Genomic DNA, 126,687 nt, shown 5'->3' on the forward strand with positions numbered 1-126,687 from the left:
TGCTTTTTTCTTCTTCTATATAGGCGATCAGAGGGGCTGTCTGATCTGAGCTCGTGTAGGAGAGAGGGCATAGCGTGAACTCTTCGCATAGAGAGCAGAGAGATTTGTCTGACTTGATGGTGCTGTCGGCTCCACCCATGCTCAGGAGTCAGGATCTCAGGCCGTCCTACTACATCTCAAGCAAGCTCACCACGACACCGTTCAGTTTATCATGGCTCCATAATGCCTCCGTTATGTTTCTTGGCACCAGCAGTGTTCTTATTCAGAAAACAGTACAGAGTTCAGTGTTCGCACCGGCTTTTTCTAGGCGTCCTCACTATTCAGGTCTCAGCACGTTGTGTTATTGTCTTGTTGTCCAATGTGAAGAGTGACTGAAGAGGTTGGTGTCTGAAGAAATTAATTAGCAAACCGAACTTTGTTTACCGAAAAGGATATATCCGGCTAAGTCAAAGTAAGATACAAGATTGCACAACTCCGACAACACTTGTGACCGTGCAGCTAGCATCTTCTGGTCGGTCCTAGCTGTTCTCCATCTTGGGTTTGATAGTTTTTTTTCTCAGGAACAGACAATAATGCAGTTGTTCAGGTTTGCAGTGTTGCATGACTCCATTGTAAAGGGAGCTTTGTAGCTTCCACCACCACATTGTAATCACCGGCCGACTTGTCACAGATAAGGTGCCCATTGTACATTACAAATCCTCGGCACACAGGTAGATCGGTATCAGTTCCCACCAATAGTGGCCTCTGCTGATGGCGCTGTGCTCGGCCATTGCTCAGGAGTGCGTGAGCAGAGTGTCCTCCTACATCTCAACCAGCAAGCTCGATGACAAGGTTTCCAGAGCGCACATCATCGCAAGGCTCGAGATGGCGCTCTCTCGGTTGGAGTTTGCCCTTGAGAGGACCGGGAAGATGCCAATCACGCATGTTTCTCTGCTGCGTCGCAGGAAGATTATCAGGAGGGCCTACGTTGAGGGCACAGATTTGCTCGAACGGCACAAGCTACATGTAAGCCTCTGCTACTCTACTCTCGACTTTGATGAGCTGGACACTTGCGCCCAAGAACACAGAGAGTTGGTTCTGCAATGCAGCGTTTTCTGACTACTCTGCTTTATATATATATATCTGACCTGAAAAACTGCAAAAGACTCGGACACTTGACCAAATTCAACTAACTCTAACACTAACAAACACACACTAATCATCTACTGACACGACTAGGATTACTCCACCGTACCACTGCAGGTGCTGGAGGGCCATGAAGAGGCCGGGCAAGTGCTGATAAGGAGCTCCTCCTCCTCCTCCCTTCAAAGGATTGCTAGTGCTGCAAATTTGTCCATCTCTTCTCTGCTTGGCTTAGACAACAAGGATCAGCTGAGTTCCTCCATTGCCCAGACGTTTGAATGGTATGCAGATTGTGCTGACAAGTTCGTGACAGACGTGGAGTCTGGCTGCCCACTTCGCCGTGACACCTTCCGCTATCCATTTGTCAGGCAAGTGTTTGAAGGGAAAACCATCGTGTATCAAAGGACCAAAGGAAGCCAGCGGCTCTACTTTGATACATGGCCTTCCATTTTGGAAGGCCGGGGCGTTGAGGCGCACATACGGTACCGATATTTCGATCCCCAGAGGCTAGGCAAAAGTTTCAGCATAAAGTTGGTGCTCCGGCTTTCAGAAAGCACAGATATAGTCGGCGCCGCTATAAATTGCCTGCAGTCATCTGCGTCCCTGCTCAATCTCGCAGCTGAAGATGCCATTGTAGACGCAATGGGAGAGCTCACCCAGCTACATAATTTACAGGACATGTCATGTTCTTATGCTCAGTTCTGTCCCTGGGTTGACATCATTCAGGAGTGCTATCCTGACGACACTAAATTTTTCCGCTCAGATCCGCTATGCTGCTGTCAAGTGAATGGGCGTGAGCCTGGTGCCAGCAGCAGCAGCATCTCATCGGAGCTATCACACATATTCCCAGAGGAAACTATCTTTTTCGGCTTCGAATGCTATGTCCCAGCACTAGAGTACAGGTTGCCGGCGAGCGCATCAGATGAACACGGCGGCATGCTGGACCGGCATCGGCGACAACCTCTTGAGCTCACACTTCTGTTCGCACCTCATTTCTTGCGCCATTGCGTGCCGCAAGGGAACTGCATATTCGAGGCGATGGGGGGTAAAGAAGAAGAACGTACATATGATAGCATTCAGCAAACCTTCGATACGGCAGTAAGGTCAGAGGCAATCGACTGCCTCATCCATCAGCCGGAGGTGACCAAGTGTGCAGTGTACTGGCGCCCCAAACTTGGTGCTGCAGGTTTCTTAGTGAAAATCCCAAGCGCCGACATGGCAACTACCCTGCCAAAAACCAGGGGCAGGTACAGCACCTGCAATTCCGCGAAGAGGAAGCGGTAGAAGTAGTCATGGGAGGCACCTGCAATTATGTCTTGCTGTCTACATTGTCATTTCCCAACTAGGATCTCGTGTTCCTCTCGCTCAATGTAACATGCAGATGCCCTGCTACTGTTTGAGAAATTTACGCTACTACTGTAAGATTTTTCAATTGTAAGATAATTTCTGAAGTATAAAGTAGAGACAAATGTTAATGCCTATCCTCTTTCGGCTTCTTTGCTTGCCCCTCGCGTAGTATGGAAAAGGCATTGGTCTGATTTACGGCAGGCGAGATATTTTTTAATGGAAATATGGCAGGCTAGATGTCGGCATTAATGATAGTAATGATATGTCAAGGCCCCCGTCACTCTCGCTGGCGACCCGGGGGTCGCCGCGCGCTGCCTTCCACCCCTCCCCCGCGCCGCCGGCGGCGGCCTCCGTCCGGGCGGCGGCGGTGGCCCATGGCCGTGCCGAAGTCGGCCCGGCTAGCTCCCCCTCGCCCTCTCCTCTCTCTCTCCCATCTCCTTCCTCCTCCCGCCCTTGGCACCTCGCCGTTTCTTCGCCGGGGCCGGTCCCGGCTTGCTCCTCGCCGGATCCGGGCCCCCCATGGCCGGATTCGCCCTCCGGGCTTGGGTTTGGGCGCCGGATCCGCCGCCCCCGGTCGGACCGCCGCCGCCCGGACTGGGGCCGTGCCGCGCCACCACCTCGGTGGCCGGGGGGCGGTCTATGGCCGCGCCGCCGCCGCCGGGGGCCGTGACACACTGCGGTTGGCGGTCAGTGGCCGCGCTGCCGCCTTTGGCGGTCCGTGCCGCGCCGCTGCCGCCGGGGGCCCTTGGGGCGCGGCCAGGCCGCGCCCCTGCTCGCCCTAGGGCCCGTGTCCGCGCCGCCGTCGCCGTCTCTCCGTGGTCGTGGCCGCGCCGCTCCTGGGTGACCGCCGCCTGGGGGCGCCGCCCTCGTGGGGCCCGGGGCCATGCCGCCGCCTCCTCCTCAGGTGGCCGGGGGACGTGGCTGCGCCGCCTCTGCCTTGGGGACGGGGGGCCGTTGCTGCCTCGCCCCGCCGCCTCGTGGCCGCCGCTGCCGCCGCTTCGTCTGTCCGTGGCGCCGCTCGCCAGGGCTGCCCTCCTCTCCCGTCGCTGCCTCGGGGGGCCAGGGGCTCCTGGCCGCGTCGTCGCCGCCTCGTGTGGTTGGGGAGGGGCGTCTGCTGTCATCGGATTTTGTGTTGGGATTAGGGTGAAGGCGAAAGCCTTGGTCCGTGTAGGCCGGTGACGGCGATGCCCGAGGGCGTCGCTTACCTTGTTGAAGGCATCACTCTTTCCCCTATGACCTTCTCTTCAGTGAGCTTTTTAGGTGAAAACCTAGATCATGTTGGTCGGACAACGAAGTCGCCTTTGTGTCGCCCCCTCGCTGGAGGCATTGTCTTGGAAGTTCCTGTCGGTGACGATCGATTGCTCTTCTCGGAGAGGATCCGCTTCTACGCCTGCCTTTGCTTAGTTCCTCTACATCGTCTAGGTCACGTTGGTCGTCGGTTGGCGGTTACTTTGCCGCTGTACTGCACTAGCTGATGCTTTGCCGTTGTACTGCTCTGGCGGATGCTTTGCCGCCGTGGTCGTTGGTGGGAGTTCTCTTCGGGCGGATGCTTTGCCGCCGATATTGGTTGGTCGGGTGGATGCTTTGCCACCTTGTTTGTGTTGCGGATCTTCGCACCTTTGGCGATGTAGTTTCTTTTGCAGGTTCAGTTGTTGGTTGGTGCTGCGCCGGTATTGATTAGGTTTGTAGGGTTGGAGGTGTTCTCTTCCGTTGTGCTTCTGCTACTATGTGTCTGTTGTGGTTGTTGGGTGTTTGTCTGTGTTTTTTTTTAGTTTTTTCTCTGTTTGTAGTCCTTTTGTGATCTTGTGTTGTCAAGCTCTGTTTGGCCACATCAAGAATTGTCTGTAAACTGCTTTCTTCTTAATGAAATACATGCTCAGGCACGGTCGCGAAAAAAGATATGTCAAGGTTTTGATTGTAGGACAACATCTTATCTTACTATTGCTAATTGGAGGCTCATTTGGAGTCTCTAAAAGAAGCCACTTAGAATCCTAGATGGACACTCTAAAAAAATAGAAAAATTGTATAAATTCTTGTAGAAATCAGAAACATCTGGCAATCAATCCAACAACTCTAATTATAATAACCATCGGATCTGTTATCTTTCCTAATAAATTACCCATCTCTGTCATTATAAAAATAGACTAAAGTAACCCCTAAATATGTATCTAAATTACCCACCTCTACCACTATAAAAAAAATTTATAGTAACCCCCTAATCTTTATGTAAATTACCCACATATGTCATTATAAAAATAATACAAATATTGTATCATTATTATTACAAGTTAAATTACTCCTAAATCTAAATATAAATTATATAATTATAATTAAATATTAAAGTGCATCATTATAAAATTCTAAATTACTATTTCTATCATCATTAATATATTATTTATATTATTGTTTATATAAAAATATTATTTATGATATATGTCACCATGTATTCATGTATGATGGAAGTGATAAGAATATCAATTCTCAAACAAATAGTTTAACTAAATATATATCGAATACATATGAAGGTGTGATGCAAAATGAAAATTGTTATAACTAGATAATAATAAATATATATTTTAGAGTATAATGTTAGAATATTTAATAGATGAAAAAGTACGTGAGATAGATAATTATAATTATTGACATCAATCTTATATTAATTCTAATTAGCTCATGCGGGAGAACGAGTTGATAGACTAGTTATTTCCTAATTAGATTACTTGCGTCGTTGTTGAGAATTAATATAAAAATAAGACTTATAACTAATAATTATAACTATTTATCTCATATTCTCTTTCATCTATTAAATTGTAACACATACTATAAAATATATATTTATGATTGTCTAGTTCCAATATATTTTGTTTTGCATCACACCTCCATGTGTGTTTTCGTGTTTCATATATATTTAATTGAACCATTTGTTTGTTGGTATTCTTATCTCTTCCATTATAGGTGACACATATCTAGGGTAGTATTTTTATATAAACAATAACATACGTAATATCCAAATAATGATAGAAATAGTAATTTAGAATTTTATATTGGTGCACATTAATATTTTTTGTAACTATATAATTTAGATTCAGATTTAGGGGTTACTTTCACTTTTAATAATAACGTAATTGGATACTTTATATGCAAATTTAGTAGTTATTTGCATTATTTCTATAATAGTATAGATAAGTAATTTACACAAAGATTAGGGGTACTTTAGTCTATTATTATAATAGCAGAGGTGGGTAATTAGGAAAGATAATAGACCAATTACTATTATGGTTAGAGTTATCGGATTAATGGTCAGATGTTTCTTATTTATATGAGAATTTTTCTATTTTTTTAAGAGTGTCTACCTAGAATTCTACGTGGCTTCATGTGGAGGCTCGAAAGGAGTCTCCAATCAGTAATAGTAAGATATTATTTTCTAATCAGATTGCTTTCCATCTCGACGAGAGATAAACCTAGATTTGACCAAATGTTATTATTTGTATCCTTATCACCCGCTATTATCTTGGTGACTTTATGCTTCAATAGTGCCATCAGAATTGCAAGGAAAGACATGATAAGATAAAAGGGAATGCTTGGAACCAGACGTCCGATGGATCAGACGCCTGTTCCTACCATTTCAGTCTCCCTCCATCCCTTTCCCCCCTCCGTTTATGACGATTGCGGGAGCTTGGGGCTGGTGGCGAGCCCTTCACAGCTGTAGCGGCCGGCGGCGAGCCCTACGCAGCGGCAGTGACCAGACATCCGATGGATTTGGCGCCTGTTCCCACCATTTTCAGTCTCCCTTCATCCATGTCCCCCTCCATTGATGACGGCTGTGGGAGCTCGGGGCCGGCGGCGCCCGAGGTAGCAGGGGCGAGCCCTTCGCAGCGGCGGCCGGCGCTAGCGGCGAGTCCACGTGCTCGCCCGGCAGTTGCCCTGGATGCTCCTAGGCACCTCAAGCACCTCCTTCATCGATAGGCGCATCTCGTCGTTCTACTGCAGACAACGGAAGGCTAGCTCGGCGACCATGGTCATCATCTTCTTCATCGCCGGATCGGCCTCGTAGCCCAGGTCGAGGTCCACCAGCTCCCCAGCTCACCATCCTCTGTTTTTGCTAGGGTTTGTCGCATGTTGCAAGCGAATGTTTCACGTGTTTTAAATATTTTAGAACAATGTTGCAAATGTTTCATACAGATGTTGCAAAAGTAGATTTGAATGTTGCGATCTTGCACGTGTTTCACATGCATGTTGCAAGTGTTTTATCTGGATGTTGAATTTTCATTGAGAGATTTAGAATATTCCATGCAACATCAAACATATGTGCGGTGGTTTTTTTCCTCATAATTGATGGATGGATAATAGTTTTTCTCAACATGTTTTCGATACTGCAAACGCTGATTTTCAATGTCACATATGTGAGTTTTTCTATGTTGCAAACTCTGATTTTGAATGTTGTACGGACCGTCCGATGGGAGATATTCTCATCGAACGTCCGGGCACTAGCAAGCTCATAAGATATTAATTAATTTTTATCATTATCACCCGCTATTATCTTGGTGACTTGGTATGCTTCAATAGTGCCATCGGAATGGCAAGGAAAGACATGATAAAATAATAATTAATTTTTATCCTTATCACCCGCTATTTCCTTAATAATGTTTTACGGTATATCTTTTCCCATCTTTTTTGGAAAAAAAAGCGGCAACAAGTTTGTGCAGAGGTAGCACTACTGCAAGGAAAGTGAGGAGCAGCAGCTAGGGGAGGCAACAGTATTATTGCAAGGAAACTGGTGGTTATGGAGTTGTGGTCTTGGCCTCTTGGGTGAGACAGATGTCAATTGAGGACATCTTGTATGGGTACAAGCCCAATATAATGGGATAGGTGGCCAACCACAATACTGATGCAAAGATTTTGTGCTATAGATTGACCCAAGGAATCCTTGTTTACATAACATTGTGTATCAGGTGGCAGAGGTAGGTGCATTGTCCATGCTGCATAGATGCTGAAAGTCAGTGCGTGTCCATAACGGTATCCTCTAATTAAGAGAATGACACCATTTTATTCTCCCTTAAACGTGGAGGAAACCAGTACCATTCAAGAAGAAATGATTGTTATTGGTGACAAACCCTTCCTACCTGAGCTGCTGAACCGTCACCATCATGCAGCACTTTGACAAAGAAGTATAAAGTTTAGTTACGGTAGTTATGCTACCGTGACCAACTTCTTTCTGATCAACCAACACAAGACCTCACAAGTCCCAAGCAACCACGACATTCCCTGGCCTCATGCATCCAATGATCCCCTTCTCCTCCTGCTATATAAACACGAGCACATCTTCTTCAACGACACATCGCATCATCACTGCAAGTACAAAAGCAGCAGCCACACGTATACTCACAACTCACTCTGAGCTCCTCCAAAGCTCGTGCCATCGAGTCATTCCGAGGGATCGATCGATCGAGATCATGGCGGGTCTGAGGGTGCAGATGAGGCTGCTCGCCGCGGCCGTGGCTGTGGTGGCGCTGGCCTCGCCGGCGGCGGTGGTGTCCGGGCAGCAGGTCGCGGGGCCGCTGGGGTGCACGACGTCGCTGGTCACCAGCTTCGCCCCGTGCCTCAACTTCATCATCAACAGCACGGCGTCCCCGACGGCCGACTGCTGCCGCTCCCTGGGGGCGCTGATGAAGGCGAGCACCGGCTGCGCCTGCCTCATCCTCACCGGCAGCGTGCCGCTCGGCGTGCCCGTCAACCGGACCATGGCCGTCACGCTGCCCAGGGCCTGCAACAACGCCTCCGTCCCCCTGCAGTGCCAAGGTAAACCCATCCAGCCTCCATGCATGGCAGTTCATTGCAGTAATTCTGTGAAGACTACTGAACAGCAAGAGATGCTAATAGCCCGGTGATCTTTGCAGACGCGACGACGTCGGCTCAGACCCCGGCTCCGGGTCCCGTGGCGGACGCGCCTGCTCCCTCCTTCTTGGCCCCGCTGCGTAAGAAACTGATCGAAGAACCTTGCGAACACTTGTGTTGCTGATGAGGCATTTCGTTTTTTTTTTCTTCTTTTGGAATTTTACTGATCGAGACGAACATTGTGGTTTCCTTCAAACTCTGCAGCACCTGTGGCGGCGGCGCCGGTGGCAACGCCCGTGCCTGAAGCGCCGGCGCCGGGGACGGCGACGGCGACGCCTGTGTTGGAGCCCACGAACACGCCGCCGGTCAGCCAGGGGGAGACGAGGCCGACGGTTGTGTACAGCTCTGCCTGGAGGAGGGCGAGCGCCCACGTGTCCGCGGGGCCTGCGGCCGCTGTGTTGCTATTTGCAGTAGCTGGAGCCGCCCTGGTGTGAAATGTGTGATCACCTAGCAGTGGTTAACTGAATAAGCGTTGGAATTTATTTGGTGATTTTTTTTAGCAGCAGATTGGTACAGGGGTTGTATACATATTTGTTTGTTCATCGCGATTTGGAGTTCTGAACTTGCAGTGCATGCATGTAGTTGGTTTATTCTTTTAGGTTGGTTGAGAATGGCATGATTGATCTACTGTGGTTATGGCGCAACACATCTTCTCGTGCTCTCTAAATTGTTTCTTTTTTAAGAAAAAGAAGATGGCTAACTACGGTGGAGGTCTTTACATCATTATCTAGCAATCACTCACCAAATGATGTTTTATTTTTTGGTCTTAAAAAATGAGCAAAGCGGCTTGAGTAGTAAAGTCTTGTGCTATGAAGAAATTACTGGTAGGTTTAGATAACGTTAAAGTACTTATAAAAGTTGTTGTGGTACGTTTTTCCAAAATTTGTCGCACTTGGCTTCCAAAACCATTGAAAAGTTGTTTCATAAATTGTTCATCTGCTTTTCAAAATTGTTGCTAGATATTAAGAAAATGTTGAGCTAGGAAACCAAATATCTCAGATGGTTAGCAGAGATAGTTGTACCTATTACCTATCATAGATCATATCCTAGGGTTTGACAACCTCTATGTTTCATTGATGACTCCAAAGGAGCATATGTTACTACTTTACCACTTTTATGAATCTTCATCCGAACTATAAAAAGCTCGAAACGTTTTTTAGGTGGATTGATACTTTTGATATCTATGAACTCATTGAATGGCCCACAGAACAATAACAATTGATTGTTAAGAATGGGCGTATTTAGGACCATATGCTTTCGGAAAATAATTAATTATGAACTTATAAAACGGTCCACGGAACTCTAACTTCTTGTTAAGCTTTCAAATAAAGTTAGATAGTTTGCATATGGCTGAAAAAAAATAAAATAACGCAAATTCAATGGTTCATTATTGACTAGACTGATGCGCCACCATGGTGAATAGTATATTTGTGCAGATATAGGCCACAACAGGACTGGAAGCCTTCCATCTGCACTGGAGTTTGACATTGTCACTGTCTTCTCTCTGTTTTTTATTGATGGAGAGCACCAGACAAAACGGATATTTATCAGGAGAGCATGCTTTTCCTTTGCCAAGTACTAAAACAAACTTCAACAACTTACTTTGTACTTACATGTGGGATCATCAACAATTATGACACAATTATGACATTTAATCAGATCTCTTTTCTTCACAAATATGTGGTGTAACATCTTATGACTTTTTGCTTGGCCTAAGTGACAAGTTTTGTAATGTTTTTAATTTCATCACTAAATTAGCTTGGTTCTAATGTTTTATGAAGTTGTTCAGCAGAGAACGTCATAACTATGATGTTTTCTATTTGATATAAATTTTTGTCATAAATCAACAACTGCATTATAACGTACCAAGATTTGAATGATAAGTTTTAGGTCCACAATAGCAAGATAACATAAGGTGCTTTGACCAAATCAACATTTCAAAATAATCATGGCACACAAAGAATAGAACTTGGTGCTCCACTCATCCCGCTTCTTGGCTATGACACTCGCGTCTTATTGTGGCGGCTATGATGAATGGACACCCGAGATATCTATACTCTCAGATAACACCATGGACACATAACCGAAGAATTAGAAGTTAGTGTTGCTACTTTTTAGGACTAAAGAAGAGGAGCATCAAACACCGTAATTGGTTGAGGCTAAATCTGACACGAGTCCACCGATGATGACGAGATGTCGGTGTGGCAATCCGCCAACATATTCTCAATCTTGATGATTTCCACGATAACATCCCAAACTTCCATCACATGCCCTGACCATCGTCCTTCTTGTTGGACAAGAGGCGTAGTAACTTATCGGCAAGCCAGGCCTCGAAGCCCTTTTGCAGTTGCGGTGTCTCAACCATATATAGAACAATCTATAATTCAAATTTTTGTACTAAATAAATATATATGTTACAAACATTATTTGGAATATAATTTTATGCATGAATTTTCATCTTCTCTTGACTCATTTCTATTTTGATTAGTCATTAACCAAATAAAGATTTTTTTAGTAAGGAAATGACATGTTCTCATTGTGTGCATATTGTTCGATGTAATAGTTTTAGCTGTGCAACATTACAATGACTCAAATAGAAATTTTTAGATCTATGATAGAAAGATTACGTATAATATGCTCTAACCAACATCTCATAATAACTAGAGATTCTCACTTAATACTTATACTTTTCATAGAGCACGATAACAATCTCTTTTGTGCATGAATATCTTTTCTCTAGAATATCCCCGAAGTTAACAATAGATAATTTTGTGTGCCCTTTAGCAATAACCACAATTTGCAAATATCCATAAGCTACATGTGCCATTCTACATCTCAAATCATGTTGCAAAGTCACTTGACTACGGTGCATGGAAAGCACCATATTAGCATATTACTAGTTATGATATCAACTTGATATTCCAAGTCTACCAATATTCTTGAAGGAAAGTGCACAATCAAAGTACATGTGCCATCTCTTGTACCTGGAGCACACAATGTCATATCAGGCATGGTAAGTGCAACCACATTGTCCTTGGAGGGCATGGTAAATGCAACCAAATTACTTCTATAATGATATTTGCAACATCAATTGTCCCTAGAGGGTATTTGAATTATCTGATGATGATGATGATGATGATGATGATGACGATGACGACGATGACGACGACGACGATGATGATAACGACGAAATTTTATTTCTTATTGACATAAAGAATTAGGAGTATAAAGCATTCTTACTTCCAAGTGGGATTTAATTCTAATACATGACTATTTTAAATGATTAAGAAATTATGTGATGCCTTGCGTAGGCACCCAAATGCAAGTATCTTCATAAGATGTTATATGGTTGTACTTTTTGGTGAGAGTAACTAGATAAAATCTATCAATAACTAATTCATTTTCTATGTATAAAATGAAGAGAAACATCAAATTGGAGCCTAAAGTCTAACCATGATAATTCTAGATGTTAGGTATTTTTATTAGAACCTAACATAATAAAGAAGTCTACAAAACATATTTTTATGAGCATTATATTTAGCATTGTTTGAACAAAAATTATGGACAACTGGTTTTTTATGTAATATGGACAATTGGATTGTCATTTGCAGCTTCATGACATGATGCAATTTTGGCATTCATATGGATTCAATTTTACGAACTATAGATTCAGGTTTAAAAAGACGATCTTAATTTTCCATTGTTTAAAGAACAAAGGATCCACAATATAGATGCAAAATCTAGAAGTAGAATCTTTATAAAATATATGTAGATTGTTGGAGCCCCTTTGGCCTAGCTTCTTGGGTGGCTTCATGGACAGCTTCACATGAAGCTATGCCAAACGGGTTTATTTTGACTAGCTTCAAGCTTGAAGCCATCCATGTGCTTCCACTAGCAGAGTGAAGCCACAAAAACGTAGTTTCACCCAGCTTCACCAGGAAAAAGCACTTTCACCAAACATTTTCTAAAACAACTTTAGCTTCACCAGAGAAGCTGCTTCACCAGAGAAGCTGTTTCACCAACTATTTCAAGAGAAGCTGAAACTATGCCAAATAAGGCCTTATTATTGGGGTTAACCATTGCCCCTTGCCAAAATCAGGCACCACATCTCTGTTATCATTTTTTTTCAAAGCACAATACAGAGATAGACACTTAGATGCACGCACTTATACTCACTCCTATGATTGGACGCGCATACTCACTCTAGCCCTATGAAAGTTTTCGATGGCATATTTTGCATCCATGGTTGGGTTAACTTGGAGTCCCTCCAATCACAAAAGTAAATTGCTTTCTATACGTGCAAGAAACAAAAACTTTAATCATATAATTTATTTGACATATAAAATTGTGCATGCTATATAAGAACTTTGCTATATATTCTACACATATTTTTTTTACTAGCGATCAGTAGTCGAGATAATGTGTTGGTGAAAGTAGTGATACCAAAACAAGCTCTTTTGCAGCACAAGAGGAATGGAAATATGCTGGTACACACAGAGCACAGTTACTTCAGGCCATGCCACACAATGCGGTCAAACTCAAAAGTTCGTCACACGTGTCCTCACAAAGAAGAACGAGAAAAAACAAGTTGGTTCCCTGGTACTGTGGTACATTATTCGGTGACGAACCCTGCCTACCCGGCCGCGCTGAAACCATCCTCAAAGATGCCATCCATGGCGACGCTTGGACACCGACGACGAACAACAGAGATGCTAGAGATTAGCTGAGTTAGTTACCGCTACCCTAACTGATTCCCTAACTACCAACGCGGCATCATCTCACAGCAAGCAAACGTTCCTCCGATGCTCCTCTTAAACACGAGCCCATTTCCGGCTCCAATCAACGACGCATCACCATTCGCAAGGCCATCCAAAGCTACCTCTTTGCATCACGATCGATCGAGCTGTGAGGTCAGGGCGGCGAGAGGAGGCGGCCAGCTACCAGCTACTAGCTCATCGGAGGATCGATGGGGCTGAAGCTGAACCTGATCGTGAGGCTGCTCGCGGTGGTGGCTGCGCTGGCGGCGCCGGCGTCGGGGCAGGCCGGGGCGGCGTCGTGCACGGCGTCGCTGATCACCAGCTTCACCCCCTGCCTCAACTTCCTCACCAACAGCACCAGCGGCGGCGGCTCGCCGCCGACGCAGGACTGCTGCCGGTCCCTGGCGGCGCTGGTGAACGCGAGCTCCGGCTGCGCGTGCCTCATCCTCACCGGCAACGTGCCGCTCGGCGTGCCCGTCAACCGGACGCTCGCCGTCACGCTGCCCAAGGCCTGCCACTCCGCCGCCGTCCCGCTGCAGTGCCGAGGTACGCCGCCGCGCGTTCCGAGACGATGACAGGTCGATCGCTAGCTGCGATAACTGCAGGGCACGGTCACGATCACGAGATGATGCTAATCCAATCCGTATGCTCGATGCAGACACGTCGGCGCAGATCCCAGCTCCTGGCCCCATCGCCGGCGGCGCGCCCTCCGCCGCCTTGCCGCCGCTGCGTAAGAATCTCACTGAAATAAATCCTTTGGCTTTTGACATCACTTTACCGTGGCGGTTTCACTAACGAACACGGTGATGATCCTGTTCCAACCTGCAGCGCCAGCGTCGCCGGAGCCTGAAGCGCCGGCGCCGCCGGTGGCGGATCCGACCGGGACGGCGCCGGTGAGCCAGGGGCAGACGAGGCCGGCGATGCTGCCCAGCTCCGCCCGGAGAGCGAGCACCCACGCCCCCGCAGCGGCTGCGCTCGCGCTGCTGCTCGCCGTTGGAGCTGCGCTGGTGTGATCGGCAGCAGATGGCATCGATTGCCTTGGTGGGGTGTGTTCATACTTGTGCTTGTTCAGTTGCAGACTTGCAGAGTGGTAGAGACTTAGACAGATTCGTGTGAGTATTGGTTTTGTGAGTGATTTGTAGGGAGCATTGCGTTTGCCGTACATGTAATTAGTGGTGCATTCTTTCAGGCTTCTTTAATTTCTGAGCATGAGTTGGATAATGTCGACGTGGCAGTTACAGTAATACAGTGATGAATTGTTTTTCTCTTTCATTTTCGTGTGCTCTGATTATTTGAATCGGATTTGGTTGGTGGAGCAGCTGTAGTTTGTTAGCTCTGCCCAGTTTGTTTCCAAGGGCTCTTTTTAGCCCTGTTACATCAAAAGAAATTTTAATAAAATAAAATCTGTTTTGTAAAACTTTTTTTTATAGATAGAGTGCTAATTCGTGAGACGAATTTAATGAGCATAATTAATTCATGATTTGCTACAATGATGTTACAGTAATTATCCGTTAATTATGAATTAATATACCTCATTAGATTCGTCTCGCAGTTTAGCTCTAGAGTTTTACAATTAGTTTTGTAATTAGACTTCGTTTAATACTTCTAGATACCAAGATTCTTTTGATATGACATGGTCTAAAGTTTTAACCCCTGGATCCAAACAATCCCATAGTAGCGGACTGAGCTGTTTAGAATCACTCAGTGGCGGATTTAGGGGGGCGCTGGGGGCTCGAGCCCCCCCCCCCCTGCCCTGGGATCCATGGATCCCCCCAGCCCCCCTCCAAATTTTAGATGACATGACTGAGGAATAGGGGGGCTCAAGGTTGAAGGAATAGGGGGGGCTCAAGGTTGAAGACGACCATCATCTCCGTTGTTGGGCCAGCCAGAGCAAAAGGCCCACCCATTTTTAGTTTTGGCCCAAATTGTTGAAGCCCAATTCCAGCACCGAGAGCCCACCCGATCAACCGGCCATCCATTTCCTCTCCATTCACACGGAAATTCCATTCCCCAATCGACCGGCCAAATCCCTAGCTCTACCTCTGCAGGCTCGTCGCGGAGGGGTGAGCGGCGGCGCGGAACGCTGCGGCGCCGGCGCGGAAGCAGGCGCACGGCGCCAGCGAGCGCAAGGCGCGCGGCGCACGCGGGCGCAAGGCGCGGCCGCGTGTGCGCGTGGGCCGTGCGGCCGAGGAGCAGAGCCGCTGAGCCTGGGGGCTGGGGCGCCGAGCGCCTTGCGCTCTGGCCTGCGCAGCTGCGCGGCTGGCCGGCGGAGCCCTGCAGGCTGCAGCAGGCGTGCTGCGTGCAGCAGGTGCAGTGGCGTGGCCGCGTGGGCCCTGCAGGCCTGCAGCAGGCGTGAAGCAAGCTGCACAGCCATTCAGCCAAGCCAATTAGCTAAAGCTGGGATCCTTTGAAGAAATTCAAGAAAGGTAAATGCTTAAATGGAGTCTGACATTTACGCCTGCTGCATCTATTTTTTTTATATGTATGTCAATGATTCAATCGTTCAATTATTAATCCATTCATTATCAATAATGACTAGAATTGCAAGATGGATAAAGAAGTCAATGGTAGAGGGACATCTGCACGTAGAAGGCAAAAGGTAACAAATATGCATTTCTACCATGTTGAGATTTTTCTTGCGGCCATCGATGCTATTTTGACAGAGATGAGTCATCGATTTAGTGAGGTTAGTTCAGAGTTGTTAGTGTGCATGGCCGCACTTAACCCAAGGAACTCTTTATCTAGCTTTGATGTGGATAAATTAGTGAGACTAGCTAAAATATATTATGAAGATTTTGATGTCGGCCGTATTTTGCTGTTACCAAGTGAACTTAAAGAATTCCACGTCCGTGTTAGAAACAACAAAGAATTTCTTGGATGCACAGAACTTTCAAAGGTTGCTGAAATTATGGTCAAGACCAAAATGAATACATCTTATCCATTGGTTTATCGGCTCATTGAACTAACACTGATACTTCCGGTGGCAACTGCTTCAGTTGATAAGGTCTTTTCAGCTATGTCTTTTATAAAGACAGATTTGCGCAACAAAATAGGGGATGAATGGCTCAATGATTTGATGATATGCTATGTCGAGAAGGAAATATTTAGAAGCATCACTAATGAAAAAATCATACAACGGTTTGAAGCCATGAAAAAACGTCGTATGCTACTGACTCAAAAGAATATAGTGGTATGCTTAAATCTCTTCTAATTTCATAGTTTTGTGAAGATATTATTTACCTTGTCACTAATTTTATTTTGCTTTCTGCAGATTGCTGCTAATGAAGAAGCATAATGGAGTAGTGCTGTAATGGAGATCACATCATCTTTTGGTTTCATAGTTTTGGTATGGATAAAAAACCAGATTTGTCTTTCTGCTCAAGATTAACTGGTTAGTTCTCATGATTTTAGACTAATATATTGTTGATAGGGTATGTTAAGGTTCTAAAAAAAGTTTCCTTTAAATTTCCTGTCTCCGCCGCTGGAATCACTGTCTGCAGAAATTCAGTCAGTCACCTGGTCAGTGGTGGTGTGATTTAATGACTTCTCAAGCTCTCACAATCGATGAGTCTCTTCCTAGTGGGATTCACCCGCTGACATGAGTCCCGATGACATATGAGCCCGAGTGCAATGGAGCCACATAGAGGGTGAGTCCCTCCCTCTACAATACTGTAGAGCAATTACTTCCCAATTTTAGTGTATAATTTTATGGTACATTTACTAAATTCGAGTACTAGATAACTATGCCAGATGAGTTTTATAGGGATAAAACTTCTCTCATCTATGAAACTCACTTCTTCTCTCTCCTTGTCGTCTCAACAAAATTAATAATGCGGCATAGAATGTAAATGCAATATAACTCTTTATTGAACTCTCATTGAGACTGATCTAATTTGTAAAATGTAGAAAACCGTAACTTCTAATGCCAGTTTTAGTGGAGTTTCATGAGCATTTAATTTTGCTGATGTGGCAATATACTTATGAAGAGAGAGAAGAGAGAGTTTCATGGAATATGAGAGGAGTTTCATCCCCATAAAAACTCATCTGGCTCAATTACCTAGTTTTTCTCTAAATAACCGTGCAATGAAACCTTACATTGAGACTGGCCTAACTCCTCGACTCGACAAAAATATAGTCTATCAATGGGTGGTTGCAATCTGCCTACACAGTAGAAGCAAGAACAGAGGACACATGGGTGGCTGAATTCGCAATATTTTTATAAGCGCAAGAACAAGCAAATACAAGCACTCCAAAGGCAGGTAACTGTCATCAACTAACCGACCATTTTCAACTACTTCGCATAAACTTTTGACTGAATGACGAGGAGGAAGAAAAGGGCCGTCCGACCAGCAGAAAACAAGCGAGACGTGAGGCGCCACCACAGCAGGAGTTCATGCTTGATTATTGGTTCTTCCAGTCTCCAGCACTTCATCCATTTCGTGTGCAGCTTCCTGAATCATCGGTGCCTGCTAAAGTTTTTTTTTTTTGAAAAAAAATCTCTTTCTTTTTGTTTGAAGGGCTGGGATGTAAAGAAAACCAATGATTGGCTTTGCAAGTCCAGAGTTAATTGTGTATCTGTTTGTTTAACCGCGGTCTCTTGAAGTTGAGTACTCCTTCCGTTTCAAAAATTATAAGTCATTCTAAGAATCTTGGAGAGTCAAAGTTTTTTAAATTTGACCAAATTTATATAACAAGATAATAACATTTATGATATCAATTAAGTACTATTAGATTCTTTGTTAGCTATATTTTCATAGTACATCTATTTGATGTCAAAAATCTTTTTGTTTCTCTCTATAATTTTGGTCAAACTTTGAGATGGTTTGACTCTCCAAGATTCTTGGCATGACTTATAATTTGGAACGGAAGGAGTACTTTGTTACACACATATGTATGTGAATGTGATTTCACCCTTTTCTTTTCTTTTTTTTCTTTATGAAAAGTCCATGCCAACTGTTGTGCCACAAAAGAAGAACCTGCAAAAGTTCAAAGCACTTGCTCTTCACGGAACTGGTGTCTAGAAGCAACCCTGTCAATTTAACTCCATGAGAGAAAAAAAAAACAGCCCAACGTTGTTTGCCAATGACACCAACTAATCCTTACTCGATACCGTCAAAGGAGCCACTCGCGTAGTGACACGCGTGGATACCGTTGCTAGCGCCTTCCAACACGGCTGTGTGCTTGCACTTCGCGAGAGATCAAACGGCACCTGGTGTGTGGTGTCTGGGTCTGAATGCCTGCTCAGTCTGAAACTCTGAATTCTGATTCTGAAACGGCGATGAAGCTTCAAACAGCAGATCGGCACGATACAGGAAGGCTTCATGGCCTAGTACCATTCTCAACTCTCAAGTGTTGGTGGCTGCAGGTGCTGGCTGCTAGATAACAACTCGTGTAAGAAAGCAATTTTCCATTGCAGGAGTAGGAAAGTTCAGCTCACCTATACCGCTACACGTAACCACCCTGTCGTCGTCTTCCTCACCCACCTCCATTCACACACCCCTCGAAACCACCTATAAAACCACTCAGAATCCACAAAGGTTCTCTCAGACCACCGAGCTGAAACTAGAGAGGCAGCCAGGCAGAGATAGCGTGTTCATCAGGCGGCAGCAAGGCAAGAACCTCCAAGAAGGGAACCAGGAAACCAAGGAGGAAGAGGGAGAGATCAGAGATGGCGGCAAGGGCTGTGTCCACCTCCACCCTTGCGGCAGCAGCCACGATGGTGCTGGCCGCGGCGGTCCTCCTGGCCGGCGGCGCGTCGGCGCAGTCGCCGCCGTCGTCTCCGGCGAGCCAGTGCACGTCGGTGCTGGTGAGCCTGTCGCCGTGCCTGAACTACATCTCCGGGAACGAGTCGACGGCGCCGGCGTCGTGCTGCGCGCAGCTGGGCAAGGTGGTGCGGTCGGACCCGCAGTGCCTGTGCGTGGCGCTGAGCGCGGACCCGGCGTCGCTGGGGCTCAGCGTCAACCGCACCCGCGCGCTGGGCCTCCCCGCCGCGTGCGCCGTCGCGACGCCCGACGTCAGCAGCTGCAAGGGCGCCGCCGCCGAGCCGCCGGCAACCGCGCCCGGGGCCGGCACGCCAGCTGGGCAGGCGCCGGGCGGCACGGGGTCCAAGACGACGCCGGCGACGGGGTCCGTGCCCGGCGCCGCCGCCGCGTCGCCGCGGGGGTCGTCCGGCGCCGGCCTGGTCGCGGGCTTCGTCGCCGCGGCCGTCCTCGCCGCCGCCGCCGCGTGATCGTGCGTAGGAACCGAGACGGATTCGGCTGGAGTAGCCTTTTGTCGATTTTGTGATTTGTTGATCCGTGAGCGTTATTCCTGCGCTTGATTCATCACCGCATTCCTTCTCTGAATACTAATAAAGATAGGCTTGCGCCTGCCCTGCCTGGATTGTTCTTCATTTTCTTTCGTTCTCGTTTAGTTGCACTGTGTAAAATTTTTAAAAAGATATTTTTCTATATTTGAAGTGCTAAATATAGATTAATTATAAAATAAATTACAGAACTTGTCTATAAATCGCAAGACGAATCTAATAACCCTAATTAATCAATCATTAGAGGTTATTTAATGTTGCATTACTGTAGTAATTTAGTGTCTAATTACGATCTAATTAGGTTCATTAGATTCGTCTCGCGATTTATAGGCAAATTGTGCAATACGGTTTTTTTTGTCTAGATTTAATTCTTCATGTAGGTACCGATTTTTTTTTGAAATTTTGAACTTTGCAACTAAACAAAGCTGAATCGATAGATATACGTTGAGTCGATGGAGCGGTTGCACCGACCGCGAGGACCGGACATGGAAAAGCGAGACGCGAAGAAGAGAAGGGCCGCGCCGGAGAAGAAGCGTCCAGAAAAGCAAAAGCTTGACGGGGGGCGGCGCTCTGGCCAGGAGCGGGTGGTTGTAGAGTTTGACTGATGGGCCTGAAGGCCCACGGAGCCCATCGCGGCCTTTGGTATGGGCCAGGCCCATGCACGAGCAGGCGCGGCGGGGGGCTCCTATACCCTTCCTGGAAGATAGATAACAGACTATCTATAAAACCCAAAGCCCTTTATCGTTGGTGTCGCGGCCCACCAAAGTCAGTCATGTGCTGTGTTGTCGAATCGTGCAAGCACATGCAGTAAGCATGTGCAGCTTACACTTCGCCACTTGTTAGGAAGGTGCAGGTGGTGGAAGGCGTTCTTTTATTTTTTTCCCCCTCTTCAAGCTGCATCAATAATTATCACTTTCTCTATACTACTACGGTCAATATTTTAAAACATAAAATTTAACATTCATTCAAACTTAATACAACATTTCTTATAAACTAGTTAAACATTTTATATGAAAATGTTGAAACCGTATGTACAAAATGTTGAACATGTATACTCAAATGTTGCAATAGTATACTTTGATTGTTGATATTTTTAGAAAAACTAAAATTAATTAAAACATATGCATATGTGATCTTGTTTTGTTGCATAAATTCTAAATAGCATCATGGTTGAAACGGAATTCAAAATGTATTTATGGTTTGAAAGAAAAATAGGATTAAAGTTTTAAATCTAAATGGAATCCCCACACCATCCAGCCACACCACCCAGCCAGGCACCGAAGCCGCACATGCGCCATGCACACTAAGCAGCACATGCGCGCAGCGCTGCTGTGCTCCAATCTCATCTTCTTGATGCACTCCACACGAATCTCAAACACTGCAAGTTCAATGTCTTTCCCACCTTCCGGAAGATGTATAGGATTCCTGGCGCGGCGAGCCATCACATGAAGCAGATCCATTGTCTCAATTCGGCCCATCGCCATAGCTAGGATTGGATCGGAGTTTTGGGGGTTCAGGATCGGAGTTACGGGGTTGCTGCTCACCACCGGTCACATAGGGAGGGTCAGCGGCGGCAGATCGGACATGTGGAGGAGGCGCCGCTAGCCGGGTGGTAGGAGACGCCTATTGGGCCATTGGGCCGGCACAGAGTTGACGCGAAGACAGTGGCGGAGGCGGGATTGAGTTGAGGAGGAGCTCTCCTCTTTTTTCTTCTCCAATCTCCTTCCCACATTCTTCTTTTTCAAATTTCTAGAGGAGCTTAGGGGGATTTCATGAGATTTCAACAGTAGGAGGGGCTCGAGCCCCTCCAAATCCACTGCTGGATCCGCCTCTGCATGAAGACGGTGGTGAACATAGGCGGCGGCAACGGTGAGTGGCGGCGGGTGGCGTGGGCGGACTAGAGTTCGGTCGGAGCTCCGCGCCGATCGGTCGGCCGCCACGAAGCTCCGACGACGGGACCTTAGTCCGCCCGCGCCGGTGGGGTAGGGGTGGGTTGGGCGGCCTGCAGCCGGCAGGTGAGAGCTCTTCCGGCGATGGTTAAGCGATACCCAGCCGCGCCCTTGCATTGGCTGGCTACTCACCTCTCGAGTACACAGCACACGGTGGCTGAATGCATGCATGGCGTCGGAGAGGCTCGAAAGCGGGCGATGCAGATGCAGTTGCAGCCGTCCGATCCGATCCGTCTCGTTGTCATATCCATGGATCTGATCATCAGCCTACCAGACGACGCTAGGGGTCGTGGAGACTGGAGACAAGCTGGGACTGGGAGTTGACACCTGACACTAGCGCAGCAAACAGGCCTCGGCATGGCCTCCTCTGCTTGCTGCAGGTGCAGAGGACGCCCCGGCACGGGCAGGCGGGCAGCGGCGGACTGGGCGTTGGTGCACGCGCAACTGGCTGTCTGACCCACGGGCAGCGGCAGACGAGACGACGGCCACGGCATGCATGAATCCATCATCCACCGCGCTCGCAGTCGCAGGCCGTGCGGTGCGGACTGCTTGGCCGAACACCCACGCGAGGTGACCGAGGCACCAGCCACATGTCCTTGCCGTGGACCAGCTATTGTCTATTTAGATAACTGAAAATTAGCATCAAGTGGGGATAGCTCAGTTGGGAGAGCGTCAGACTGAAGATCTGAAGGTCGCGTGTTCGATCCACGCTCACCGCATCACTGTCCTTTTTTAAAATTTTTTTGCCATCCATCATTGCTTTGCTTTTCTCCATTCAGTTCCTTCAGCGTCCTTGTTTTCGAGCGGAGCACACACTGCACTAAACAGTATGGTATTCAACCCAAATTTTTTGCCATCCATCATTGCTTTGCTTTTCTCCATTCAGTTCCTTCAGCGTCCTTGTTTTCGAGCGGAGCACACACTGCACTAAACAGTATGGTATTCAACCCCCCTGTTCATCTCCACATCTCGAGCACGGAGTTCATCCAATAAAAGAATGAACATGAGTTCAGTTCAGTTCAGCTTCAGCCCACTGCCCTGAGAGCTTCGACGATCTGCCCATGGCCCCATGCCCGGCTGCCCCTCGTTGTGGCAGCTGCAGGCTTTGCAGAGCTCGCCCTGCCTTCCCGTGCTCCAGAGTCCTTCCTATCATCCTATCCCTCCTGCATCCACCGCCCAGCAACCAGCAAGTCCCACAAGCCGAAGAGGCTAGACAAGGTTCTGAACTTCCCGCAATGGTGCCTGTCTGTTTGCAACACCGACGCAACGAACGCACATTGACCGTATCGATTGATCTGAGATCAGTGATCACAAACGGAAATTTGTAACAAGAAGGTACTAGTGTCTGTAGGACCCTAAAACAAAACAAAGCAAGCTGCCAGAGAGACCATGTACGGACGAGAAAAGAGAGGATACAAAAGCCAACTAGCCAAGTGCCAAGAAACTGTCGGTGGCTACAGATGCTTTGCTCGGTGGAGTACTTGTGGCTGGAATTCATGTGGCCGTGACCGTGACCAAGGCTGTTGCTCTCTCCCCCTTTCGTCCACCGGCCATTGGCTTTTTTTTTTCTGAACGCAAACCGGCCATTGACTTTACCTGCTTTATCTTTTACTCCTACTTGCACCGCACTGTTGGGTTTGGTCACCATCGCCGTCGTCCGGAACAGCAGCGAGCGTCTCCTTCCTCCTGCTTTTGCTTTTTCCGCCGGAGAGGCAAGGCCGGCCGGCCTGTTGCTGCTCGGGGCAGAACGGCATCGACCCAGCACAGGAGATTCCCTTGGAAACCTGCTAGGGAAATTAAAGTCGTAATCTGACTATTCACAGTAAACAATCCTAGCTCCAGATTACGACTTTTACCTCTTACCGGGAAGGCAAGCTGAGGCAGGCCACATCTACAAGTTCACATGCACGAGCAGCCCCTGGTTGACTCAGCATTTTTTTTTGAGGAAAGCACCTCACCCGAGTGATTTGGAGGCTCTCTTCATTCGATTTTTTTAGCTCCAAATCCTCTCTTTCTTCTCCAATTCCAACGAGGTTAGGGTTTCAGGTTGCTAGGAGAGGGGCGGTGCTCACAGTCGGCCTTAGGCGGCGGCGGCAGGGCGACCGACAGTGGTGGTGGGCGCGGGGGCGGCGAGGCCGAGGAAGGCAGTCGGGCGGTTCTGGGGTGGAGGCAACGGCGACAGGAGGTGGCAGCAGGAGGGGCCAGTGCGGCGGCTGGCGCGGGCAGGCTAGGACTGCGTCGGAGCTCTGGCGCGGCCCTAGCCCACGCGCACCGGAGGGGTGGCGGCGGGTGGTGGCCGGCACTGGAAGGCTGGTGAGGAGAAGGGTGGCGGTGGGAGGTAGAAGATGAAGGAGAGCTATTGGATTTTAATCCAAGGATCAAAAATCGAGTGAGTGAGGAGAGTTGAGATTTCACTCGAGTGAGGCTCTTCGCACTCATCACTCTCTAAATTCACTCTTCAAAAGGAATATTCCTGCCTGGTAATCGAGATTCTCCTCTCTATATTCAGTTTCGCTGCGCTCGTTCACTCTCTATATCTCTACTCTATCCCAACTATCACATATTTTATTCAACCATCTCCACCAACATCTCATTTTCTTTTCCTTTTCTTTTTTTTCTCCCCGGCTCCCTCGGCGGCACGCATCTTGCTCGTCAGGCGCAGTCGCTCGCGGGGGGGGGGGGGGTGGACGCGATAGTGCCGGCCGTCGCGTCCGCCACGCATCTTGCTCGTCAGGCGCAGTCGCTCGCCGGGGGGAACGCGATAGTGCCGGCCGTCGCGTCCGCCACCGCACACATCCTCCACTGAGCGCGGGGCGGCGGGCCGGCCACCTCCTTCCCCATGCCTCCGGCTCGAGCTTGCTCCCCTTCCGCGCGGGGACTCGCCGCGCCCCTCTGCCCCGCCGGCCGGATCCGCGCGCTGCGGGGTCGCAGGGCGAGGGGAGGCGGCGGCGGAACTCCACCTCCCTCTTCCCTCCGCGCGAGGCCTCGCCGCGGCCCCCCTGCCGCGCGTCCTCGCCACGTCCCTGTGCGCGCGGGCAGGTCGGCCCGTGGCGGCGGCGGGCAGCGGGGCGGCGGAGGCGACTCCGCGAAGCAGAGCGAGGGGAGGTGGCGGCGGAGCTCCCCTCCCCTCATTCCTGCTCCCTCCCTCGCCGCAAGCAGAGCTGGGGAGCAGTGCGGGAGGCAGGGGCGCCGGCGACGAGCGGCGCTCACTGCGGGGTGGAGCAGGGCGAGCCGAGGCGGAGGTCCCTCCCTCTCCTCCCTTCTCCTGTCTCGCCATGTCGGCGGCGGCTCTCCTACCCGGCCTCCCTCGCCGGCCGCAGCAGATCTGGCCCCGCCGGAGCTCCGGCTCGCGCGACAGCCGCGGCACCCCGAGCCTCCTCGACCTCCTCCCTTGCAGGCTCTTTGTAACATCCCGAGAATTTACTAAAATAAATCATGCGCTAAAGTTGTGTTTCGTCGTTGAGCTCGAGATCCTTCTAAAACCCTAAACCCCAAATCCCGAGATCATTTCTCTGTCCCGAACACCCGTTGTCCCATCCTCCTCTCCGCGCGACGCGCGCGTGGCCGACCGGCCGTGGACCACGCCGCGAATCCCGCCGAGCGCACGCGACCGTCGCGCGTGGCAGGTCGGGGCCGCATCGCGTCGGCGCGAATCCCGCCCTTCCTCTCTCTCCATTTCCCTCTCCCCTTCTTTTTCTTTTTCTTTTTCTCTCTTTCTTTTCTTTTTCCCATTTTCTTTTTCTCTTTTCTTTTCCCTCTCCTTCCCTCTCCCTCTCTCTCCTTTCTTCTACCCGCGCGCTCGGCCCCTGCTCTGCCCGCTCCTGAGCACCGCCCACTCGGCCTGCTCCGCTCCGCCTGGCCTGGGGCCCCTCCCCCTCCCCTCTCAGCCCGGCCGCCCGAGCGCCGCTTCCCGGCCTGCCCTGCCCCGCTCTCGCGCGCGCGTTTCCCCCCATTTGCCCAGCTCGCACGCGCCGCCCCGGCCCGCCCGTGCGCGCGCACACGCGCCCGAACGCGTCGCGCCGCGCCGAGCCGACCTGGGCCGTGCGCACGCGCCGTGCCGCGGAGCCCCGGACCGCGACGCCGGCCGCCGCACAGCCGTACCAAGCCGCCTGCCCGCGCACACCGCCACCGTTGACGCCGCACACCGCCGCCTGCCGCGCGCACACCGCCGCCGTTGACGCCCGTACGAAGCTCGCCTGCGCCGGTCGACCGCCGCCCGACGCGTCCCATCCTGCCCCTCGCACGCGCCCCGCTCGCTGTCGCCGTTGACGCCCCACCAGTGCTGCTCAGCGCCGTGCCGTCGCGTCGCCTCGCCGCCCCCACTGCCATTAACTCGGTCGCCGGCCTCCGCCCGCGTCCCGCCGAATCTCCACCTCCTCTCGCGCCTATAAAAGGCCCCGGCGCCGCTCCTCCGCCCCACATCCCCAGCCCCGAGCTCCACAGCCACCCCCTCTGACCTCCTAGCACCACTCCCGCCATTGCCGCTGCTGCGAGCACAGGCCACCGCGGAGCCCCCATCCCGCAGCACCGCAGCTCGAGCCGAGGTAGGCACTGGGATTCCCGAGCTCCCCATCTTCTTTTTCCCCCGGATCCGGGCCGCCGTCGTGCCTTGCGGTGCCGCCGCCACACTGACCAGGGTTGGCCGCCACCCGCCGCCGTCGAACCACCTCCTACAAGCCACCATCTCCCAAATTAACGGGAGGGATCGACCTCCCACGGCACCCGCCTCCTTTTCCCCCTACTCCGGGCTGCCGCCGTGCCCCCAGGCCGCGGGCCCGCGAGCTCCGACGAGCGCCGGCCTCCTTCCCCTGTTTTCCAGCGTAGAGGGAGGAGGAAGAAAGGGGCCATTTAGCCCAAAACCCCCTCCCCTTTCCTCTAATCAATAAAGAAACCCCATCCTTTTAAGCCCTTTTACAATTAAACCCCCCCCCCTTTGTTATATTCCCAAAACAAACCCCCCACCATATAAACTTAATTACAAATAAAACCCTGACTCTTTTAGATTAACCCAAGAAACTTCTAAAATGCAAACCAAGCCCCTGCCTTCATAAACTTAATTACAATTAGGTCCCTGGACCCCTGTTTAGGGCCTAAACACTCCTTTGACCTATCATTTTATGCGCCTAACAACCTCGGATCTACCCAAAACTTTACCACATATCTCTTAATATAGTTTTGACCATGCCATTAGAAGCACACCCAAATATATCACTCCATGCCCTATATTTTATGTGTCCCCATTTCGAGCTCGACGACAAATCTTTGCTTTCTGTGTTTTGATTGTGTGATTGTTTGGTGCACTGTATACCACGGAGTGAACGAAGGAGAACCCATCAATGAGCCGTACTGTGAGCAGGAGAACGAGGACCAGTTCCGCGACCCCGAGCCCGAAGGACAGGACTTCCCCGAAGGCTACGAAGACGGCAAGTTCAATCCCATCCTTTGATGCATGTTTCTGCCCTAGTTTTTATAAATACAACCCAATGGCCTGCTTTATAAAACTGCATAAGTTTTTGCTTGCATGAAAACATGGTTGGATAGCCACCCCTTGATTTGTGATGACCATTCCTTGACTACCTAGATTAATGTCTGATTTTGCTTGGACATTAATCAATATTAGAACGCTTAGGACTTTACTCGTAATACGACTTATTTTATAAAGGAAATGTGTGTGTGTGGGAAGGGATAAAATGTGGATTTTTGAAAGATGAGTATGGACGGGATGGACGGCATTTCTGTGTGAATTGCCGATTGGTGTGCTTATGCTTGTGTGACAGGACAAAGAAGGGAGATATCCATCTTGTCGTGTCTAAGGACCGAGTTGGTGTGTCATCTCACCTAACTCCATTATCGTGCAAACCACTCGACCGTTGAATGGGCAACGACGTAGCATAAATCCCACTAGTTGGTGTGGTAGCCATCAGGAGAGCTGAGAGCAACGGGTAACTAAGGAAAAGGGATAAGCCCCGAGTGACTTATGCCCGGTTATACCTAAGTGAACGGTCAATGACCCCTTGGTGCATCCCGTGATGGCTAGTCAGGCTTAGCTATGGTGGGTAATGGCTATGTTGGGATCTACACCGACACGACGGTGTTCGAGTTGTGGTATCCTACTTGTGGGTAAAGTTGCACACCTCTGCAGAGTTAAGAATCTATTCGAATAGTCCGTGCCCACGGTATTGGGCGAGTTACGGTGTGGTCACATAACTAGTGTTTCTTTGGGTTGGGCTGGTGTGAGTTGTTTTGGAATTGTGTCCGGCAGTTGTGCCGTGTGCTACGACGGACGGGGAGTCTGGTAGCAGTTTTAAAACCTGAACTCTGTGTTACTGCAAAAACTAATTTCTAAAAGGTTTTCCGTAAAATAAACCCCTGCATAAAATATCGTTTTTCTGCAAATTAAACCGTAACCTTATCTTTGATTTACCTATGCATATTATTCTGCTATAACCCCCTCCGTGGGTGTGGTTGGACTTGCTGAGTACGTTTGTACTCACCCCACTCTTGCTTTTTACAGAAGAAGACCCAGACTTCGTACCAGACGACGTCGAGTAGGGTTATCGTCCTACACCCAACCTTGCCTGTGGAACCGGCCCTGTTGAGATGCCTCCGCTGTCGCAGTACTCAGAGCCCGTGGTAGACTCCATGTGGTTCGCGGTCTGGTGTTACGTCGTAGCTTGGTTAATTATTATTATCATCTGTATCGAGTGTCCTCCAAGGTTTGTACGGTTTTGAACCATCTGATGTAATAAATGTGGCATCAGCCTCCTGGGACTGGTGCTTTGTATCACATTTAAGTCTTCTCTTATGAGGGGACGCTTCACTCTTGGGCCACGGCGGCGGGCCTCACGGCGGATTCGGGAGGCAGGTGCGCGGTCAGGCTTGGCGGGGCCGGCCAGCGCACGCCCCTGCTCCGCGGCGGGGCGGCCAGGGCGCTGCGACGCGAGGCGGAGCTGCGGGCCGGCGGGAGCAGGGGCGCCGGGAGGAGGAAGGGAGCCCGCGCCCTGCTGCGTGGAAAGGATACAGAGCGTGCGGTATCGCGCCAGACATAGAGCGCGCGGAGCCAAACGGGAAAATAGCGCAGGTGATAGAGAGCGCCGCTGCAGCAAATTTTCTCTATCTTGTACTGAAAGCAACGTCGCGGACGGTGTGGAGTACACCGCTGCGGCCAGCCCGAGGGATAGCATTTTCTAGTCAGAGATTGACTCCACATTAAACTAGGAGGCTTCACGTGCAGAGCAGATGATCAATGCAAAACAACACTGGTATGATCAGCAAGGCGTTAAAACTCAAGGTAAATTTCCACTCTTAGCTCCTGAACCTGAATTTGGAACCGTTGGGGAGGGAGGATCAGCGAGCGTCCGAGCCGCAGCTTATCTGAACCTGAATTTGGAATGGTTGGGGAGGCAGCAGCAAACTCAAGCTAATTCCACAAGTTTTCTGTCAAGTCAAAAGGGTACAGTGGGAGCTGCACGGCATGCCGTTCCCGTAACAGCAGCAGAGACCATGCAAATTGGCCCCACTGTCACTCAGCTACACAATACAGAGGTGTGTCATTATCTCCATGATTTAGACATGGACATCAACAGGAGCTTAAGCTCACTGTCACACTAGATTCAAGAACCACAGTACATGCATACAATACACATGAGATTCAGATGGTATGGACCAAGGCCTTTCAAGAAGCATTGCACACAGCAAACTAGCAAGCCTTCATGGATTTCTCTTCAAAAAAAAAAAAACTTCATGGATTGGAGAAGCATCATGGAGGGCACCAAGCCAATCCTTCTGCCACACACAGACACATCAATGAGTGCAGCAAATGCATGCCTCGCTAGACTGCTCTCAAGCACAACAGAAAAGGCATCCACATGATTATTTGTGGCCATGCAAAGCCTCTCCCACACCCCATCATTCCTCCCTCAGGCTTAGGGACAATTATTATATCCTAAAGCTAATTTCCGGTATCATTGCTTTAAAACAATTCCACAGCTTGCATGGGATACACTTGTGAGTTTTACAAAGTTTCTACCCTCAAAATAACAAAAAAAAGAAGGGAAGTCAGTAACATTTGGTGTTTGTTGGCACTACAAGGTCTGACCCAAAAAAAAAAAGAAGAGGACGGAACAAGTTGAACCAAATATTTTGCTAGGAGGAACTAAGAGCCTAAAGTTGGATGGACTGTATAGTTAGTGACATGGGCTTGATTCAATTCCAACAACACAGGCGTCATCTTCTAGTGGCAAGCAGCAAAATTGCCCAACGTCCTGCAACAACACAACTAAAACATCATTAGCCCCTTTTTGCGTTAAAAAACAACATATTTCACTAAATCGGGTTTCACTGAATAAAAGATGATGTTGTCACATGGTTGAGAAACTGTACCTTTATGTTAGTATTTGCACATTCTTTCTTCAATATCTGTCATCAAGAACGCCAAATAATGAGAAAATTAGTTTTTAGTCCATAATGATTTATAGCCATATCTTTGATGCTAAGCATGTCTCAAGTTGGCAAACAGATCGTCAAAGGTAAATTATTTAAACATACTCACATCTGATCATCTAGTGAGCTGAATCTGGAACCCTACATATAGAACATTTGACCAGCCTCCTAACCTGCATGAAGCACAAGACAAGTAAATAAACAGAGAAATACAAATACAAGTCAACCTTTGCCAAAGGTGGGGGAAACTTAATTAATGCAAAGTCAACGAGGTACAGATATGCATTTCTAAGCCTCAATGCAACCTGGACAAAAGTGCAAGGTGTTAGTATCATTAGGAACTTTTCAGTGGCCAAGAGAAGTTAGCTTACCTTACATCATGCTATAAGTCAACTCAGTAAAATTTTATTTCTCTGTATCTCTGAGAATGTGGCAAGAGCTCTTCCACCTCGATTCTAGAACTGAAATAGCCCATGTTTCTTCTCCTCTGGTGTACAATGTCAACCTCTGCCAAGAAAATACTGTACACCGGCCTGTGGTCGGAGAAACGAGACTCTCCACGAACATAAGACAGCTGATTGAGGCCGTTACCATACCAGAGAATGCGATCACACCTGTTCATAAGCAAGTTATACGGGATAAGGTCTTCAGAAAAAGAAACACAGAAAAATATATGTCCTATCATGTTATATTAGCTAAAGAAAACTACCATGCTGGTGTTCTCCTCTTTTCTTTGGGGTGCATGCCCTCTCCGGCGTACCGATCTGAGTTGAATGAATATTTGTATGTGGGAGGAAAATAGATCCTCCCTTCTTTCCAACCCTGGAAAACTCGTCCATACCTTTGCTGCATGCGGAGCTGTTTCAAAGAGGTAAACTTTGTCACAGCCTTCATAATACCAAAAAGATTAAGGGGGCAAATAGAAGGGATAACAACTTAGAATTCATTTTCAAGCCCTTTATTGTGAAACAGATCCCCGTTCCAATTTTATCAATTGCTAAAGTATATTTTAGAACCTCTATAATTGAACACCCATTTGCAGTAAAAGTGAAATGATATTATTGAAAGAGGATAACAAATTACCTGATCTTTCTCCAATAATTGCTTCCAGTTATGCATTTCCACAAGAGCTTTTGCCGAACAGTACGACAGGGCAATCCTATAATTCAAATCCCCAAGCCAAATAATACGACTGCAATTTGTAAAATAGGTGCATAAACAGTTAAAAACAAGTCTGCACTGGTTTCTATGCATATCTGCTGAATGGGCAAATAAAGCCTTACTCATGCTCAAGAATTGTTTCAGGTGACTTAATATCACCGGCACCACGAACCCGTGGGAACCTGGTCTTCTTTAAAATTTCCAGAACATCGGAATTCCTGTGCAGTTCATCGCCTTCCTTTTCCCCTGAGGTCAAATGACAACAGATGAAGCAGAAGCTTGTCTGGTGCAAAGACATGCTTATTGAAATTGAACCCTGCAATAAAAGAGAGAACCTTACGACACGAAATTTATGATATTGACAAAGATCAAAAGGTTTTAGTGAGGGATATCTGCATGTTTATTCACTATATGCTACCTTATTTCCAAGATAACCCATCAATCCTCTGCCGACACAAGAAACTTTCAAGTTTCTCACATCATCTCTTATTTCATTGCGTACCCAAACCGTGAGAAATATGCCAACCATTTGTTTGCTGGCAACCAAACAATACCTGAAGAACCACATGCATATTCAATGAGTTAGTTCCCATAAACTTAAGAAGCATAAATGTGTGGTACAAATTAAATGCCTTATTAAGCATTCACAGTACCTTGCGCTGCTTGATTGCTCATCATTTTGTTCAGAAGGTGCAGATGCAGTGTAACTATGCGGGAACGGCGAAAATTGTGCAGCATCACTCACTTCCATACATATGTTTTCCTCGTCAGGCAATCCAGGGCATTGCAAATTTCCATCAAAATCACTAGGTCTACCTCCCAAGTTGACTGGATCGCAAACGCTAAACCTGCGATCCAGTCTTGGTTGCGGGAACATGTAGTCCCCATCCATTCTTAAACTACGGCTGAGGTTGTGGAATGAGCGCCGGTGGAAGAAAGGAAAATTCTTCTGCCTTCTCGCCGACCCCTCAAAATCAGCATCTAGTTCTACAACTGGATCCAGGACCGGTGAAGGGGTATGATAGCCACCACAACCATTAGCTCCCGGATTTTTGTTCAGTGTCTGCCTGATAAGGGACACCCATTTCTTGGCTGGAAGGTTATCTTCAGTTCCAAGAACGTTTCCAGCATTCAAGGGGACAATCTCCTGAAACCTACCAAAGATTGAAAGATCAAATTAACTGAAAGGCCCAAAATGACCACAGTCTGAATCAAGAGAGAAATCGACAGGAAAGGCCACCTGGAACATACCCTAGTACATAAATATCAGCAGGAGGAGAAGTATGAAGCCATTCATCTAAATTCAGCCCCCTTGGTGGTGACTTACCACCGACATTCCACGTTGCCGCAAAGATCCTACATGCAAATGGGCCGAATGATGAATCAGATTACCTGTAGCATATTGTTGTGCAGTCAAATTGCATGAACTACCTAACAGCAATATGGACAATGATTAAAGGACAGAATTTTCTGTCCAGTTTACTAAACTGATTTTTTTTAAATTATAAAACGGTCATGATGGCCCTAGAAGATAAACACGCATGGTGAATCAATGGCACCTGTAATCTTGAACTTCAGTCAGGCATGCTATATCGAAATTATTCTTGCCTCGGCGAGAGCGTTCAGCACTCTGCTTGGACGATGACCCGTCTACAAACCCACAAGGAACAACATGCGAGCACAATCATTTAACATGGCAGAAGAAAAGGAGCTGATGCAGAACAAAGATTGAAAGTAGCTTAACAAAGTGGAACTGAAGAGCAGCCAGCAGCCATGGTGGGGAGCGAAAGCTGCATCTCTGGTGCTGCGGGAACAGAGAGAGGGGTGTGGACGTATGGTACAGATGGTTCATTCCACCACATACCAGTTCTGCTTTTCTTGGCCATGCTTGCACTTGCTTCGCGGGCGGAGCAGCTGGGCCTCCATGATCCACCACCTCCATCCCTTCCTAGAATGGATCAAGTGGGCAGTTGAGCACAAAAGAACCCAAGGAACCAAACACAAAGCAAAAGGTGCTTGCTTTGCATGTGATCTTTGATAAAATCTCTATCTGATTCAGCTAGAAAAAGTTGACACATGCACAGGAAAAAAGAATGGTATAGATATGAGGAACACACGGTTAGATGAGTCACTCCAGCTAATATCAGCCAAATTTTTCTGTAGGATTTGTGGCAAAAAGACTGTTGGTTGGTTGGGGTCTCTACAGGGCTTGTGCATAACTAGATCGATACTGGAAACTGGAATGCACTAGCAGATACTATCTAAGTAGGAACTAGGGAAGATGTGTTTGACAGGGACATCCCACTTGGTTGCTCATCTACCCTTGAATCAACACTGGGAATCTAATGTGGATAACTACAAAACACAGCAGGGTGTTAGGATAACCCCAACCTCAAGCAATGGACTTCCTTGGGTCAGGCAAGTTATTTCACCAAACCAAACACCAGCGGCAAAGGTGAAGGTCTGAAGGATGCATGCCATTTTGGGGACTGGGATGGGACTCTCAGAGCATCTCCGAGAGACTCTTTATATGTTCTCTAATTTATAGAAATAGAGATTTTGATGAAAAATTAGTCACCAACAGGCTCTTCAAATGAACATCCAAAGAGCTGGTGGAAAACACAAAGATATGGAAAACGATTTTCACTCAAATGACTCTTCAAATGATAATTTAGAGAGTAGATTATGGAAAAGCTCTTGGAGATGCTCTCATAATCCAAAAAAAATGCAGAGACAAACAAATCGATCCTAACAAGGAATGGGCGGCCATTACTCATGTCCGAACAGCCAAAACGACGCATTAATCATACCCTGGCCGCCGTCAGAATCAGCATGGAAGTCCTGCGCCTTGGGCCGGATGTTGAACCACTTCCTCACGAGAGACTTGGACCATGAAAGCTACACACATGAAAAAGGAAGAGGGAAAAATGAGCAGCAGATCACGAAATGGAAAGAACACCCACAACCTGAGAAAAATACAACAAGACGGAAAGCGATCTATCCGATCAAGAAAAAAAAACCATTGAACTACCTTGCTCTTCTTGGCGCTCTCCTCTGTCATTGTGTCATAGCTCCTGCTCTGCAGGCCGCAGGCAGCAAGAGGGGTCTGTCACCCCGCCGCCGCCGCCCCCAAGCCGTGATCCTTGTAGCAGGAGACCTGAATCAGGATCCAATCCTCAGCAGAGGCGGGGGATCCTCGGATATCTGACCAAATTAGCCAACGGACAAGGCCCAACCAACCAGCCGGCCGGCCGCCACGAGCCGCGCCAAGATTGGATTTTTTTTCCGGCGGCGGAATCACCAACCCTGCAACCAGTGGGAGCTCACAGAACAGAACAACCCGAGAATCTCCCCCCGCCGGCAGTGCAGCTGCCGCCGCCCTCCCCGCCACCTTAGTCCTTAGCCTCTAGGAGTGTAGGACGCAGGAGCTGGAATTCGCCAGTACCAAAGGCCTACTACTTGTAGCCAAGTAGGAGTACTGAGGTGGTAGATACAATGGGAGCTGGGAGCTAGGACATGGGGGTGGCAGAGGAAGGGAGGACGACAAGGGGGAGAGCGAACGGAATGCTTGTGCGCAGGTGAGAGAAAAGGGAGGGGGTGGAGGAGAGAGAAAGCTAGGTGAGGTTCTTGTTTGTGCGCGCGCTCTCACTCTCTCTCCTTTTGGAGCTCTTTTATTTTATCTCTCTATTCTGTTGCTCTCTCCCTCGCCAACAGCTCGCGCTGGCTGCTTTGCTTTGGCCGTCTCTCTCCTCTAGCTTTTCTCGACCTTGTCGCCCGAATCCAGGGAGGAAGGGATGAAAAGGGAAGAAGAGAAGAGGAGGAGGAGGCAAGGCAAAGCTGCAAGTGGTGGTGGTGGTGGTGAAGCAGAAGGAACAGGAAGGAACAGGGAGCACAGATGGCAGTGGACTCGAGAGTTGTGGACAAAGCAGTTTGCTGGTCGCCCCGAGGGCAATATGGGAATGAAATTTAAAATAGCTGGCCAATTTTTGGGATTTCTTTGTATGCCATTTGCGGAAAAAGAAAAAGAATTTGAAGAGGAAGGTCGTGCTGCTCATTGGGCGGGCTTGCGGTGGTTAAAGCGAATTGAAGTGATTATATTTTCTTTTCCATATATATACTACCCAAAGAAATCAAACGGCCACGTATGCGTGATGCCATCCGTATGTCCGAGGACTAAGATACGCTTGACCCAAAAAGTTTTGAAAGAAAAAAACGCTACCTGGAGTCCTGAACAATAGCAGCATCTCCTCCTGTACTTTTCCTTGGGGATTTTAGATAGAGGTTTTGTTTAGACATCACAACCAATATTTGGACACATATATGGAGTATTAAATAAAATCAATTTGCAAATCTTTTTGCACGAATGTGTTGTAAATCGCGAGATGAATCTAATGAGTCTATTTAATCGATGATTTTGCAACAGTGATGCTACAGTAACCATCCGCTAATTATGAATTCATCATGGATTAATTAGGCTCATTAGATTCGTCTCGCGATTTACAACTCATCCGTGAAAAAAGCTTTATAAATAAATTTTATTTAGTGCTCCGAAATAGTAAGATTCTCTTCCAAAAATTTACGCCAAAAAGATTTAAACACACCCAGAGTTGGACACCGCCTTGAACATTTTAGTGGCGGATGCAGCGTAGAAAAATAGAGAGGTTTGTCCATGTTATCTTTCTTTTTTTTCCTCTTCATCTTTCTGTTTTCTTCTCTCTTCTTGATCATGTCAAAAATTTGCTAGGAGAGCTTAAGAGGGTCCTTAGGCATTAGGCTAGTTGCTGGGTTGGTGGAGCCCCCTTTAATCCGCCCCTACACTCAGAGGCGGAGCTATGTAGCCTCTAGGGATTGTTCGGCACCTACACCAAAATAAAAACACAATACTAATTATTAAATTTCCATCTTATAAATTAGAGAACCACCAGCAGAATTATGAATATTGCATTTCCTCGATTCAACTCTACCTTCGCCCCTGCCTACATTTGTATAGTGGATCAGATCGAGACTCCCGAGTAGTCTAATAAGCTACATGGGATAATCGCCATCCTAATCTCCTGTGGTGGGAACAATTCAACTACAGTGGGGAAAGGACACGGCGAAAACTGTTGTAGCCTGTAGCTTGCCGTGCCTGCGCCGGCTACCATCGAATCGAGAGAGAGAGAGAGAGAGAGAGTAATTTGGCAAGTTAAACTAATCTCAGCCATGGAGCATAGACCACCATGCATCAGGTCGCTCATCAAGGGAGTACAATAATTGTGTGTGTGACTGTTGACCATGGCTAGCTGCCGGATTGTAATGCATTTACCCACGTACTCCGATCCTTTGCTCCAAAATATAAGTTGTTTTTTCACCTTTTCATAAATGTATAGTATTTGTTGTATGCATAAACATACATCGTAAGTACACGTACAGAATAAAATGATGTACCTTGTACAAAACAACCTACAATTTAGAACGGATACTACGTATGCGAGTACAAACTGGGCCCAGGAGGATACGACCGAGTCCGTGTCAGTCCCTGTCGATCCATGTCTAGTACGGATACGGCGATGGGGATCGATTACGGTCCCCTACTATGCACTGTGGAAAAGGAACTAATGTACGAATGAACCCAATTATCACGGCAGTAACAGACACACACGGCATGGGCTTGTTATTGGCTTTGTTGTTTCATTCCCTGCACGAATCTGCATGCATCTCTCTCTCTCTCTAGATCTCTCTCATTGCAGTGCAGGTCCATACTGGAGTATGATTCAGACAGGGAACACGAGCCATCGATCGACTGCGCTCACGGGGTATCTCATCTTAGCTCAGCTGGATCATTCTACCTACACAACGATCGACTGCTTGGTCACCTTGGAGACAAAGCCTGCCGAACATATAATCGATCGGTTTGACTAGTGTGAAAACTGAAAACGGAAGGGCCACCAGGGAAAGGAGACAACGAATGGAGGATCATTGTGATGAGAATATAATCTTACTATTATTACTAATTGGAGGTTCCTTTGGAGCCACCACATGAAACCATCTAGGATTCTAGGTGGACACTCTAAAAAAATAAATAAATTTTATAAATTCTCATAAAAATCAGAAACATTCAGTCATCAATCCAACAACTCTAATTATAATAACTATCAGATCTGTTATCTTTTCTAATAAATTACTCATCCCCGCCATTATGAAAATAGGCTAAAGTACTCCTCTAAACATATATCTAAATTACCAACCTTTCCACTATAAAAAAATTTAAAGGAACCCCTAATCTTTGTGTAAATTACCCCCTATTCCATTATTAAATAATACAAATAAAGTCAGATGGTAAATTTTCTGTCCGTGGCGTTGATCTTCACCGTCCATGTTTCGTCTTCTCCGATCTGGCTGGCCAGGTCAACCGTTGCAAACGCCTGTTCAGCTCAGGTGTTTCATCTCCCTATTGACAGACAAGACAGTGCTGGCGACCGGCCGGGCGTGTATATAAAGGGCACACTGACAGTCTTATCACAAGCAGCTGTTTAGTTCCCACCCTATAAACCCTGTAAATGTAAAAAATATCACATCAAATGTTTCGACACATGCATGAAGTACTAATTGAAGTCTATTTACAAAACTTTTTGCATAGATGGGCTGTAAATATCGAGACGAATCTAATGAGCCAACTTAATCTATGATTTGCAACAGTGATGCTACAGTAACCATCCGCTAATTATGAATTAATCATGAATTAATTAGCATCATTAGATTCGTCTCGCGATTTACAACCCATCTGTGCAAAAAAATTTGTAAATAGACTTCATTTAGTATTTTAAATTAGCAAGATTCTTTCAAAAAAAAATTTGTGTTTCAACTAAACAGGGCCTAACTAACTCCGATCCTCACAAAATTCAAACAAGTTTCGGTTTCAACCGAGTGGTGTTTTTGCCATTTTATTGCAAAAGTAGCAGCACCGCAGTTGTTTGTTCATGGTTGCCATGGCGGGATTGGCGGCCCCGTCCTCTGCATGGCCCTTGTCATCGCCCTCGCCGCCGCGGCGGCTTCCGTCGGTGAGGCGGCGGTCATCGAGCGGAGGCTTTTTGGAGTCACCACATGAAGTCTTATAGAATTCTAGGTGGATACTTAAAAAAATGGAAATATCTTATAAATTCTCACAAAAATCAGAAACATCCGGCCATCAATCCAACAACTATAATTATAATAGCCATCGGATCTGTTATCTTTTCTAATAAATTACCCATCTCTGTTATTATGAAAATAGGCTAAAGTAACCCCCTAAATATGTATCTAAATTACCCATCTCTGCCATTATAAAAAAAATCTAAAGTAACCCCTAATCTTTATGTAAATTACCCACCTATACCATTATAAAATAATACAAATACACCCTAAATTTGTATATAAATTATCCAATTATATTATTATTGTTACAAGTTAAATTACTCTTAAATATAAATTTAATTATATAATTATAATAAAGTATTAAGGTGCACCAATATAAAATTCTAAATTAATATTTCTATCATTATTAATATATTATTTATATTACTACCTACGATATATGTCACCATATATTCATGTATGATGGAAGAGATAATTCACAAACAAAATAGTTCAACTAAATATACATCGAATACATATGGAGGTGTGATATAAAATGAAATCTATTGTAACTAGATAATGATAAATATATATTTTAGAGTATGTGTTAGAATATTTAATAGATGAAAAGGATGTCAGATAGATAATTAAAATTATTGACTTTATTTTTATATTATTTTAATTAGCCCGTGCGGAAGCACAGGTTGATAGACTAGTATATTTAGGTGAAATAGAAAATAAGCCAGCAGTGTTTTTTTTCTCATATCAAATCAGCACTAGCCACCTGCCAGCTAGCATTATTTTTCTCTCATAACAAATCAGTGCCAGCTACCAGCCACAACCAACCGAACAAAGCAAATTTCATCCCTTAACTTTCTTAAAACTCAAATTCATCCTTCAATTATAAAAAGGTCAATTAATTTAGTGCTCAAACATTTCATTTGGGCTCAATTTCAACTCCGTTGTGACGTGGCACGCCTATGTGGCATGCGAAATCCCAAAGTGCATGTAAAATTATTGGTATGTTTTAAGAGCAACACATGTATCAATTTAAGTGTTATATTAACCCATGATTCATTAATATAGTAAAAGATAAGTTTTATTTATTTGTGCATTCTAATTGACTGTTGAACCGTATTTTTTTATGAGATATCGAACCTTAGGAAAAATCAGAGGTCAAAGAGTTTATTTATATCTATTGATTCATTTTATATCACTCATTGTTGATTAGGCAATCCAATATGGCACACCACATAGGATTAGGAATGAAACTGAGCTCAATTAGAAAGTTTGAGGATTATATTGCCAATTTCATAGTGTTGACGTAAAAATTAACACACTGGAATCCGAGGGCAAGTGTTCGCCGAGTCACAGAAAGTCAACCAAGCGTGCCAGTCAATTTTACCTGAAATTGACAAGGGAGAAAACAAAGTCAAATTCGAGAGCGTATCGGCTAGAATTCCGAATATCTCTCAGATGGGCGTATCGGCAAGCTTTGCCGATACTATAGACGACAAAAAGATATTAAATGCAAGCGCGTAGTAAAAGAGCGTATCGGCAGGATCAGCCGATGCACTAAACGACAAAACCGGCTTTGAACAGCCGATTGCGTATGTATGACAAGATCTAAGCTACGAATGTGTAACTCAGATTATGTGAGCTAAAAACAGATCTAAACCGGCTCTTGAGATAACAAAAGTGTTACTCCAAAATCTAAAGCCGATCTAGTATGTTTTTAGATATGATAATGGCCAAAAAGCATAGAAAAACCTACAAATCTAGCCGATATCGATAATTGGTGAATAAATCTAGACGAGACGATAGCGATGCGCCCGGAAGTCAAAGCCTAGATAAACTCGATAACTTTTGAATAGATTTGAACGAAGCTACAGCGATGCGCCCGGTAGCTAAAGCTCAAATATACTCGGTAAAACGAAAACTCACTAGCAAATCAAGTCGCTCGAATGTGAGGCGTCCTTGATCAACTTGAAAGAACTTGTCGAAAAAATAAAAGAAAAGGCGAAGTCGCCGAAAAATGCAAAGAAACTGTAAAGTTTGTTGTATTGGACATGTATTAAGTTTTTTCGGTCCCTTACAACTGATATATATATAGTCTAGCGCTATCAAGTCCTAACCAATCACGGCAAACATTACTTGACTCTAAAGAAAAGACTATCTAAAAGATAAACTATTAAAATATTACAACCGAATCATCAAGATTCTCGTAGAGTCCGGATCCTCTTCTCCTTCCTTGACTTCATCGGCAACTCTCCATCGGCCGAGCACCAGAGCTAACGGATCAGCATCTTCGTAGAATATTCTTCTGGCCCATCGGACGGACTCCATCGGCCGATTCCAACCCTGTGCATCTTTTGGTTTCTTCCAAATCGGCCACCTTCACTTCACAAAAATCACATTCCTTGACACGTGTCAAAAAACGGTGTCAACACATAGAAAAGTGATGAATTTGAGCAGCGATCAAATTGACTATTTTGCCATGATTCGCCATATATTAACATATGATAATTGAACTCCAAGCTAGCAGACAGCATGCATGAGGACACATGCCCATACGAGGATACCAATGCATGGCAGTGGTGGCGTCGCATCCATCCAATGGCATGCCTCCAGCTCCCTGCCGTGGTCCTCGCGCACACAGCACTGTGCCTCTGCCTACGTCCACGGTAGCACTTGTGTCATCGCTTGTTTAACTTAATCCCTGATGCGCACCAGTTTAGGATCTCGCTCTGGGACTGAGAGACTTGGTGCTTTAGCTATGAGATATGATCCCATCTGCCTCCAAAGTACATTTGTGTCACTAACCTAATGCAATATGGTTGCTTATTAGTAATTAGCCCTCCACCAACATGATGCATCGCCATTGGTCCACGTGTGCCGCCGAGGCATCGGAGCCCGTGCTAACTTAACGAGGATCGGATCGTGACACTTATTAATTAGTGACTTTGTTTCCTTTATTCAGAATGGTTTCGAGATATTCTTAGTCGTCGAAAGGCTGAATCCTGATTCGTAGTTGCATTGGTTAGTTAATTGAGGTAACACTTTGAGCTAATCATCGGCGCGGCTTTTCCAAAAGGGCGATAAAATCCTAGATCCGCCACTCGGGGTCGGGCTTTTCCACTTTGTAGGGGGTGAAATGGTGTATACGATGATGACCAATGGAGCGACTGATGACCGCCTTGAACAAGGTTAAACTACAAGCACCAATGATCACTTGTTACTAAGTGTGTGCTCCTTCATTCTTCCAAGCAAAGCAAGCATGCATGCATGACCTATGTATTTGATCTGCTGCTACTTGGAGTCCATTGCGAATGTTGGTATAAGCGCAACACAGGCATGCCAGTCAAAAAAGACATAATGATGTTTCATTTTGTCATCTCACAAGATAGTAATTTAGGCAGGAGCATGCTGTACGTATAGAGAACTGGGTATAAATCTAAGAAGCCACGTTAACAAAATGTCCTTTAATTTTACCATCCTGATTTTACCATTTTTGAAAATTGCTAAGTCACGCACGAGTGTTTTCGAAGAGTAAATTAAAAGACACAAACTCCTGGATTTTTTAAACAGTGGTGTAATGCACATTTGGGCATTTGCTGCATTAGAAACCCTCGATAACACTCGGCCCTTTTGTCAAATATAAAGTTGTTTGTAATCCGAGCTGCGGATTTCAATGTTGGATGGCTGAAAAAAAAAGTCAGTTGTAGGAGCTTTTGAAGTCGTTTAGTTTTTTAGGTCTACAGCTCAAATTCGAACCCCCCCCCCCCCGGTATTTGTAGTCCTGTGTGGGTGTATAAATGACTGAAAAAATAATCAAAGAAGAGACAAAGTATCATTACCACTATATCACTAGACGTCAGTATCACAACCAGAGAGTTGTGGCAAATATAGCTTGTGCCCTTTGCAGTTTGCAATGTGATCTTCCAAAAATTTCCAAGGAAAACAGCACCACGGTGGCACATCACCGTCCCCATTATTTCATCGTGTGCCCCCACAGCTCCATGTTTCCGGCATGGATAACTGGATAGCTAGCTACAGCCTGATCTCCATCAATAGACACAGACTTGGCTGGACACTAGTGAACACCACTGTTCCATTGGCAGCGACGTCTGAACTTGCAAGATCGTCCAAGTGCCTTCGCACGTACGCCCCCATCTTGTAGTTTTCTTCAGGGATTTCGTTCTTGTTGAGCACTTTATTTGAGCCCTGCCCATCCGTCGTGGTGGTCTAGCACCCTGACCATGACGGCAGTGGAGTTCTGAACTTCTGATCCGGTCAAAAAGAATGAGGAGACGAAAGGAAAAGGTTGGAGCTAGAAGGGGGAAAGTGTAGAGGATGGGATCCAACAACAGCTGAATGGTGGGGCCAATGCAAGGTCCAAGGAGAGACTAGTAGAAAGTGCAGACTACAACAATCCACTGGAAGTGATCTCTCTCATCAGAATTTGCAAATTTTGGATGCTGATAAATGCATCTATATATATTGTGGAGCTTGCTGGCCCAAGAACAAACAAGCATCATCTAAAGGGAACTGAATCTTTTGTTATTGGAGGAACAAGTTGAGGAGGTACAGAGTACAACTAAACATGTGAAAGAGGCACACGTTTGGATTCTGTTGTGCCACCTTATAATGCTATTAGAGTCCTAATCATTGATGCATGCCTAAGAGCATTATATTGAGACGCCTTCTCTAGTACACACATCATTATCAATGGGGAACTCGAAGCATTGAAGCAAGCAAGCTTGTTAACATGATGCACACTCCCCGTGCATGATGTGTGCATGCAGCTTTACGGGATCTAAGGGGACAACATCCATGAACAATGGCGCCAATCATTCCAGCACACACATTTTTTAAATGCCCATATTCATTATATGCATTGTACTCTGTCTAGTATTATGTTGCTGTTTTCTTTCTTTCTTTTTTTTGTTGATACTTTGGTGGTACAAGACTAATTTTCTGCACGAGTACTCCATGATTGTTGGTTTGGATCTTCTTCGTTCATCTGGATGTGAACTGAAAAGACTGGCTATATCCACACAGGCTTTTGCAAGCACTGATACTTTTCTTATTGGACGGTTTGGATGCTTTGATCGATCTGCTTATCCATGAGCCCATGGTGTTCAGTCCAACCGTCCGATCTGACCATCCAAACAAGAAGCAGAGTGCCGCTAATTTGTTAACCAAGCAATGCTTGGAGTCATTTACATGCATCATGCAGAATTTTAGCTTGGGGCAAAGTACTTGGCTTGGATCTTCCTTTGGATGGATGCAAATAGAGCAGATTATCTTAGGGAAGCTTTTGCCACTATCTTATTGGACGATTCGGATACTTTTGATCTGCTTATCTTGAATGGGCATCAAGAGATTCGCTTGCTGTCTTGTGCTCAAAGCAGAGACCTGAATATTTGTTGGTGTTGCAATCATTATACGGAGTCTACTCCCTTCGTCCTAAAAGAATGCACCTCTCTTTTTCCGAGGAGTCAAACAATTTCAAATTTGACCAAATTTATAAAATATTGTAAATATTTATGTTACAATACATGTTCCATAAGATTAATCATGAAATATATTTTCATACTAAATCTCTACTAAATATATTTGGAGATATAAATGTAAATAATTTTTTATACAAATCTAGTTGAATTTAAAACTATTTGACTTCTCGGGAAGTGAGAGTTGTATTTTTTTTTTTGAGATGGAGGAAGTATATCTTGATTAATTGTCACAGTTTAGAATTGGTCCACAAAAGCTCAAAGCAGCCTGTTGATGCTGGATCAGGGTCTCCAGGAGTCCTAGAATAGAAGCCTCACATCTTCTTTCTAATGTTTGAGCCGATATTTTCTTCTTAAGCTACTTGAGTGGTTGATCATACGTTCTACTGTTTTTTTTAAAAAAAATATATATGTTCTATTCCTCCCGTGCCTTTTATAAGGCGTGCAGACATTATCAAGATTCAAACTCTGCAATCTTTGACCAATAATTTGGCCAACAATTTTTAACTATTATAGAACAAACTTGATATTAATAAATTTGTAATAAAATGCACTAGACAATAACTCTAAATTTATAATCATAATAATTATAGTATAAAATAAATAAATGATCAAACTGTAATTTTGGAGATCATGCCATATCAAACTAACCGACCGGAGGGAGTACCTTAGAGTGAGTGGATGCATGTCTTTCACAATAAGCAAAACGAACACGCATCGAACCCGAATCGTGCGGTGCAGTGCGGTGCGGCTCAACAACTACATCCACAGGTTGACCCGTACGAGAAACACTTCTCCGAAATCTTGCGAGCTTTCTTCATCCAGGGCCCATATAAATTTTTCATGAACAGAGCCGCCCATATAGCTAAGCCCAGACAGATTTGGGCCACGAGCGCAGCAGGGGAGCAGAGGAGCCTTCCGCTGGGGCAGGAACCGCGCGCCCTCCGATATCAAATGGACGGTGCAGATCGCGACTAGTCTAGGCCACGTGGTATATAAAACCAGCCCACCGTTCCCCCGCCGCCGCCTTGCAGAAACCCTAGACACCGCTCGAGCCGTTCGCCGCCGCGCCGCTCGTCTTCTCGGGCTCTCTCCCTCCCGGATCCAGGTAACGCATCGTGAGCCGAATCCTCTCTTTCTAGTGTGATCCTGCTCTGTAGTTCTGGGCCTGTAGCTGTCGCTGTTGATGCTGGGCCAGGTGCACAGTGCGTGTTTTGTGGGCGCCGCTACGTCGTCTAGTAGATGTTGTTCTGGCGAAAAATACTAGCCATGATATTGTTTGGATCAGATGCAATTTCTTTGCGCTGTGCTCTGGTATTGTTGAATTTGATGAATCCCATGGACTACTTCGGGCATGCCTTTAACTGTTTGTTCGCTTAGGTCTCTAGGAAAGCTTCGTCAATATTTGTTCTGGTTCTAACGCATGAACGTTGATTTGTGTTGCGGTGGGCATTTACCAACTAGTTTGGTTATCGCACTTGTGGTATCAAGGATATCATTTATGATCTTGTGTTCTGGCTGCATCGCGCTCTGCAGATTGACGCCTTCAGTTACATTGTTAGCATGCACTCATGCGTTAGTTTTTTTAATTCAGATGATAGATTCATGTCTCTGTTAATTTGATTTTAGGTTGATTTGCTTTAAGTACACGAGTGGGTTGTTTTGTCACTTCAACAAATAACTAACTTGGGGCCTAACTATCACGATGGTTCAGCAGGATGAAGTTTGTTGCTGCCTATCTGCTTGCTGTCCTCGCTGGCAACCCCAGCCCCTCTGCTGAGGATCTATCGTCCATTCTGGAATCAGGTAAGCTGTCTTAATGACTGCTGTTTCAAGGAGAGAAACAGATCCTGTGTATTTCTAACTATTAATTCTCCTTGGATTTATCAAAAACATGATTACTCCTTGAATTTAGTATTTGCCCCAAGGGGGTTGTTTATATTGATTGGCAATTTAACGAATATAGGCGATGTTTGTGTAATTTTGTATTTGTTTTGTATTATTCATCACGATGATGATAATGTATTCCATACTTTTTTTGCCTGTTATTTGCCCCACATGACTCATGTGTCCCAGAAGCATCTAATCCTACTGTTTCTATTATCTTTCATATGTTGCAGTTGGCTGTGAAATTGACAATGAAAAGATGGAGCTGCTGCTGTCCCAACTGAGCGGCAAAGACATTACCGAGCTCATTGCTGCTGGCAGGGAGAAGTTTGCTTCAGTCCCATGCGGTGGTGGTGGTGTGGCTGTGGCAGCAGCTGCCCCTGCTGCTGGTGGAGCTGCTCCTGCAGCTGAGGCCAAGAAAGAAGAGAAGGTGGAGGAGAAGGAAGAGAGTGATGATGTAAGATCACTGACCTTGCCCCTGATTCCCATTTGTCATTTTCTATTCCCTATTGTGATGAAGACCTCATGCTACTAGATTTTGTATTATTGTGATGATCGATACCACTTTCAATGCTCTTATGCCACCTCACTTGAATGTCATATCACTATGCCAGTTCTTTTCTATTATTTTTGTTCCTTCATGTTGAACTATAAGTCCAAAAAAAATAACAATTTTGAGTGTGCATTTGCAGGATATGGGCTTCAGCCTCTTCGACTAAGCTGTGCGGTCACCAGAGTTGTGTCTTTTCGGCAGGAAAACCAGAGTCGTCATGTTTGGAGTTTAACCTTGTTTTATGTTGCAAAGCACCCGAAAAGACTGCTACAGTCTGGATATGTAGTGATTCAGCCATAGGTTGCTACACTGGTTGTTGGTGTTTACTGGTGAACCAGAGTTTATGCATCATATATTAAGAATCAGTTACCTAGTTCGTTGATGTTCTCTACTGTGTTGTTCTACTCTACGGCTCGGGGCGCTGATTGTTATCTGCTGTACATTGCGATGACAGCTGAGCTGTATTGTCCGGATAGCAGTAGCCTCTTTCATTGTCAGCCACATAACGTATACGGAGTAGTTACTAAATCACTGTGACCACTCTGATACAGACTGGACCGAGCATCCTGTCCTTGTCATGTAAATGGATGCTACATATGAAATAGCTCCAACCTGAAGATCCCTAGATGCTGTGCCTCAGCCTCACCAAGCGTATGGCTCAGCAAATGCCGCTTGCCCTGGAGAGGTCATCTGCAGAAAGCTAGAAACTCGATGTAGGCGACACAGCATTCGGGCGACTGAAAACTGTGAAGAAGATGATGATTTTAGAAGATCATGCTTTTGGGAAAAAAATTATGAAACTGGATTCATATAGCTCCAAGCTAGGAACATGAATTTTGGAGCTGGAAGGACTGACCTTGCACTATGTGTGACACATGAAAGAGATTGCATGTATATTGAACAAACCAATAAGATCATGACTTCTCTAAAAGTCAAGTATGATGACTCCAGTTGCTAGAGCAGTGCTGAGTGATGTACAGTTCAAATGGCACAAGATTTGGCAAATGAAGGTTCCAAACAAAGTCAAAATGTTTATTCGGCGGTTTGCTCATAATAGTTTGCCTGTACGCAGGAACATATCTAGAAGGGGTGTAAAATTGATACTGTGTGCCCAGTGTGCAAGCCACAGGATGAAGATTGTGGTCATCTTTTTTTCAAATGTAAGGGCGTGAAGGAATGCTGGAGATTAATGGGCTTGGAGGACATTAGGGATGCTTTGCTGTCTGCCAGTTCAGGAAAGGAGGTGATACAGACAATTTGGAATCTGAACCAGGAGTTGCAGTTCAAAGTCATTATTTTACTTTGGAGATGGTGGTTTGCTAGAAACAAAGCCAATGCAGGAGACAAAATGGCAAGTCCTGGGGAGGTCTGTAGCTCAGTTACGTACTTCTTGATGGAGTTCAAGAAGCTTGCCAACCAACAAAAGCAAGAGAAGCAGAAAATACAAATGAAGTGGAAAGCTCCCCCTGCTGACTATTATAAACTGAATATTGATGCTTCCTTTGATCCCAAAACGACGAGTGGTGGCTGGGGTTATATAGCGCGAAATAGTGAAGGAGATTTCTTGGATGGTGGTGCTGGGAACATAATCCGTGTGTCCGATGCCTTTCAAGCTGAAGCTATTGCTGCACTGCAGGCCGTGCAGAGGGCAGCTCAACTTGGCATGTCGCGTATTATCCTGTAAACGGATGCAGCTAATCTGGGCAAAGCACTAACTACAAAGGAGCTTGATCGTAGTGCAAATGGATCTTTATTTAGGCAGATTAGAGATCTTTTGATCAATGAATTTTCTTTTTATATGATCTCTGTTTGTCCTAGGACCTGTAACAAAGTGGCAGACAAGCTTGCTGTATATGGCGCGAATATTGTACTTCCTAGCTCATATGAGTTCTTGAGTCAGGCACCAGACTTTGTTTCTGATCTGGTCTCCGGCGATAAGCATGGAGACGGTGTTTAATGGGAATGCATGTTTCCCTGATCAAAAAAAAAAGTATGATGACTCCACATTTTAGTTGGAGAACAAGCTTAGTCGGAGAACAATGAACAAACTTAGTCCTCTTGGGGGTACGTGCCTGGACATGCACGTGCCTGCAGCACGTTATTAAAAGAAGAATATACTATAAAATAGTTCTATTTTGTATCATAAAACATAAGTAAATGATAATATTGTATTTATAGTAAAGATGTAGATACAATAGGGGCGTATTTGAAAAAGAAACCTAAGAAACATGAATTTTAATTAAGTAGACAACAACTTAACATCAATAGAGAATATTTTAGTAAAAAAAGTTAACCCACACCACAATCAAATGATAGAAAGATGATGTGTATTTCCTTAAAAAAAGAAGCAAGCCATTACAACCCAACCTAGCAAGGTGGCCCGTGCGGCACAGGCGTGCGATAGGTTGATAGGATAATAGTTAAAATTTGAATATAATGAGCTGTAGAATGTAGTGATATTTTTCCATATGAATCTATCAAAAGGCATCACTTGTACATTACAGTATTTTTGTTTATTCAAGCATATAGATTGGCAAAAGTAACAACTGATAATGGCCTTCTACTAACCTTGACTCCTAGACTCTGCTAGACTTTTAACTGAAACAATTAGCGGACTCGACAATTAACACTGCAGGTCTTTTCCCAAACATGTTAATCCCAACACAGATGTGATGGGTTCACAAACCCTTAGTTGAAAGATTCTTTTGAACCATTATTTTTTATACATTGTAAATTGTTTGCTAGATTAAGGTGTGAAAAAAGTAACTCCGATTCCCACATCCTGATTTTTCGCTTGAGCTAATAATGCATCTGCCTATACATGAATTCAGCATTAGTTTACTCTGCATATATCTGTTGTCACTAATAGCCATATCGAATAGGGTACAGGTCTATCTATTAACATGGTGTCGTTATACATTGACCAACTAACAGATGTGAGGTTCTTCCTTATGTGTCCTTTCTTGGATATCTGAATTTTGTCCACTTCCTGTTGAATTATCCTCACTTTGAAGCAGCTGGTATTGGGCTGTTGCTTCTGCACTTGCAACTGTTTCATTGTCCGAAGAACTTTTTTTAATAAATTGTCCAAAGAACTTTCAGTTCATAGATCACAAGTAAGCAAATTTGTTACATTTCTGCAACCAGGAGTGACATACCTGCAAACTGATCTAGATAGGTTTGAACAAACTTACTTCAACGAGTAGATGATAGTTTAACTTTGCAAATGATAGAAAATATGTAAATGCATTCCATGGATCATGCTAGTTTGCTCTACTGGTCTCCAACATCAATATAGAATTCTCCAACATCAATATAGAATTAATTATAGTCAGCAATTTTTTGTTCCAGGAAAACTGTAGTGATAGTTTAACCATTTAAAAAGAGCAGTTTTATGGATGGTATTGCTAATGAACCATACCATTTGCTGTACTGGTCTGTAACCCATAATGAATCTAAGAATTTTGGAGGATACATCTGAACCATACTGATAAGCAGCCTAAAGAGTCCAAGCATGGCAACGACTTCAACTCGATCTTTCTTCTTGACACAGTGTTCCTACACATACAAGGAAAATGGAATGCCTATTAGAAATATGAAACTGTTGCCGATAGCAGCAGATACACATAAGGTGAACTAACCTCCTCAACTAGTCTGACCCACATAAGAGCCCACAGAGTCTAAGTTAGGCATCAGGAGATATAGCATGTTTTTTTAGAGAAAAAAATGAAAAATATTTCATATCCATATTTTCTGGACATAAAACGAATTTCTATCAATTTTTTTAAGATCAAACCTGATTTATGATTTTTAATTGTGTGAAAGTTTTCTAAAAAATATTTAGATAACTTTTTTTAAAGTCCATTTGTTCACAAGGATCAGGGGGGCAGCAATTCCTCTTTAGGCCTACAGACCAAACCAACATTCCGCCCATCGGCCTAACTTCAACCAGTCTGGCCCACATAAGAGCCCACACCCGCAGTCTTTCAGAGCCCACAGCTCCCCTAGGGCTGAAACCGAGCCTTCCGATATCAAATGGACGGTGTAGACCGCGGCTCATCTGGGGCACGTTCTGTATAAACCAGCAGCACCGCCGATCCCCCACCGCCGCCGCGCAGAAACCCTACGGAGTACGGACCGCCCGAGCCCTCCGCCCCTCATCTCCTCCTCGAGCTCTCTCCCTCCCGGATCCTGGTAAATGCGGCGCGAGCCAATCCTCTCTCTCTAGATCTCTTCCCGCCTCGTTATCTTCTCAACCGTAGATTGATCTCGCCGTTAGGCTTGTAGTTGTTGCCGGGTCAGGTGCAAATGTACGAGTCGCGCTAGTTTCATGCTGTGCTGGCTATTCAGATTGATCCTATTTCTCTGCGTTGGGTTCTGGTATCGTGAATTGGATGAATCGTTTGAGCCATTTTGGATATGACCTGACCTCTTATCGGCTTCACTCGGAGCTGAGGAAAGCATGGTTAAGATTTGTTCAAGCATAAACATCGACCTAGTTCTGCAGATAGGCGTCTACCAACAACTAGTTTGGTGGTTTCAAGGACTGTCATATGTTCTGGTTGCTTTGTGACCTGCAATTCGACACCTTGACTGCATTGTTATTTGTTAGCATATATTCAAGCTTGAGTTTTTTCACGGATATATGATAGTTTCATGGCTGTGTTAATTAGATTTTAGGATTATTTTCTTTAAATACTTCATGTGCTTATTTATAGATTCCCTTCACACAGATTGACACCTTGGTTTTCTTATTAAGGTATGTGATGTATTCATGCCTGCGTTAATCTGATTATGAGTCGATTTGCTTTAAATAATTATGTGGTTCCTTTAGCACTTCACTTGGAACCTAACTGTCATGACCGTTCATGGTTTCGACCAGGATGAAGTTTGTTGCTGCCTATCTGCTTGCTGTCCTCGCTGGCAACCCCAGCCCCTCCGCGGAGGATTTGTCGGCCATTCTGGAGTCAGGTAACCTGGTCTGCTCAATGTAGGAATTGTGGTCAATGGATTTTAATATATTCCAGTTAACAGGACTAAGCCAAGTATGTTGGTTTTGAATTGCTGGTGATCCTATATCATCTGGTTTAGTGTTCTAGATGTGTTTGTTGGATGTGTTTGTTGCATAATTCACCTGGAGCAGAAGCATCTTAACCTATCATTTCTACTTGTACGTGTCGCAGTTGGCTGTGAAATTGACAATGAAAAGATGGAGCTCCTGCTGTCCCAACTGAGTGGAAAGGATATTACTGAGCTCATTGCTGCGGGCAGGGAGAAGTTTGCTTCGGTCCCATGCGGTGGTGGTGGTGGTGGTGTGGCTGTTGCGGCAGCTGCCCCAGCTGCTGGTGGAGCTGCTCCTGCAGCTGAGGCGAAGAAGGAAGAGAAGGTGGAGGAGAAGGAAGAGAGTGATGATGTAAGATCACTGTCCTTCCCGATTTGTTTTGCAGCATTTTGTATTCCCTGTTGCGGTGAAGATCTCGTGCTACTCTGATTTTGAATTATTGTATCATCTTAGTTTTTCATGTTAAATGAACTAAATCCAGAGGCTTAATTATTTTGAATATGTATTTGCAGGACATGGGCTTCAGCCTCTTCGACTAGGCTTGTGCAGTCATCAGAGTTTTGTTTTTTTGGCAGGAAGACCAAGATGTTTGGATTTCAACCTTATTTTGTTTTGCAAATCACCGGAAAGACTGTTGCTATCTTGATATGTAGTAATTCAGCTGTAGCCTGTACGTTGCTCTGCTGGTTGGGGTTTACTGGTGAACCAGAGTTTTCCCTATCCTATATAGCAGATGAATTGGTTTCCCAAAAAGTTTCTTTTCCTCTCCATATATGGGCTACGATGAATGATCCTTGCTGGCCATGTGTTTTGGAGGGTTGCCTTTTGGTTTGGCCGTTTGGGCGATGCTGGCCTGCCTCTGGTCACAGCTCCAGTTGATGCTCTGGCTGCTTCCATTGTCCGCGTGCATCTCAAGTCTAAATGAAAGATGACTGCTTTTTTTTTGTTGGAAAAACTCACCATATTTCAGACACTGCATAATAGCATGACCAAAAACAAATATGCAATTCCTCCAAGATTTACAAATACACTTACATCAAAAGGTGAAACAATCAACAAAAGGTGATTCACTACCGCAGTTAAAGTTAGTTATTCGTGAGTCAAGAAACCACCCGTACTGCCAGTTTGAATATGCAATTTCTCAAACAACACATCGGCAATCTTCAAGTCTTTTTTCTCTCCTTTTTTTGACACTGGCAATCTTGAAGCTTAGCAAAACAGGGGAGTGAATATCCATTTCCTATTTTACATGGTCAGCAGATGAGTCGGGGATCGGTTGGGTATGGAAGGCGGCAGAGGGCGTCGCTCGGTCCTTTCAAGGCAGCAGTTGGAATTCAAAGTTTGAGCAGAGTGAGGTTTCGAATTCAAATTTCCTAATTTTCAATTCAAAGTTGCCGTCCTCGTACGTGCAGGCCGGGGAGGCGGTTGTCCGGTCCCGGCTAGATTTCGTTCCGGCGACCGCGTCGCGTAGACTGCTGCGGGACCAAGGCCGGGAAGGAAGAGGCACGGGACGGAGACAAGCAAGGCGAGCAAAGGGACACGGAACCGGGACGGAGGGAATTGTGTGGACGGACGGAACTTTTGTTGGGTGGTTGGTGGCTCGGCGGCACGCGGCCGGAGATCATTTCACTGTCAGCGGAGGCAGGCAGAGCAGGTGCTGCAGCGCGTGCAAGTGCGCGCCGGCGCTGGGGCTGGCAGGCAGGCAGCAGAGGCTGCAGCCTGCAGTGGAGAGGAGGGGGGGGGGGGGGGGGGGGGGGGGGGGGCAAAAGTCGTCGTCTCGCGACTCGCGAGCGAGGCCGAGGCGACCTCCCTCCCTCGCCGCGTGGAGTCCAAGGCGGAAGGCTTTCGTGCTCTGCTGCACGGCGACGATGACGGAACACATGGCTTTGGCTTTGGTCAGAGAAAACAAACGACCCGCGCGCGTTTCGTCGTCCTCCTCCTCTCAGCGGCGGCCAATGCCCGATGCCCCTCCCTCCCTGGGGGGTTTCTTTCTTTTCGCCACTGGCGTGCTCTCTGCTCTGCTCTCCCTCCCTTCACTTTGGCAGTTTTGGCGCCGCTGGGCACTGGCCGCTCGTTGCGCCGGGTACGGTTCTTCTAAAAGTCAAATGATCCGCGCCTACGGGTCGGTCCACGCAAGCTCCGACGCTCCGGATATCCATCCACAGGCTGACTTTGTTTTTGGCAAGCAGCGAGGCAGGCAAATTGTCCGGCCGCTGCTCTCACTCCTGCATCTTCTCCCTGCACTGCAGGATCCTCCCGACGACTGCCACCAGCGGTAACAGAGTACTTGCATAGTAAGTTGGGCTTTGATTAGTGTAGGAGTTCAGTTTATACAAGTTACAGAGCATGATTAGTGTATACAAGACAAGCTAATTAATGCTTGCCATTAATATTGATATAAGCTGTAGTGTTAGTGCAAATGGACCAGAGGATGCATTTTTGTTTACATGGGCGCCTCGCCATGGCTTTCCTTTCGTTCAACAACACACGCCATTCCAACATAATTAGTTCGTCTCGTCACGTTAGCTTCGCATTGCTCTGGTCATCCGGCCGCCAGGCGTGCTCTGCCGATCTGAATGCCGATCTGTGGCGGCCTCCATGGACAGCATGGGTCCTAGCTAGATCCGCCTAGCTAGCAGCGGCGATTACCTGACCTCAAGCTACTGCGTCCTTTGCGTACCGCTAGTAGCAGGTTAATCATACGTACTGTACGCACGCGTTGTGATCCGATCCACGGCAGGCAGGCAGGAGAGTAAATTACGGTCGCCTAGTACCAACAACTACTGCAGGGGTAGCACTGCCATCCAGTGGCGAACCTGGGATTCAAATTGAGGGGGGCTCATTTTCCTTTCTTCTTCCTTCCTTCTTTCTTTTTCTTCCTCTTCCTCTTCTTCACTCATGCTTGAAAAATATTGGGGGGCTTTAGGAGGGACTCCATGGGTTCTATTGGACTAGGAGGGCTGGAGCACCCCATCACCCGCCTAAACTCCGCCACTCATCCAAGCAAGCAACGATGATCGCCCGTCCTTCACGTGATGTACGCCCGCTCGACTGGGTGGCACCACGGCAGTTACTCTTCTTTACTCCGGTGGATCCCTCTCGCACGCGCGCTAGGCTACAGCCTACAGGCCCCCAGCACACACGGCCACGCCTGACGTAGCAGAGCATGGACGGTTCCTGGCGGCGCGGGAGAGCAAAAAAAAAAGTTAAAAAAAGTTGGAGGGGCACGTGCAACGTGCGTAGCTCGCCAAGGTCCGTACGTACGCATTTGCTACGAGGAACACGGCCATTTCGACGCTGCAATTTTAAGAGCCCGCTGCAGTAGAAAATAGCGGCGCTAATAATGTTTTAAGAACCCTATCACTAAATGCTAAATTATACACTCCGTTATGTAAAACATTAGTTCGTCCGGTGCAGGACGCCACCGCGCGCCCCGGGTTTGCATGCACGTCCCAGAGTGTGTCAGCAGCAATGCGGAGGAGCACAACTAGCCTAGCCTAGCCGTCAGGGGACCCTCGCTCGGCGGCGCATCCAATCGTCCAGACCGTCAGGTCACCCTGCCGGCCCGCGCTCCGCCGCCGCCGCCGACCGTCCAGGCAGGCAGTTGTCCTCTGCCGCCGCCGCCGTCATGTCATCAGCCCGTGCCAGCCAGCCAGCGGCAGCGCGTCGTCCTTCATCGCGGATCACGAGGCGGATCGCGCGCAGAGTAAATGCCGGGGGGCCGGCCATGACCACACGAGCCTAACACATGGCCTGGCTATCTAAACGACTAATAAACCGCTCCTGCATTTGCAACCTTTCTACCCGACCGATCCGTTTTTAACCTCGGATTTGCAGGCTGGGCAGTAGCTCTACGGGTCCCCATGAGCCACGTAGGGCAACGACGGGCCCGCTGTCAGGAGGAGAGTGACGAGCGGAGGGCCCACTGTCGGCACCGGACCGGACGGGGAGCGGAGGCTCGGGTGCCGCGTGGCGGGGACGCCACCCGGCAGTTGGCGCCTGGCACCCGAGAGGCCGAGACAAGACAAGCAAAGGGAGGCTACAGATAAATAATAATAAATAAAAAGGACAATAAAGACCGGAGGGCGAAAAGAAGGGAGGCCGCTCCACCTAGGCCTTGTTTGGTAGCGCGCTAGAATTCTAGCGCTAGAGGAGAATCTCTCCCGCATGAAGGGCTGAATGAAGTCTATTTGCAAAACCTTTTTAGAGATGGGTGTAACTTTTCGCGACGAATCTAATGACAGTAATTAATCGATGATTAGCTACAGTGATGCTACAGTAACCATCCTCTAATCGCGCGGTCAAAGACCTCATTGGATTCTTCAGGGTCACTAGCGCGGGGGTTCTGAAGTTGGTTTTATAAACTGGCTTTGTTTGACACCGTAATTAACGGTCAAAATTGTTACTATTCACTAGCGCACCTAGTTTCCCGCCCTCGCGCTGCTTGAAAAAATTGCCCCCGGGCCCACACCCGTCGTCTCCGGCCCTCCTCTTGCTATACAAACGGGCACCGCGACAAGGCCCCTGTCCCCCTCCCCTGCATCTCCGCTCGGAGCCTCAGACGCACATCGCCGCGGCGCCGGAGATGGACACGCCCGACCGCGCCGCCGCGCAGCCGCCGCCGGCCTCGCGCGCCGAGGTAACAACCCGCATCCTCCCCGTCTCTCCCCCTTTCCCTCCCTCCGCTGCCAGCATGGCTGCCTGCCTCCTCGGACCCTGGGGTCGGGGAGGGGAGCACCCCACCCCACTCCCTCGCCGTTGCTGATCCGGCCTCTCCCCTCTCCGGGCCGGGGTTCACCCTCCGGGCTTCCCGCGGAGGGCGGGAGGGGGACGCAGCGCGCAAAACGGTTCCGCCGCCGCTTCGCCCTCGCTCTCTCGCGGTCCGTGCCGAGCGTCAGCAAAGCAGTGGGGCTTTGCAAATTTCACCGACCTCGCCGGGAACCGCCCTTCTCCCGGACAAATTTGCATCAAGCAAGCAACCCCGTGCCGTGCTCGGCCGCCGCTCTTCTTCCTCCTCCTGCTACCAACTCCCCACTGCGTGCGTCCTCTGCAGCGGCGCTTCCTCAGCGACCCCGCGCGCGACCCGCCCCAGATCTGCCCGCCTGCCCGCGGCCACAAGCGCCTCCTGCTCGCGTCGTGTCACTCACTTCAGTTCAGTATTCAGGGCCTCCGCAGCCCCCCGCAGCTAGTAGATCCCCGCGAATATACCTGCTGCCTCCCTCCCTGCAAACTGCCAGCCTCCTGCAGGGCCAGATCCATTCCATTCCGCACGAGGCTTTGACCCGGGATTTTTCTCTATTCATTGCTGCATCTACTTGTATCCCGTTTCAGAGCACATTTTTTCGCACACAGTTCCTGCCTTCCTCAAGCAGCATGTGTGGCTCCAGTCGTAATTAACAACTAATACTATTACCAGAGCTTCTCTTCTGCTGGGTGGATGAATACGCAAGTGCAAGTTACAGTATTCTGCACCCAGGGAATCTATCTAGTATTTTCTTATTTGTGCGTGAAACCAGGGCACTGGAAGAAACTTGGCGCCTTGTTGGTTTGCTGTTTCTACCGCTACGCCATGCTCATAACCAGAGTGTTGCTACTTTCCTGGTGCAGGACTCGCCGGTTTTCAGCTTCATCAACAACCTGTCTCCCATCGAGCCTCTCAAGTCGGCTTACAATGCGAGCAGCATCCAGGGATACCAGTCCATCAACATAACCTCCGTTTCCTCCATCTTCACTTCCCCGCACGACAATGCGCACAAGGAAACAAGGCTCGCAAAGTAAGTTCCAGGCCTCTTCCTTTCAGGAATATACGCTGGTGTTATTGTGCGGGGATAAAAAAAAACTTAAACTCGCGTCAGAATAAGGTGACTCCGTCTGATGTTGTATTTTGGCCCTTTGCAGGAGCTCTCTCGGTGAAATTTCTGAAAGTGAGGTCTGTGCTGGTGGCAGCAAAACAAACAAGCCGGCTAAGTCTTCAAATGCTGTCAGGTTGTTTGCCTGTGCTAGCACTGTCACTCGGGAAACCCACACAGTTACATGCTCAGATGTGGCTGATCCTCCAACTGGGCCATGCGATTTGGCTCAGCCTGCTCAATTCGATAATGGCAGTCCAGACCATAACACCACTCCTTGCCATGGTGTCAGATCAGACCTTAAGCAGGAAAAGTGTCGGAAATTGGATGTTGTCCAGACCGTTAAAAATACAGTGGAGAAAAGGAAATGCTTGTTTTCCACTGAAATCCAGCTCCTGGATGGTGGCCAGCCTGTGAATGACAGTGATGATGTCTTGGGATGTGAATGGTCGGACTTAATCTCCACAACCTCGGGTGAGCTTTTAGCCTTTGACTCCACGATGGATGACCATCACAGAGGAATGCATCTGGCAGCTAAAAATGCAGAATCTTGTGGATACTTGCTGTCGAAACTTACAGGAGGTGGTGAAATCTCGGACAGAGCACATCCTAGTGCATCTGGTCAAGTATACTATCAAGAAATCGTGATGGGAGAAGATCAGGCAGAAAATCCTCAAATATTTCAGGATGGTCAACAAACCATCTCAACAGAAGAAATTCAGGATAACATTTATGAAGCGAATGGATGTATTCCATTAGACTACAAGGTACTAGCACACAGTTTATCTTGACCTACCATTTTCACGTGTTATTAAAACGTTGCCCATCTCTATTTAAAAAAATTGTTGCCCATGCTCCTTAGTACTGTACGGAGATATCTATGCGGCCATAATGCCTCTCATTTATTTTCTTCCTGTTGACATGTTCAGGTGGAGAGCCAACAACGTGGGATACGAAGACGTTGCTTGGTATTTGAGGCAGCTGGGTTCTCAAATACTGTTGTGCAGAAAGAGACTGTTGAGAGTCTCTCTGTCTCAACATGTAAAGGCAAGAGCCATGTACAAACCCAGCCACGTGGGTTGCGTGGTATAGGTCTACATTTAAATGCCCTTGCATTAACACCAAAAGGAAAAATGGCCAGTCAGGATCCTATGGCTTCTGGTTTGCATCCATCATCGGGATCTGAAAAGGATGTGCATGGCAAGTTTCTCTCAGCAGGAGAGAATTTTCCAGACTCTGGTGGTGAGCTTTTAGAATTTCCCATGGATGATTGTTCAGCTGGAGGTTTTCCTGTAAATGATCATGTTTCAAGTCAAAGTGTCAGTCCTCAAAAGAAGAGGTTTGTTTGCTCTTCTGATTTCTTTTGGATGGTTGCAACATACTTACTACTATGTTTCAGTACACTTAACTGATAACTGTATGGTTGAAGTGCAGGCGTAAAACAGATAATAATGGTGATGATGGTGAGGCATGCAAGCGGTGCAGCTGTAAGAAATCAAAGTGCCTGAAACTGTATGTGTCCTTCGCACATTATTAGCATTATGTGAATCTAGTTACATGAAGGGGCTCATTCTGAAATTTTTGGGCTTGTAACTGGAAGGAATTACTTTGTGTAAAGTGAACATATGTTACATTATTCTAATATTTTTTTTGTTCATTGTTGTCATGTTTAGGTATTGTGAGTGCTTTGCTGCTGGTGTTTACTGCTCTGAACCTTGTTCGTGTCAAGGATGTTTGAACAAACCCATACATGAGGAAATTGTTCTTTCCACTCGGAAGCAAATAGAGTTTCGTAATCCCCTAGCATTTGCTCCAAAAGTGATCCGTATGTCTGACGCTGGTCCGGAAACTGGGGTTGGTGTTCTGTTGGATATTCAGATATAACTTCTGTTAGTCATTATTCACAAACATGTGATGCTTAAGTTCTATAATGAATTGCAGGAAGATCCTAACAGCACTCCAGCCTCAGCTCGTCACAAGAGAGGATGCAATTGCAAGAAATCAAGCTGTCTCAAGAAATACTGTGAATGCTACCAGGTACTTAAAGTTACTCTGGAAACTTGTATTGCAGATTTTGCTATCTGAAATTGTACGTGGTGCAAGTTACTTATGCTTTAAATGTTTGATTGAATAAAAGGGAGGTGTTGGATGCTCTAGCAACTGCAGATGTGAGAGTTGCAAAAACACTTTCGGCAGAAGAGATGGTGAGCACTTTTGTAGTTTGTACAATCATGCTATTCTTGTTCCTTCTTCAGACTCAAAAATATTTTTCTTGAAATTTGCACAGATGCTGTTATTTCCTGCTAAAAAGTATTCCTGCATACTGAACGGCAATAAAAGCATTTGATAACCTTGCTTATCATTCTTTGTTTAATGGGTCACCACTGTAATTTATAAGTAGGACAATCGAATTGTTTTGCTAGCTCTGTTCCTTAATCTGGTCACGTAATGAGTTCAGTTGAAAAACTCAAACGTGAACGTGCAAGCATAGTTGTGCCATGACCGTGTGGGTGTTTTTGACATAAAATAAAAGCACATCTGATTGAGAGAGTATTCTTGTCTTTGCAGTCTTTAGTTGTTCCACCTTTCTGAATAATCAACTTTTGTTTCCTGGAGGCTGGATATATTCTACTTTTGCTTATTTCATCTCACAACCATAGCATTCTAAATCCTGAATATAGATTACCCAACACAACCATAATATTCTGAATCCTGTAATGAACAATGCACCATGTTTTTTAAGTTATTGCTCTGAATATTAATGTTTTGTCGTCACGTGCTGCATCAGCTGACACTGAACTCACTGAAGAAATGAAACAAGAAGGTGAACAAGCAGAAAATTGTGGAAAAGAGAAGGAGAATGACCAGCAAAAGGCAAATCTACAGAACGAAGATCATCCCCTCCTTGAGCTTGTTCCAATAACACCTCCTTTTGATCTTTCCAGGTTTGCTTATTACATATTCATCTCCTTGAACGAGCTTCATATCTTTGCTTCTGCATTATATTCTATCAACTAATAACTGAGTAATCTCTTCCAGTTCTCTGCTTAAACTGCCAAATTTCTCAAGTGCAAAACCACCAAGACCTTCCAAAGCTCGCAGTGGGAACTCCCGTTCGTCTGCTTCAAAAGTTACTGCAACATTGCAGTCTTGTAAATCATCCAAGGTTGCTGGTAGTGCTATTGATGAGGAGATGCCAGATATTCTAAAAGAAGCTGATTCTCCTAACAACTGTGTCAAGACTACTTCACCCAACGGAAAACGAGTCTCACCACCACATAATGCGCTCAGTATTTCCCCGAGCCGGAAAGGTGGTAGGAAATTAATATTGAAGTCAATTCCCTCATTTCCATCACTTATGGGAGAGTCAAACAGTGGTTCTACAATGAATGATACCGAAAACGCATTCAGCACATCGCCTCTCGTTTTAGGTAAGCACTGATTTTGCATGTGTAGATAGCACTAGACATTACTTGAGTTATCTTGAAATCAATGACAGCCCCTCATTCATATTCTTGTCCGCTGAACCAGGACCATCTTAAAGCTGTGAAGTCGACTATGGGACCGGAGTACGACTTGTAGTCCGAATATGTGCCTCACATCCTACACCTGCAGCAAGGCTCGAGGTACTGTCAGAGAATAGCAAGTTAGATTTAAAATGTAGTGATCTGTATTTGTAAAATAGGTAGCGTATCAATAATCTGTATGTAAGATGCTGTGCCACTTGTAGCTGTTATTTTTATTGAATTGTAGTAACACTATAAAGGCCTCTTGAGGAGGGGTTCCACAGTTCCATTCCACGTTTCTCGCCGCAAACTCTCTTCAGGTCTGAAGCTAACCCCTATTGCTGAACCAAAATGAACTCTTCATCCGACAGCTCATGCATGAGCGCGACATCTCTTTAGCCTGGGCAGTGTTTGAGGTTGGTCATGTATCTCTTTCCTGCAAGCATGTGCCTTCCTAATCCCATTGATGTACAAAGCTATGGGTGATACTCTGAACTGTCTTAAGAATAGCTGCAATGGGCGTTGAGATGTCAGGCTCCCCCTTCCTGAACGGGTACTACAAGAGTTACACCTGCTACACTGCCTGCATCTGCATCCATGGTCCATGGATATTCAGAGCACCCAGCTGAGTGGGGGTTGCTGGAAGCCTGCCTCCCAATTATGCATCTCCAATGGAATGCAACTGACATTTATAGAACGGTTACCAAATGGCAGATGATAGTTGAAGAGAGAACTTGCAAAAGGCACCAACCATCAGTACATGTCTGCTGAAGGGCTGCAATGTGACTGAAGAATTGTGGGTTGGAGTTGCTGATAGGCCATTGTCAGTCCCTTTGGGCGGGCAAGTCGTACCCCCTTGTTTTCTTCCCTCCCTGTATCATGCCTCTGCCAATTAGACAGTGCATTAGGCCTACCTGCTAGCCTGTCTGCCTTGCATGATTGGATACCTGTGTACGACTAAAGCCAATACACACACATTTATAAAGACACTTATATATATCATGTATGATACACATATACTTGTATATATGTTATATATGATAAAGATGATTGTGTAGGCACCTCCCTCCCTACCTGCCAAAACTGATGGCTCAAAACAGGACGGGTGCCAACAGTGATCCATCATCCTGACTTGGCATCTTGTTTAATGTCAAGTAGCAGCAGGCAGTTAGGCATGACATAACACAAGGCAACAAAGTACCAACGCGTCCAAGAAAGATGCGTGATGGCATGGCGGCCCCAGGGGCAGAGACAGAGAGCAAAGGTCTCTGCTTGCTACGCTCATCAGAGCTGGTCACCCTCATGGGTCACGGCCTCGTCTTCTTCCTCCTCCCAACGGCCTCACCGCTTGTCCCAGTCCTCGCCCCAACTTGATTCCCGCCAGCCTGTCGCGCAACCGGCCGGCCGCCCGGATTTCAGCAAATTCAGACGGCAACCGCTCTGAACCTTCTTCCTCAATCCTCATCGTCACCCCGGCCCCCCTGCATGCCCATGCACGTTGCCGTCAGGATCTCCCCTTCAGCGCCACCGTCGCCGTCGGTGGGTCGCCGTCGCCGGAAACCGGCCCACTCTCGCCGCCGTGTTACATTGGGCACTGATCTACAAGTAAACCCTGAACAGAGAGCTCAAAGTAGTGGTGCTGCAGTTGCATAAATTTCTCTACATTTTTCTTTAATCCAATTTTTTTAAACTATTAATCCAATTTTTTTAGTGTCCATATATGTATATATAACTATATATAATAAAGATATGCAAATATGTGTCCTGTTTTATCAGGCTGGTGGCTGGTGTGTGTGACAAGGACATTGGCATCTAAATATGCAGCAGTTGAACAGTAATATGAATGAAGTGTACCAGTGTGTGTAAGCTGGAGCCAGCCAGGGTGATGTGCACATGTGGAGGGAGGGAGGAAGGTTGGGACTTCTCTTTGCAGCTGGAGGCCATGGATGGGCATCTTCAGCTTTTATTTAGTACCAGCAGTCCTTGTTTGACCCCATCGTAATCAGGCAGGATGTGCAGGCCACTCATTCCTCTCTCTCCATTTGGTGGCCCTGACCTGGATTATTCCTACTTTGTTTACTTGATGATAATGTTAGAAATTAATGTTTGTTCTTGCGGGCACCTTTCCCATGGTTGGTTAGCAACTTTTTTAGACATGGACTGGTTCATTAGGTGGCTGTGGCATCATGTTATGCTCCCTTCCAAGCCAAGGCATAAAAGTGAAGAAATTTTAGAGGTAGTATTTGTATGATGAGGAACAAGTACAGAGATTATTACTGGTCAGTGGGTGATTAAATTAACACTGTAATAATCAATGCACTATCATGTCTCTCTACAGTTCCAACATATACTCCAATACCACTCCTGTGAAAAAGAAAGAGGAAAGAAGAAGAGGAAAAATTACAGTGTATAATATATACGGTCGTTTCTGTTTACCAATTTTACCCTCCACTCAAATCCCACCACCAAGCAACGGATTTTACAAGTCGCGGCCGCGGCGGCGCGGCCGGGCGGCGCCGGCTGTCTCTCTCCCTCTCCCTCCCACCCGGCGCGCGCGATCGAGGAGCTGGCCGCCTAGTAGTGCGGCGGGCCGAAGCAGCCGTGCTCGTCGCAGCGCGGCGGCGGGCGGTGGAGGAAGGCGAGGCACTGGTCGCCGGGGCGCTGGTCGGGGCGGCCGGCGATGCAGTTCTGGCGGTCGTCGATGCGGCGGATGTCGAGGCAGCGCTGCGGCTCCGTGCAGAAGTAGTTGTACGAGTAGGTGAAGTTGCGGAGGCTGGGCAGCGCGCAGATGCCCTCCGGGATGTGGCCCCAGAGCTCGTTGTGCGCGACGTCGAGCTGCTCGAGCTTGTGCATGCCGGCCATGGACTCCGGCAGCATGCCCTGGAGCTGGTTGAAGCTGAGGTCGAGCACGGTGAGCTCGCGGAGCCAGCCGACCTCCTGCGGGATGCAGGAGCGGAGGCCGGCGTTGAGGATGACGAGCTCGTTGAGCGTGCCGGCCATGCGGCCGACGCTCTGCGGGATGCAGCCGCGCAGGCGCAGGTTGGCGAGCACGACGACCGACGCCGGCGAGTTGCCGAGGTTCTCCGGCAGCTCGAAGTCGAAGTGGTTGTCGTTGAGGAAGAGCGCGTCGAGCGGCTTGTCGAAGATGGCCGGCGGCACGGGCCCGCACATGTTGTTGAACCGGAGATCGACGTACTTGACGTTGGGCAGGCAGAGGATGTGCTGCGGGAAGCCGCCGGAGAGGCGGTTGTTGCTGACGTCCAGCTCGTGGAGGAGGTGCAGCTTGGGCAGCGACTCCGGCAGCCCGCCGGCGAATCGGTTGGAGTTGAGGTGCAGCAGCGCGAGGTCCGACAGCAGGCCCAGCTCCTCCGGGAACGTGCCCGCGAGGTCGCCGTGGTTCAGGTCCAGCCCGGCGACGGTGAGCGCGTGCGGGTCATCCGGCGCCGGCGCGCAGAACACGCCGAAGTAGGCGCACACGTCGGGGCCGCACCACCCGCGCGTCAGGTTCTTGGGGTCCTCCGTGATGGCGCGCTTCAGCGCCTGCAGCGCCACGTACGCCCGCTGCAGCCGCGGGTTGTTCGCCGCCGTCTGCTTCCCCGCCGGCTGCGGCTGGCCGCAGACCGCCGCCACCGCCGACGACAGGACCAGGGCCATGACCACCGCCGCCGCCGGCGACGGCGACGGCGACGGCGAGGCCTTCTTCCTCATCCCGTGCATTGCCATTGTATTCGCCAAGCGCTCTCGCGATTCGCAGCCGTGTGATCGATCGATTGCGCTGATGAATGATGCCGCCGGCTGGGTGAATCGGGGGTTTATATACACAAGACGACGGTTCTTGTTCGGGGAGTCGTGCACACGCTTTCGGCTTCTTCGTGTATGCGCGTTCGAATTCTTTTCTCGTCTCTCCCGTTTTGTTTAAATTTTATTGGGGCTCCGTCTGCAAGGTTGACTGTGTATTTAAATTCAGCTTTTATTTGTTTTCGCAATGAGGTGGTGGTTTTCAGCTGATTTTTGAATGAATTCTTTTTGGGTGGGAAGTTTGGTGCTTTGTGATTGGTTTCTTTGTCATGGGTGTCTTGGTCGAGCTGATGGCCTTATCTTGGGGGACTTGGACGGTGATGATTAAGCATTTGATTATACATAAACTCTTTGGACGTTCAATAAGTGTATGTTTTCATATGAAGAAAAAAAATAAAACTTGTGTTGGTACGCGGTCATTTTCGTGAATTTTGTTTATAGCTAGCTAATCTTGTAACCACCTGCAAATGATTATGTGTGGTTTTGTTGTAAACAAAACAACACGGTTGGTTGCGAGGATGATGATCCGATGATGTGTGGGTCCTAAATCATCATTCAAGTCCTAGAGCCGCCCAATGGTATTTCCTTCTTTTGGATTTCGAGGAATTGATGCTACGACCGTGTGAGAATGACGCGCGCGGTTTTCTCATACTTTTAGGAGCGAGTGGTGAAAGTTTCACTTTCTGCTATTTTCCAGTGTAGTAGACTGCCAAGTGTAATGATCGCAGATGGTGAAACTAATTGTGATCCTTGTGGAAAAAAACTGTCAAAGTACTAGTATGCCATTGCATAAAAGTCCATGTTACCTACTAGTATCTTTTAAAAAAAAGAAAAAGAAAGAAAAAATAGATTGTTTGTTACCTGACTATTAGGACTAACTTGTTTCCTATTGCTCTCTCCTCCGACGAAACCATGATGAGCCAAATCCGGACGACATATTTTCTACTTATATGGCCTACAACTGGCAGGCAGACGACGCTGATTTGACAAAAATGCAGTTCGTGCGATGATGAATCACCATATTAAAATGTTTTGACCCATCACCCTAGAATTTCTGATGTAATGTAACCAATCGGTGCACGCATCTAAAAAAACCACCAATATTTTCTCTTTGTTTTTCTTATGTCAAGAAAATAATTCAGTATCAGTAGAAAATGGCACACCTCCATTTCTCGCTGATTTGCGGATTTTTTTTCTTTCGAAACACGGTATAGATACAGATGCTCATATGCACAGACTAGGAAAAACAAAATATCTTGTATACACTGCGCGTGATCAACCAAATCCAAGTGGCACCCCCTCTTTCCCCTTCTCAATCAGACCAAATGATTACTGCCTGAGCACTAAGGGAGGCAGCCGGACCAAGCAATTCCATTCCACCACCCCTTTAACAATCTGCCAACTTGACACCAAGCAATGCCTCTCCTCTGAAAGAAGAAAAGGAAGGAAGGAAGAAAAAAAAGTGCTGAAAACTTTCAAGTCCTGTCCATTTATCCTGCCCAAAAGCCGAGAACAAACCAAAGGTTCGAGTAGAGATGTGTGTCCCTCTCCCTTTGCATCTCCTCTCCTAGTTGGCTCCAGCTTGTGCTCGTTGGCCCGCTACCGCCATTCTTTCCCTGGTTTGTTCAGAGCAGCGACGCGGTTCCTGGGCTCCGCTGTTGGGGCTCTCTCTGCTCTACCAGCAAGGAACCCTGTCTCTGCTTTGATGGATGCTTCCGGCAGCTTTGCTAGTTTGAACAGCATAAAGGCGCCGGCCGTCGCCGTCGCGTACGCTGTGGGCACCAGCCCCAGATTCCTTAGCCTTTGAGGCTCCCGTGCTCCGTCCCTTCTGGACGTTTCAATTCAGTCCATGGACACGGCCTCGTCAATGGACCTCGTACGGTATCAAGGAAAAAAAAGGGGGACGTCGTCCCATGGCAGCATTGTAAACTTTGGATCATCTCGACTAAACTTTAGTCTATGTCATATTGGATATTTGGATACTAACTATGAGTAGTAAATATAGATTAATTATAAAACTAATTACACAGATGAAAGATAATTCACGAGACGAATCCATTAAATCTAAATTGGCTACTTTTTTTTGAAATGAACCGGTAGGAGAGATGCCCACTATATTAAAAATAAGGGTGCCCGACGGGTGAGTACAAAAGAGAAAGCACTATACAAAGCTCAAAGCTCAGATCTTCGCAAAAAGGAGATCGCTCGGCTTGAAAGAAAGCGGCAGAAAGAAGGAGAGAAAAACAGAGGTTCGACTATGCCAAGAGCGCCGTCAAGAGCTTGGCGCCCGCCGCCATCCAGCAGTTCGCTTGGTCTTTAATCTTGGAGATCAGAACAGGGCATGCTGTTTTCTTCTGCTTGAAAACTCTTGCATTGTGTTCTAACCAAATCTCCCAAATGACCAATATAAGGAGGGTTCGCAAATCTTTCGTGTCGTTTGAGGGCAGTCGTGCGATCATGGTCCACCACTCCTCCACCGATTGAAATGGTTGCCTTGCTCTCGGATGTAGTCCTTCTAGTCTAGCCCAAGTGCTGATGGCGTCTCAAATTCGCTTCACAAACGACAATCTGCAAAGAGGTGGATCCCACTCTCTTGTGTTGCACGGCATAGCACACACCTACTGTTGTGCGGCCACCTCCTTGCTCTTGGGCGATCAACCGTCCAAATTCTGTTTTGGATGGCTAGCCAGCTAAACACTTTGCACTTCGGCGGCGCTCAGACCTTCCAGATGAGGTTTCGAAGTTGGTGGAGGTCGATCCAATGAATTGTGCGTTGTAGACCGACTTTGTTTTAAACCTAAATTGTCTATGATTTGACCATGTTATACTACAGTAAATGTATGCTAATAATGGATTAATTAGATTTAATAAATTCATCTTGCGAATCAACTTCCATTTATATAACTGGTTTTGTAATTAGACTATATTTAATACTCTTAATGAGTGTCCAAACATCTGATGTAAAGAAACTAAAGTTTAGATATCGGATATTCAAAAAAGAAACAAGTTTATATACCGGATATTCAAAAAGAAACTTCATGTAAAACCATTTTCAATGATTGTCACCTCCCTGTTTGTGTTTGGGTCGCGGAAATTTCAGATAAATGAGTGGGAATCTTATCTTATAACACGAAACCAGGGTCCAAAAGCTGGCTGGAGCGTGTGGCCACGTCGCCCGTGTTCGCAGCCGTCCGGGCGCGTGAACGGTTTGGATCGTGCGAGTTCCGCTCATTTTGCAGAAAAAACCCTTCAACCTTTAGCGAAATCAACCCGCAGTTCGGCCTCCTCTCTTAGATATTTATGCGAAAAAGCCCTCATCTTTTATCAAAATCAACATGCAGTCCAACCTTCTTGTTTAGAAAAAATTGCAAAGAAAATTTAAAGTTTTCAAAAAATCAACCAACCATCCCAATCCTCTCTCAGCAATTTTTTTAAAAAAATCCTCAAATTTTAAGTAAATCAAACCACTAGCCGTTCCTTTCGTTACTTCTACATGATCAGCATTATACGTACAATTTGGACACCAAAATATGTTGAAATCAAAAATTGTTCAATGTAAAATTTGATCAAAAATTTGAACACTAAAACTTTACTACAAAACAAATTTAAAAATTTAAAACGCTTTCGCAAATCGTTTGCACAATTCATGCATTATACCTATAGTTTGGGCACCAAAAAGTCTTCCATTAAAAGGTGTTTTCAAATCTACAACTTCATTATGTAGTACAATTTCAAATTCAAAGCACTTTTACGGAAAAATTTGAATACAAAAAATGCTAAAAATTTTAAAACCTAAAGCTCTTTTATACAACATATCATATTTAATGCTACCTATTTTCTAAAATACAACACATCCTATTTTGTTAAAAATATAATATTGTAACACCGTTCTTCTATAGCTTCTTATTCTACCTCCACAATAACACATCATATTTAATGAAACCACTACTTAAATTTTAAAAAGAGCATCACGTCTATTAGTTGACACATGATTAAAAGTCGAAATCTCCTCATTTCACAATTACATAAGTTTCCAGGTAATTATGCTTCATCCTCCCTAATAAATAATTTTACCTCTCCTTTCACAAAAAAAATATCATAAATCCATTTTGCACTCAGATCGAATGTAGTCTGCATAAAAGGCATTCAAATCTGGAACTGCTATGTCTTGTTTCTTGCAAAATGATGTCACATTACCGATAAGGCTACTCCAACCGTGATCTCTTAAATTCCGAATCAACTTTTTAGTAGTGGCAACATTATCCATAGCATTGACAATGTCCTGGGATTTTTGCTTTAACTTTTTGCAGATGAGGTTTGTGATACCATAAGTTCTTTCATAACATGCAAAATAAAAACAAAGTCAAACGACATCATTGATTTCACAGCACCAGTAGCCTTTGCTCGTCCAGAAGCTGAAGTCCCTGGACCCTCTAGTAGTAGCAATAAGTGGCGGAGGCAGGGGGGCCAGCAGGGGCCATGCGCCCCCCCCCCCCCACCCCCAAACAAAGTTGCAAAAAAAAATTTAGTACTCTTAATTCTATTCAATCCATTAATCCAATGTTATGGGCCAAAGAGAAACTCACCTGGGCGTTTGACTTTTAACATCACATTGTTAAAAGGCAAAGGCCCAGGTGAGTTTCTCTTTGGCCAATAACATTGGATTAGTGGATTGAATAGAATTAAGAGTACTAAAATAAATTTTTGCAAATTTGTTTTTTTTGGGGGGGGGGCATGGCCCCTGCCTCCGCCACTGTTTGATTCCCAAAATAATGTACTACTTAAATATTAGCGTCATGACAATACAATGTCCAAAATATAAACCAAGTGCAACAGCGGGCTTCAAACTATAACACCTATGCGAAAATAACAAAACAACGGATTCACCATACCTACCTACGCCTACATACAATAATTACTATATGCATGAACTAAAGTCCCGCATCAACGGCGATACTATGACAAGAGATCCAGGTCCCGTGCGGCTTTCTAGTATACACATGGGTGGAGCCACTACGGGGGCAAGCTAGGGCGGCCGCCCTAGGTCCCTCTAGGCGAGGTTCGGAGCATATATGTTAACAGCAGAAGTAGTGGAGAAGAAGAAGTAGAATGGATTTGAGGAACATAGGAAGAATAGAGAAGAACATGAAATTGGCTTCCCGAGGACATGTTAATTGATAAAGGGGTAAAAGTTCATACAAGTTGTTCGATACCCTTCCTCCTCGCACGCACTCAGTATTTAACTACCGACTCTCTTGCGTTTACATGGGTTGCGCCTGATACGTGCGTGCAGGCACATCTAGCGAACCCATTAGCTACCCCAAAATGGACACTAGGCTTCCTGGTGCGGCGGCCCATAGTAGTAGATATTTCCTCCGGTTCGTGGGTGCTGACAATATCCCCCGTTCTAAACTCCGACAGGGGCTCATGATGGTGCGGCGGCGCCCCGAACGCGAGGACGACGGTCCTCTACCACCGAGAGTCGTGTGACTCAGATTGAGCCATTGGAGCATCAGATGAGAGGACTTCGTGGTCTCGTGGGCCGTCCGGTCGAGTGAGTTGCGTCCCCTTAAGCGGTTCAGCCTAGCGCTTCAGCTCAGAGCTGCGTCTTCTTGCCACCAGACGTCACTGGCGACTTCGGCTGTTCACCATCCACCCTGTAGTTCCGCTCAGGCGCTGACGCCAGCGCGCGCTGCCGTTGCGCGACGGCGCTCCACGCCTATCCGTCTTGCAGGCCCGCCTCGGCAACAAACTCCACTCTAGGTCATTTTCTGGGCTGGCTTCGCCACTCAGTATACATGCAGCTCGGGCAGGAAAAAAAAAGGCAGCCAAGAGTGCACCAGAGCACTGTGGAATTACGTGGAACCTGCCAGAGTCGTCAGCCCAGGTAATGGTATTATCCTGCTCCATTCGGATTGATATTTTTCGTTTACCACCTTTCAATATTTTACCACTGCTGGCCGACTCTTTTCTCTAGCTCCATAAGGCCAGTCTTAATGTGAAGTATCATCGCATAGTTGCCCAAAATACCGCATCATCTTGCTACTGGAATGACATAGTTATTCTCAGGGCACGACACAATTTTATAGACAACTTAGAGTATTAAATAATGCAATGGTTGTGTAATCAAATATGCTATGACTCAATGAAGATCGGCCTCAGTGGGAGTGTCATCCCCGTGTCATGGCTTGGCAACCGTGCCGTGAGAGGGCTATGGTGATGATCCGAGTCATCTCTCTCCTCTTAACTCTATTGCCAAATTAGCAATTTTATTGATGTGTCATAGTCTGTAATACCTATGATATTTTTATAACACTAGCAATGAGACTGGCCTAAGAAGAGAGACAATCTATCTATCATGCTTGCATTTGACAGTTGTTAAGCAATACGCCAATACGTAAGCATTGGGGCTGCTGCAAACAAACTCTAATCTTTGTTCACACACACACGTACTAACATGTTTATGCGTGTGAATATAAACCATGTTCCTATTTAAAACTAACATCTATCTATAATTAATAAGTCAATCAGTGAAAATGCTTGCATCGCCTTCAAGGCTCCAACTGATCTTCTTATTATTATCCACTCTTTTTCCTCAGTTTATTTATGCACATCATAGACCCTCTTCATACTATAATCATATATTCAGATTAACACTGTATAGATACTTAGCTTAATTACTTGGAGCAGTAGCACTCGGCATATGTACTCAGGTAATTTTCTTTTTTATATATTACTGTGGGTCCCACAATAGCAATTAAGCTATACACGTACGCAAGTAGACTGTTATCCACACATGCACATATCCATGCAGACAAACTTATGATGACAAATCTGGTCCACAAAAATTCTCTAACCCAACAAGCAAATGGACGCCCTCCAGCAGGAACATTTTAACGATTCCTAGGCCACCTCCACATTGTGGCCGACCAGTTTATAATATTTAATTAAGCAACATATACATGCATTATAATAGCTATGATAATAAAAATTTAGCAATGCTCACCAAAGCATATTAAGACATGTTGAACTTTGCTTAGCTTACCTATGAAGTTCAAGTGTTAATTTAACTTACTCTATCTCTTATATAGATACTTAATAACTCGTAAAATGTAGGGTATTACACGCCATCTGCCTCAGCTGCGGCGGGGAGCGGCTTGGCAATGGCGCTGGCGAGGTAGGACGGCGCGTGGTCGCCGGCCATGATGACGATGACCTGGTCCTGTTGAGCGACGTGATCATGCGCGATAGGCCCCTGAACATCATACCAAATAACCACGTGAATTGGCCGTATACCCTTTCTTATAATTATGAAAAAACAATTAAATTGGATTTGGTCCCAATTTGGGTACCTCTTTGTAATTTTTTAGGTACCTATGTGTACTTTCTATCTTTGGACCGTCCGATTTCTTTGAATAGGTGGTCGGCTCTCATATTTTTGCAATTCCTAGTTTGGCCACACCCACTTAGAGGCGGTAAATAATCTTAATTTTTAGTCTAGATAATCTAAGAGTCGGGTATTAAAAGCGTCGGACTCTAATCTTATATAATTTTAAGTGAACTAAAGGTCAAGTTGGATTGTGAAAAGAGTATGTGAAGAAAATAGACTGCTCAAAATTGTTGAACTAAAAAAAGGGAGCAAAAGGATGGATTATCTGGAAGAGACCGACCTTGTGGTTGATCCGGCTGCTGATCTCGTCTTGTGCCAGCCGAAACACAGAGTCCATGTCATCTGCTCCCGTGAACATTTGGCGGAGCTGGCTTCTGTTGTACTGGCCGCAGAAACAAACGAGCATGTATGTACGGAAGAGGGTTTCTTGCAGCCCCTCCAGTGCCTGCTCCGTATGGAGCAAAGCCCCATAGGGCCGTAGCTGACCGCCGACGATTCGGGCTTGCTGCGCGAGTTGCTGGCACTGGTTCCTGTTGTGGCGTGCGGTGCCTGCGCTTTGGTCGATCATTGACACTAGGTCCCCCACATGTTCTACATTCATTCATCAAATTAATAAACCACTTTATTCATGAAATAGAGTTTTAGTATTTTGTTAAGACCTTATTTAGATCCAATGTTAAAAATTCCAAAAGATTTGTAAATCGTCTGCATGGTGTACTAAATATAGTTAAAAAAATCGCATTACACAAATGGACTGTAAATCGTGAGACGAATCTAATCAACCTAATTAGGTCGTGATTAGACACTAAATTGTTACAGTAAAGCTACAGTAAACATATGCTAATGATGGATTAATTAGGCTCATTAGATTCGTCTCGTAGTTTTCAGATAAGTTCTATGATTAGTTTTGTGATTAGTCTATGTTTAATACTTTAAATGTGAAAAGATTCTCTTTCAAAATTTGAAACCTGGGAACTAAACACACCCTAAAACTATCAGAGTGATGCTAAAAAAATCTTTAGACAATATTTACTTGTAACATTTCAAACTGGCATGACAATATTTGAAATCGAGAAACATGAAATCCATATAATGAAAGTGCAAAGTGACCGTACCTATTGGCAGACGCATCTCATGTGGGAGCGATTCAGTAACTTCTTCAATAGATAACTGAGGCCTGCAAGTTTTTAGCACAAGCTCTAAGTGAGGTCATCCCAAACATAATAAACTTTATATATGCATGCAGCTAATAAAAAACAAAATTTTAACAACCTTAATGCTGGTGCCGGATCATTTGTCAAGCTGTCTTGAACCTCCTGAGTACCCTGCAGTTAGCTGAGAAATAATTAAGATGACGTTCACATGAAAAAGGAAAATGTGTAATGCTAGTTCTTGCAAAAGGAAAACAGGCCAATGTGCTAACCTTAGGGAAAAGGAGTCAATGAGACACAGAGTATTAACTTGTTCACTTCAGTGTACTACATTTCATTGTCTAACTAAATATTTATGTGAAACAAATTTTTGACAGTTTGAAATTAACATAACAAATACTGGAATACATGTAAAGAAAACAGAATGGCCCATTGAAATATATATTGTAGTGCTATTAGAATCCAGTCCTACTCACTGGCCGGACCGGAGTGCAATTAACAAATAGGAGTGGTATTACTTAGACTCTGTTTGGTTTTCAAAAGTCCTGTCGGGTGGTAAACCCAGCCGGGTGGCAGAATGCACCCGCTTAAGCCCTGAGGGAGAATGAACTCGGGGGTAGCTAGGATTAGTCCGATCTAGATGCAAGAACACGATGAACACAGAAGGTTTAGAGTGGTTCGGGCCGGAGCGTAATACCCTACATCCACTGTGTGTTGTATTGCCTGTCCTCACAAGAGATTGCTCGAGAGTGGTTCCAGCTGGTGAGCTGAGAGTGTGAGGGAGAGAGTGTGAGTCCCCCCTTGTCCTGAGACTAGCGTGTCCTCCCTTTTCATAGTCAAAGAGAGGCACGTACATAGCCGTTGGGACCCCGACAGGTGGGCCCAACGTGGATGTATTTAAATAACGTAGCGACTAGCGCTATTATGGTGCTACGCCTGAGGAAGATCTTATTCCGGGATTTTGCTGCCTCGTCCGCATGGATGTACTGACCGGCGCAGATCCTCTGACCGGTGTGGTCTTGCCCTGTCATGTTGGTGCGGCGCTTGCAACTAGCCGGGTAGGCTGCGACATGCATGCTATTATGCCGCGTAGCTTGCGGCGTAGGTGGCATGATGGAAAGGGCCGTGCCGTCGTATCCATCTAATGCGGCAGACTAACATACACCGCGTGCGCGGCGCCTGCGGCTGCACTGCGCACCTTGGTAATATGCGACCAATAGTGGAGTCTGGCAAAGGCTGCCCCGTGCTCTGTGGCGGCAGAGCACGCCTCAGCCTGCCGCATTAAATGCGGTGGGTGGGCGAGTCTTCCGGCGGAAGAGTCGCTCCTGCGCCCGCGCTAGTGGTAGTGGGGCACGTGGCAGCTCCGGACCCTTCCTGGGCGGAGTGCTGGCGCGTGCGCTTAGGGGGTCCGGGAGACACGTGGAGATCCCGGAGCCACCAGGGGAGGTCCGTGCCTCCGGCCGCTGGTGCTGAGCATCCCTCCTCGGGGGACACGTGGCGACACCGGACCCTTCGCCGAGCAGGGGGCGGGTCCAGGGCCGTTGGTCTGGTGAGGTGGAGCCCGGACAGCAGGGGTCCGGCTGCTCAGCTCCTTGGTGCGCAATTACGGATAACTACACGAGTCCTGACTTCCTGCAGTAGGAGTAGGTATCCCTGCTACAGGATACCGACAAGTCCCTAGACTCTCCAAAAGTCCCTGGGGCTAAACTTAAGTCTCTTCCTGTTTAGTTTCAATAATTGAAGGGACTAAACCTAAACTTCATTAAATGAAGTGCTCAAAGGACCATTTTACCCCTAACCTTGCATGCATGCGGACCGGGTAGGGTTAGGCCTTCCGCAGTGTAGAATGAAGCTTGAAACAAAGATCAGGACCCACCATAAAAAGTAAGCTTCGTTCCTCAACTCCTGCAATGTGCAGGCTTCACTAGCGGTGCTTGTAACCTGTGCAAAGTACCACGTCTCCTGCTCTTTCAAGCACTTGGGGAAGGAAGCCGGTACACAACAATAATTTTTTAAGGAGTTAGCACCGATGCAAGAATTTCCACCGCTCCCAGTTTTTTCTAGCGCAGGCATCGCATGCCACAGTGTGGGAAGTGATGCTAATTTCTTCTCTCTCCATTTCAAGCTTCACTCTAGACCAATATTGTGGAGGGCCTTAGGAGGGGTAGTAGGTGGGAACATAGGGCAAAAGTCTCAAAAAGCTCTTCAAGAGGATCTTCTCTAGTTTTAGTCCCTAGCACCAAAAAGTTCCTAAAAAGTCCCTCCTATTTGGTATATAAGTCTCATAAGTCCTAGGGAATTATAGAAAAGTCCCAGCAACAAAACAGGGTCTTAGCTTGTTCACTATACTAACTATTATGTAGGGCAACTTGGCAAGGCTTGAGATAAGTTGAGTTAGGAGTTTGTTTTGGTTTGTGTCTCAGTTTAATACTCGGAGATTCGTTGGAAGTATTTTTGTAACTTGGCCAAGGGAAAGTAGCCGCCTAATATATAGATGGTGCTGACTTGGTATGTGAAAAAAGCACTGCTTGTTAAATTTAATACGGGTATGACCCATATTTTATTGAAACAAATAAATTCTAAGGTCATATTAAATGTAATATGCAATAAAAATAGTAGACTAAATGTAGTTGATGGACAAACTTGTAACGGTCATAGTTATGGCTGAGGTTACTAGTAACTCCCATGGTTATGGCTGAGGTTACTAGTGACTCTTGGTGTTCATCTTCCATTTTCCGCGCATATAAAAAGGAGAACTCTCCTTCAGTCGTTGTGTGAGACATTTTTCTCTCTGTTGAGTTGTTCCTAAGCTTCTCCGTTCCGGTCCTCCGCGCGCACGGAGGATTGGAAGAGCATGCCTTCGAAACCACGTCCGCATCTGTGTCACCTGCTCGAGTGTGCCGAGCGATTTTTGGGGAGCGTCTAACGCGACTGCTCGTTGATCCACATCATCTACTTCGTCTTCCTCTACTTCCTGGTGGAGAATCAAGGGACTCCACTGCATCAGTCTGAACGACTACATCGACAAACGTTATGTCTACTAGCGTCAACTCAGGGTATGCAACTGGTGCATCCCTTCTACTAATTTTATCAATGTTGATTAGTATTGTCTACATGATGTTCATGAGTGGATCACACCCGATGCACATACCTATTGTCACAAATTTGTTAATATTTTTCTGGATTAAATTAGTACTGAAATTGCCTAATTTTCTAACACTGCTGGCTGGTTAGTTGACAAGCAAGCCAAACAAAATTAATTAACAGAAATGCAGAAGAAGAAGATACCCGGGCTCTGAGGGAGGCGACAGCGGTGATCATGGGGATGAGGATGATGTAGCCGTCGATCTCGTCTTGGGCCTGCCGGAGCATCAAGGCCATGTCGGCGCTCTTCCACAGCTGGTACAGCTGACTCGTGCTCCGCTGCTGCTGGCCGCAGGACCGGACGAGCATGTACGCGCAGAAGAGCGCCCTGCGCAGCTCGTCCAGCGGCCGCCGCGTCGACCGGTGCCGCCGCAGCTCCGGGATCTGCAGCTCCCGGAGCAGCTCGCTGACCATCTGGACCTTGTTCGCCAGCAGCTGGCACAGGTCCTTGTTGCGGCTCGCCGTGCGCGCCGCCTGCACGATCATCGAGGCGATCCCGAACCCGTCGACGCCGGTCACCTGCATCACGTTCGCCGCCTGCCCCAGCATGTTCCAGAACGACGACGCCATGTACTACTACAGTGATGAACTGCTGATGGTGACGGTGATGACGGTGACTGATTACAGTTAGTACAAAGGAAACAACACAACTGCGACTGATTACGATAGATGATGGCGGTGAAAATTTTGTGAGCTCACAAAAACTTTGGTGTGTGGTGGCAGCACAGACTCACCTTGCAGCAGATTTGTCCCTCGTATTTGGAGCAAGTACAAATCAAAGATGTCAGTACGCGATGAGATGTTAGTGACAAAGGTCAACACCAGAGTCTGGGGTCAGATGTTCGTTCTCTCGTTGCTCTAGCCTCTGCTCTAGGGAGCTGTTAATCTGTGATGCCACCAAAAGTACAAAACGCGTCCGACTGGCAGGAAGCTGCAAGAAAACTTCGCAAACAATCCATCGTGCGTTCTGCTTCTGCCTACGTTAATTATCGTCCGTCCGTCATGTCAAGTGCTAGCATATCCCGATTCTCCACGCATGTAAAAGGTAATTGGAATTGGAATCAAATTCTAATCTAACCCTACCCCTGGCCTCTGCTCGCCCCCTTTGCTGACCGCCCGCCCACACGCTGTAAATAAGGTGTAAATCGCCGTTATGCAGCAGAGTGAAGCGCAGTTGCTCATCCCACAAGCATGGAGTGACACCACAAGCTGGTCGAAGTCACTGCAAGTCCTAAATAAGGCAAAAAGGCTGAGTTGATGTGATCCACCACTCTTCCTCGTCTTTTCTTTTTCCACATGGCCTGCTCGCCGCAGCCGCACGTCGATCTCTCGTTGCTGCCACTACCTGCCCGCCCGCCTCCATCTGCAGATCCACCGGGCGGCGACCTGCGTTGCGTGAGCCGTCCGGCGACCTGAAACCGCGTCGCGGATAGCAATTAGCAACCACCCGTGGCCTGACGGAACACGTCACTTCAGGGTCGGGTCTTTTAGATGCTTTCAAAATTCCAAAACTTTACAAAATTTCAATCACATCAAATCTTTAAACGTATGCATAAAATATTAAATATAGTTAAATAAAATAACTAATTACACAATTTGTCTATAATTTGCGAGACGAATCTTTTGAACCTAGTTAATCCATGACGAGACAATAATTATCAAATACAAATAAAAGTGTTACAGTGTTTTACAACTAAAACTTTATGCATCTAAACGAGAGCTGAACCCGTGGCCAGAGAATGCACAGCAGCCGTCTCTGCTTGCTAGCTAGAGAAAGGCTGGCACCCACAAACATGCTTGCATTGACCAGCAAGCTTAGGCTAGGCGATCAAACAAAACCAAAGGGGGATAAGTAAACAAAAATCTGACCAAACAGGATGATTAAAAGTGCAGAACTACTCATGCCAACAACTGTCTTTGGGTGCTGCAGTTGTGCCATTGATGTTGGTGTCAGAAGGACTGCTTAGTTTTTTTCTTCTTTGATGAAGCCAAGGACTGATTAGTTGGGTCGCGGCGGCGGTTTTCAGTAGTGGTTTGTGTGGCTGTCAGAGAGATTAGTGCTCGGTGCCTCGGTGGAGAGGGGAGTATTGTATCGCTGTGATGAGCTAGCAGATTGGTGCGGTGGGTGGTCGGACCACCCGCCGCCGTCCGGTCTCCGGCCATCACTCCGCCGTCCCCCCTGACTGTGGTGTGTGTGTGCTAGCTCTCTAGCTGCAACACACTCTCTACCAGGTTCCTCCGTTCCTGTGCCTACGTCCAGGCCAGCTTGGGTACTCATGCGTTTGCCACGTCATCCGCCTCTTTATCTGCGTCACGCTCACGCTCACGCCACGTGTACCACGAAGAAGGAATTGAAAAGACCAGCACAGGCCGGCAGCTGTTTGTTTGTTTGTTTGTTTTCTCTCACAAGGGAATCGAAAACAGATGCCACATTGGCCATGCCACAATTTTTGTTTTGTTTTGTTTTGTTTTTGCGAGGCGACGCTCGAGTTACATGGCCTTTGGAAACTACTGGCCGGACTGCTCACCTGCTCAGTGAGATGGCTGGTTGCTTGTGTTAGATTCGCCCTCTATAGTGTTGTGTTGTGCCTACATGCACTTGCTATCTCATCTTGTGGTGGCTCGGCACTATTGGATTTAGCTCAGTTTTTAAGTATCAATTTCCGTCTTTCATTTGGGTCCACCGTCCTTTCTTTGACTAGCTGTCTAAAAATCGGCCTTTTCTTCAACTCAAGTGGGAGCGCCAAAACTGTGACCAGACAAAATAAGTTGCAGGTCAAGTTTCTTCAATGTCAAATATACTGAGCATAGCTCAGTTACTTAGGATCTTTATATTATTTCAGTAGTAGGAGGCGTACCCGTGGGAGAACCACTTCAAAGCATAAGAGCAAATTTAGTTCCATGGACCATACAGACTATTCTCGTTATCACAATGTAAAATGAAAAACACAATAGTTTTTTCAACCCGAATTTCCGCAATTTAGTTAACCCTATTGTGTATTGTACAACATGTTCAGTAGCCAAACGAGTATTCTTCTCACCACAAAAAGAAAGAAAAAAGATGAAGATCGTCACAAGAATAATCCTCCGGGATCCAGCCAAATTGTTGCTGAGATCTAGTTCACCATGGACAGTTGGGGCACGAACTCTGTTCAGAAGAACCAAAGGCTCCCATCTCCCTCGTGCACTGCCGGGCTGCCGGTTGCCGGCCGGAGGAAACTTCACGTCGTGCCACCGGCCGGCCGGCCGTCGATCCATCCATCCACCGGAGCTGACACCATTGCTGACCTTTTGCTGTCCGATCCGTTTGCTTGGTTGGTAGCGCGTCAGGCTCAGCATCACATGACCTGCCAGACGACACCACCGATCCGATCCGTCCATCCATGCCGTCGCTCCCTGTTTGTTGCCATGCGAGTGAGTTGAAGGGACGGCCAGGATTCGCCGGATCGCGCCTCGGGTGCCAGCTGACCGGTGACATGCGTGACCCGTGCACCAGTGTGTCTGTGCATCGTCGGCCGGACATCTCGCATGCAACCGCGCACGATCCGCTGATCGGGTGCCGGCCGGCCGGTCACGCGTCAGTTTCCGGCGATGCGCCGGTGACCTTTTTTTGTTCTTCTTCCTCTCTCTTACTCTATCTCACTAGCTTTGGGACATTGTTCGCTTGGCTTATCAGCCAACCAGCCAGCAGTACTGTTCTCTCATACTAAATCAGCACTAGCCACCAGCTACCTGACAGCCAGCAATACTGTTCTTTCATAACAAATTAGCACCAGCCATCAGCTACAGCCAAATGAACACAACGAATGTAGGAGGTCGTCGTCGGCGAGAGGGATCGGATCATGGCGTTGGTAAAAGTAAAATTCCAAGCTAGAGACTAGAGTGAATGGTAAACGTCTTTGCGTTTCTCGTGTGCGGTTAAAAGAAACCTAAAAGTGAAGTTTCGCAAATATATAATATAAGGACTTGTTTTTTCTAAAAAAAATATAAGGACTAGCAAACTGTAAAAATCACTTGACAGTTGCCATGAGTCAGCTAGAAAGTAGCTAGCCTAGGATACCTATATAGGAGTATGTGTGATGGCCAATTGCTTTCATTCAAAGAGAATTATGATCAGTGATTGAGACTAACTTACCATTTGGGCATTTCATTTTGACCTATCCAATATTTGAACATTTAGGAGGGTTATCATAAGTTGGACCATTCTCTTAGAACTAGAGAGAGTAGCTAGCTTAGGTTGTTGAAAACTTGAAATGAAACGAACCACAAATCACCTGACAGTTGCCAGTCAGCTAGAAAGTAGCCAGGATAGTAGCCGCGCGCCAAACAAATTGTTCGAGAAAGGAAAAAACTATAGCTAATTCTTCTCACCATCACTGTACTGCAACAGTGCATCAACTGCTGCTGTGCAGAACAAGAATTTCACGACACAATGACTTGACAAATGACAACGCCCCTGCTGCATCAAGTACTGCGTCAAGTTTTCCCAGTCTGATCTCGTCACCGGCCCCTCCAAAAGACAGCGTGCATGTTTCTTTGGCATGCTGCATAGAATTATTTGGGAGGAGCTAATTTTCTCAAGTTGGAGAAATTTTCTCTTTTCGTAGTCGATGAAGATGGACCGTTGGATTTGCATCCAACGACCCTCAGTCGTTCTTCTTCCTCCAATCTCCAACCCAAGATTGATCATTCTCCGCTTTAAATTGGTAGAACAAAAAAAAAAAAAGAACCCGGCCTCTTCGTTGGCTGTGTGAATTGGACATCCCACAATTTTCAGCCGCTTGACATAAGGAATTGCGATATTATGTACTATATAGTTCATCTCTTTCATCGTCATCAATATACACATCTTGGAAGCATACTTCCGAACTATGATATTGTAATAAAAATGATTGTACTTAATACGGAGTATATGCCTTTTTCTTGTTTTAAGCAAATTTGGTACTTTTAACCACTGAGATTGTCGGTGAGAGCCAACGAGAATCCGAAAAGCATGTCGAAATGAAGTTAGTATAGAAGAGACATCCATATTGAGGCATATCCGGAGGCAATCAGCCACATGTTTGAAACCTAAAAACCGTCGAAAATAACATCCCTATGTTTCTTAAATTTTTTTTAAAATAAATCACCATTGTAGAAAGTTGTAAACATTCTCTATCTTTGATATCTATCATACCAACAGTGTGCATTGACCTGCCTACTCTACTAAAGATAATTGATTTGGCACCATTGTTGTGCACGCTCTAGGGGCGGCACCAATGGTTTCCCTTTTTCATCTCCACCCTTTCCCATCCATGTTTGGACATCTGACGTGGCAGACAAAGACGATGAACACCACCTGCCCATGCATTCTTGAGCTTCAATGTCTGCTCATCACCATCGCCAAATCAACTCCCATCAGACGTAGTAGTACGTGCTACGGCAACACGCTCCTATCATTCATGTCAGCATCTACCTACTACGCACAAAATAACTACTTTTTTTTTCTACCTTTCAACTTCTGTTTTGTTTTTTCAATCAGTTTACGTCAGAGAAAAAAAAAGATGTTCATGCGTGCAGAGCTGCCACGTCAGCTGCGATGGCAACTGCCACGTACACGGACGGACTGGGCCTGGCTGATGACGTGGACGCCCGCAGTTTCTCGCGCGTGCGTGACGCTGACCTTTGTGTCGTGCACTGCTTGGAGAACATGTGCCGGGATTTTCGGTGATAGGAGCAGGCCTGTTGCTTGTGGCCTGAATCTCTGAACTCTGAAGGCGCCATTTGTTTGGCTCCAAACCGAGACCTCTCTCAAGCACACAGATATGATCACATGGAGTCTGGACTGGATTTTTTTTTTTGAAACGAACCGGCAGAAGAACTGCCATTATATTAAAAAGAAGGGTGCCCGACAGGCGAGAATAATAGAGGAAGCACTATACAAAGCTCAAGGCTCGGATTGTCGCAAAAGATCGGCCGACTTGAAGGAAAAGCAGCAGAAAAAAGAGCGAAAGGAGAAGAGAAACCGAGGTTCGACTAAGCCAAGAGCGCCGACAAATGGTTGGCGCCAGCCGCCATCCAACAACTCGCATGATCTTTAATCTTGGAGATCATAAGAGGGCATGCCGTTTTCTTGTGGAGCCTAGACTGGATGAACTATACACAATTAAAGCCACAGAGAAAACTGCCATTCATGTGGATCTAAAAAGAGTTCAAGGATTCATGTCAACACCTGCATATTTTTTGGGCTCTCAGCTTTGCTAGGGTAATTCCTTTTTTTTTTGAAGGATGCTAGGGTAATTTCTTCTTCAGAAGAAAAGGGGAAGCAAGGGGGGGAGGGGGGGGGGAGGAGAAAAAGTGGCAGCATATGGAGATAATATGGGCCGCAAACTTAAAGGCACGTTGGCCCAAACCGACCCAGTTGGCCCATACGTTCAATGGGCTACGCATCGGCCCACTAGTTAGCTAGTAGGATGCAAGCGAACCGTGCGGCGGGCCCACTAGTCAGCGCTAGCTCTCCTCCCGTTCCGCCTTCCCGAGCTGCGCCTGCACTGCGCCGCCGCGTCCTCTCCACCTCCTCCGGCGAGAATCGCTCACCTCCGGCGAGGTCCCTCCGTTCCGGGTGAGTATGGGAGAACCTTATTCTCATCCTCCAGCCAGATCCCCATCAATTTTTAAGGCGGCGCTCCGACAGCTTCTCCCTTCCCGACGCGGTTCGTGGATCCGGCGGCCGGATCTGCGCCGGCCGCACCACCGGATCCTGCCCTTTGATCGCTTCTCGGCGCTGGACGCACGGATCCTCACCCTCCTCACCTCTTATTCCACTCTTTCACTGCAGGTCTGCGAGGAAGTGCCGGCGAGCTCCCTTCCACCCCTCCGGCGAGCTCCCGTTCCGAAGCGGTGTGTGTACGCCTGCCCCTTCCCTACCTTCCTTGTAGGCTCCTGTGGCCTGTGGGTGTAGCTCTGAAAATAAAGCTTGCGGCTGATTATTAGAACGATGCAGCCAGAACTACAATGATCATGTATACACTTCTGAAGTTCTGATCGCTATAAACTAGACATGATTTTTTTTTTGCTTTGAATTAAAAATAATATTAGTTTGGTTAAAACGGTTATGGTTAGTTGTCTGTGAATTTGAGTCTCATAATTGCTCGTAGCTGGTGATTATAAGGACGCAAAACAAGAATAGTCATGCATATACTCACTAAACGGAATGTGGATTCATTGTTTATTACATACATGCTAATGTGTAAAAAAGAACATGGATGTCTTTATTCTTCATCGGATGGCCCAGCTTGTGAATCCTAATGAAAGGGACCCTCGAAGCTTTACTCAAACTCAACTGAATTAAGTAGCTACAGACATAGCTGATTTTTTTTTTTATTTGTGATCTAATTGTTCAACCACAATTTCAAGTGTATATCATCTTTTAACACTGAGTGTAGCACGTAAAGTATGGTGGCTATCTTCCTGTATGGTATGCCCTTAGATCACAACATATTAGCATGTGTGTAAGCTAAACTCTATGGACATTGCTTGTGCTTCATATGCTATGTTAAAGTTGGATCATAATTATGTCTTGGTGTCTTTCAGGTGCTCTTTTTTTTTCCTTCTAATTTCGATAATATTTCGTCTATAGTGATATTCTGTTGTTATTCATGTTCGAAAAATTTTAGTACTACTATAATGCTATTTACATGTGCAAATAAGATGAACCAAATTCAACCCATCCGAATTTTGTGGCATATCACGTCAACTACCAGTATGTTGCTGCCTTTTGCTATGTCAAATTCGTGCATATGGAGTTGATGTTACCTTTACAGTGATGTTATGTAAAGAAGAGTATCTCTTGAACTGACAGGAGTTTGGTATACAGGAATGGGCCTGTGGACATTGCTGGAGGGTTTTCTACTTCTCGCAAATGCATTGGCAATACTGAACGAAGATCGTTTTCTTGCTCCCAGGGGATGGAGCATGTCTGAAGTGTCAGGAAATGGGCAAACAAAGTCATTGAAGGGCCAGATCGTGGGCCTTATCTACGCCACACAATTTCTGAGGGTGCCCTTGATAGCCCTTAATGTTCTTATCATTGTTGTGAAGTTGGTGTCAGGCTGAGTCTCACTGTCTGGTTTTGTCTGTTGGTTGGATCGATATCAATAGCATTATGTAAAAGTTAAATATACTCAAAGTTGCTGGAGACATGTTCATGTAGCCTCCAATGTGCATTTATGTTATTGTTCTGGTAAAGTAATTCTTGTTGTTAAATGGTTTGTCAACATTTATACTGTCAAAGCGTGTGTTGTGTGCCAGTGCGATGAATTTGTTTGGAATGTGTTTTGTGCAATTTGTAGAAGAGCTACCTTGCTTTAATCAACTACTTGACAGAACAATGACCTTAACCCTATCCGAAATGGACACTTTGCGTTTATTGTTGAAGATGCCGATACTCAAAATTGTAACCGTGAGGATTTATGATGATGATGATGGTATTCAGGAACCTGAAATGATTGGGTGCACAGGTTTGCTTCTGGTACTGTTCAGAAGTGGTTCTGGCCCGGTTCCTCCGAGACCTGCGTGGTTTCCATTTCTCAGGTGCAAGATCTGTTGCACATATACATGCGATTGACATGTTGTGATCAGATTAGGTTGCTCGAGGTCTGCTAATGTAACCGGTTAATCGCTATTGTACGCCTTCTTAGTAGACGAGCAATCCAGTGGGAATAAATTGACCTGTTGAAGCAACGAGGAGAATGGTTACGCTGAAGCTCATCTCGTTATATTTTTTAAATTAAAGGAAGATCCCGGCCTCGAGCGCTCACAAGCTCATATCGGTTAAGTTCCTTGTTAACACTCCAGTTGCTTTCCACTGTTCCACATCTGTGGCAGAGTGCCATGTCTTCAATCAATCAATTCAATCCGGCACCTTTCTTTGCTCCCAATTTCTCTGCTGCAATTGCAGATGGGTCAACTGCATGCAGAGTTGGTCACAAATCACACGCATAACATACGTGCCTAGTCCCAGTCCCTGAGATATGGCACCTGCAACAGACTAATCTCTCTGAAGAACTCCGGTCAGTGGACGGACACGCCCCCGAGCACTCATCACCTCTTTTTTTTTGGAAAGGTAAGCACTCATCACTTCGGATAGTACTTTCAAATCTGCTACATTTGCAACTCTTTTTTTTCTTTTACGTTTCTGTTTAATCATGTCAGAAGCTCGCTCTTTTTGTTGATGGGTCATGATGGATTTTAACTCTACCCCAAGTCCCAACATGACGGCTCAGAAGACTTTGGTGGCAGAAGCTCTGGCGGGACTGGTGTTCACCTAAGAAAGGGTAGCATCTGGGGTTCCAAGCACCCTCTACCAAACAAGTGCTCGGCCCCTGAAGCAACTTGGTTTGTAGTACTTAGCGCACATTCCTCCTGAATTCTCTCACCTATTTAAATCTTTTAAGACTTCAAGCCTTCCTTGAAATGGAGGGAATTGTAAGAAGAAGAAAAAACAAGTGCGATCAACATGCTCTAGTACCTGACGATCATGATCGTCGAGCTGCCGTTCATCACTCTCCATCCATCCATGCATCGTGTCCACTAGTAAACACAGGCCAAAGTCATGCCGTGGCGCCACGTCACATCGCTAAATCTGGTATGATCTGCATCTTCTTCTCTCTTCTTTTTTTGTTATATATGCAAATCTATTCCGGAGACATGGATGCTTATCCTGAACAGACGACCGGCAGAAAAGAGAGAGGAGGTAGGATGGCCTTGTCGCCCTAACAGAAGCCATCCCTGCCCTACTCAACACAAATCATGCATGAATCCCATCAGCTGATGCTGATTACTAGCTCAATGAGCGCAGCTTTCAAGGCGTCCAGTCTATCACAGATACTAATCAATTGTGTTAGTTCAGAGTTCCACTGTTCCAGGTCAAGCAACAAAAACCTGCGCCTGAAAATGAAAATGTTCAGAGAGGCTGCAAAATGTTCAGAAATGCCCACACGTGTGTCCTGCACGGACGCGTGCGATGTGGTGGGGTTGGAGAACGTGCCAATTGGAATGCCAGAATTCTCCTGGTCTGAATGGGAACAAATGCTTTTCTTAACCTGATGATGAAGGAAACATTTCGGTTAAAATAAGTGATAGAAAATAGTTTGGTCGGGACTTGGAAACAGGAGAAGAAAAGCTGGATCCTCCTGTGCCCTACTACCAAGCGAAGCGACGTGTGTGGCATCTTTCACGCTAATTGCTGTATTAAACCAAAAAACAGCAGGCGCCGCTCATCCATTCGTCCATGCAGGGCCCCAAAAGAATGGAAAAAAGAAGGGAATTCATAAAGAGAAGAGAAAACCTAGTGGGCATCAAGCGAAATTATAAGGTAATGACTCTTTATCTTTGTTCTTTCTTCGGCGATGATCTTGATTTAGAGAGCATCAAACTCTTCGTAAACTCCGACCAAACTTTCTATTATATAGGGAGAAAGTCTACTTCACCATCCGAACATTCCACTTTATCCGCTTAATCCCCTTGAACAAAATTTTAGCTTGATTTACTATCCAACTATTTAATTTCTTCAACCTATCCATAATGAAAATCGCTTTTTTTTTCCTGTGTAAAAATATGTTTTAAAGTTCAAATTTTGTGGGGGCTGCAAAGGACCTCTTAACCTATGTTAAAAAAAGAAATTTATAACTTGAGTACGTGTTCAACTTTTAGAAATGGTGATTCCCTACAATTGAAGAGCAAACCAACTCGTACTTCACAACAAAAAAAAAGTTTCTTATAATAGATGCATCCGAATTATGGCCAGTTTAAAATGCAACATTTTCATATTACACTGGGAAACACAACAATTCAGGTGAAATTCCCTTGTCCCAAATGGCTGAAACTCCCCTGATGATGCCATGAGAAGAAAAGAGCACAAAGGGTTGTTGGTACTGCTAATTAGGTGAACGCATGCAAGCTGTAGTATGTATCAACCGTTGATCCTCGTGATTAGCTACTCGGTTGGTGTCACGAGAATCAGTACGATCCAGCCACCGAATTCCGGCATATTTTCACTCACAAATTCTGCCCAGGGACGATCAGGTTCGTCCAAGAATTTCTTGCTAAGCCTTTATGGCCGGCCTGTACAACGAAACGCGTATGAATTCCGCTATCACGGGGCGGCGATACGAATCAGCACATAAAGAATGATCGAGTACACCCAGCACTAATCCAATCATTTTTTTAGTCAAATCCTCTCTCTCTCTCTCTCTCTCTCTCTCTCTCTCTCTCTGCACTTTTAAAACTTTGAAAGCCTCTCGCAAGCACAGCCAGCCCTCCATTTCGTTGTCGGCATGTCAACCCTCCCTCCCTCCCTCTCTCTTTCTTTCTCCGGTGCACTCCATCAGCCATACTTTCTCGCTCTAAAAATGGGAGCCGAGCAGTGAGGACGAAGAACAGGAACCAGGTGCCCTTCATCCATTAGCTAGCCGACGAGGTAAGGAACCCATTCATTCTCTTTCCTCCACTTTAAGCATCGATGTTGATTCACATTTATCAAGAGCAGAGCCGATTGCCATCAAGTTGATCCGATCCATTGCAATTTCAATCCTCCATGCGATCAGTTCTTGCTTCGTTCCCAGATTCTCCTTTTTCATTTTCTCTCTCCCTCCATGTTGTTGTTTTGGATTGGGAACTCCATAGGTTCTTGAGCTGTTCAAAAAATCGTACTTCCAAAATTTGAAGCGGTTCTTGATTTGCTTGGGACATGTGCGTCTGATAAGTGATAACTTCTCTCTTAAATTCCTCTTCAAAAGCATCCTCCGCTCTGCAGGTGAATTCCGAACCAGGAGCACCACAGGAATGGAGCAGTACGAAGTGTTAGAGCAGATTGGGAAGGGTTCATTTGGGTCTGCGCTCCTGGTGAGGCACAAAGTTGAGAATAAGAGGTGAGGCGGCCGGCAGATGGTGACACTGTCCTGTGAATTCTCTAGATTGATATGCATGGACTCTTCTTCTTCCTTGCATGGTGTCACTCCTCTGAAACCTGGCCCATTTCATTTCATTTCATTTCATTTCAGGTATGTCTTGAAGAAGATCCGCCTCGCCCGCCAGACCAATCGGTGCCGCCGATCAGCGCACCAGGAGGTTTGCTTACACTCTATTCCCATTGTTCCCTGTGGCGTCATAATTTGAGATTGGTTGACTCTTGCAGTTACCAATTAGCTTCCTTGTGAAAAAAGAGGTTTAAATTTTCATGCTGAACAGGACATAATACCTTCTTGAAGCACTCTTCATGGTTTAGCAACATTCCTTGTGGTCCCAATTCTGATGAACAATTTGAATTTGACTCTGAACGTAAATGAATGGGAAAGTTTAATTTGTAAAAGGGAGAGAGTTTGAGCTCTTGAACCGGTCAAACGTCTTTGTTTCCTTGTAGGGCATTCTTGACTGCTCTCCAAACAGATCTGTTCTCTGTTTGTCATGACTCATGATCTTGCGCTCGTACATGCATAAACCTACACTAATCATGTGAAAATTCACCAGCTTGTTGAATTTTCATACAGATGGAGCTCATTGCAAAAGTAAGGAACCCTTACATTGTGGAGTACAAAGAGGCTTGGGTAGAGAAGGTGAGCATGGTCCCCCATCCTTGCTGTGGACAGTTTCAGCATCCTAAGGGCACTCTTCGGTCTTGTTCCTTTCCTTGATGTTTCAATGGTCCTGATGAAGGATGTATATGTCCATAATTGCTTGAAAACGAACGATTTTTGTTGTTATCAGGGTTGCTACGTGTGTATTGTCAACGGTTACTGCGAGGGTGGGGACATGTATGTCTAGTTGTGGAAATATATCTCCAATACGTACCTGTAGTATGTATTAAAATTCTGATCTTTTTTTTCCCCGGTTTGTGCAGGTCAGAAGCCATTAAGAAGGCTAAGAGCAACCATTTCTCAGAAGAGGTGGTTAAATAGTCCGAATTCTGTGTGAAGGAGGAGATGATGGCTTGTATTCCTCCAACCCTAGAAGGGTAGGTATATATAATACTGATACATGGGCCTCTAGACGGGCCTCTGTACACATGGGCTCAATATACTCCAACCCCCCCCCCCCCCCCCCCCCCCCCCGCAGTCTGAACTACCGGCGCAGCGGTGTTCAAGACTGGACAACAAGAAAGCTAACACCCCCCGCAGTCTGAACAACCGACGCAGCAGTGTTCAAGACTGGACAAGAAGAGAGTACAAATGGCAAATACCCCCCGCAGCCACAACTAGCCACTGGCTATGTTGAGGCTGGATCGAAACTCTGAGAAGGTCGAGGAGGGCAGCCCCTTGGTGAAGATGTCAGCAAACTGGGAGGTAGTCGGGACATGGAGTACCCGAACATCGCCGATTGCGACTCTGTCGCGCACGAAGTGTAGGTCGATCTCCACGTGCTTCGTCCGCTGATGCTGGACGGGGTTGGTGGAGAGATACACGGCGCTGACGTTGTCGCAGTAGACGAGCGTGCTCTTGGCGAGCAGGCTGTGGAGCTCCGCCAAGAGCTGTCGTAGCCAGGACGCCTCCGCCACGCCGTTAGCGACAGCCCGGTACTCCGCCTCGACACTGGAGCGGGAGACAACCGGCTGCCGCTTGGACGACCAGGAGACCAGGTTGCCGCCCAGGAAGACGGCGTAGCCGGAGGTGGAGCGACGAGTGTCCGGGCAGCTAGCCCAGTCAGCGTCGGTGTAGACCACCAGCTCAGCAGAGGACGAGCGGTGAAGTACCAGGCCGAGGTCCACAGTACCACGGACGTACCGGAGGAGACGCTTCAGCGCAGCAAGGTGTGACTCCCGGGGATCATGCATATGGAGACAGACCTACTGAACAGCGTAGGTGAGGTCCGGCCTGGTGAAGGTGAGGTACTGCAAAGCGCCGACCAGACTCCGGTAGGCAGTAGGATCAGCCACCGGATCACCCAGATCAGTAGGCAGCTTCACCTGAGTGTCGACTGGAGTGGAGCAGGGCTTGCAATCAGTCATCCCAGCCCGCTCCAGAATATCGAGGGCGTACTGCCGCTGGTGAAGAAGAAGACCAGACGGGAGAGGCTCAACAGTGACGCCCAAGAAGTGGTGGAGCTGACCGAGATCCTTCATAGCGAACTCCTGCTGCAGAGAGGAGATGACACTCTGAAGCAACTGCTGACTGGAAGCTGTGAGCACAATGTCATCGACATATAGCAGCAGATATGCCGTCTCATCCCCACGGCGGTAGATGAAGAGAGACGTGTCAGACTTGGCCTCGGTGAATCCCAGTGTCATCAAGAACGTGGTGAACCGAGAGTACTAGCCCAAGGGGCCTGCTTCAGTCCATAGAGAGACTTGTTGAGCCGGGAGACCATATCCGGACGACTCGAGTCCACAAATCCCGCTGGCTGAGAGCAGTAGACAATCTCTGACAAGGTGCCGTAAAGAAATATATTCTTCACATCCAGCTGGTGCACAGGCCAAGTGCGCGAGAGCGCAAGCGAGAGGACCGTGCGCACCGTAGCGGGCTTCACGACCGGGCTGAAGGTCTCATCATAGTCCACACCAGGTCGCTGAGTGAACCCCCGGAGAACCCAGCGAGCCTTGTAGCGCTCCAGTGTGCCATCAGCCCGACGCTTGTGCGTCCAGATCCACTTGCCATTCACCACATTGCAACCAGACGGACGCGGCACGAGGTCTCACGTCTGGTTGGCAAGAAGAGCCGCGTACTCCTCTTCCATCGCGCGACGCCAGTGAGGATCCGCCAAGGCGTCGCGGACAGAGGAGGGTACCGAAGAGACCCGCGGCTCTCCCTCGGTGGCGGAGAGAGTCGTGGCCTGGGACGCCATCCGCCGAGTCACCATGGGATGGATATGCCGAGGATCCCGATTGATGACCGGCGGGTGGTACACCTCCGGCTCAGCTCGAGAGGGAGCCGGAGGTGGCGGCGGCGGCGACGGCTCCGGTGTCGGCGTCGCAGGAGTCTCTGGAGCAGGAGGCGGCGCCGGTACACCTGCACCGGCTCAGCGTACCGCTGCGGTGTCGGGGTCGGCGCCGAGCGGCGCCGGTACACCTGCACCGGCTGAGCGTACCGCGCAGGTGTAGGGGAAGGCACCAGGGCCGCGCGTGGCGCAGCGGGTGACACCGGGTCTGCGCGCGGCCCGACCGGAGGTCCGGGGACCGCGCGTGGCGCGATCGCGGGCACCGGGGCCGCGCTCGGCGCAGCAGGGATCACTGGAAACGGTGCCGGCGTGCCGGGAAAACCTGCAGGAAAAGGACAGACATGTAACGGTGGTTGAACCACTGGGTCAGTCGGAAACAGAGACTCCAGCTCGGGGTCAGGAGAAGGTGTAGAGGAGATGGAGTAGGGGAAATCCGACTCGTCGAAGATGACGTGTCGGGAGATCAGGACGCGGCGAGTGGTGAGGTCAAAGCATCGGTACCCCTTGTGGTCAGGGGTGTAACCGAGGAACACACAACGAGTCGAGCGGGGCGCCAGCTTGTGAGGAGTGGTGGCGGAGGTGTTAGGGTGACACGCACACCCGAAGACCCGAAAGTGGTCGTAGCGAGGAGGGGTACCGAAGAGAGCGTGGTGTGGAGTGGGAGCAGGAGAAGCACTGGACGGAAGGCGGTTGAGCAGGTAGGTGGCGGTGTGGAGGCTCTCAGCCAGAAGCGCGGGGGCAGGGAAGCCTGGATCAGAAGGGTGCGCACGACGTCGTTCGTCGTGCGAATCATCCGCTCAGCCTTGCCGTTCTGAGGAGAGGTATACGGACAAGACATACGCAGCTGAACACCCCGAGACAGGAAGAAGGAACGGGAGGTGGAGTTGTCAAACTCCCTCCCGTTGTCACACTGGACGGCCTTAACAGTGAGGCCGAACTGAGTGGACACCCAGGCAAAGAAGTGGAGTAGGGTGGGGAAGGTCTCAAACTTGGCGCGCAAAGGAAACGTCCAAGAGTAGTGCGAGAAGTCGTCGACCACCACTAGATAGTACTTATAACCAGAAAGGCTAAGTACAGGAGAGGTCCACAGGTCACAGTGAACAAGATCGAATGCACGCGTCGCATGCGAAGAAGAAGAGGAAAAAGGGAGCCGAACATGACGACCGAGTTGGCACGCATGACAGAGGGGCTGAGCAGGAGCCCTAGTGCCAGGAACATCGGTACTACGACCGAGCTGAGCCAGAACGTCGCGGCCAGGGTGACCAAGACGACGGTGCCAAGTGGTGGAAGACGGCGTCGCGGCAAAAGCGGCAGACAAGACGGCCAGGGCGAAGAAGAAGAAGAGAGTGGTGCAGCGGAAGAAGGAAGGCGAAGGGTGTAAAGGGGCCCGTGCTGTCACACCGGAGTAGCGGACGCCAGGAGGCCGAATCCTTTACAGTGAGGCCAGAAGAATCAAACTCGATGGAACAAGAATTGTCAGCTGTAAACTGACGAATGGAAAGAAGGTTATGAACCATCTGAGGAGCAACAAGGACATTGGAAAGACGAAAAGAGCTAGGAGCAGAACCCACGGCGGTGACAGGAAGGCAAGACCCGTCACCAACCATGATGGAAGAAGGACAAGAGGGGTGTGGGGGCCGGACAGAATAGAGGATACCGGCATGTGGGGTGGTGGGGAAGAAGGCACCCGAGTCGGCGATCCACTCGGTGCAGACCGGCGGCGTCCGCCCCATGGCGCTGAAGGACTGCGCCAGTGCGGCCTGGTCGCACCCCCAGGCCAGGTCGGCTGCTAGCTGGGTGGAGCGGGCGGGGTCCAGAACGGCGCGAACAGGGGAGCAGCAGCGGCGAGCATGGCCGCTGGCCGAGACTGAGGACGAGGCGCGGCAGGCGCAACAGCCTGCGCAGCGGCGAGAGAGGCAGCGGCCCGCGTGGGGTCCCTGGGCGCGACGGCTCGCGCGGCGGGCGCGGCGGCCTGCGCGGCGTGCGCTGCGGCGAGGGAGGCGGCGGCCCGCGCGGCCTGCACGGCGTGCACCCGCGCAGCGAGCGCGACGGGTGCGACGGAGGCCTGCGCGGCATGCGCGGCATGCGCGGCGTGTGGACGCTTGCAGCGAACCGCAGCGGTCTGCTCGATGGCAGCTAGTGCGTCGAGCTCGCATCGCAGGGCACGCCAGGCCGCAGTGGCAGGGGCCGCGGCAGCGCCGCCCACGGGCGCAGTGGCCACGGGGGCGGCGGTGGGGGGCGGCTGCGCAGTAGCGGACTGGTCCCACACGCGCTGCTCCCCCGGAACAGAGCCCGCGGCCCACGCGCTGCGCGTCCCGGGAGCAGAGGTCGCCGGGAACGTGGGCGCTGAGGTCGCCGGGGGCGCCTGCGCGAATCGGAGCAGCGGAGAGGGGGGGCGCCCCGACGGGCGGCTGCAGGGGCGGGACAGCCCCGACAGGCGGCTCGCCTGCGCGAGCAGCTCTGGCCGCGGCGGCCCAGGCGAGCGGGGCAGAGGAGGGCCCCCCGCAGTGGCGGCGGCTGCTGGAACAGAGGCCGCGCCTCCCGCGTCCTGGGCACCCACGCCGCACCAAGAGCGGCCTGGGCTTGCAGAGGGCCCTGCTGGGCGGCAGGGGCGGCCGCAGCAGCCTGCTGGGCCGCGGCCAGGTGCACGGCGGCCTGCTGGGCGGCGCCGGCGGCCGTGGTAGTAGCACCCGCGGCGGCTCCGGCAGCACCCCAAGTGGCGGCGCCAGCACCCGCAGCGGCGGCGGTGGCCGCGGCTGCGGGATCTGCGGCGGCACGGATCTGCGGGCAGGGGGCCGCTGCGGCCCAGGCAGAGGGGCGCAGCGCCTGCTGCAGGGGAGGCGCGGGAGCAGAGGAAGAAGAGGGGAGGGGAGGGGAGGGGAGGGAAGAAGGGGGCAGAAGGACGGCGCCGGGAGGGGCGGCGCCGGCGGCCAGCCATGGAGGCCGGCGGCGGCGGCTGCAGAGTAGGGAAAAAAATCTAGCTCGATACCATGAAGGAGGAGATGATGGCTTGTATTCCTCCAACCCTAGAAGGGTGGGTATATATAATATCTATACATGGGCCTCTAGACGGGCCTCTATACACATGGGCTCAATATACTCCAACACTGTGGCATGGCTGTTCTATATCCACACATTCTGCTTACTGCGATTTGCACCTTTGTTGTGTTCATTTTCTTTTCTTCCGAATGCAGAGGCTTTGTATGTGGCTTGTGCAGCTCCTCATGGCACTTGATTACTTGCATGTCAATCATATCCTTCATCGCGATGTCAAGGTTGTAAGATTCATAGCATTTATTTTATCCTTACAATGGACTCATGCTGCTTGAGTGATAATCATCATACCTTGTAACTGTTTCAGTGCTCAAATATATTTCTCAAAAAGGACCAAAACATACGGCTTGGTAAGAATCCTATTGTCAAGTATGTTATTATAAAGTACCATGAATTACAAAGTTCTTCAAATAAATGAAGGTAACATAATAACCTTCTGTTCTGAACATGTGGTCTGAAACAGGCGATTTTGGTCTTGCTAAAGTATTGACTTCTGACGATTTAGCTTGTCCAGTGAGTTTTCTTGCTCAACTATTAGGTGTTTGATGCGTTTCTCATTCTGGTTATGTGCTGCTTCTGAAGGTTGTGGGAACTCCAAGTTACATGTGCCCTGAACTTCTTGCTGACATTCCATATGGTTCCAAGTCTGATATATGGTCCCTTGGTAAGGTTCTATACAGCAATATTCAGTTCCATCTATTCTTCTGAACACTGAGTTTCTGTTGTCGTGGCTAAACTCCTGCAATCTCCATTCTCAAGGCTGTTGCATCTATGAGATGGCTGCTTTAAGGCCTGCATTTAAAGCATTTGTGAGTAGCATCTCATAGTTTTCATGAAAACTAATTTTACAGTAAGCTGCGTCTTCATTGGTGATTTTCAACTCTTACAGGATATGCAAGCACTGATAAACAAAATTAACAAGTCTGTTTTAGCTCCTCTACCAACTATGTACTCTGGTGCATTGTAAGTCCTCCCCCTGTACAACTTACATACAGTCCTGGTGAAATCGTTATGACAATCAAGGATATAGTATCTTTTTGGCTTTAATACGAAATATTCATAAAATCTTTCTTGTGGTCATACAGTAAGGGACTCGTCAAAAGCATGTTACGCAAAAGTCCAGATCACAGACCAAGTGTATGTGTTGGTTCACCATCACCCCCATCACTGTAACTTGCACCTCACCCAAAGTTCTGAACTTATCCATGCATCATGTTTCCTTTGTTTCAGGCTGCAGAACTGCTTAAGCATTCGCACCTTCAGCCCTACGTGTTTGATCTCCAATTGAAGTCTACTCTTCCTCGTAATTTGTTCTCTGCTAAGCTCCCTAACAAACACGACACAAATAAGGCAGCGCTTTCCAATGCTGAAGACAATTGCAAACTCAATTACAGAAAGAGCCATTCATTTAAACTAGAGAGGGCAGTAAAACTTGACCAAGAGACTGATACATATGGTCCTAGTTCTACCAGAACTGGGAAGGATTGTCCAGAATTGCTGAGTGAACAAATGGAGGGATTGTCAATCCAAGTTACCAAAAATATTGTTGATGAAGCGATACATGAGAAGCATTCAAAAGCTACAAGGCCTCCTACTCCTACTCCTACTCCAAGAAGGTCATCATCAACACCTAGAAGACGACTAGAACCTTCAAGGACATTTCATGCTAGAACTACTCACAAGGAGGTATGAAGTATCTGACCATTTGAAATGTTAAACATGTTGTTGGTAGCATCAACATCCATTCATATTTTCACCGATTGTTGATATTACCAGTCCCTAGCCACTAGACACCTTTAATTAAGGCACCAACCTATAATTCAGAAAATGCATATTTTACAAAACCAGATATTAGTTTCTCAAACGATATTTTGCTGTAAGGTTACTTTTTATCTTTTGGTGCATGTCTGAAGATTTTTTTTAATAATAGCTTGTTAACTTCGAAGTATTTTGAACAGGTGAAGAAAATATTATTTACTTAAGATTTGAATTCCAACCTTCTGATGTTTCAACTTTTGATACCAGCAGGATTTTTTGTATTAACAGCTTGTTAAATTTGAAGTATTTTGCATAGCTGAAGAAAATATTATTCATCTAACTTTTGAATTCTGACCTTCTGTTGTTTGGACTTCTAATACCAGCAGCCTCCACCGTCAAGGCCTTCACCAGACCAAACGGGTCAAGTTACACGACGAGAATCGCTACCCATGCTTACGAGCAAAACTCCTGAAAAGCAGCAGGCCACCAACATTACCAGATTGAAATCTCCTGATGTTTCAGTAAACTCTCCTCAAATCGACAGAATAGCTGAATTCCCAATGGCATCCTTTGAAAACCCATTACATCGCATCATGAAGCTGACACCACCATCTATCATAGATCAGTCTATCACCAAGGACAAGTGCACTTTCCAAGTGCTCCGAAGTGAAAGTGAAAACTACTCTGACTCTCCTGACATCGACCTTCTTGGTGCTGACAATTCACCCAGAAGCTCATCGGATTGGAGGCAGAAGAGGTTCAACACGAGGTCTTACCAGCAGAGAGCTGAAGCTCTGGAGGGCCTGCTTGAGTTCAGTGCACAGCTGCTGCAGCAGGAGAGATTCGAGGAGCTTGGGATCTTGCTGAAGCCTTTCGGACCTGGTACAGCATCTCCAAGAGAGACAGCCATATGGTTGTCCAGGAGTTTGAAAGAAGTTGGATTCTAACCAGAGGCCTGTAAGTTCAAGACTTAACCAGCAACAACTTTGAACCTTGACAAGCTTCAGGCCACCCTGTACAGTTTCAGTTTTTTTATCTGTGTGCTTCACCCTGAACTGGTCTTTATGGAACACTACGTGTATTCGACGACACTCTTTTATTGACCTGTAATAGCATATTAGATGAATTTATCAATCAGATGAAAATACCTTAGAGGCTTACATGCCTGTGACACTGTACCCCAATTCCCGAAAGTGTGTATTTTGTAATTCCAGCAAGTTGACATCTGGAGAGCCATCTCTATGGTATGGCATGACACTGTTCATTGTCATTGTATTTCGTTTTTTTTTTTGCTGATGTCATTGTATTCTTCAGTTCTGTTCTTACACTATATATCTTGTATTTAAAAACTGTGTCAAAGCTGCCTCATACTGTTCTGCACGACCCATAGATAAACAATTAACATTTCTTCTCCAAATGCAAACCATACAGCTTTTCACAACCACACCAAAGCTCTGAGCATGTCCTTGTACTATAAGCAACTGCTGGTGTGAGAGTGGAGAACATGTCATATAATGGCCTGTGTTTCCTGGGCTCAACATGCATTTGCCATTTTTTTGTTGCTCGTTCTGCCACTATCACAGCAGAAACATCAGAATATCCTTGCTGCAACTCTAAATATCCTCTCTCTGTGCCCTTGCCATTCAGTTCAAGCTAATAAGAGGATACTAGACCAGTAAAATATGATTAAATTTTCTGATCTTGTCAGTTTCCAAGCAATTCAACAGGATGGTAAATTCATGGCCGTATGGAAATAATTGTTGTTAGCCAGTTGCATCCAAGTTCTACTGATGGAAATTAAGAAGTGCTGAACATCTCATTGTCAAAATCAAGCATGCCTATTGATCCTCTCACAACTCAAGTTTCACAATAAGGTCAGGAGACTGATGTCAAATTTCTATTCCAAAGAACATAATACGGAGATAGAGAACTAATTTGCTCTAAGTGGCAATACAGCACTTTGAGCTCTAGTTTAATCAGCTAGCATACACAAACATCTCGTACAACATTTATGCTCACTTTATTTACCAACTACTGCATTTGAAGAGGCAAGTTTGGCATCTTATTCCAATGGTTTTCCTTAATAACAGCTTCTCAATTTTTCAGTGGTTACAAGAAAAAATTGCGTCAAATGATCATTTCGTAGTCAATTAGATTGCTACACTGATTTTACATATATGCATAAAGGACCCAAGTTTATTCATAATTTAGTAGTGCACAGGATGTCAAAGATGATTAGTCTGACAGGTCCCTATTTGGAATATGAATGCAGGAGAACATATAAGGAGTACTGAAATATTACTCGTATAGTCCAACAGAAATTATAACCTAGTAAAATGGCTTATATCCAACATTACCACAACAGGCAATCTTCAAGAAGACAATCTAAACATGGGGATGTGAACCAATGGACCATTAGGGAAATATATTTATTGAAGCATGTTAAGAAAAAAACTTGACGGGAAGGGCAGACCGCCCCCGCTTTGATATTAAGAGGATGCAAGTCTCGAACCCTGGTTGGCTGACTGAGAGCGCACTCCAGTCGCCACCAGCCTGCGAGAGTGCTTGCATTTATTGAAGCATGTTATTGACTGCTTTTACACCAATAGCTTACACAACAAAAAGAAGAACCATAAATTCAACACCAACAAGTAACCCAAAAACTCACTTCGTTTTGACACTGACACCATCTGATCCAGCAATGATCACTGAACTCGCCATGTTCAAGAACAACCCATGGTCAACAACTCCTTCCAAAGCTGCAATTTCCATCCCTGCTGCCAATGCATCCTTGATTGGCGTCTTGAAGTATAAATCAACAATGTAGTTTGAGTTGTCAGTAACATAGGGCTTGTCACCTTCCAATCTTAGCTTTGCCTCAACTCCTTCCTCCTTAAATAGTTCCTGCAATCTTACTAGGTTGTACTTCCAGCAGAACTGCACAACCTCCACTGGCATGGCTAGACCACTTCCTCCTAATCCAGCAACAAGTTTTGTCTCATCAACAATAACAATAAACTTGTCTGATGCAGCCTCAACCATCTTCTCACGAAGAAGGGCACCACCCCGCCCTTTCACAAGGTTAAGATCTGGGTCAACCTGTTTTAAAAAGAATTCAAGTTAATTAGCTAAAACATAGTAGCAGTTTTGCATGCAACAGGAACAAAAAGCCCAAATATCAGTAGAAAGCATGGAGAAGAGTTACATAAAGTTGGGAAATATTGACCAAAAGGGCATGTTTGGGTTGATGATATTTCATTGGATGATATGGGTCTATGGGATGCAGTTCAAAGTTGGACTAAGTACAATACTTTCCAACAAAAATGCCACTCACCCAAACACCCCACTAAAGCTGCTATTTGAAAGCATGTATGAAGGTGTAATCTTTACCATTTTTAATTTTTACATATAGCAAAAGTTCACATTGGCAGAGCAGGTCGGAAGAAATTCAGATTGCAATGGTTTATTTTGTGTGAAAGAAACAGCATGATAGCTCTTCTCCTTAGATTTTTTTTAGTGTAGCTCTTCTCCTTGGAGTGAGCAATCGCTTAACTCACAGATAAGCTAGAATCTAAAATGAGACCTCATCAGTTGCCAGCAAGCTCACGAGCCAAAATCCTATTAGCCTTTTTTTTACTTTTGACCATTCCCAAAGCCACCACCAAGAATCATCACAACTTCCATCTTTTAACTGAGGGCAAAGGTACCCAGATAAAGACCAAAACGCCCGTTTCCTCCATGAAAAGCAACAGCAAGATGACATAACAGACGGGCTCATCTTTCATGCAGTAACAGCAACAGGAGAGAGTATGTGCAAAGTCAAACCTTCGATGTCCAAATTTTAGAGGACAGCTACTCTAGCTCGCCAGGCGTTACTACCAATTAACAGCAGATGATTCATTTTGTGCAAAGATTTCCAAGGAACCATCGAATGATTTGATTGGCTTATACACACACAACGAAAAAAGAAGCAAGAATGAGGCGGACCTCGTCGGCGCCGTCGATGGCGAGGTCGATGTGCGGGTGGTCGTCGAGCATGGAGAGAGGGATGCCGAGCGACTGCGCCTGCTCGAAGGTGCGCTTGGAGGTGGGCACGCCGACGATCTTCTCGAGCTTGCCGGAGGCGAGGAGCGCGCCGATCTCGGCGACAGCGAAGGCGGCCGTGGAGCCCGTCCCGAGCCCCAGCACCATCCCGCTCTGCACCGACTCCACCGCGCGCACCGCCGCCAGGCGCTTGAGGTCGTCCTGCGTCAGCGCCGCCGCCGCCGGCGCGGACAGCGCGCGGACGACGCCGAGGCGGGCGCGCCGCGCCGCGGTGACGTGGCGCGCGGCGGCCGGGTGGAGGCGGACGGAGATGGCGGTGGCGGCCATGCGGGCGGCGCGTGTGGCTGGGTGGGTGGTGGTGGGAGGCGCTGGAGCTCGCAGGGTTGAGGTGAAGCGAGGAGTGTGGGGGAGGAGGCGGCGGCGAGGCGATGGGGAGTTGGTGGTGGAGGGAGTGGTGGCGGCGATGGTGATCGTCATAGGTTGGGGTTGGTGGTGACTTGGAAGGCCAGGGCTTTTTCTTGCCAAGTAATTCTTTTCTTGATATTTATTTTGACAACAAATAAATGCATTTTGGCTGCCACGTAGGACGGCAGCATCTCCCTTTTTAGAATGGCTCCAATGGCTACATCCAAATCAAAGACTTGTATGGAAATCATCATCACTTTGGGTTTGGGGTGTAGGAAATAGGCAGGAGCACTGTAGCTGTCCAAAGTCCATTTGAAAATGACAGCTTGAATTGCACCCCCTCTAAAACCTTAGCAATGACAAACTAAATCAAATGCAGTCTGAACATTTTGCAATACACCAAAACCATAGATCAGAACTAACCCGCAGAAATTGCTATCCAAGCAAACTTATTTACAGACCTTCAGTTGTACCTTCGGATTTGCCTTATACATTTCAGAAACTGGGGGTTACGATGAACCCAGTCTCCCCATTTCCTGCAACAGGGAGGGAATCCATGAACAATTAGACCTGTGCATCTGGTCAGGTGTTTATTTCAATAATGCGTCATTCTTGACTGCCAAACTTCCTTCTCGCTACAGTTTCTAGACATATAAACATGGTACATTCTGAGCCCATCTACTAATTCACTAATCAGTTTGTTCCCAGCTGATAGATAGCACCGTGTCAGGCAGATCAGGCATGCCCAACTGCAAGTCACTAATTTTACATCAGTTGGCCAAAATCAGATGCAAATTATGGAACAGAAAAGGCACATCTCACTTCACATTTCAAGGCACCATTCTTCACCATTAACATAATGCGAAAAGCAAACTGTTGCCACTACATCCTACTCCCGGTATCGACGAACACAACTCATCACGAGGCCAAGAGAACATGAAAGCAACAGCTTCTCCCATCACCTCTTCTTGAACCCATACTTCTTGCGCTCGTAGAACAGATCAGTCTTGGCGCTACCGAGGTTGACAATCTTGGGGCACCCGTCCCGCTTCTCCTGCTGCATGCACTCCTTGCAGTAGTAGGCATCCGAGATACCCACACCACCGCAGATGACACAACGCCCTTGGAACGACCCGTAGTTGCACTCATCGCAGACGCGTACCAGCGTGCATGGCCGCACATATGAGTCACAGATGACAAACTTGCCGTCACACTTCTCGCACAGCCGCCCAATGGCGATGCCTGGCTGCTTCCGGCACATGATCAGATCAGGATGGTGCTTCGCCATGGCTGTCAGATGCTAACCTGAGAGAGTGTGACAGGTTAGCTGATACATTATGTCAAGTAATGCCATAGTTTGTCAGTTACAGAAAAACAGGAAAGAAAAACATATTAATAGTGTAACACAACATCTCCAGTCCATGCAAAGCAATTCAATTTATTTACATTGATAGCAATTGGAGAAAGTTTTGCCCTTTTTGCGACTCTACCACTAGGTTCTTTTTTTTTCTGTGTTTGACTCCACCAAAGCATGACTTTTTTTCTTTAACAAAACCACCAAGATATCCTATAAAAATGCTAGGAGGACCGCTCTCAGTATACATCATTGCTTCTCACTAACAGTAAACTTCTTGGCATGGCAACATATATACTACATATTGCTTCAATAATATTACGTGATCATTACAATTTGAAATCATGTCCTCATTCTGCAACTTTGAAATAGCATGTTAAAGAATTCTTAGAATTGCACCCAATTCTAACCATCCAGCTGTATGGATTAATCCCTTCCACAAAGAAGAGGTTCAGCATACTATGGGTAGCATTCAGAGCTACAAGCTATGCCCACATAGGACATTTCTTGCTTCGCCACAGGTAGGTAAGATTGCAATCTGTAACACATCTTAAGTAAAAATATGCGGAGTGCAAAGATGTTAGTATGCCTTCTCTAGTTTATGCGGATATGCACTAACACAAGAGTAGACTAACTGTATTATCAGGAAACGAAAAATATGACTGCTGCAAGGTTGGCATGGTTGGTCTACAGCATTGCATTTGTTTGTCATATTTCTATTTCAAATTTGCCCCATGGAAATATGTAAAATATTTCTTGATGTTGCTAGCCTACCCCAACTTGCTTGGGAAAAAAAGGCTATGTTGTTGTTGTTGTTGTTGTTGTTGTTGTTGTTGTTGTTGTTGTATTTCTTGATGTTGCTAAAAAGCCTAAAAGTAATACGTTGGAATAAATGTGTTGGTTTAGACTGTTGACCGACAGCAACCATTTGTGCCGATCTTGATTATATTAACAAGCTTAGTGAGAATCAAGATAAGGAGTGAGTCATTATTTGTTACCAAGATTAGCATCAAATAGACAAACATCCCCCTTCAGAAAAGATAGAAATAAACAGCTCAAATTGTGTTTCCTTCTACTGGAGAATGGAGATATTATATGCAAGGCTGGTAGTGTTTGCAGCAAACAGCTGAATTAACAGCTTGCTTATCTTACCTACACAGACACCCATCTGGAGCTGCTACTAATCTCCTATACAACGCTGCAACCAATCTACTATACAACGCTGCAACCAATGTGAATGAACAGTCGAACCAGCAATTTGCTTGAGGATACTTTTCATTCCACCAGAAATCAAACCGACAGCGGCTTGGAATCAACCCAATGCCTATCAGCTGAAATCACACAGAAGGGGCATACTAGGAGTTCAGATTCTACGAGGTGTCACTGCGGGGCGCCTATCCGCATTCAGCAGCAACAAACCACACGCGCGCCATCTACGCGCAAACTAGCACGTCGACGACAGGTAGCTGTAGGACCAAACCGGCGAGATCTACATGGGCACAGGCAAAGCAGAGCCATATGCTAGCTCTAGCACGCCATCCCATCGTCCGTGCTCAGTAGCGCATGAGTGCGGCGAGCAAAAACCAGGTCCCGGAACAAGGGGATGGGTCCATCCGAGCATACGAGATGGGATCACGTACCGGCGGAAGAGAGGCGGAGCAGGACGGCCGCCGCGGCGCGGCCGAGGGAGGAGGGGCGGCGGGTGGGAGGGTCCGCCGGAAAGAGGGGAGGAGGGAAGCTGGGAGGGGGGCGGCCGGCAAGCAGAGAGGAGGGAGGTGGCCTTGGGGAGTCAGGTTTTCGCGGGCCTGGGCCTTGGAAGGATTGGGATTGGCAGGCCAAGCCCATTAAGCGCTGGACCGCGGGTCGGGATATCGGCCCAAACAAAGCCTCAGACCGTACACCGTCCGGAAAAACTGCTACGTCATCATCACAACCAAAAGAAGAAAAACGGCAAGATCCGTAGTGATCATCATCTTCATCAATAGAGCTAGAGCAAGAACTGCAGAAATTAAGCAGGTCATCCATATATCTTCATCAATAGTGGTCACTGGTTTACTAAGAAACATCCCAAGCCTCATGGTTACAATTAAGAAGATGCTGCTGTGAGTTCATCAGAGAGCAACGACCGGGAGATGCAGGTGCACGAAGAGCAGTAGATTCACCAGAGAAACACGCCCAAAAGGATGCGTCGTTCGCTTGATGCGGCTCAAGTTATATGGACAATCTTGGCGGCCAAAAGGATCTTCAGGCCTAGCAAAAGGGAAAGCAAAAAAAGACATCAGCACTAGCAGTAAATTACCGAAAATAATGTGTGATGCAACTGGCTATGTAATGACTGCCTAGATAACACTTATTGCAACCATCTTATACGTTTCTGTTGATATGCACAGCACATCGCAGAGGATGGAAAAAAAAAGCCAACAAGATAGAAGATACCATCTCTCCTATTTCAGCACTTGCAATATGATGTTGGCAACTTTAGCAGCCACAATAAAACTGAGGACAAAAGCTCAACCCGTCTGTCAAGCTATCACGAGCACCAACTCCAGGTTCACAATTCATCTTTCTACTGAAAATCAGAACAAACAGTATGGAGTAAACCAACAGAACATGATACTTACGTTGTATCTCATCAGTTTTATTTACTTAGTACTGATATGGTTGGATTTCTACATTTATTAGACTCGTAGTGGGATTTTTACATTGGTTCTGCTAGACCTAGTTCAGAAAGAAATGTTATTTGTTACCTAAAAAAACAGGAGCAACCACCAAGCAGCACACAACTAAACTGAAACATTTAACTGTGTAATCAAATGCTTTCAGCAGCAACCGATACCAATATATTTTGGAATTGTATCCATGGTTCTAAATAGCGGGCTAAGGGGTTTAGCGGCTGGACTCTAAAAATAGCTAATAGCGGGCTATTGTGGCTAAATTACATGAGTTCAAATAGTTGTACCCTGCCTCAAATAACTATAGTGGGCCTCTGTTTTCAAGGCATCGCCTAGGCGACAAGGCGGTGGCGGCTCGCCTTGCTTAAGGTCTCGCCTTAGCCCGCCTAGGCGTCGCCTAGGCGATAAGGCAGTGGTGGATCGCCTCGCCTCGCCTTACCGCTTTAAAAACATAGTAGCGGGCTATAGTAGAAGCTATAGTGGGAGATTTAAAACCTTGACTGATTGTATCTAATTAAAGGATTGTTGCAGTGCTTCTACACCCCTAGCAAGCATGCTAATCTAAGATCACCTGAATATCTGCAAAACAGCAGCCTAGCAAAGAAATGATGCTACAGCTGCTTAAAATTACAAGAGAAACAAATTGAAGCAGGGATTACCCCATATCTTGAGCTCCGCATTACCCACCATTCAGGTTCTGCCTTGAAGCAAAACATCAAACCTTTGTTCCTAATGGAATGAATGAGCAGAGTGAATGAAGACTTAGATTGTCAGAACAACCAATCATTTGTTCCTAATGGAATAAAAAGATCCGAGTGAACAAAGACTTAAATTTTCAAAATAGCATGTTGACAACAAATTAAATTTATGCTATACAAGGAACTGGTGACTAAAACAAATGGAAGTACAACAGTACATAACTAGTAGAGGAGGAAGTAACTCGCGATTGTTGAGTTTGAACTTGGAAAAAAAACTCAACTCCAAAGTAGATCCCGCATTTTATAATACTCCGAAAGAAATTTACATCAAGGAGGTTAATGCTTTGCTTTGTGATTAAAATGCATATTTATTATACAGGTCTCATGCTAATACTGAAAATGTAGCTACAACAACACTCATTAATGTAAAACATTATATGCTAATACTGAAAATGTAGCTACAAACAACACTCATTAATGTAAAACATTATAAGCTGGTCATACCAAAACAAGCTTTGTGAATTATTATCTTTTTTTTTCTCTCAATCAAAGAAATCATCCCTAGGATTTTTCTCTCTCCTTGATTTTTCTAATTAAAGGATCATTAAGGTCTCCTGAATCATATAGATGTCTAAGGGATGGATAAGCCCCCTATCCATAGACCATTTAAGCTTCCGTTTAACATGCAGCTTCAGTTACTACTGTTATCTGAAGCAGAGACAGTATCACAAATGAAAACTATGCACAAGCATAACATGATTAGTGCAAAGAAATGAAGGTGCTTACCAGAATTGCCTATCGCAACAGGTATAAATGTGATGTATGAGGCCACAAGGACGTGGTGGAGGGTTAAGCATGACATGTGCATCACAGGCCGGTGACCAGGTGCCAGTACTGAGATCATATTGTGCAAGATAGTTCTCTCCAGCATGGAAGCATACAACGGAGTTTCCACCAATGGAAGGCAGCCAACTGGATGAGACACACAGGCTCCGTGCACCAGCAAAGAGGACGTGATTGTCGATGCTTGTCACAGGCATAGTCCTACCCGACACAAGATCAGCAAACTTGAGAACCAATATCCGTGAAAAGGAGCTGTCATTGTAGCCAACAAGCAAGATCTCTGAGTCCAATTCAACCAACCAAGGTAGGTGGATTTCGTCGCTTGAACATGTCACAATTGTCTTGGGAGGAGGAAGTGCTGGCACAGATGGCGATTCCTCTCCCTCACACCATGGTACTGGTGGCGGCGGATCAATCAGCAAGACATGTGTAAGTCCATCTTCCCAATTCACCACATATAGCTTTCCCTGGTATGGCAGCACCCTGTCCAGTTGGTTCATCTTCCAGCTGCTGATAGTCCATTCAGCATCACCAGCCGACGCAAATGCCACACGCCCAATGCTATGGAGCGCTAGCATCACGGTGATGGCCCCCGTGGCCGTGATATTGACGGCAGCACAAAGCTTGCGGGCTTGATGCAAGTATCGCGAGGCAGAGTACAACCAGTTATTGAAATTATACGGGGAATCGACGGTGAGCTCGTACTCCAGATGGTGCAGCTGATGGGCGAGGCGGCTCATGTCCGGGAACTCGGCGACGTCGCGGGTGAAGGGGTGGAGCAGGCGGACGGCGGTGTCCGCATCGCGCTGCAGGAGGAGGAGGCCGTCGGGGGAGTCGAGGACGCAGTGGTTCTTGAGCTCCGGGAGGGGGACGCGGATGAAGGCGCCGGCGGCGGAGAGGTCGAAGAAGCGGGCGTGGCCGCCGTCCGCGCGGTGGCCCGGGAACCGGCCGAAGCCCTCCGGGAAGAGCATCCAGCAGCGCGGGTGGAAGCGCGGGTCCAGCAGGGCGCGGCCGCGTGGGGAGGCGGCGGCGGCGCGCCATTGGGGGCAGACCGCGCGGAAGCGGACGTAGTCTACGAAACCCCCCGTGGCGAGCACCCGCGCCGCGATGAGCTGCGTCAGGTCGACGTGCAGCGACGCCCAGTCCGGCGCCGGCGCCGCCTTGCGGTCCCCGCCATCGACGCGCAAGGAGACGCCTTGCCGCAGAGGTCCGGCGGCGAAGGCGGCCATCCGACCCCGCCTTTGTTCCCGTGAGCGACCAAATCAAGATCGCGGCGAGGAATACAAAGATCAACCAAGAAAGAGAGAGAGATCAACGCACCCTGCGGATTTTGGGGAATGCGCCCTCGCGCCTGTCGCTTCGCTTCGACTGTCGGTGGTCGAATGGGGTCAGACTTTGGTCAACTGGTCATCAAGTAGTAAACAGCGTGATTATTCTGGTTAAGAAATAGAATTAGTGATCAATTTCTATAATTAATAATTAGTTAGTGATTTATTACATCAGCATCCACGAAAGGGTCAAAGCGAAGAGTGTGTCCCTTCAGCCCCTTTGGCCCCTTGGGCATGTATAAAAGACTGTAATCCCCTCTAATCAATCTAAGGAATCATTCATTCCCTCGATCCTTTCTGTCTTTCACTTTTACTCTACAACACGTTATCAGTCACGCTTTTGCTCTCAATTGAGCAATCGGCCGTCTCGACGAGAACACCACTGACCGCAGGAGAACTCGCCGAGAACACGAAAACAGAGGCTGTTGGCCTCACGTTGGAACTCGCCAAGTTCCACCCTGAAGCAAAAACACAGGGAACTCGACATGAGGAACGAGAACTGAACTTCGGCATCTCGCCAGAAACAACAAATCACCGAGTTCCCAACCCCAAGCAAACTTGCCAAGAACGAAATACTTCAGCATCTCGCCGGAAACGAGGACTCTGCACACCCATGGCAAGAATAACGAGTAAGAACGGATTTGTTCATCTTCATTTCTTTGAATCACAAAAGAAGAACGTACTAATAATCGCCGGCAGCACTGGACGCCACGCCACCAGAATCCTCGCCGTCGACGAGGATACCCGGCACCATTCTTGAACCAAGGCCAACGGCCTGGACCCTCGAGACTTGCCGCAGCGGCTTCAAGCAACTCCATCCCCGCTGCACCCTCCGCCTGCATCGCATCCTTGGCCGCGTGTGGGGGTCCGGCGGCGGCGTTCCACCACGGCCGCGCCAGGTGGCAGTGGCCACCCCCCCCCCCCCCATCCTTGGACGTTCCCGACCGGCGCATCGGGCAGGCGGCCCTCGGCCACGACGCCTTGGCAAGGTCGGCGGCCGGTCCTTCACCGGCGCGTGGGGGCGGCCGCGGCACAACAGCAAAGGGAGTAAAGGGGGAGAGGGGGCGGTGCATGGCGGCGCTCGCCAGCGGCGGTGCGCGCCGGCGACGCACAAGGGGGCGGCCGAACCGACGGCGCCCCATCGGATCAAGCGGCGGCGCGCCCCAAGGGGCATGGAGGCGGCGGCGGCTCCTGGAGGGTTTTACATCCATTGACCCCGACGTCCATGCCACTAGAAAGTTTGGAGACACCTCTATATCATCGCGTTTTTTCGTTTTGACATACACATCATTCCGTCCACCTGCTGTTAAAACTTAACGGATTCTCAGTCCTGACAGGTGGGACCCCCCTATGGAATTGTCTATTGTGCCCCTTACCAAGAGCTTATACCAATGGCGCTGGCAACAACGTCGTCCTCTGCCTCCTCCTCCTCCTCCTGGCCATGAGGCAGTCCCCTGCGGCAGTGCCGACCAAGAAGAAGAAGCTGTGTCGCCGCCCAAGAACAAGAGGAAGAAGAAGGACGCGTCCACGCCTGTGTCCCGGCCGCCGAGGCCCCAATTGCCAAGAAGCACGAGGCCGCCGACGCGCCCACCACTGACGCCAAGACCGCTGCACGGCCCCTCCATCGCTGGCCCACACCCTTGAATCCCGGCCGCCAGGGCGGTCGCGGCGAGGGCGGCCAGGCCGGGCCGCCGCGGGGCGCGGGCGGTCGGGGCGAGGATGGCCAGGGCAGGGCCGCCGCGCGGTGAGGGAGGCCCATGGCGGCGAGCAGGGGCGGCGCCCATGGCCGGCGTGGGCAGGGGGCAGCTGCGGCGAGGGCGGTGGCGCGAGGGTCCACGTGTCCGGGGCGGTGCCGAGCTCTAGGCCGGGCCCACGCTCCTCGATGCCGCCTGCTCGCCGCCGTCGCCCACGCTCCTCGACGCCGCCCGTGCCCGAGCCCACCGCCGCCTCCCACTCCTTGCCTCCCTCTACGGCGCGCGGCCCGGCCTAGAGCTCGGCGCAGCTCGGCTCCGCCGGCCATGCCGCACGCCGAGGAGAGCCGGCGGTGCGCGTCGGGCGGCGACGGGGCCGGTGAGCACGTCCTCCTCCCTCCTTTCCCCTCGGCGTTCCTCCTTCTCCCTCGCACCACCCCTCCTCCTTCCTTCATCCCGCCCGCGCGGCGCCACCCCTCCTCCCTCGCCTGATCCCCACGGCCATAGCGCGGCGGGGCGGCCTCCGCCCGCGGCCCGTGGTGCGCCGGCCAGGGCGCGGCGGGGCGGCCTCCGCCTGCGGCCCGTGGCGCGCAGGCCAAGGCGCAGCGGCGTGCGTGGCAGCCCTGGCCGGCGCGCCGCTCCTCCCTCGCCGGGCGGCCTTGACCTCGCGAGCAAAGGCCGCCAGCGAAAGCATTGCGCGTGGGGGTGTCGTGTGCGCCGTCGTCCGGCTGCTCAGCGAGAATCTCGCCGAGTTCGAGCACGGGCTGGCGCTTGGTCGTGCCCTTGGCCGAACAAAAGCCATCGTCGTCGATGGCCGCGGCAAGTTGCTGCAATGTCTTTGTGCATCTCAGTTAGTCTCAGTTAGTAGTCATTCTGTCCAAAATGGCGTGTATGTCAAAACGAAAAAACACGATGATATAGATGTATCTCCAAACTTTTTAGTGGCATGGACGTCGGGGCCAACTTTTGTAATGGTATACATATAAAAGCCTCCGGCTCCTGGGGGTGGCGGGTTAGGGTTCCCTAACCGCCCCCTTTCCCTACCACTTAAGCGGGCCAGCGATTACAATCCGAGCCGAACGGGCCCCTGGCAGGCCGAGCCGGCTGCAGCCCACAGGCCAAGTCGAGCCGGGCCGCGATTACAAGCAAGCCGAGCCTCCTGAGGCCTTTTTGGCCCTCTTCTCCCATACAATCTTGTATTTAGGCCCCATATATATATATATATATATATTAGGACTGCAGTTCTATATTTTTATATTTGAGGCCCTAGATTGTTCTATTTTAGTCCTCAGACTATTCTAAATTTGCATAATTGTTATATTTAAACTATCAAGTTCGGAAATTAACACCAATGTAATGTGAAAATTATGTTTACTGCAGTAATTGTTCATATATGATCCGTAGATCTCACATTGGTTATGCAAATATTATTTTAGAACAATCTTTTCATGTGCAATTTATTTTATTTGTATCATTACAAATATATCACTTGATTTATATTCTACATCATGTAGAGCTATGCAAAATTAAAATTAAGGTATATAAATTTGAATTTTGGAAAAACATAAGGTAATGGAGACCTAGGCATCGACTGCGATAAATTCTTTACGAATTTATTTGCCCTGAGACCATGCTTTTAGGCAGCAAATTATTTGTCCGTTACTAAAGGTCTACATCTTATGATGATTACCTATAATGTGTATATCCAAATTATTCTATACAAATTAAATTGTATACATTGAGACTATCAAGTCAATTAATTCTTGCAGGAAGCAATTAAAATAGTTACACTATTAGTTTAAAATATCTTGAATTATGATTCAAGAATCATCTTGATTTCAAATATTTTGCATAAAATTACACACAATATATTTTAAATTTACCTCAGTAAATTAATTCTACACATGATTTCTCATATATCAAAATGGCTCATCATTTTATAAGGATTTCACTGAAACTACAGCAGATAGTCACAACTATCTGACTTGGGCTAAGGATATCAAACTAATGCTAACGACAAAGGGTTTTATTGATGACATCAATAAACATAATCCATAAGCCCATATTTCAAGACACAACCAAATATAACACATTACTTCTTGAGACATCATCTTCATGTATATCTCAAGATATTGGCAAAGGGTCCATGTAAATTTGAGTTACACTCAAAATAAACATAGAGCAATTATTTTGCCAGAAGCACGGCGCGAGTAGTCACTACTACGATTTATGAATTTCAAATCTATCGCAGATTACAATTCTGCAGTACCAAAGATTTGTTGCAAGCTTCAGTTTTGTGATCAGATTATAGATGATGCATAAATGAACGAAAAGATATTATCTATATTTTCCCTTTCAAAATGTTTATTGCAACAACAATATCGTCGGTACAACTATGCCAAATATTCTGATCTCATGCGTGATCTACCCCAAGCCAAAACTATGATGAGCTCTTAACACAGAACCATCAAATCTCTACAATGATCGGAATACCAAAACAAATTTGGTGGCATGAAATTCAAATTGGATTTCAAGGGAAAACTAAGCATCATCACAAAACAAGGATCCTAACAAAGCAAAGGCACTTTTAGAAAAATATTCAATATGACAACTCTCAAATTTGTCCAAGGTGTGATTGTCACAATCACTAAAAGTGCAACAATGTCAAATATTTGGTTAATTAATATCTGAAATCCATTGGAAACAAGTTCAAAGGGATAAATTTGAAGCTCACTTCAACAATTGACCTACAAATATCAGTTGCTTCAAAGAAGTTCCCACGGAACATAATAAAGGCGTTCTACAGAACATGATAATGAGGAGATCCCACTACGTGGAACAATTTATTGAGCACTAACAATATGGTCATGGAATTTCAATTCAACGACATATTTGGAGACACAACCCGATCTCCATAATCCCTAGAAACTTGAGTATCTAGCCAAATTTATATTGTGTTGTAAATATTTGTTGTCAAGGATTATCCTACAGGAACAATCCAAATCAAGGAAGGAATCCATTTAGTGGACATGGTACCACTAACACTCATACTTAAGGAATAAATACTGTCAAACTCTCACAAAGAGTAAATTTCACACAAATCGTATACTGCGATATTGTGATTAATTGAATTTTGGTCGAGGCACATTAATTTTCCCTATGGGTACCCAATTAGCAATTGAGGATACACTCATATATCCTAATTCAACTCGTACCTATTGAGTTATAAAAATATATCAGTAATAATGGTTTCCATGTGGAAACACATAATGACAACAATAATGAATATCAATTCATCATAAAAATTATAGATATATCAAACAAATGCTTAAAAGAATTCCTTCAACATCAACGGGATTGTATTACACATACATCAAACCCGTAGAAATCTTGCGGACAAGATAATTTTTCAGAATCTTGATATACTCAAGACATGGCATCATCGCCTTAATCATCCTTGGATATGGATGACATAAAAATTAGCAGCAATTCAATTGGTCACCACATAAATATTTCAAAAGTTTCCCAATTCTTCAGATTTGTGTGCACAACATGTGCCATGGGAAAATTAATCTTAAGAACCTCTTATTTTAAGATCAAGGCTGAACCACTACAATTCCTTGAACGCATTCAAGGAGACATTTGTGGTCTATTCATCCATTAGTCAGACCAAATTGGTACTTATTGATGCATCAACCAGATGGTCCCGTATATATTGTTATCCACAAGAAATTATGCTAAGCATGATTATTTGCTCAAATTATCAAATTAAAGAGCATATTATCCGGAATACACAATCAAATCCATCAGGATTAACAATGCCGCTAAATTCTCCTCAAAAGCCTTCAATTATTATTGTATGGCTCTAGGCATTAAGGTGGAATATTTTTATACATACACAAAATAGATTAGCCAAATCTCTTACCAAGAGATTAACTTACTTGATAGACCATTATTATAGAATTGCAGTCAACACCATATTGGCATCATACGGTCTTACACCGTAAACTTAATTCAAATTCATATAACTGCAATCAAAACAGTACCCCTCGTTGCAGTAAGTATGTGGAATCTTGGCCTCAACCAAATATTTCTCATCTGCGTGTCGGTTACATTTCACATATACCAATATCACCACCGCAGCATACATCAATGGGCATTGATGATTCATATAAGATATTTATCCGTCATTCATAAAATATCTTGGATCACTCATAAGGGATTAATTCGTTTATTCATAATCCCATATGCTGATTACATTTTAAGGATAATTCCAGGCATTAGGGGAAGATTAATATCACACATATAGAATGCCAGGAAATATAAATTATAGAAGAATATCACATTCGATCCTCATATCCACGTATATACAAATAATATCTGAACCAATAGTTCAGAATATCTTTATTTGCAACATATTGCAAATAGTCTGCCAAATGCATTTACTAATCAAAAGTGTCATCAAATAAAATTCCTACAATTATTGTACCAGAAAGGGTGAAGCACTTAAAATTATCACTCAACTCCCACATCAAAATAAGAGGGGGAGAAGTATGGTCACCAGCTAGGAATTCAGCTTAATAAAAAGCATCCGCGGAAATAGAGGGAGACATCCTCCTAGGTAGTAAATGCAAATCAATATCATGAATGTTGTTAGACACTTTATGTAATTATTCAAATCAAAAGCCTATGAATGTTTTGCATTCAGAAGCCCAGTATATGTGCACGTAAATTAGGCACGGGGTCATGGAACGCCCTAATTCTATGGTCGTGGGAAATGACATAGGATTTAAAAGGGTTAATTTCTCACAAGATATATTGATTATGATCACTCAATCATATTAAGACTACAAATTTGTCGACATATACTCCTATTGAAAATTGCTATACACCTTTAACTGGATCCAGACCAAAAAGTCCTAGGCAGAGTGTTAACAAACACTCAAATTGGGTAAAAGCAAAAGGTGGCAATTAAGGAGAAGTGCTCTCATTTTCCAAATACGGAAATCTTATCTATTTCTCATAATGCTTTTAAGAAAAAGCAAGGTGGTGAGACAATGAAGCGCCCCGACCCGAAGATCAAGGCTAAACCATGTATTAATTACCGAATAAGGTCTCTGGCATAATACATGTTACATCAAGTGGAGTCCAGAGTCATACAGAGCTTTATTTAACACGTACATGAGGAGTAAAGTGACAACACAAAGCTACACAGAACAACCATAGGATAACAACTAGCATAGCGACATGTAGGACTAACTCTTCATCCATCACGGCTCCACTCGATCAGCTTGGGTGCGGACACGATCTACTCGTAGTCTTCTAGCACAAAGTCAGGATCCTCTAGAGAAAAATCAACAGGGGTGAGTACAAAAGTACTCAGCAAGCTCCACCTCACCCTACGGGAGGGGAAATGACATGCACGACACATAATAAACACATTCTACTAACAATGCAACTAATGATATGCAACTCTTCCCGACACAACCCACAATAGGTAGCTCACTAGTTGTCAGGACCACACCGTAGCCTGTCCATACCGTGGACACGGACCATTCGAATGGATTATACACTCTGCAGAGGTCGTACAATGTACCCACACGCTCGGCTGTCCGAACGGACAACCGACATAGCCGACACCCAGCCGTGGTCACGCCCCAGCCCGGCCGCACAAACCCTCGGGCCCTGACCCCAATGGTCTATACCCGTAAACCATCCCTGCAATCGCCAGGCTAACCAGTGGGATTAGGCTAAGTCCGGCCCATACCGGAACCTGTGGTCGTACTAAAGTAAGCTAGGTGAGATGTCAAAACAACTCGGTCCTTATGGTTCATCAGGGCAGCAACCATCCCTCAACATATCAACTCGAGCCTACCACCACGGTAGCACTCACCTGCCAGTCTACCACCACGGTAGCGCCGGCTCCAGCATACCCAGCTGCCCTGGTCTTAGCCAGATCCCTTCGTATCCTATTCTCAGTTCTGGATATGCATGACTACTCAGATGCTTACATGAGCACACTCAATCACTCAAGTACTGGTATATGTAATCGATCCTAGACCCAGGCTACAGCTAAACGTCCTCACATGGATGCAACCGCTCACGTAGGGGTCGATGAAACTTGCCTTCGCTTGCGTACGCGTCGTCGGCGGCGGCTTCCTGCTCGTGGTACGGGTCTTCTGGCTCCTTGGCGGGCTCCTCCTCGGTCACTCCGTGATCTACGCGCGAGAACGGCACAACCGGCAAACAAACACAAGCAAGCAATAAGCTCAAATGGAGATGAAAATAGGAGGAAAAAGAGTTACGTGAAAAGAAGTTGATATGAAGAAGATTTTGAGTTTACAGTATTAATTGGTAGAATGTTTTAGATTAAGTGCTCACGGCCTGGTGGGTGTTTTGGGCCTTTGTTGTGGAGTTAATGGTCGGGGAAGCTGCCTGCCATCTCACGTTGGCGCGGAACAGCTCGAGGAAGAGGATCAATTGTTGGAGCTTCGTTTCGTGAGTGAGCTGGGCTCGGGAGGAGTGGTTCAGCTAGCGGAGCGAAGTGGCTCGGTGTGCTTGGGCTGGTGACGGGGCTCGTCACGGCCTTGCTCCTTTTAAAGGCGAGGAGGGCAGCAGCGGCGTCGCGCAGGGACGGCGACAGCGTGGGCTGTGGCAGCTCGTCGTCAACGCAAATAGTGGCAGCACTGAAGGCGCGAGCACCGAGGCGGCAAAGCCGGCGAGGGAGCTGCAGCGGCGTGGGCGAGGTGGGGACGCAGGAGGGGGCGGCACGGCGTGATGCCGGCGGCAGTGCGCGGTCCCATCGTGGGGCCGGCGTGTCGCACGTGCGCGAGCGAGAGCGAGCGGGTGAGGCGGTTCAGTGGAAAAAATCTCGGCCGGCACTGTGCGTGGCGACCCCGATTTTTAGCAAGGTGGGTGCTGCCATGACGGGTCTTTTCAAGGTCAATGGTGTGGGTACTCTGTGGCTTCTAGGGAATAATGAAGTTATGGCAAAGGAGGTAGGCACTGTCATGATTGTCTGGGAATTATGGCATGGTACGGTGACTTGAGAGGCTTTTATGGAAAGAGACGAGATGATTTTTGTCGTAGGTGCAAGCATGCGTATGCTGGTTACTGGAGGGAACGAATGTACTAACGCAAGGCAAGAGTAAAAATAGTTTACCTAGTAGTTATGTAATACCTCGTTAGTATTATTTTACGCTACTAGTTTAATTGCAACATAAGTTTTATTTTAGTGATTGATGGAAATTGAGGCAGCCCTACTAAGTTGAGGATTTACACCAACTCACTTCAGAGTCGGTCATCTTCTAGTTACTTAGTGTACCGGGTCCTTTTGACGGCAGAGCCGCCTTTTGCTTCCGGGAGGCAGAGCCTACCAACAGATGAAGCTGGCTTCCGGGTGGCAGAGCCAACCTTCGATGAAGCCCAGACCCTTTTGTGATCCCGGGTGGCAGAGCCAACCTTCGATGGATCACAACTTATACACTAAGTACTTAAATTTAACTGGGAGACTAACACTTATAATGACGCTTACCTTATTGAAGCAACAAAGAAACACACACCTAGCACACTCTACCTATGCTCACTTCTACCATGCCCTTGGATATGTGTGGGATGGAGTGGAGTAGTATGACATGGCAAGGGGTGGCACCCTCCTTATATAGGCACCCATACCCTCTTGGATGAGTGACACTTGTCACACTCTAGGAAGTTCCCTACAAATATCTAAGTTCCCTATAAATATCTATTTCTAGAAAATTCTAAATTTTACCATGACAAGAAAATATCCAAGCTTCTTGTCTTCTTATGATTCTTGTGGAACATTCTAGAACCTTGTCATGGTGAACAAAATTACGCCATGGTTTATCCTTATTTTTATAGAACCTTCTAGAAGTTTTGCATTATAAATTTCAACACTCCCCCATAATCATGATGAAAACTGGGATGTTACAAACCTACCCCACTTAGGTTGAATCTCGTCCCCGAGATTCAGCTTCACCACTAAAGAGACTGGGAAACTCGGCGCGGAGCGCGTCTTCTCTCTCCCAAGTCGCTTCTGCTTCCGAATGCCTGCTCCACTGAACTCGGCAAATCCTGACTTCTGAGTTGCGGGTTCTTCGCGTCACAGTGTCCAGCATTTTTACTGGTACCTCTTGATATCTGAGATCATCCTGCAGGTCGATTGTCTCTGGGGCCACTTGTTCTTCTGGTACTCGCAGGCACTTTCTGAGTTGGGACACATGGAATACATCGTGTACATCTGACATCTCTGCTGGTAACTGAAGCTTATAGGCTACCGCTCCCACTTTCTTGATAATTGGGAAAGGTCCAATGTAATGTGGAGCCAACTTTCCTCATACCTGGAATCTGCGTGTGCCGCGAATTGGGGAAACTTTAAGGTACACATAGTCTCCAACTTCGAAGCTGAGAGTACGTCTTCTTTTATCGGCATAACTTTTCTGGCGGGATTGAGCTGCCTTTAGATTCTCTCTGATTTCTGCTATCTTGTCTTCTACTTCTTTAATAAAATCTGGGCCCTCAATAATGCGGTCACCGACTTCGGTCCACATGAGAGGTGTGCGACACTTCCTCCCGTAGAGGGCTTCAAACGGCGACATTTTTAAGCTTGACTGGTAGCTGTTGTTGTAAGAGAACTCTGCATATGGCAAACTGTCTTCCCAATTTTTGCCATAAGTAAGAACACAGGCTCTTAGCATGTCTTCAAGGATCTGATTAACTCTTTCGGTCTGGCCATCAGTCTGAGGATGATAGGCTGAATTGAAGTCCAACTTTGTACCAAGTGCTTCATGTAACCTGCTCCAGAATCTCGAAGTGAACTGGGTGCCTCTATCTGACACAATCCTCTTAGGTACTCCATGCAGCTTCACAATACACTCAATATATAATTTGGCTAATCTATCACCTCCATAAGTGGTACGCACTGGGATGAAGTGTGCCACTTTAGTGAGTCGGTCAACAATCACCCAAACTGAGTCATGACCGCTCTGGGTTCTTGGTAGACCGGTGATAAAATCCATACTAACTTCATCCCACTTCCATACTGGGATCGGCAACGGCTGGAGTAATCCACTAGGCTTCTGATGCTCTGCCTTGACTCTTTTGCACACATCACAATGAGCGACGAATCGAGCGATATCTCCCTTCATACCATTCCACCAATACTTCTCCTTAAGGTCCAGGTACATTTTCGTAGTGCCGGGGTGAATGGAATATGCTGAATTATGGGCTTCATCCAAGATGGTCCTGCGGAAATGACCTTGCTTAGGCACACATAATCTCTTCTTGAACCACAAGACTCCATCTTTATCTACTCTGAAATCTGGGGCTTTGCCTTCACTGTTGCGACCTATAATCCATACCAATCTTTTATCCTCCATTTGAGCTTCCTTTATCTGATCATCCAGAATGGGATGGACACTAAGGTTATAGTTGCAAGAGTGGCGTACAACCCTTAGGTTCAACTTCCTCATTTCTTCACTCAGCTCTGGGGCTTGTGTGACTAAGTGATGGCAATATGCTTTACGACTGAGCGCATCAGCCACCACATTAGCCTTTCCAGGGTGGTAATGAATTTCCAAATCATAGTCTTTGATCAACTCCAACCATCTTCTCTGTCTAAGGTTGAGGTCTGACTGGGTGAAAATGCACTTCAGACTCTTGTGATCCGTGTAGATTTCACACTTATTCCCAATCAGATAATGTCTCCAAATCTTGAGAGAATGCACCACTGCGGCTAATTCCAAGTCATGCGTGGGGTAGTTCTGCTCATGTGCTCTCAACTGTCTTGAGGCATAAGCTACAACTCTTCCTTCTTGCATAAGCACACAACCCAATCCTTGTCGGGATGCGTCGCAATAAACGACAAAGCTCTTCTGATTATCTGGCAAGACTAGCACTGGGGCAGAAGTTAGTCGCCTCTTCAACTCTTGAAAGCTTCTCTCGCAAGCTTCAGACCAAACAAACTTCGTGTCCTTCCGGAGTAACTCAGTCATAGGCCGGGCTATCTTAGAGAAACCTTCGATGAATCTCCGGTAATAGCCGGCTAGTCCCAAGAAACTCCTGATCTCCGAGGCTGAGGTTGGTTGCTTCCATTCTGATACTGCCTTGACCTTTTTTGGGTCCACTTCAACACCTTTAGCTGTTAAGACATGACCCAGAAAGCTGACTCTCTGCAGCCAGAATTCACACTTGCTAAACTTGGCATACAACTGATGTTTTCTGAGCTTTCCCAGCACAATTCTGAGATGTTGTCCATACTCCTCAGCACTCTTAGAGTAGACCAGTATGTCATCTATGAATACCACGACAAACCGATCTAACTCTTCCATAAACACCTTATTTATGACGGTCATGAAAAAGGCAGGGGCATTAGTCAGACCAAAAGGCATCACTGTGAACTCATACTGGCCATAACGGGTCCTGAAGGCTGTCTTGGAGATGTCCTCTTGTTGCACTCTGAGCTGATGATAACCTGATCTTAGATCTATCTTGGAAAAGAACTTAGCTCCCTTCAGCTGATCAAACAGGTCATCAATCCGAGGCAGATGGTACTTGTTCTTGATGGTGACTGCATTCAGATCACGGTAGTCCACACAAAGTCTCATGCTTCCATCTTTCTTCTTCACAAAGAGCACTGGGGCTCCCCAAGGAGAAGCAGCGGGTCTAATAAATCCCTTTTGTTGAAGCTCTTCAAGCTGCTTCTTCAACTCGGCAAGCTCTGGGGCTGCTAACCGATAGGCATTCTTTGCTATAGGCTTGGTTCCAGGGACTAAGTCAATAGTGAACTCTACATCTCTTTCTGGAGGCATACCGGGTAATTCATCTGGGAACACATCTGCGAACTCCCGCACTACTGGCACCTCTTCTGGGGATTCTGCTTGGATGTGGTTCACCATGGAGTCTGACAGGCTAGGCTGGATTTGGCATGTGACTGTTAACCCTTGGCGGTTGGTGACTGTCACTGCTCTCTCAGCACAGGCTATGTTTCTGCGGTGCTTGGTGAGCCAGTCCATACCGAGTATGACATCTATCCCTTTGGAAGTAAGGACTACTAGGTCGGCAAGGAATACTACCCCACTTAGGTTTATAGGGATATCTAAGACACCTAAGTGGCAAGGTATATGACCTCCAGGGGAACGGGTTATTAGTGGCCTCTTAAGGGCTATAGTAGGTATGTCATGCTTTTCCACAAAGTGGGAGGATATAAAGGAATGCGATGCTCCAGAATCAAAAAGCACTGAGGCTAGAGCTGATTGGACCAGAAACTCACCGAGAATTACTCCTGGTGCATCCTCTGCTTCTTCAGCATTCACATGATTCACTTTTGCCTTGCCGAAGGACTGTTGCTGGCTCTTAGCTGGTGTTGCATGGTTGGCTCCAGTCGGCTGCTTTGGTCCTTGAACAGAGTTGGATAAAATAGAAGGGGCGGGCTGACTGAGATACGGACAGTTTGCCTTGTAGTGTCCGGCTTTGCGGCAGTGGAAACAGGTCTTCACATTGGTTACTTGACTTCCGCCAGTTTGTTGGGTGCGGAAGGTACTCTGGGTCTTCATAGCAGGAGCTGACTGAGTGGGCTTCTGGAAAGAACCGGGCTGCGCTTTGAATGAAAAGGCACCCTGGCTCCTTGGGCCCGAGTGAGCCGGATACTGGGTCCTTTGGAACTTCTCCAACTGCTGGGGCTTCTTGCTTTCAAACCGACGTTTGCGCTCACTGAGCTCTGCCTTCCTGTTTCTCTCAATGGTGATGGCCCTGTTGACCATAGCATTAAAGTCACTGTGGGTGGTGACTTCAACCAAGGTCCTGATTTCAGGGTTAAGCCCACCAAGAAAAGCTTCTTGCTTCTTCTCGTCATCATTGATATCCTCTGGTGCATAACGAGACAACTCTGTGAACTTATGAAGATACTCTGTCACAGTCATACCACCTTGACGAAGCTTTCTGAACTCATCCCTCTTGAGCTTCATAACACTGCTGGGAATGTGATGTTCTCTGAAGATCTTGACAAAGTCAGCCCATACCATCTCATTAGCGTTTTCATTTATTTCCCGGTAACTCTGCCACCAAGCAAGGGATGGTCCCTTTAACTGCTGTACTGCGAGCAAAATCTTGTCTCTATCATCTGCATGGACCACTTCAAGCTTCATTTCAATTTCTCGCAGCCAATCATCTGCCTCGATCGGGTTATCAGATCCTCCAAACTTAGGTGGCTGCAAGCGGCTGAAATCTGCAATTCTGCTGCCATTGCCATTATGTTGCATTGCAGGTCTATTGTTGCCAAGATTGCCTTGAGCTTGAGCTGTGAGAGTGGTCACAAGAACTTGAAGGAGTTGGTTCTGCTGCTGTAATATGGCTGCCAGATCAATGGGTGCTGGGGCACGGGGCGGTAGCGGCGGTAGTTGTCCATTTTCTGGTGCTTCTGGGGCTACATTCAGAGGGGCTTGGTTTCTCGGGTTGACCTCGTCACCGTCTTCCTGAGCATGGAGTCCCTGGACTCGGCTCGAGTGACGAGACATCTACGATCAAGGAGGGCAAGATTAGGTGACTCCCCTAGTATAATGCTGGGGTATATTTGTATAGATAAAATATTTTGTACCGCTCAATGCACACAAACAAATCATTCAAGCACCAAACAAGCATTCATTCAAACAAGCAGGGATACATGACACGACGGATTACAATAATGCGGCTCGACTTTTAAGGGTCGGCCGGGACGACTCGACTACTGAACCCTACAACACGGTCTTCGGGGTCACTGTTTCCGGGATCTCGGGGAGATGCAGGAGGCGTGGGCGGCACTGATCACAAATCCTCCTGCGTGGTTGGGACGAGGAACATAGCGGAATTCCCTCTAGGATTGGCAGCTCCGCGGCAGTCCTGGGATGGCGTTCCTTGCGCTTGGCACGGTCCACTAGGTAGACACCCCTAAGGAGCTGACTGTGGCGATCTGCCTACTCCCTAAGGTTCTCTTCGGCCATGGCAAGGCGGCTTTCAGCTTCGGCTGCTCGGGCTTCTGCCTGGGCTACGGCCAGTTTAGCCCTACGCCAACGGGACTCCGCTTCCTCAGCACGTTGGATTAAATCTCTCACACGCTGATGCAGTTGGTCGCACAAATCGTCGAGGCTAGGCAAATAGCCAGACATAGCGACAACTGTGGGGTTCTTCTCTGTCCCTGCGGGGCTCTCCAGGTTGCGGATCCTCGCCGCCCAAGCAGGACGGCTACGGTCCAGCGGTGGAAAGTACTTCATGGGAGTGGAACCCAAGTGCCATTCAAACATCTGGCACAGGTACCGCAGCGCCTTGCGAGCTGCAAGTTGAATGGTGTCAGGCATACGGGCTCCAGTGGCGGTGACGCTCCAGGGTTGCATCTCCAAGTACTTATCACTGGCACCAATATGGATAGTGACCTCACAACTTTCGGTGCCATGCTCCACGAACTCGCGACCCACATACTCTGGTCGTTCCGGAATACCGAGTCGCACCGTGGCAGCATAAAGCACCCTGGGGAATCCATCTTCATTGATGCAGTAGGTGGTGGTCCAGTCATCCACCATCTGATTTTCAAGGGTAGGGTTAGCATAACTAGGATAAAGTTTAAGGAGTAATATATTTTCAAGGATTGACCATCCTAGGGCTCCTACGGTCATCGTTTATTATCGGTTCGCGTCCTACAGCCAAGCATGGCTCTGATACCACCTGAAGCGCCCCGACCCGAAGATCAAGGCTAAACCATGTATTAATTACCGAATAAGGTCTCCGGCTAATACATGTTACATCAAGTGGAGTCCAGAGTCATACAGAGCTTTATTTAACACGTACATGAGGAGTAAAGTGACAACACAAAGCTACACAGAACAACCATAGGATAACAACTAGCATAGCGACATGTAGGACTAGCTCTTCATCCATCACGGCTCCACTCGATCAGCTTGGGTGCGGACACGATCTACTCGTAGTCTTCTGGCACAAAATCAGGATCCTCTGGAGAAAAATCAACAGGGGTGAGTACAAAAGTACTCAGCAAGCTCCACCTCACCCTATGGGAGGGGAAATGACATGCACGACACATAATAAACACATTCTACTAACAATGCAACTAATGATATGCAACTCTTCCCGACACAACCCATAATAGGTAGCTCACTAGTTGTCAGGACCACACCGTAGCCTGTCCATACCGTGGACACGGACAATTCGAATGGATTATATACTCTGCAGAGGTCGTACACTGTACCCACACGCTCGGCTGTCCGAACGGACAACCGACATAGCCGACACCCAGCCGTGGTCACGCCCCAGCCCGGCCGCACAAACCCTCGGGCCCTGACCCCAATGGTCTATACCCGTAAACCATCCCTGCAACCGCCAGGCTAACCAGTGGGATTAGGCTAAGTCCGGCCCATACCGGAACCTGTGGTCGTACTAAAGTAAGCTAGGTGAGATGTCAAAACAACTCGGTCCTTATGGTTCATCAGGGCAGCAACCATCCCTCAACATATCAACTCGAGCCTACCACCACGGTAGCACTCACCTGCCAGTCTACCACCACGATAGCGCCGGCTCCAGCATACCCAGCTGCCCTGGTCTTAGCCAGATCCCTTCGTATCCTATTCTCAGTTCTGGATATGCATGACTACTCAGATGCTTGCATGAGCACACTCAATCACTCAAGTACTGGTATATGTAATCGATCCTAGACCCAGGCTACAGCTAAACGTCCTCACATGGATGCAACCGCTCACGTAGGGGTCGATGAAACTTGCCTTCGCTTGCGTACGTGTCGTCGGTGGTGGCTTCCTGCTCGTGCTACGAGTCTTCTGGCTCCTTGGCGGGCTCCTCCTCGGTCACTCCGTGATCTACGCGCGAGAACGGCACAACCAGCAAACAAACACAAGCAAGCAATAAGCTCAAATGGAGATGAAAATAGGAGGAAAAAGAGTTACGTGAAAAGAAGTTGATATGAAGAAGATTTTGAGTTTACAGTATTAATTGGTAGAATGTTTTGGATTAAGTGCTCACGGCCTGGTGGGTGTTTTGGGCCTTTGTTGTGGAGTTAATGGTCGGGGAAGCTGCCTGCCATCTCACGTTGGCGCGGAACAGCTCGAGGAAGAGGATCAATTGTTGGAGCTTCGTTTCGTGAGTGAGCTGGGCTCGGGAGGAGTGGTTCAGCTAGCGGAGCGAAGTGGCTCGGTGTGCTTGGGCTGGTGACGGGGCTCGTCACGGCCTTGCTCCTTTTATAGGCGAGGAGGGCAGCAGCGGCGTCGCGCAGGGACGGCGACGGCGTGGGCTGTGGCAGCTCGTCGTCAACGCAAATAGTGGCAGCACTGAAGGCGCGAGCGCCGAGGCAGCAAAGCCGGCGAGGGAGCTGCAGCGGCGTGGGCGAGGTGGGGACGCAGGAAGGGGCGGCACGGCGTGATGCCGGCGGCAGTGCGCGGTCCCATCGTGGGGCCGGCGTGTCGCGCGTGCGCGAGCGAGAGCGAGCGGGTGAGGTGGTTCAGTGGAAAAAATCTCGGCCGGCACTGTGTGTGGCGACCCCGATTTTTAGCAAGGTGGGTGCTGCCATGACGGGTCTTTTCAAGGTCAATGGTGTGGGTACTCTGTGGCTTCTAGGGAATAATGAAGTTATGGCAAAGGAGGTAGGCGCTGTCATGATTGTCTGGGAATTATGGCATGGTACGGTGACTTGAGAGGCTTTTATGGAAAGAGACGAGATGATTTTTGTCGTAGGTGCAAGCATGCGTATGCTGGTTACTGGAGGGAACGAATGTACTAACGCAAGGCAAGAGTAAAAATAGTTTACCTAGTAGTTATGTAATACCTCGTTAGTATTATTTTACGTTACTAGTTTAATTGCAACATAAGTTTTATTTTAGTGATTGATGGAAATTGAGGCAGCCCTACTAAGTTGAGGATTTACACCAACTCACTTCAGAGTCGGTCATCTTCTAGTTACTTAGTGTACCGGGTCCTTTTGACGGCAGAGCCGCCTTTTGCTTCCGGGAGGCAGAGCCTACCAACAGATGAAGCTCGCTTCCGGGTGGCAGAGCCAACCTTCGATGAAGCCCAGACCCTTTTTGTGATCCCGGGTGGCAGAGCCAACCTTCGATGGATCACAACTTATACATTAAGTACTTAAATTTAACTGGGAGACTAACACTTATAAAGACGCTTACCTTATTGAAGCAACAAAGGAACACACACCTAGCACACTCTACCTATGCTCACTTCTACCATGCCCTTGGATATGTGTGGGATGGAGTGGAGTAGTATGACATGGCAAGGGGTGGCACCCTCCTTATATAGGCACCCATACCCTCTTGGATGAGTGACACTTGTCACACTCTAGGAAGTTCCCTACAAATATCTAAGTTCCCTATAAATATCTATTTCTAGAAAATTCTAAATTTTACCATGACAAGAAAATATCCAAGCTTCTTGTCTTCTTATGATTCTTGTGGAACATTCTAGAACCTTCTCATGGTGAACAAAATTACGCCATGGTTTATCCTTATTTTTATAGAACCTTCTAGAAGTTTTGCATTATAAATTTCAACACTCCCCCATAATCATGATGAAAACTGGGATGTTACAGACAACGAGAGCTTGTAGCACATGGTTTCACGCAGAGACCGAGCAACATACCATTATGGTATGCATGAGAATTACATTCCTATATTCAATTATTGGTAGATCAATTGAATTTGATAAAATTTGGATTTATATGTCCTCGAAGGACTTTGTGAGCTAAATCCAAACGAAAAATCGCAACATATAATTATGCACAAGTCACTCTATGACTTGAGATAGTCAAGTTTGATTGTGGTACAATTGACTATATGGTATATTTAATTATTACTCTAATTACGATGAATGCATATATGTGTCCATAAATAAATTCCAATTGGATTTTTCATCATCTCAACACACAAACAACAAGCATTTATTCATGACGGAATTCGAGATGAAAATTGGGTAAAACTAAAAGTTGTTTAAGTTTTCAACTTAAGCACATATATCAGTTTACCAATATTCAATTAATATTGGACAATCATATCCATCAACACTTGTGTTCATTCAATCCCTAAAAATGGATTAGTACCCATTTAGACCCTGGAATAGAAAGTGAGTGCCAAAAGCGCTATTGTATCATGCAAATTGCAACATGCCTGATATTGCTTTTGTAGATACCTTGCTAGCTCAAATTAGCGCAACTCCAACAATATCATACTGAAAGAGCATCTAGGCCCCTAGTGGGTTTTGGTGGATTGATTGACACCACGATTAAGGGACTAATCATCTTGTTGAGTATATGATCAAGAATTAATTATCATATCAGTCATCTATGTGAAGAGATGGATTAATATTTAATAACAAAAGGCTCATACATCAAGATGTGTGCTATGCTATAATCAAATGAGAATTATTGACAAGCCAAGCATGAAAAGTAAAAAAAAAGAGTATGGCTTATTCATATGTGAGGACTCAAAGTTGAAGGCTTGCGGATGATCAAAATCAATTGAAGAAATGGTTTTCATTCTAATGGCACAAGTCAATGTGAGTTCAAGAGGGCTCTTGTGAATAAATGACACCGGTTTTGACTGGCAGTGCGTTTTAATCCGCCGCTTTAGCTGTAATTTTTCAGGTCACGCCTATTCACCCCCCTCTAGGCGACATCAAGATCCTTTCACATACAAGTCGGAGTCAAATCAGATATCCACAGATATCTAAATGGCATAAAAGATCTTGATTTGTTATTATCAAATCAGAACACATCAAGAGTGGGGTATCGAGATACTGGCTAACTAATCTCTATTTTGCCATAATATAAACTGATACCCGGATACTAAAGTTTCATATGAATCACGAAAATAGATTCTAAATGAAAAACTTTGGTCTATCATTCTAAAGCATCACATCAATACATGAATGATTAAACTATGATTCATCGAATCATTGTTAAGACATAGCACAGGTCCAATAAAGTGCCATTGGAC

At 46.9% G+C, this 126,687-nt stretch overlaps 14 protein-coding genes, 1 long non-coding RNA gene and 1 other non-coding gene across 23 annotated transcripts; 9 read left to right on the forward strand and 7 right to left on the reverse strand.

The window, feature by feature from the left end:
• Positions 1–7,788: 7,788 nt before the first annotated feature.
• Positions 7,789–9,010, forward strand: LOC120659462 (non-specific lipid transfer protein GPI-anchored 16-like). The gene is made up of 3 exons (XM_039937617.1): positions 7,789–8,268; positions 8,367–8,444; positions 8,569–9,010. Exons 1-3 carry the CDS (start codon positions 7,923–7,925, stop codon positions 8,796–8,798), a joined length of 654 nt encoding a protein of 217 aa, XP_039793551.1. The 5' UTR covers positions 7,789–7,922; the 3' UTR covers positions 8,799–9,010.
• Positions 9,011–13,173: 4,163 nt separating this feature from the next.
• Positions 13,174–14,393, forward strand: LOC120659463 (non-specific lipid transfer protein GPI-anchored 20-like). Its single transcript, XM_039937618.1, has 3 exons — positions 13,174–13,667; positions 13,780–13,851; positions 13,950–14,393. The coding sequence occupies exons 1-3, from the start codon at positions 13,331–13,333 to the stop codon at positions 14,132–14,134; spliced, it is 594 nt and encodes a 197-aa protein (XP_039793552.1). The 5' UTR covers positions 13,174–13,330; the 3' UTR covers positions 14,135–14,393.
• A 4,239-nt stretch (positions 14,394–18,632) lies between these two features.
• LOC120659464 (non-specific lipid transfer protein GPI-anchored 5-like) lies at positions 18,633–19,512 on the forward strand. The gene has a single exon (XM_039937619.1). The coding sequence runs from the start codon at positions 18,790–18,792 to the stop codon at positions 19,348–19,350; it is 561 nt and encodes a 186-aa protein (XP_039793553.1). The 5' UTR covers positions 18,633–18,789; the 3' UTR covers positions 19,351–19,512.
• A 2,508-nt stretch (positions 19,513–22,020) lies between these two features.
• TRNAF-GAA lies at positions 22,021–22,093 on the forward strand. The gene has a single exon. It is a non-coding gene; the product is annotated as a tRNA-Phe (tRNA).
• A 6,998-nt stretch (positions 22,094–29,091) lies between these two features.
• Positions 29,092–34,812, reverse strand: LOC120659465 (type I inositol polyphosphate 5-phosphatase 4-like). Of its 2 annotated transcripts, none has more exons than XM_039937620.1 (14): positions 34,009–34,812; positions 33,788–33,875; positions 32,842–32,925; positions 32,537–32,627; positions 32,229–32,348; positions 31,631–32,131; positions 31,396–31,531; positions 31,100–31,293; positions 30,900–31,008; positions 30,526–30,674; positions 30,188–30,430; positions 29,926–29,989; positions 29,757–29,792; positions 29,092–29,638 (listed from the first exon to the last, which is right to left on the reverse strand). In XM_039937620.1, exons 1-11 carry the CDS (start codon positions 34,036–34,038, stop codon positions 30,211–30,213), a joined length of 1,722 nt encoding a protein of 573 aa, XP_039793554.1. In that variant the 5' UTR covers positions 34,039–34,812; the 3' UTR covers positions 29,092–29,638; positions 29,757–29,792; positions 29,926–29,989; positions 30,188–30,210. The 2 variants fall into 2 exon arrangements, with proteins under 2 accessions (XP_039793554.1, XP_039793555.1); XM_039937621.1 differs by having other exon boundaries at positions 32,229–32,333; positions 34,009–34,810.
• Positions 34,813–44,554: 9,742 nt separating this feature from the next.
• LOC120659469 (60S acidic ribosomal protein P2A) lies at positions 44,555–46,404 on the forward strand. 2 transcript variants are annotated; one of them, XM_039937625.1, is made up of 4 exons: positions 44,555–44,690; positions 45,300–45,388; positions 45,703–45,926; positions 46,162–46,404. In XM_039937625.1, exons 2-4 carry the CDS (start codon positions 45,301–45,303, stop codon positions 46,186–46,188), a joined length of 339 nt encoding a protein of 112 aa, XP_039793559.1. In that variant the 5' UTR covers positions 44,555–44,690; position 45,300; the 3' UTR covers positions 46,189–46,404. The 2 variants fall into 2 exon arrangements, with proteins under 2 accessions (XP_039793559.1, XP_039793560.1); XM_039937626.1 differs by having other exon boundaries at positions 44,570–44,690; positions 45,297–45,388.
• Positions 44,640–51,854, forward strand: LOC120659467 (60S acidic ribosomal protein P2A-like). 2 transcript variants are annotated; one of them, XM_039937624.1, is made up of 4 exons: positions 44,640–44,690; positions 50,905–50,993; positions 51,206–51,435; positions 51,597–51,854. In XM_039937624.1, the coding sequence occupies exons 2-4, from the start codon at positions 50,906–50,908 to the stop codon at positions 51,621–51,623; spliced, it is 345 nt and encodes a 114-aa protein (XP_039793558.1). In that variant the 5' UTR covers positions 44,640–44,690; position 50,905; the 3' UTR covers positions 51,624–51,854. The 2 variants fall into 2 exon arrangements, with proteins under 2 accessions (XP_039793558.1, XP_039793557.1); XM_039937623.1 differs by lacking the exon at positions 44,640–44,690 and adding an exon at positions 50,055–50,216.
• A 3,725-nt stretch (positions 51,855–55,579) lies between these two features.
• On the forward strand, positions 55,580–60,749 carry LOC120659466 (protein tesmin/TSO1-like CXC 3). Its single transcript, XM_039937622.1, has 11 exons — positions 55,580–55,723; positions 56,692–56,858; positions 56,983–57,700; positions 57,863–58,272; positions 58,368–58,445; positions 58,607–58,787; positions 58,875–58,970; positions 59,071–59,137; positions 59,722–59,878; positions 59,973–60,364; positions 60,465–60,749. The coding sequence occupies exons 1-11, from the start codon at positions 55,670–55,672 to the stop codon at positions 60,473–60,475; spliced, it is 2,331 nt and encodes a 776-aa protein (XP_039793556.1). The 5' UTR covers positions 55,580–55,669; the 3' UTR covers positions 60,476–60,749.
• A 1,910-nt stretch (positions 60,750–62,659) lies between these two features.
• LOC120659470 (leucine-rich repeat extensin-like protein 6) lies at positions 62,660–64,451 on the reverse strand. Its single transcript, XM_039937627.1, has one exon. The coding sequence runs from the start codon at positions 64,160–64,162 to the stop codon at positions 63,014–63,016; it is 1,149 nt and encodes a 382-aa protein (XP_039793561.1). The 5' UTR covers positions 64,163–64,451; the 3' UTR covers positions 62,660–63,013.
• A 6,536-nt stretch (positions 64,452–70,987) lies between these two features.
• LOC120658690 lies at positions 70,988–77,261 on the reverse strand. The gene is made up of 5 exons (XM_039936929.1): positions 76,067–77,261; positions 72,900–72,952; positions 72,743–72,804; positions 71,908–72,218; positions 70,988–71,492 (listed from the first exon to the last, which is right to left on the reverse strand). Exons 1-5 carry the CDS (start codon positions 76,490–76,492, stop codon positions 71,358–71,360), a joined length of 987 nt encoding a protein of 328 aa, XP_039792863.1. The 5' UTR covers positions 76,493–77,261; the 3' UTR covers positions 70,988–71,357.
• Positions 77,262–82,360: 5,099 nt separating this feature from the next.
• LOC120659471 (immediate early response 3-interacting protein 1-like) lies at positions 82,361–84,271 on the forward strand. 2 transcript variants are annotated; one of them, XM_039937629.1, is made up of 3 exons: positions 82,361–82,523; positions 82,740–82,801; positions 83,763–84,271. In XM_039937629.1, exons 1-3 carry the CDS (start codon positions 82,375–82,377, stop codon positions 84,014–84,016), a joined length of 465 nt encoding a protein of 154 aa, XP_039793563.1. In that variant the 5' UTR covers positions 82,361–82,374; the 3' UTR covers positions 84,017–84,271. The 2 variants fall into 2 exon arrangements, with proteins under 2 accessions (XP_039793563.1, XP_039793564.1); XM_039937630.1 differs by having other exon boundaries at positions 82,363–82,523; positions 83,778–84,271.
• Positions 84,272–87,042: 2,771 nt separating this feature from the next.
• On the reverse strand, positions 87,043–88,870 carry LOC120659477. Of its 3 annotated transcripts, none has more exons than XR_005669030.1 (3): positions 88,751–88,870; positions 88,483–88,606; positions 87,043–88,401 (listed from the first exon to the last, which is right to left on the reverse strand). It is a non-coding gene; the product is annotated as an uncharacterized LOC120659477 (long non-coding RNA). The 3 variants fall into 3 exon arrangements; XR_005669029.1 differs by having other exon boundaries at positions 87,043–88,406; XR_005669028.1 differs by having other exon boundaries at positions 87,043–88,406; positions 88,483–88,864.
• On the forward strand, positions 87,706–96,916 carry LOC120659472 (serine/threonine-protein kinase Nek3-like). 2 transcript variants are annotated; one of them, XM_039937631.1, is made up of 14 exons: positions 87,706–87,831; positions 87,964–88,030; positions 88,450–88,515; positions 88,667–88,713; positions 88,800–88,845; positions 94,024–94,104; positions 94,191–94,233; positions 94,347–94,396; positions 94,466–94,547; positions 94,643–94,692; positions 94,773–94,846; positions 94,969–95,020; positions 95,114–95,569; positions 96,025–96,916. In XM_039937631.1, the coding sequence occupies exons 1-14, from the start codon at positions 87,746–87,748 to the stop codon at positions 96,586–96,588; spliced, it is 1,764 nt and encodes a 587-aa protein (XP_039793565.1). In that variant the 5' UTR covers positions 87,706–87,745; the 3' UTR covers positions 96,589–96,916. The 2 variants fall into 2 exon arrangements, with proteins under 2 accessions (XP_039793565.1, XP_039793566.1); XM_039937632.1 differs by having other exon boundaries at positions 96,028–96,916.
• Positions 96,917–98,041: 1,125 nt separating this feature from the next.
• Positions 98,042–100,168, reverse strand: LOC120659474 (probable ribose-5-phosphate isomerase 3, chloroplastic). The gene is made up of 2 exons (XM_039937634.1): positions 99,629–100,168; positions 98,042–98,740 (listed from the first exon to the last, which is right to left on the reverse strand). The coding sequence occupies exons 1-2, from the start codon at positions 100,160–100,162 to the stop codon at positions 98,306–98,308; spliced, it is 969 nt and encodes a 322-aa protein (XP_039793568.1). The 5' UTR covers positions 100,163–100,168; the 3' UTR covers positions 98,042–98,305.
• A 479-nt stretch (positions 100,169–100,647) lies between these two features.
• On the reverse strand, positions 100,648–105,089 carry LOC120659475 (PHD finger-like domain-containing protein 5A). The gene is made up of 3 exons (XM_039937635.1): positions 104,776–105,089; positions 103,085–103,694; positions 100,648–101,395 (listed from the first exon to the last, which is right to left on the reverse strand). The coding sequence occupies exon 3, from the start codon at positions 101,376–101,378 to the stop codon at positions 101,049–101,051; it is 330 nt and encodes a 109-aa protein (XP_039793569.1). The 5' UTR covers positions 101,379–101,395; positions 103,085–103,694; positions 104,776–105,089; the 3' UTR covers positions 100,648–101,048.
• Positions 104,801–107,044, reverse strand: LOC120659473. Its single transcript, XM_039937633.1, has 4 exons — positions 106,978–107,044; positions 105,601–106,896; positions 105,038–105,125; positions 104,801–104,845 (listed from the first exon to the last, which is right to left on the reverse strand). Coding segments are annotated over exons 2-3 (1,287 nt in total). The 5' UTR covers positions 106,887–106,896; positions 106,978–107,044; the 3' UTR covers positions 104,801–104,845; positions 105,038–105,124.
• Positions 107,045–126,687: the final 19,643 nt, after the last annotated feature.

This window comes from Panicum virgatum, chromosome 2N (assembly GCF_016808335.1).
Source record: "Panicum virgatum strain AP13 chromosome 2N, P.virgatum_v5, whole genome shotgun sequence".
In the NCBI taxonomy this organism is placed as follows: Eukaryota; Viridiplantae; Streptophyta; class Magnoliopsida; order Poales; family Poaceae; genus Panicum; species Panicum virgatum.

What these genes read in the sequence shown, in the direction of transcription:
- LOC120659462 (XM_039937617.1), top strand. Translation starts at nt 7,923, where the DNA reads ATGGCGGGTCTGAGGGTGCAGATGAGGCTGCTCGCCGCGGCCGTGGCT. An exon ending in CGTCCCCCTGCAGTGCCAAG is followed by an intron (nt 8,269 to 8,366) that starts GTAAACCCATCC and finishes TGATCTTTGCAG; the next exon opens with ACGCGACGACGTCGGCTCAG. An exon ending in CTCCTTCTTGGCCCCGCTGC is followed by an intron (nt 8,445 to 8,568) that starts GTAAGAAACTGA and finishes CAAACTCTGCAG; the next exon opens with CACCTGTGGCGGCGGCGCCG.
- LOC120659474 (XM_039937634.1), bottom strand. Translation starts at nt 100,162, where the DNA reads ATGACGATCACCATCGCCGCCACCACTCCCTCCACCACCAACTCCCCA. An exon ending in CCATCGACGGCGCCGACGAG is followed by an intron (nt 98,741 to 99,628) that starts GTCCGCCTCATT and finishes TTTTTAAAACAG; the next exon opens with GTTGACCCAGATCTTAACCT.
- LOC120659464 (XM_039937619.1), top strand. Translation starts at nt 18,790, where the DNA reads ATGGCGGCAAGGGCTGTGTCCACCTCCACCCTTGCGGCAGCAGCCACG.
- LOC120658690 (XM_039936929.1), bottom strand. Translation starts at nt 76,492, where the DNA reads ATGGCGTCGTCGTTCTGGAACATGCTGGGGCAGGCGGCGAACGTGATG. An exon ending in GATCCGGCACCAGCATTAAG is followed by an intron (nt 72,805 to 72,899) that starts GTTGTTAAAATT and finishes AAAAACTTGCAG; the next exon opens with GCCTCAGTTATCTATTGAAG. An exon ending in TGAGATGCGTCTGCCAATAG is followed by an intron (nt 72,219 to 72,742) that starts GTACGGTCACTT and finishes GAATGAATGTAG; the next exon opens with AACATGTGGGGGACCTAGTG.
- LOC120659470 (XM_039937627.1), bottom strand. Translation starts at nt 64,162, where the DNA reads ATGGCAATGCACGGGATGAGGAAGAAGGCCTCGCCGTCGCCGTCGCCG.
- LOC120659466 (XM_039937622.1), top strand. Translation starts at nt 55,670, where the DNA reads ATGGACACGCCCGACCGCGCCGCCGCGCAGCCGCCGCCGGCCTCGCGC. An exon ending in AAGGAAACAAGGCTCGCAAA is followed by an intron (nt 56,859 to 56,982) that starts GTAAGTTCCAGG and finishes GGCCCTTTGCAG; the next exon opens with GAGCTCTCTCGGTGAAATTT. An exon ending in AAATCAAAGTGCCTGAAACT is followed by an intron (nt 58,446 to 58,606) that starts GTATGTGTCCTT and finishes TGTCATGTTTAG; the next exon opens with GTATTGTGAGTGCTTTGCTG.
- LOC120659467 (XM_039937624.1), top strand. Translation starts at nt 50,906, where the DNA reads ATGAAGTTTGTTGCTGCCTATCTGCTTGCTGTCCTCGCTGGCAACCCC. An exon ending in GTCGGCCATTCTGGAGTCAG is followed by an intron (nt 50,994 to 51,205) that starts GTAACCTGGTCT and finishes TACGTGTCGCAG; the next exon opens with TTGGCTGTGAAATTGACAAT. An exon ending in AGAAGGAAGAGAGTGATGAT is followed by an intron (nt 51,436 to 51,596) that starts GTAAGATCACTG and finishes ATGTATTTGCAG; the next exon opens with GACATGGGCTTCAGCCTCTT.
- LOC120659463 (XM_039937618.1), top strand. Translation starts at nt 13,331, where the DNA reads ATGGGGCTGAAGCTGAACCTGATCGTGAGGCTGCTCGCGGTGGTGGCT. An exon ending in CGTCCCGCTGCAGTGCCGAG is followed by an intron (nt 13,668 to 13,779) that starts GTACGCCGCCGC and finishes TGCTCGATGCAG; the next exon opens with ACACGTCGGCGCAGATCCCA. An exon ending in CGCCGCCTTGCCGCCGCTGC is followed by an intron (nt 13,852 to 13,949) that starts GTAAGAATCTCA and finishes TCCAACCTGCAG; the next exon opens with CGCCAGCGTCGCCGGAGCCT.
- LOC120659465 (XM_039937620.1), bottom strand. Translation starts at nt 34,038, where the DNA reads ATGACAGAGGAGAGCGCCAAGAAGAGCAAG. An exon ending in GGCCAAGAAAAGCAGAACTG is followed by an intron (nt 32,628 to 32,841) that starts GTATGTGGTGGA and finishes GTGGGTTTGTAG; the next exon opens with ACGGGTCATCGTCCAAGCAG. An exon ending in GCTGATATTTATGTACTAGG is followed by an intron (nt 32,132 to 32,228) that starts GTATGTTCCAGG and finishes AATCTTTGGTAG; the next exon opens with GTTTCAGGAGATTGTCCCCT.
- LOC120659472 (XM_039937631.1), top strand. Translation starts at nt 87,746, where the DNA reads ATGGAGCAGTACGAAGTGTTAGAGCAGATTGGGAAGGGTTCATTTGGG. An exon ending in GCCGATCAGCGCACCAGGAG is followed by an intron (nt 88,031 to 88,449) that starts GTTTGCTTACAC and finishes ATTTTCATACAG; the next exon opens with ATGGAGCTCATTGCAAAAGT. An exon ending in GCAACCATTTCTCAGAAGAG is followed by an intron (nt 88,846 to 94,023) that starts GTGGTTAAATAG and finishes TTCCGAATGCAG; the next exon opens with AGGCTTTGTATGTGGCTTGT.
- LOC120659469 (XM_039937625.1), top strand. Translation starts at nt 45,301, where the DNA reads ATGAAGTTTGTTGCTGCCTATCTGCTTGCTGTCCTCGCTGGCAACCCC. An exon ending in ATCGTCCATTCTGGAATCAG is followed by an intron (nt 45,389 to 45,702) that starts GTAAGCTGTCTT and finishes CATATGTTGCAG; the next exon opens with TTGGCTGTGAAATTGACAAT. An exon ending in AGAAGGAAGAGAGTGATGAT is followed by an intron (nt 45,927 to 46,161) that starts GTAAGATCACTG and finishes GTGCATTTGCAG; the next exon opens with GATATGGGCTTCAGCCTCTT.
- LOC120659471 (XM_039937629.1), top strand. Translation starts at nt 82,375, where the DNA reads ATGCAAGCGAACCGTGCGGCGGGCCCACTAGTCAGCGCTAGCTCTCCT. An exon ending in GCGAGGTCCCTCCGTTCCGG is followed by an intron (nt 82,524 to 82,739) that starts GTGAGTATGGGA and finishes CTTTCACTGCAG; the next exon opens with GTCTGCGAGGAAGTGCCGGC. An exon ending in CGAGCTCCCGTTCCGAAGCG is followed by an intron (nt 82,802 to 83,762) that starts GTGTGTGTACGC and finishes TTGAACTGACAG; the next exon opens with GAGTTTGGTATACAGGAATG.
- LOC120659475 (XM_039937635.1), bottom strand. Translation starts at nt 101,378, where the DNA reads ATGGCGAAGCACCATCCTGATCTGATCATGTGCCGGAAGCAGCCAGGC.
- LOC120659473 (XM_039937633.1), bottom strand. Translation starts at nt 106,886, where the DNA reads ATGGCCGCCTTCGCCGCCGGACCTCTGCGGCAAGGCGTCTCCTTGCGC.